The sequence below is a fragment of the Balaenoptera borealis genome, assembly GCF_965194805.1.
Source record: "Balaenoptera borealis genome assembly, chromosome: 17".
Taxonomy (NCBI): domain Eukaryota; kingdom Metazoa; phylum Chordata; class Mammalia; order Artiodactyla; family Balaenopteridae; genus Balaenoptera; species Balaenoptera borealis.
The window spans coordinates 33,674,130-33,775,457 of record NC_138876.1 but is presented as its reverse complement, the minus strand read 5'-3'; the positions used below and the strand labels follow the sequence as shown (position 1 = coordinate 33,775,457).

Here is a 101,328-nt window from a genome sequence, read left to right as displayed (position 1 = left end):
CTTTGCCTCTAGCTGAATTCCTTCTGCGATGAGACACAAAGAACCTGAGCTTCATTAAGTCCTGAGACCATGTGTGTGATTTCAATTAAAAGACAGTGGGGGCTTCCCTGGTGGCGCAGTGGTTGAGAATCCGCCTGCCAATGCAGGGGACACGGGCTCGAGCCCTGGTCTGGGAAGATCCCACATGCCGCGGAGCAACTGGGCCCGTGAGCCACAACTACTGAGCCTGCGCGTCTGGAGCCAGTGCTCCGCAACAAGAGAGGCCGCGATAGTGAGAGGCCCGCGCACCGCGATGAAGAGTGGCCCCCACTCACCGCAACTAGAGAAAGCCCTCACACAGAAACGAAGACCCAACACAGCCAAAAATAAATAAAATAAATAAATTTATAAAAATAAATAAATAAATAGATTTTCTAATTTAAAAAAAAAAAAAAAAAAGACAGTGGGTTCCAGTCCCAGCCCATGAGGTTCAGGTCCCAATCAGAATTTTGGCTGGGTTCAAGTCCCATCTGAGTTGTGCGGTTTCATCCCATCTGAGACCAGTTGTGCGGTTTCACCTCCATCTGGACATGTTCAGCACTCCTCTGACTGACGAGTTTTCCCGTGAACTAAACTGTTTGGACCCAAAGCCGAAGCTACGTCACCACCAGGAGATACGCCCCCTGCTGCAAGCGGGTCCCCCTTCGTTCAGTACAGTGGAGGGCAACTTGCTCCTTCCCACCTCAGAACCATCTGTAGGGGTCCCTACACCTTCTCAGACATCAGGCACAGGTTCATCTCCATGTGAGAGTCTGCAGCCTTCCATGTCCTCTCACACCACCCTATAAGGACGGCTCTGTTCAGCCACCGAGGCTTCAGGAGGACAGTGCATTGATAAAAGATGGGACTGGAGATGTTGAAGGAAAGGGAAGAGATGAGAGAATCATCATAATAGTAAACATAATGATGGCTGCTAACACATATAGTACTTACCATGTACCAGCTACGATTTTAAGTCCTTTATGGCTGTTGACATTGTAATCCCAACAACTCTAGGCTGTAGATGCTCTAATCCCCACATCAGAGGTGAGGGATCTGAGGCAGAGAGAGATTAAGGAATGCACCCAAGTATGAGACGGTTCAGAGCCAGGACGTGAACCCAGGCAGTCGGGCTCCAAGAGCCACACTCCAACAAGAGAAGACATTGCGTAGGCTGGACGTTTCTGGAGGCTTAGAGGAGCTGCAAGATGTGACAGAAGAAAGGTGCTTCTGAAAAATGCTACTGAGTCAATCCTCAGCAGAGGAGGTGCAAGTAGAGCTTTGAAGTCCTTTTTAACGTCGTTTGGTTAACAAATGTCTGGGAACAGGCTTTGAGCCAAGAGCCCGGGCCCTGTGGGGACCTAGCTGGTGCTACCACGTCCAGCCTCCATCTCCTCCTGTGTTTCCGCATCCAGCCAATATACATGCATGAGTCAGTATAGAAGTTCGGGACTTCCCTGGTGGGGCAGTGGTCAAGAATCCGCCTGCCAATGCAGGGGACACGGGTTCCAGCCCTGGTCCGGGAAGATCCCACGTACCGCGGAACAACTAAGCCCGTGCGCCACAGCTACTGAGCCTGCGCTCTGGATCCCGCGAGCCACAACTACTGACGCCTGCGCTCTGGAGCCCGCGAGCCACGACGCCTGCGCTCTGGAGCCCGCGAGCCCAACTATTGACGCCTGCGCACCTAGAGCCCGTGCTCCGCAACAAGAGAAGCCGCCGCAATGAGAAGCCGGCGCACCGCAACGAAGAGTAGCCCCCGCTCGCCCCAACTGGAGAAAGCCCGTGCACAGCAATGAAGACCCAACGCAGCCAAAAATAAATAAATAAAATAAATAAATTTATCAAAAAATAAAATAAAAAAAGGAAGTTCATGATCAGAAGAAACAGAGCTCTCTCTCTTCCCTCCCAGCCCCCGCTCTCTCCCTACCACACGCAGACGTTTCTTGTCATCCTACTTCTGTGAGGTGTTGAGGGGGAGGAATAGTGACCCAAGGTGGCGGGAGTACCAGAGACATGAGAAATGCCCAAGATAAGGAAGGCTTGAGCCCTCTGTGGGAGACATCTGAGGAGGGCTAAGGGGGCAGGGACAACTCGGTGTTCCCTGGGGATGAGGGTGGGAGCATCCTGGGGGCCTATATGTTCCAGTTTCACCAGACTCAACCAAGCACACAGGCTGGGTTTAAGAGGCTGGTTTTCAGCCTGTCAGGAATTACCAAATGAGCCCCACGAGAGTGGGGACTGGGGGCAATTCCCAACGTGCTGCCGAGACCACCACGGCCTCGCCCAGCGCGTTCACTCAGCTCTGTGACAGGAGGGTTAAGAGCCCAGGAGATGGGGGTCCTGGCGTGGACCCAGAGAAGTACAGCTGTTTCCTTTCAGCATTGTTTTCTAGTGGAAATTTCACAGTCATGAGCCAAGCTTGGGGGTAGTGGAGGAGGCTGGAACCTGACATAGTAGAATAACAGAGTTGACAGTAGCTATTTCCTCCTGAGCTAGATCGGTTCTCTCCTGGGTAGCAAAGAGCAATAGAATGGGCCCAGGTTTAAGAATCAGAGTGGTCTGGGGACTTCGCTGGCGATCCAATGGTTAAGAATCCGCCTTCCAATGCAGGGAACGCAGGTTCAATCCCCGGTCAGGGGACTAAGATCCCACATGCCGCGGGGCAACTAAGCCCGCGCTCCAGATCCCACACACCACAAGTAGAGAGAAGCCGCACTGCTTAACAAAAGATCCTGCATGCCGCAACTGAGACCCGATACAGCCAAATAAATAAATACATAAATATTAAAAAAAAAAAAAAAGAATCAGAGTGGTCTGGCTGTGAGTTCTGACTCTAGCATTTTCTGTGTGACCTGAGGAAAGTTCCACAAACTCCCTGGGCCTCAGTTTCATCTTCTGTGAAAATGGGACTAAAAGCACCTCACAAGAGATGCTTATCAAAGCTATGCTCTGCTCACAGGCTGTCCTTCCTTCCTTCCTTTCTCAGCACTCCAGTGAGTGCTCTGGTCCAACATTCAAGCTGAAACTTCCCAGGGCAGGCCTGCCCCTTTTTCTCCTTCCCTTTTCCCTCCCTGTTCTCTGGGAAAGGACACGAGAACAGCTGCCACACAGCCCTGGGAGGAAAGCCACGAGGAGACCTGCCCCTCAGCAGAGCTAGCACAGCAGGGGGCCTGCGAGGCTGGAGGGTCTGCAGCTCGCCCAGAGCCCTCAGGCAGGCAGGCTCCACTCACCTTCTGGGGAGAGACTGCTGGCCTCTCTCACCCAGTGATTTCCCAGGGCTCCTGGGGAGCAGGTGCCCACACTTCCCCCACCTAGGTTACCTGTGGGCAGCACACAAATAACTAGCCACCCAGCTAATGCCCAGGGTTTGGCACTTCAGCCTTGCAGGAAAGGCCCGTGGGTATTCGATGACCTCAACCCCAGATAATGTGGGGAAATTCAGCCAGCGTGAGCAGGGATGACACAGGCAGACCTGAAGGAGAGGTCAGTGCAGGCTGGGGCATTTACAGGGTCAGCTCAGGTGTGGCTCAGTGTTACTATACCCCAGGGGGGTCAGGGTGACCTCTCAAGACTGCGGGAGGTGGCCCGGCGTGTGGTCTGGGAGCCCTGGTGCACTTGTAGATGTGTTGGCAGCTGCCAGGAGAAGGCTGAATTGTTTCCAGGTTGTTTTCAAGGCTTCCTTCTGCAGCTGTTGGGCCCCGCCTGTTCCCTCCAGGGAGATCTCCGAGAAGAGGCTCAGGGCCTTTTTCCCAGGGCCCTACACGGCAGCCCTGGAGCTGTAGGCCTGGTCCCCCTGGAGTCCCCGATACGAGGCGTATGCCTGCCAAACTCTTTTCCAGAAGTCACTTCTCTGCCTTCCCCTACTGGGGTGGATGGAGGCCCACACAAGTTTGCCAGATTGAGCAAATGAAAATACATGGTGGCCAGTTCAATTTGAATCTCAGATAAATGACAAATAAATTTTTTAGTAGAGGCATGTCCCATGCAATATTCAAAACATGCTTTTATACTAACAAAATATTCGTTTTTTTATCTGGAATTCAAATGTAACAGGCCATCTTGTATTTTATCTGGCAACCCTGGCCTCACCTCATTCTTTAAATTCTAAGAATGTCCCTCTTCTCTGCTTCTTATCTATGGGAAGGTAACTGAACATCAGGGCACATGCAAGGCATTGGTATTTTTCATGTTATTGTAGATATTAACCTGGTTTTAAAACTCTGGAACACTACTGATGTTTGCATACATTTCTGAAGCTGATCTATCTTATTAACTCTGTATTTCACAGTGACCTACTGTAATGAAAACCTCCAAAAAAATTTAAAAATAAAATAAAAACCTCTTGCGGAAAATTTCTTTTCCTTCACGTTTCTTTCTTATTTTTGTTACCCTTGTATGTTTTGGAAATGTCCTGCCAGTATATAGGAAACCACCCTATCCTTACCTTATTATCAAAGCTGTTGAGGAAAATACTCTACCTTTGTCTTCTGTTCCTTCTAAGAAAAGCCCAGCTACCACCTTGACCCCTATTTCCCTTTGGAAAGGGAAGCTGCCAGGCTGGTCCCAGCTTTCTCAAGAGGAGGGCTGACTGGTGAATGACAGACACCCCTGGTGTATGGACACTCTTGAAATTATACTCTGGATTGAAGTGTATGAGGTTCAAGGCCCAATCCTAAGGGCCAGGGCCTCAGAAGATCTCCAGCTGAACATGCTTGGGCCTGCGGAAATATGTCCCGTTCTCTTTTGTCTCCTTCTGCCCCCTCTCCCACATTTTCCCCCCTAAGTATTAGAAACAGCAATGTTCCAACATCCAGAGTCGCAGGAGTAGGGTGTGGCCAAGGCTTCCCCCAGGGCAGGCACAGAGGTCCCAGGTCTCTGCCTCTGGGCATGTGTCAGGGACCTGAACCACTTTCCAAATGCACCTCAACACGGAGGGTCTGCCCTGGCAGCCACCCGGCCCCTCCAAGGCCCAGCTGTTCCTCCAGGTCACTGGGGAAGAACCTTTGGGAACATCTGGCCCTCTCCAGGCAGCATCTTGGCAAGGGCCCAGTTTGGGCTCTCCCTGCCTCTCAGGAGAGCCAGCCCCTGCCCAGCCCCCGGCATCCTGGACGTAGGCCATCCTCAGCCACGCCAGGCAGGGCCTCCTGGGCCGGTCCTGCAGCACCCCAGCTGCAGGCTCCCCCCTCCCCCTCCCTCCTGCCTCTCCCCACCCCTCTCTCCCAGGATTCCCGAGGACTTTGTCAGGGTGCCTCAGGCCAACATCACACCCACCTCGGCTCAGAGAGTGTGAGACAATGTATATGCCATCCAGGGGTGGCTCTGGTGAGCTCCCAGGTTGACATCTGGGCAATGGCTTAATAGCACTCACCCACCTGCCCTAAAGCCTGGCTTCCATCTCTCATCATCTTCTTCCATCACTGTGCTCTTAGGGAGCACGGTGGCTAAGCTCTCAGTCTCAGATTGAAATGGCTGGGTTCTAATACTGGCCCTCTCACCTAGTAGGCTAAGTTACTTAACTTCTCTGTACCTCAGTTCTTTCATCTGTGAAAGGGGCTAATCATCATCACTATTTCATAAGGCTGTTGTGAGGATTAAATGAGGCAATGCATGTAAGGAGCTTAGAAAATTCCTGGCACACAGTAAATGCTTACTAAATGTTAGTTGTTCGCTATTATGTAGACTGGCCAGATGTCGTCTGTGGTCACCCACATTTGGTCTCTGCAGTGGGCAGCACACAATACCAGGCATTAAAGGGTAGACGAGACATTGATGCTGTTGTTCTCATTCTCTGCTTTTGGGTCCCCTTGGAGAAAATCTGAAGGCACCTGCATAGCAGATTTCTCTTGTGCTTTGTGGCCACCTTTGCATGAATCCTTTGAATGTGCTTCCTGTGTTTGGGTAAGATCCCACATTAGATGTCCATCCTCCCCGAGGTAAGAAGCCAGAAACTCGATTTCCCAGCCTACCTTGCAGTGGGGCACAGATTCATGACCCAGGTTCCACCAATCAGATGTATTCACGAGAGACCTTGAGGAAGCAGGAGCCTGCAGGCACCGCAAAGGCAAATGACTCTCCTCCATACTTTCCTACACTTCTCCATAGAGGCTGTTATGGCTTGAATTATGTCCACCCTCAAAAAAAGAAGACATGTCGGAGTCCTAACCCTTAGTAGCTCAGAATGTGACCTTTGTTGAAGATAAAGTCTTTCCAGAGATGATCAAGTTAATGAGGCCATTAGGGTGGGCTCTAATTTAACACCACTGGTGTCTTTATAAAAAGGAGAAATTTGGATAAACAGACACACAGGGAGAACACCATGCGAAGATGCAGGCAGAAGTTGGCGTGCTGCAGCTGTACACCAAGGAACACCAAAGATTGCCAGCACCTACCAGAAGTGAGGGAAAGGCCTGGAACAGACTTGCCCTTACAGGCCTCAAAGCCTCTCAGAGGGAACCAACCCTGCCCAGACCTCGGTCCTGGATTTCTAGAACTGTGAGAAAATACATTTCTGTTGCTTAAGCCACCCAATCTGTGGTACTTTGTTACAGCAGCCCTAGGAAACGAATGCGGAGGAGAAGCGCCTATGCTTCTGTGTCAAACGTAAGCTCTTAAGAGCAGGAAATTTTGTCTGTTTTATTTTCTGGCACCTAGATGGTGCCCAAGAAATTATGTTCAATAAATTAATGTCCTCTTCATAGTTCACAGCCCAGGACGCACAGGACAGAGAAAAGTCCCACATTCAAAGACTGCCCACTTCTCATCCATTACCATCGGCCTCAGCTGTGATCAGAGGACCGTGCCTGCCCCACCTCCCTACAGAGGCCCCAGAGCCCACCCGACGCAGCAGGGCCTCAGGAGCTGTGTGGACGGCCACGTGGCCCTGTGGCTCTCAGGCCCGAGTGACTGCTGAAGAGACCGTAGAAATCCTACTCCAACTCTTTCATTTTATTTTTTAATTTTTCTTTCATTTTATTTTGAAATTTTTATTGGAGTATAGTTGATTTACCAACTCTTTCATTTTAAAGCGCAAAGCCCGCAAGGCCCAGTGAAGGTTTAAGTAACTCCCTGACCCATCCCTTTCCATGGCACAGCACAGCCACCCCAGGTGACCCTCGAGCTCAGCTGAAAGATACATCAGCACAGACCCTTTCGATATGCCTTCCATGCCATCTTGCCTACCCAAAGGTTTCTTTCTTTCTTTTTTTTTCTTTCATGCATAGCAGGGTCACACCAAGGGGGCACTTAGTGGCAGGGAGAGCCTCTGAGTTCTGAAGAGAAGTGATATTATGCCTGGGGTCAGTACAGGGGTTCTTGTTACATACTGCCTGGCCTGATTTCTTTGGGGCCTAGTCTAATTTCTGTGTGGCAATGGCCTGGCGGAACGGGGAAGGGTCTGCACAATCGAGTTGACTAGTCTAAGTATGGTTAGGTGGAACCTTCTCTCATTTGGACTCTGAGCGTGTGAATGTGTGTGTGAGTGTATACGTGTGCACATGTGTGTGTGTGTGTGTGTGTGTGTGTGTGTGTGTGGTAGACCTAGGAAGCCTCTTTCCCAGAGGAAGAAAACGCAGTTGCCCATGTCCTGTGGAGTTAAGCGGCCTCTCTCCATCCTCATGTGCAGACCAGAGCATAATGAGGACTGAAGTCACCCATCCAGATGGGTCACGGGGCTCTGCCCAGCAGGGTTCAGCCTACAGGCCACACCCAGGACTGTCTGGGAATGGGCCTCCTTTGTGTTAGGAAACGTGAGCCTCCCAGATTGCACACGGGGCTGGGTGTGTCCCGCACAGAGAGCCCTTTGTGCCTGGGAGAACGTTGGCCCCGTTTGTTCTGGCAGACGTCCAGGCACTGCCCACCTGCAGCCATCCCACCCCGGGGCTCCCTGCCTTTCCTCTCCAGCTGCACTTCCCTTCCTCATGGGGTGCGGCCACCCTACTGAGGGCAGGGCACTAGGGAGGAGGCCTGGGCTTTGCCAGAAGGGTGACCCTGGGAGCCCCTGGCTGGAGACCAGGGTGACTCCAAGGACAGCTGTCACGGAGAAGAGAGGGCTCTGGGGCGGACTCACGCGGGCAGGCTGACAGAGCAAGGGCTGCTGACAGACCCACCCTGGGGCACCAGGAGCCGGGAGAGAGCTCGGAGGCAGAAAAGCCCTTCCTGCTCATCCTGCCTGGGTAGGGTGGGAGACAGCATGAGCTGGCTTGCTGCTGGGGAGACACTATCACTGAAGGTCCACGATTATAATTGCAACTGTTCGTGTTCCTTTAAAAACTAAATTAAAAAAAAAACAAACCCCAAGAAATCTCATGCTTGTCAGAGCCTTCCTCCCCCGCTGTCGGCTCCCATTTATGAATCCGTGGCATCTTCTGCTGAGAGTTAATTACATGTTGTATGAAAGTTACAGGGCTTCCTTTTACATTTTTTCCTCCTTGATGGGTCCTAACCCTTTTGGCTGCCTTCCTCTGCTCCCTCCCCATGCCGCAGGGAAAAAGGCACAACTGGCCTGACCTCCTGCCCTGTGCTCCCCAGAGCCGGGCTCTCAGCCCCACCGCTCCGGGCCTCCCTGAGTTGGCGAGCTGACGACAGCCCTGCCCATCCAGGTCTCATTTCCCACCGTGGAGCGATCCAGTCCTGCCAGAGTGCTAGGGATTATGACACAGCACAAATGGAAGGTGTTATTAAAAGGGGCCACGCACTTCACCCACCTCCTGTGGCCCTCTTCCCGCCCAAACAGCGCGGATCAGGTGCGGGGTCCTGCAGCCTGAAGCCATCTATTCTACGAGAGGGTGAGAGGGCGCAGAGGGGGGGGTACGGTCCCTGCCAGGAGGCTAGATGCCCTTTTTTCTTACAGCTCCCACCTGGAGCACTGTCTTCATTCTCAGGATGGCTCATCTTTTCTCTTAGGAGGCTGTGACCAACTCCGGAAGCAACAAGTGTGGACTAATACCCTGAATTATTGCCTCTTTGCGGTGTTGAGTTTCACCTACTGATGAGATGGCTGAAATTGCACAGCTGCTGCCCTCCCCCAACCCAGCAGTTACAGCTTCCCCGGGTCTGGACAAGTCACAGCCCCAGAGGGCTGGGAGGGCTTTCTCAGCCAGCGCCTGCCCTGAGCCAGCACACACCTCAAAGTGGAGAACTTTCTACTGTCCTCTGATAGCGCTCCCCTAAACCAGTTAATAAAGGACACCTCAGGTTGTGAGTTAAAAGTATCATGTCTATAATTACTATTCTCAACTAACGGCACGTGGAATACTCACTTGTTAATACAGCAAAACTTTCCCTGTGGGCTGATGTCCTCCTGCAACTGCTTAATTCCAACCTAGGGTAGAGTCTGGGGATGTTAACTCGTTTTAATTATTAGCCTAATGTAAATTAGGAAACACAACCTGCTGTTACTGAATTCCAAAATATAATACAATTATGAATTTTCTATTCTTTTGAATATGTTTTGCAGCTTCCCGTCTTAGGCACAACCAAGAATTAACTTTATAAAAACGAATAATTTCTCTTCAAAACAAAAGTGACTGATGTGAGAAACCATGCTGGATTACTGATGAGCAGGTTGTCCACAGCCTCTAAGGCAAGGGGAATTCAAACTCAAGTGTGCAGAGCCTGTAAGAATGCAAATTCCTGGGCCTTGTGCCCAGAGATCCTGATTTAGTAGGCCTAGGGTTGGGCCTAGAATTCTGCATTTTTAAATAAGCATCATGGGTAATTCTGAGGCAAGGAGCCATCCAACTACATGTTGAGAAACTCTAGAGGGTTACGGCTATGGCTTATAAACACAGAAATCAGCTGGACACCCAGCAGCTGCTACTCTCCTCCCAGCCAGAACTTCCCTGGAATGTATATTCCAGGAAACTATTTATATATCTATTTTAAAAATAACATTAGGGTTTTTTTCTCCTTGGTTATAAAGCTAATGCAGAGAATATATATAATGCCATAATAATAATTTTTAAAACTCACTCATAATCTCTCCACAAGAAGGGGGGAGACTTTTAACATTATGTTGATGTTTTTCTTCCTTGTATATTTTTTATAAAGTTGACAACATATAGAATATGTCATTTTATTTCATTTTTTCCCATGTTACAAATTTTTTTCTGGAAATATCATTTCTAAAGGCTATATAACACCCCCCTCACGTAGATGTGGCTTATTTTAACAACCATCCCTAACTGCTGGACACTGAAGTTGTTTCTAATAATTATTATAAACAACATTGAGATGAATACCTCTGTGCATAAGGTTTTATCAACATTTTTGCTGACTTCCTACAGCTGGATTCCTAGTTGTGAATCACTGGATTAAAGGATATGAATGCTTCTGAGGCTCCTGATAGATGGCCTGCCAACTTGCTGTCCCGATTTGCCCCCTTGCTGGCACAGGGCAGAATGCCCATGTTGACGACCTTCTCAGCCTGTGCGGCAGCCTGTTTATCAAAGGTATCACTCTTACCATATGTTATGGGTTGAATTGTTTTCCCTAAAAAAGATATTGTAAAATCCTAATCCCCCAGTACCTGTGGATGTGACCTTATTTGGAAACAGGGTCTTTGCAGGTGTAACAAAGTTAAGAAGAGGCTATTAGGGTGGGCCCTTATCCAGTATGACTGGGGTTCTAATAAAGAGGAGATTGCCATATGAAGACGCACACAGAACATCACGTGCTAACAGAGGCAGAGATTGGAGTGATGTAGCTGCAGGCCAAGGAATGCCAAGGATTGCCAGCTATCTGAAGCTAGGAAGCTAGGAAGAGCCAAGGAAGGAGTCCACCCAGAGTCTCAGAGGGAGCAGGGCCCTGCTGATACCTTGATTTCAAACCTCCAGCCTCCAGGACTCTAAGCAAATACGTTTCTGTTGTTTCGAGATACCCAGTTTGTGGTGCTTGGTTACGCAGTCCTAGGAGACTAATATACCATATGTTCCCTGGATTGGTGTCAGATGGGCCAGAAAGAGCTGAGGTGAGGTGCAAAGGACAGTTCTTACTCCCTCTCCAAAGGATGTCCAATGCAGCCCATTAATCTGTCCTTCCTGGGAACATTACCTGCTCCCATTCACGGGAGCAAGAATCCAGGGCCCGGCATGTGGCTCTGGGACCCATCACACACTAGAGCAGGGTCTGATTTAGTGTTTTCCCTCAGGGTAACATCTCACACGGTCAAGGGGCACACAAAATATAAACTTTGCATTTGTCTTCAAACTCTTGGATTTGACTTAATGAATAAGTATTTATTAGGCTCTTTCAACACCTCCTGCACTAAAGGCTCATTCAGCGGCTCAAACATGCCAGTGTCTGGGCAAAGGTCATCTTTGTCACTGATTAGGCCTCAGAATGATTCATTCTCAGGTTTCTCTCAGGCCTGAAACCCACGATTGGTTAGCAGATTGCGCTGCTCTTAAATTCCTTACCTCTCCTAGAGATGTTGGTCTTTGCTCCAGTGGCTTCTGAAAAAAGACCTCAACGCTCTCTCAGTTTGACCTTCTTGACCCTGGACGGAACCTAAACCTAAAGAATCCCAATGGAGAAGATTATACACTTAAGGAAGTTGTTATCCCAACAGTTAGAAAGTCTAAAACATTTTAAGCTACCCTTTACTGAGCACCCACCAAGTGTCAATTACCTCCTCTGGTCCTCACAAGAGCCCTAAGAGGTAGGTATAAGGATCTCTATTTTACAGGAGAAGAAACCAAGGCACAGACAGATCAGCAGGTGGCCCAAGGTGGCAGAGCTCAGACATGGCAGAGCCAGAGACGGAACCAGATTTTCTGACAGAGTCCCCCGCTCTCTGCTCCATTACGTGGTCAAGGACGGCTGGAGAAGGTTAGCTTTCCAGTGGAGTGATAAACGCTACCAAGGGATGCCAGATGTTTTGAGGAGTTACGCCAGATCTTTTGAGGCAGATATTCCTAGTTCGGCTCAGTTTCGTCTCCAACTTTTCTGGCATCTGCAGTAATACAGAACTTTGTTACACGACCCCTGAAAATAGTCTAATCTCTGCTAATTCATCTCCTAATTTTGTATCTCACTTTCAATGTATCTATTCCTCAAAAGTTGCAAGGAAAATGAGCCCTCTAAATACATACCAGGAATCTCATATTTAATGGTATGCTTTGAAAAAAGTTTTGTGAAGGGTTGCAGCCCTTATTTTTTGTATGACTGTGGATTTACACGTGACATGTTAGCTTCAGTTAGGTCCACCTGCATTCCTGGATGTGCAGGTACACGCAACGGGCTGGCTGGCTTTAGTGAAGTACACTTAGGCTCCATCGACCCTTTGCTCTAGTTCCAACTGCTAAGGGAAGGTGCATAAGCTCTCCCTGCTGAACAGCTGCCAGGTGTCTATCAGGATAACAAGCCAGGGTCCCAAAGGCTGGGCTGAACTGTCAGGCAAAGAGCAGGTTGGGTCAAAACCCAGGATGAAGCTCTCGTGGAAGCAGCAGACACAGCAGACAGGAAGTGCCCTCAGACACAAAGGAGGCTATCAGGCCAAGCGTGGGGCAGAGGAGGGCAGAGTTGACAGCTAATTCACTTCCCCATGAGTTCCACCGAGAGGGAGTTGCAAAGATGAAACTCTGGGCCTCCCAGTAGGCCTCTGGGTAGAGAGGGAAGTTGAAGACAGCAAAACCTCTCAGGCCAAGCAAAGCATGGTAAGGGTTACGGTGCAGGTGCAGAGGGCTACAAGCCCACAGATTGTGGAATGGGAGAAAAGAGCTTCACCCAGATCGTGATAACTGTCTCTCTGACAGATACATGAGAAATCAGAATTTGAAACAGTGGAGGAAGCAGCCTCTACCAAGAGAGTTCTCAGCATGAAAAAAAAAGTGGAAGTTGGGGGTTGCAGTGTTTGTGGCTTAAGTATCCGGCCACAGCCCCCGTTCTGCACCTGGCCTTAGCCTCCTAGGATAACCCCCACTGGTCCAGCCCACCAACTTCCCCGAAGGGCAACCACACAGGGCCCAGGACCTCCTGCTACTAACACTTTCCATACCGATCCCCAGCCAGTATTTCTGCCCTTTGATGTCACAGGGCTCTGCATCTTGCCCCACCTCAGCAAATTAGACCCCCTGGCTTCCCAAGAGCTGTTATTTTTAACTCTTCTACAGAGGCCTGGAATACAGAGCTTCCCAGAACTCTGGCTCAGTGCTATTTTGACCTGGCAGGAATGAGCCACCCATACACACACTTGGGAGAAGGCTTCCCAAGGAGAAGGGGGCCGGGAGCTCTTGCTCTGCCTGAGTTTGAATGGGGGTCACATGGGGCAAGAGGCAGCTCACGTGGTCCTGTGAGGCCATACTGACAAACAGCTCTGGACAGATCCGGATGGGTTTGGTTCACCCAGCTGTTGTGCTACTTCTGCCTGCAAGATGAGACACAACACTCCCTCCATGGGCTGGCATCACTTGTTGAGCCGTGGCTTTGGAAAGAACGGCAAGTCAAATCCCGGAAAGAGACTGAGAATGAATTGCAGCTGGAGGCCCACTGACGGGCAGTTGCGTCTTGCTCATCCTGGGGGGTCAAGGGAGGGTGGGGTGAGGTGGGATGGAGTGGGAGAGGAGGAAACCCAGGTGCCTGGGGAGCTTTGCTGCCTTTCTGTCTTCCTGGCTCCTCTCCCTTCTGACAAGGGCAGAGAAAACTGTCAGGGTTAAGGAAGCTTCTAGGTGTCGCTTAGGCCACTGCATGTGGGTGCTTTTTAAAGGGTCTTTTGCCCTTTCTTGAGCATCCTAGAGCCACAGGAGGCAGCCTCTCAAAGTGGGTGCTCAACACGGACAGTGGCAGACCAGAGCACCCAGAGGCTCCAGCCTCTTACTCAGAGGAAGAAGCCCAGACTCCACATTCCTTCCTGCAGCGAATCCATTTTCTTTCCTCTGAGGATTTTGGCCTGATTCCTCAGGTAGTAGGAAACTCACCTTTCCAAGGACTGCAGTTATGTCCTTGGCATGTTCTTAAAATTCTTCTTCCTTCTTTTTACGCCTCCGTCCTTCTTCCTACTACTCCCCCCGCCTTCACTGGGCAGCCACCCACCCTCAACTTACTCAGCCTCTCAAATTCTTTGACCTTTGGACAGACATCCTCTTTGAGGGGTGGGAGGTGGAGGAGCCTCCAGCCCTAACCCCATCCCACCGCGGTCAGCGGAGGCCACTGGGTTAGGCCAGTGCATTTCTTTAGGTCCAACCCTAACCAGGCAGGGCCAGCCCTGCAGGCTTGGCCAGAGCTGCTCCCATCAAAGGGATCTGGGCCGCGTTATCCAGACACGAACGTTCCCTGGTGGCCTGGGGCCGAGCGTGTCCACCCGCGGTTCTTCTCCTCCCCCAGAAACGTGGCCTGGGGCCTTTCCCAGCAAGGGCCTCTCCCTCCCCCACGCCTCCCCAAGCCACCCACCCAGCGCCGGCTCCAGCACGTGGCTCCGGGCGCAGGTTCCCTCCCCGCCCCGGCAGCTCCGCAGGGCGGTTTTCACCCTCTCGGTTCCCCTACCCCCCGTGACTTCTTGTAAAAAGCTCCGCTCGTCCCCACCCACCTCCGCCCTCCCGCGGCTGCCAGACCCGGCCAGCCCCGCACCGCCTCCCCCGGAGGCAGCGCTCTCTCCCAGCCCCTGGCAGTAGGCTCAGCTTCGGAAACTGTTGACTCAGAGGGTGGCCGGGCGGCCAGCGTCTGATGTCAGCTTGGATTGGGGCCAGGGGAGCCGAGGGGCCGGGGGAGGAGGGTGCCGGAGGCGGGCGGGAGCGGGAGGCGCGGGAGGCGGGAAGCGCCGGGCGCGCGGGAGGAGCCAGACGCCGGGCGCGGGGCGCGGAGCCGGGCCCTACCGGGGGTCGCTCGGCCGCGGCGGGGGCCTGCGCTCGGCGTCCCGGCTCCGCGCTGCGCGCTCGGCGGCTGCGGCTGCCCAGGCGCCCGTGAGTCACGGTGCGTCACCGGAGCAGATGCCCGGGGAGGCTGGAGGCTCCCCGGCTCCCGCTGACTCATCAGAAAGCCCTGCCCCGCGGCCAGGGAGGCGGGAGGCGGGGGGCGGGGCGGGGGAGCGGCTCGGGCCGGCGGCTGCCGAGGTCGTTTGAGGCGCTCCGAGCCGGAAAACCCCAAGAAGGCGGCTGCGGCGGGGCCGCTGGGGGTGCTCGGTGGGGAGCGGGGACGACTGGCAGCAACCGGGGTCACCTGCGGCGCGGGCCGGCAGACGCCCCGCTGTCGGGAGGAGGCGGTTCCGTGGCACCAGCACTGGCCTCGGCGGCGCCCGAGGTCGCGGGGGTCCTACCCCTCCCTTTAAGACTTTGGGTCTGTCTGTGGGAAGAGACTGCGCCAGCATCCAGGGCTTCGACGCTCTCATCCCCCGCCTCCGTCTTTCTACCCGTCCCTCCCCAGGGGAAGCTACTCTGGTGCTGCGGACACCACGTGCTGGGTCAAGGCCTGGCCTCAGCTCTTTCCTGTCGCTGCCGGCTAACCACAAGGCCCCCTGACACTCCGGAAATGGAGCGGACGGGCCAGAGAACTATCAGGAAGGGGCACGAGCAGAGAGGATTTATCTTTGCGGCTGTCCACCCTGTCCTGGAACAGGGACAAATTCTGTAGCATTCAGGAAAAGCGTGGTGCTCCTCCACGCAAGGCGCCTCCACCCCACCCCCAGAGACAGGCCGGGGAGGAAGAGGCACAGAGGGGTGTGATCGCCCCCGCCCTTCCTGCATCTACAGCCTGGCCAGGGAGACAACCCTGCGCACACCCGGGCAGTGACAGTCTGGGAAGGGGGGGTACAGGCGCTTACAGAAGGTGGAGGCTTCCTGGTGGAGCTGGCATTAGGGCAGGGACCTTGAAGAGGAAAGATTTGAACAGATGGGGAAAGGACATTCCACATGGAATCAAATGTCGGGAACCAAAACCTAGAAGCGGAAAGATCAGGGGGAGTTCTGGGAACGGCAAGCAATGCAGTTGAACTGGAAGAACTGAGGCGCACAGGAGCATCAGGGGCCTCTCCTGGCAGCACGAACGTGTGTCTCAGAAGCAGGGACAGTGGCCCAGAGGGACCTGGAGTCACGCTGGGCTCCTCCCTCTGTCCCTGGGCACCGAGTCATGCCAGTTCCCAGACGGGTGGACTCTTTCCAAGTATTCCACAGTCCTGCTCAGCCACAGCTGCAGGAGCCTTCCTGCCTCGGACAGCTTTTATTAGCTGGTCTCTAACGCAGACCTCCTTTGTTCAGATACCAAATGCTTTCCCGTTCTGTCCTTTGACCACTGTCTGTTTGTATTGATCTCCCTCAGTGTTTCTCAACCGCGACAGCACACTGGAATTACCTGGGGGTGCTTTAGAAATCACAAATGTTGACACATGGGCCCCCTCCCAGAAAGGTGATTTCACTGGTCTGGGGTGGAGCCCAGGCATCAGCATTCTTTCACTGGGCAGCCAGGGATGAGAACCACTGATGCAGATGGTCACCGTCAAGAGTGTCCAGATGAGGCCCACACTCCCAGAGCAGGGGCCCCCTGGCCTTCAGACTTCCCAACTCCAACAACCCCCCAACCTCCCCCGAGAATGGCCTTGGCAGATCTCCAGGAGCAGTTGGGCTCCCCAAGGCTGGAGTTGAAATGTGTTTCCCAGGCATCCACTCTGCAGCTGAGGCCAAAGTTTCCAACAGGAAGGGAGGGTGAGGCTTCTGTTTGTTTCCCAAGAGCCAACTGGCCTTTCAAGCCAGTGATAACGACCGTGAACCTCACTGGCAGGAGAACCAGGCATCAGTAGGAACTGCAGCCATTTCCTGTCGACAAGGCATACCTGGAAGGGGCCCTAGGGTGGAGGTGGCACCACCTGTAACACTCTGTCCTCAGAGGTGGAGGAGGACCCAGCTAAGGACAGATTGGGGACCTGGGCAACAGGTCCTCTGCTTTCTTACGGGCAAAAAGGAGGTGATGCCTCCTGCCTCAAAGGTTCTTGTGAGGACCCTGAGATAAATCACCCCAGTGTGGAGGTAATTTTCAGTAAGCATTCTTTTCTTCCTGTTTTGCTAGTAACTCACAAATTTAGGGAAAATGTCCATGTCTGGGCTTCTCAGCTCTCTCAGCATTTGTCCACCCGCACCTCCCCAATCTACAGGATTTGGGGAGGACCCTGAAACCATATCTGAAGCCAGGGGTAAAGGAAGGTCAGGCTGAGGAGCTTGGCAGTGGCCTGTCTGCTGTAAGGGAAATGACATTGATTAACAAGGGGGGGACCAACGGTCCTCTCCCAGGACCGAGCAGCAGAAATATGGCCTTGAGCCTGGGGAGGATCTACAACTAGGAAGAATTTCCTGACAAATGGCAATGCTGCCTAAAGGACTCATGAGAGTTTGTGAAAGTCAGAGATTCATCCTGGATACCTGACCCTGTCGCCACCAAGCAGTGTTGTGTTCCCATTTGACAGCTGAGAAAACAGACTGAGCGACATTCAGTACCTTGGTGAAGCAGCCACAGCCAGCAAGTGGCAGAGTAGTGACTGAAATCTGAAAGACCAGCAGTTAAGCATAGTGGGCCAAGACCTCCCCCCGACCCCGCCTTTTGACTCTAAGATCTTGGGAATTTAAGTTTTTCATCTCAAGCCTTGTTTGCAATCAGAGCCCTAGAAAAGCCAAACTTAATCCTAGGGCTGACGCATTTAACCCAAAGAGAAAGTGTGTCATTGAAATGCTTCTGCACTCCTCTCCCTTTGAATCCCCATCACGGAGGAGGAAACTCTATGAAGGGTAACTAGTGTTTATTGGAAGGTCTTTCCTGGCCAAAATGAGGGCGAACGAGATTGTCGAAGGCCTTGGTAAATGCAGTAGAGACGCCACGAGATGGCCCTTTCTTGGATTTAGGAATGGATAATTCTTCCCTCCCTTAGAATTCTCCCCGGCACATCTCCTTGTGGCGTCACGGGGTTCCTGGTGTGAAGACCTGCGGGCCTACTGGGAGGTTAGGTATTCCTTTTCCCATTTCACAGATTAGGAAACTAAGCTGGACCGAGGCTGGGATTCAGTGTTGGTTGGATCTGACTGCATAAATTCCTTCCCTCGTTCCTGAGGAAGAACTGACCACCTACGGCGGACACGACTGGTAACCTGGCCGCCCTCCCAGGCCAGACTCCCCGCTGCAGGGCGGCCCGGGGCGCGGCGGAGCAGAGGAGCAGAAGGAACGGAACCGGCGCGACGCGCACACGCCGAGGCCCAGGGCGGGGGCCCCGAGCGCCGGGGAGGAGCGCATTTCCCTTCCCGCTCCCCTGGGAACCCGGAGTGGGGGGAGGGGGCAGCCTCTGCCCTCCCCATCCGCCCCAGCCGCCAGGTGCCCAGAAACTCGGCCTCCCCCCCTCCCCCCGCGCCTGTTCCCGGCGCAGCCCGTATCTCGGCGGTCACGTCTCCCCATCCGGCTCCAAAGTACGAGTCAGCCGCGGCCCGGCCAACCCCGCGGAAGGGCGGAGGCAGGGAGGGGGAGGGCGGCGCCGGGGGCGTAGTGGGGGCAGACGGCCCGGGCGGGCGGGGCCGCGCGCTGCACCCCTCCTCCCTCCCGCGCGGCGCGGGCGGGTCTGCGAGGAGCCGGGTCCCGCCTGCCGCGCCAGGGTCGGCCCAGACCTAGGGGCGAGGCACTGGCTAGGTCGCAGCAGCGCGGCCGCCGCCCCGGCTGCGTGCTCTGCGGGCGGGGGGCGGGGCGGGTGGGGAGGCCCGGCGGGGAAAGCCGGGAGGCCGCGCCTCCGGAGCGGCGCGCGGGCGGGTGTTGCTGGGGAGAAAAGCGCGGCCGCGGCCCCGCCCCGAGCCCCTTGGGCGCAGCGCCCTCTGCTGGTGCGGCCTCAGAACTGCACGGGGACTCCCCCCGCATCTACAGCGACTACCCGACTGCGGAGGCGGAGGAGGGCTCCGGTCCTGCTGTAGGTTCGTAGAAATTCCTGGTTAATTAAAGATCTCCATTCTCTTTAAAAAAAAAAAATTAATAATAATAATAATTCAAAAACGAGTGCAGAGCATTGGAGGAAAATTTGGAAATGTGGAGAAGAAAAAAAGAAAACAAATTACTCATAATGCCTGTTTTAGAATTTTACTATCTGCCCTTCAGTGCTTCATATCTGCAAATCTTTGTGTGCATCTTTTATAGAATTTTAAAAGTACAATTTTGTCAGCTTTGTGAACGCATAGGCCTTGTTTTGTTCACTGCACCATCCTCAGTGTCTAGAACACTGTTTAGCAGTGTTCTGGGTGCTCAAAAACCAATTGTTGTTTCTACCAACATGGGATCATGCTTTTCACACTTTCAAGATCATCATTTTTAGCATGCTTAAATTTTCTTGTATGCTCCCCTGAGTAGTAAAAGATTGATGATAAAATGGTCCACTAGCTCCCTTCTAGAATTTGAAGGAATGTGTTTGGAATTTAGAATTATTCACAGTATATGTATAAGGTGACCACCCCCCCACACACACCACCACCACCAGCTGCGGGCTCTGGAACAGCACAACACCCTGTAATCAAACATACCACATTCCTGCAGCAAAATGTGTGACTATTCGCACCAACTAGGATAAATAAACACTATAAACAGCTTCATGTCCCTTCAGTCAGGTTTTGAGGCCAAATGAGTTTTCACCGAACTAAACCAAAAACTTTTGAGTTTCCAGAACATTTTGAATTTGAAGAGACTGCACTAACCTCAGGCACAAGGGTCTGAAGACGTGAGTGAGTCTCTGCTGTGTGCGCTTGTTTTCCCATTTGCCTCAGTCTGTGCTCGGTAATCACAGGTAATTGAGGTGCCAGCTGATGAGAATTGAGTGAATGTGGGGTGCCATGTGAAAGGCTAGGATATGGTTGGGTTAGACTTTTGGATGTGGTCACACCTCCTTCTCTACTCCAGGCTGCCACCTTCAAACCAATGGACGTCACCACTTGTGTGGTTGCCTTTGTTTCTTCCTGGATTCACTTCTAGGGCTATGCTTGTCCCAGTGGACCTCACCTGGGGATTTTGGAAGAGAGCCAAAGTCCCCCCAGAACACCCGCACCCACCTATGACCAAAGGGGCATGACAGTAATTTCTCCAAAAGGGCATGTCATTCAGCTGACATTCGTTGGTTGTGCTGTTACCACATGCACAGAACCATACGCAGCCTCTGGGCTGGGCCTCTCTCTGAACTCCAGACTGAGTACCCAGCCTTCCACTGACATCCCCACCCCAAAGTCACCTCAAATGCAACATGTCCAAGACCACACTCACAAGCCTCCCCTCAAAACCTGGTCCTCTTCTCTTGTGACCAACGTGTCAGTGACCGAGCCCATTATCCAGTTACACAAGCTAGAAACTCAGAGGCACCCTCCCCCTCTGTCTCCTCCATCCTTATCCAACTCATCACATCTTGCCCATTTACCTCTGAAACAGCCCTTCACTGCACCACCACCATCTGGTCCCAATGCCAGAGCCTAACCAAGCCTCCACTCCCAATTCTTGCCCTCCTCAGGCCCTTTCTCCACAATGAAGCCAGACGAATCCCTTCGAACACAAACTCAATTACTTCACATACACTGCAGGACCACCAGGAGCAGCTCCAAGGTTTATGGCTTCACCTAGGATTTCTGCAAAATCGTTTGACAGCTCTGAAACACACCCCACCTCTAGCTATAAAAAGAGTAACGCCACCCCCATCTTTCTTAGGATAAAAATAGAAATCCATAAAAAGGCCTGCAGAGCCCTGCCTGGGCTGGTGCATCCTACAGAATGCTTGTGCTATGAGTCTCTACCCTCCAGGAGCACTGACCTTCTTCCTCAGGGCCTTGAATTTCCATCTCCTGGCCTTTGCACTTGCCGTACTCCTTGCCTGGAACATTCTCCCTCCATCTCTTCACCTACTTAACTCCACTCTTCATTCACATCTCAGTGCAACTATCATTTCACCAGGAAATCTTCCTGACCAAGCCAAGTGCCCCATCATCTGCTCTTTAGCACCAGTGCTGTTCCTTCAAAGCTGAGACTCTATTGTAGTCTTACATGTATTTGTTGATTCCCTCAGGACATGGTCCTGTCTGGTTTGCCCATCACGGTGTTCCCAGCACCTGGCCCAGTGCCTGGCATAAAGCAAGTACTTCTTGAATATGTATTCCATGAATCCGCTACCTTGTCTGCTCACCCATCTTGGGACAACCCCGGAAAGGAGGCGGTGTTGTGAGTTCATTCACCCACCCAACAAAGAGCATCTGTTATGCACCGGGCTTTGGGGATATGAAAAAGATACAGGCATGACCTCAAGAGCTACTGGAAGATGGCAGACTGAGAAACCAGTTGACTGACTGCCTTCAAGATCTTAACTTCTAAATCACAAAAACTGATTCATGGATCTAGCAAAGCCATAGTCACACAGAGAACATTCCCCACAGATAAAAAGATCCCTTCTTTGAACCTGAACCAATCAGCAAAAGTCCCTTTTCTCCCAACCCACCAGCCCTAATCGTTCCCTGCTTTTCAAGCTGGCCTCAACCACTTGATCCTAAGAAAAGCCCAACCTGACCTTCAAAGACTGAGAGGGTCCAAAGGCTTGCCTGGTGTGTGGGTTCCTTGGATGCATCAAGCTATGTAAACTTGGTTTTGTGTGGCCATAGGTATGTCATTGGTGGACCTGACATCCCAACTTGGAGTTCAAAATGCACCTGGAAAAAGCCACAAAGTTTAACCACCACATTCCTTGAGTGTCTGGGTCTTCTAGCCTTTGGTTATATTGTCTCACACCCAAGAACAAGGGTCCCTCTTGGGCTCAGAGTTGTCACGGTAACTTGTCAGTGGGCTCAGCTCCAGCAGTTGTCATGGTCACTGCAAACCTGTACTTTGTTTGGGATTTGCAGTGGCAAAAGCTGTTGCTAATGGGGGTGGGTGAATGGAGGAGGGGAAGGAAGGTGAGGCAGAATCCCCTCTTCCTCCTGGCTCCGCCCCACCTCAAAACCCACTGTAACAGTGGATTAGGACAGAGAGGCGGAGGCTTGTGTGACGTTCAGAAACATGCTAGAACGTAAGAATTTAATACTACGTGAAATCAACTAAGAAAACTGAAAAACAATTGCTTGCTGCAACTTCGAGGCACTATGAGCAAAGATAATCCACGAGCGCCATCTAGTGGGTAGATCAGCCATTGCAGCCCAACCCCTGAGCCCTTCTTGAGTGGCAGCGATGTCTGCTCTGTTTCCACCAACAGAGAAGGTCAGCCATCTGCATCTGGGCCCTTGCTAGAAAGAGCATTTTGAGCTTAATTGCCCCTGGCACTGTGCTCTGCACTGTGGAAAGAAAGCTTCACTCATATCCTATGGATGCTTTGAATTTTGTTAACATTTTTTAAATTTGAATTTAAAGTGCTTCCCTTTTAACTCTGGCTGCTAGGAACCTCAGAGACAAAGCGTGGTCAGACTTTAGCAGCACCTTGTGATGATCACTTTTGGACTAACCTTGACTCAGTTTTATCTAATATTTAAAGTTGTTCTCCACTTTACTGCCATATTCTTATCAAGTTTCTTTTTTTTTTTTTTGGCTGCATTGGATCTTAGTTGCAGCACATGGGATCTTTCCTTGTGGTGCACGGGCTCTAGAACACACAGGCTCAGTAGTTGTGGGCTTAGTTGCTCAGCGGCATGTGGGATCTTCGTTCCCCCACCAGGGATCGAATCTGTGTCCCCTGCATTACAAGGCGGATTCTTAACCACTGGACTACCAGGGAAGTCCCCTCTAGTTTCTATCTTATATGAAGGATATTTCAAAGAATTTTTGGAAGAAGGTGGAGTCACCAGTAATTCCACACAGACTCCATTACCAAAACATCTTATTCAGGAGTCATCAGGAGCAAGAGGGTTCCAAGCCCCAGGGAGATTCAATGAGCAGGAACCCAGGAGATATAATGGCAAACACATACTGAAATTTTACTACATGCTGAGCACTTTTCTAAGCACTTTAAATGTAAAAACTCATTGAATTCTTACAATCCTATTTTTTATAGATGAAGAAGTGAAGCTCAAAGTTTGGGGGCAATTTGTTATACATCAATACATGGAAGAGGTTAACTGAGGATCAGAGAAGTTAAATAACTTGTCCAAGGTCACACAGCTAGTAAGTGGTAGAAATGGAGTTACGATGCCCCAAGTCCACGTTCTTAACCACTAGGCTCTACTGCTGCTTCATGAACTCTGAGTCAGGCAGCAGCTGAGGCCAGAATGGGGAAAAGAGGCTTTGTTTCAGGGTCGCAGACTGAAAGAGGAACTCACAAGCAGAGCTGTGTGGCACAGAACCGCCTGCAGTTGTTGGTGTGTAATTGAGGTTGTGTGGATATTACACAGTTGCTGACTCTTGTCCAGCCCAGCATCCTGGATGAGGGATGCGGGGGACCCTGACGGGTCAGACCACTTACTGTAGCAGGCCTAAAGATAAAGTGGGGGCCGGTCCATCCCTCAGAATCCAGAAGTGAGCTGAAAGCCTCTAGGAGGCCTCCTGAGATGGAAGTGCCACGTGGGCCGGGATTTAGGGTTATTTTGTTTACTGCTGTCCCAGTGCTAGAATAGTCCCTGGCCTGGAAATATCAAAAGATATTTGTTGGAGAATAAATGAACAACCAAAGGAATGAATGAATGAATGATAAGGTTGAACTCACCCTCGGGCATTGCTGTGAAGGAGCTACGCTGTCTGAGAGGTGCTGCGGGATCTCACAGGATGAGTAGCAAGATGGCACCTTTGGGGTTTTTTAAAAATATATTTATTTATTATTTATTTTGGTTGCGCTAGGTCTTAGTTGCAGCATGTGGGCTCCTTAATTGTGGTATGCGGGCTCTTAATTGCAGCATGCATGCGGGATCTAGTTCCCTGACCAGGGATCGAACCCCAGCCCCCTGCACTGGGAGCACGGAGTCTTAACCACTGTGCCACCAAGGAAGTCCCTGCACCTTCAGTTTGAAGGCTGACCAGGGCCTAGAAAGCACAGATCCCAGACGGGACTGCAGAGGGAGACTTTAAAGCAGATTAGTGATTTCATCAGACCCGTTTCAGAAGCTCACTCTGCAGCCATAAGGATGGTGGCTCGAGGGGAGACCCTAGTAGCAGAGAGACTAGTTAGAAACCATTGAAATAGTCCAGGTCAGAGAGAGGAGGCAAGGCTCTAGAACCAGGTCTCTAGCCTGACTCTGGCCCCGCCGTGGCGTTGGGGTAGTTTGGGGCTGCAGATCTTCGGGGTCACGTGGTGTGGGTGGTCTGTCAGCAGGCGGAAGCCGGCAGAGGTAAGGGAGCTACAGCAAAGTGGGTGATGGCCTTCTGAGCCGCTGGTCTGGGGGCTGAGTTGTGGAAAGAGAGAGGTTAAAGTGTTGAAAATAAAAAGGGGCCACTAAGGTTGAGGAAATTAGTTCTTGGACATGCTCTCACACCTCCAGCTGCCCTCTGAGCCGGGCTGAGGCCTGAACTCAGGCTCACCTTCCCCTAGAGAACCATCTGGAGGGTGGCAGAGTCGCCACATCCCTTTGAACTTACCCTTCCCAGGCATTGCAGGCGTACCCGAGGGCTCGCCTGAGGGGTGAACCGACTTCAGATGGTCTCCCCAGACGTTCCTCTCCTGCAGGTTCCTGCACTGTTCAAGATAAAAGGTTTGAAATGATTGGAAGTGGCAGAAGTAAAATGCTGGGTAGTGTCCATTATGGTCAGACTTTTTCCCGAAGGAGAAAGAGGGTTGGAATGTTGGAATAAAAACAGGTATCTAGAAGGTAGTGCCACAAAATATTAAAAGCAGTTGTCTCTGTTGCAGTTTCAGATGATTTTTTTCGTCAAGAGTTTTTCTAATTTATAAGAATTTTATAATAATAGGAAAAAACAAAGATCCTTTAACCTTGTAGGAAAAAGGGAAGATAAAGAAAAGTTAAAAAGCAGGAAGCCTGAAAATGTGCTGAGGAAAGGAAGGCAGCAGAAGGAGCAGCTACTGTCAGGGAAGGGAGTGGGCAGGCAGGGGCCACCAGGGCAGCTACAAACATATCTGTGTTTATAGGTTGTGTCCCCCTAAATTCACATGTTGAAATCCTAACCCCCCAGTACCAAGGAATGTGAACTTATTTGGAAATAGGGTCATTGCAGACATGATTAAAGTTAATATGAAGTCATTAGGGAGTGACCTAATCCAGTATGACTGGTGTCCCTGTAAAAAGGGGAAGTTTGGAGACAGACTCATGTACAGGGAGAATGACATGTCAACATGAAGACAGCTGTCTACATGCCAAGGAGAGAGCTTAGAAGAGATCTTTTCCTCACAGTCGTCTTAGTTAACCCTTAACCACACCTTGATCTGGGACTTCTGGCCTCCAGAACTATGAGACAATAAATTTCCGTCGTTTAAGCCCCCCAGTTTGTGGTACTTTATTACAGCAGCCGTAGCAAACTGACACACATCCTAGCAGAAATTGCAGTTCTGACCTTCTTAAATAGAAATTGAACATGATATAGTCTTTTTCTTTTAATGACTGAGTACAGAGCACTCTGTCAAGCTGCTCTGCAGGGCTGATGGACGCATCCCCCAGATACTAGCCAGCAGCCGCTGAACGCTCACAGCTGCATTCTTCACTGGGAATTGGCTCACAACTTTGTTCATCTCTGAGAATTGCCCTCTGCCACAGGGAACTGCTTGCCCAAGGTTATGTCTCTTCACAAGGTGCAGCTTGTAGCCAACGGCTGGCTAGTACTGTGATACAAAGTCCCAGCCCCGCCTTCTCAATTTGGTCCAACTCTGAAGGGCCAGCCCAGCTCCAGAACCCCCCCACTGGCTCAGCTAAGGACTCGGCTGGAAATACATCATGGATCAGCTTCTCCCTCTGCCCACTCCTGCCTCCCAGCTCCTACGAGCACTTCCAATCAACCTTCTGCGTGCAGCTGTCTTCACCTGTGTTCAGGAAACCCAGTCTAAAATAATGACACAGGTTTATCAAGCCTTAGGTTCAAATCCCTGCTCTGATACATCTTAGCTGTAAAATTTGGGGGCAAATTCCTTTACCTATCTGAGTCTCCATTTCTTCAAATGTAAAACAAAGAAATTAGATAAGAATATCCCTAGGATACTTTGAGCTCCATATTTGTGTGTCACACAGAGGTATCATGAGGCTGTGGAGATGCTTGTCCTTGACGAAATAGCTTAGGCTAGGCTTTTAGTTCCACCGTGTCCTATGTTTTTGCTCTTCTTTTCTCAATTGCCGTCAAACTGCTGTAGTAAAGACTTGAGTGTAATCCTTTATTATTGATACACTCTTCAAACCTACTCCCAAGAGGGTGAAGAGTAAGTCAGTTTTGAAACCGTTTGTTCCAGGGTGATTGGTTCATTAGGGGTCAACGTTAAGATAACTTGAACTTCGTGGTTCTTAACATACGAATATGCAAAATACACACTCCTCAAATATCTACCAGCTACCTCAGTTCACCAAGTGTAACAAGCCACACCCACCCGTAAACTGATGTTACCACTTTCAGATAACCCCCTTCCACCACTTCACAACTCACAAGCTGCAACACTTCCACAAACTGTGGGTCTTTTTCAAGGTGACGTGCTGCAGTGGCTGTAGTATCTATGTATTTGTTTAACATGTGTACAACTGTACAGCCATTTTAAATTGGTTACCATCAATATTGTAATGTCGCACTGACAGCATGAGTGCTCCCAACCTCATATTCCCCATCAGCCCATGGTGCGGTTTCACATAGTGTAAGGATTTTTAGGAAAGCATATGCCAAGTTCTAGCAAAACTGACTGTACATAAAAGGGAGGGGGCAGTAGCATTGTGCCACTTGGGTAGTTACTTTCCTCCTCAACGTGAACTTCTTGTATGTCCGCATAGGTCCTCATATGAAGCTTTACATGCCCTCCCCGACATCAATCTAAAATACTCTAAACCCAGTTCCTATTGGGGCAACATGAAGGTAACACTAACTAAACCCATTTTTAAAAAAATTTATTTTTGGCTGCGTTGGGTCTTCGTTGCTGCGCATGGGCTTTACCTAGTTGTGGTGAGCGGGGGCTACTCTTCGTTGCAGTGCACGTGCTTCTCATTGCGGTGGCTTCTCTTGTTGCAGAGCATGGGCTCTAGGCGCGTGGGCTTCAGCAGTTGTAGCATGCGGGCTCAGCAGTCGTGGCTCAGGAGGTCTAGAGCGCAGGCTCAGTAGCTGTGGCGCACGGGCTTAGCTGCTCTGTGGCATGTGGGATCTTCCCGGACCAGGGATCGAACCTGTGTCCCCTGCATTGGCAGGCGGATTCTTAACCACTGCGCCACCGGGGACGTCCCTAAACCCATTTTTAAAACACATTTTAAAATGATGCCTCTCGGGGCTTCCCTGGTGGTGCAGTGGTTGAGAGTCTGCCTGCCAGTGCAGGGGACACGGGTTCGAGCCCTGGTCTGGGAGGATCCCACATGCCGTGGAGCGGCTGGGCCTGTGAGCCACAATTACTGAGTCTGCGCGTCTGGAGCCTGTGCTCCACAACGGAAGGGGCCGTGATAGTGAGAGGCCCGCGCACCGCGATGAGGGGTGGCCCCCACTTGCCACAGCTAGAGAGAGCCCTCACACAGAAACGAAGACCCAACACAGCCAAAAATAAATAAATAAATAAATAAAATGATGCCTCTCTTTTGGGAAACACTAAAGTTCTCCTCCCTCTCCCAGCAAGCTCTTTACGTGTGTTCTCTCGTAGAATCAGAAGAGGAGGAAACCAAACTTCAAAAATGCCCTCGCTTCCTTTATTTCTGTTGAGAATTTAACAGTAAGAGAGACTATTAAGAGGGTAGGTTTAAGTCACAGAAGTAACTAAAGCTGAGGGGCATTACTGAGCAGTAAAACAAAGAAATTGCCTAAGTGCATTGACTGGTTTGAAGCAACAAAAACTGAGTATGTGACTGTGTTGCATAAACTACAACTTAAGAGCATCCCACTAAAATTAAAAAAGAACAGTTCTAGATAAATGCAAATTAAAATTCTATTCCCATATATCCCTTATGGTAAAGGGATTGTTGGTATACCCGTAAAATTATGAAACTTTAAAATCCCCCCAAATTAAGCTCAGTGAGCAGATGGAAATAGTCTGAGTGGTCTCCCCAAATTTAAAAGTTCTCCTAATTTGACTGCTCATGCACGTAGTATATATTGAGAGGCACGTTTACAATGGTGGACTGGAAACACATCTGTTTCTTCCTGAACTAAGGCGAAAACTCACAAGGATGGAGACATCAGATGAAAAAATGAAGCTGGAAAGTGCACAGACTAGTAAATTATTTAGAAACGGCAGGAAACAGAATCCCAAGTTGCCAGGGGGTACCAAAAAACCCTCAAATTCTAAAACGTTGCAGAGAAATTGGCAGCAGTCCCATCTGGAGGTGGGGCAAAATAAGGATTGTCTGGAAGTCTAAGCATTCAATTCCTAAATCCTTTCTCCTACGCTGCACAGCTGGGCAAGAGCCCACTCTCATTCGTCATGACTGGAGATTCCTTCTCTCAAGTGGGTAAAGGGGCCTCTGGAATAATGGACATGGAGCACTGCTGAGGGCAGGGGTACCCTACTGCACACTGAATACAGAAGCCCAACCCCTCTGACTCCACTTGTCTTCTAGAATGCTAGCAGATGGCCCATTACCCTTCAGGAAGGAGACATGAAAAGTGTTCACTGAGAATGAGCAAAGACTTCAAAATTATGACATGAGGTTCCCCAACTGATCCACTAGGACAGAGCACATTCAGTTGACAAACTGCACTCACAGCTTCCTCTATTCGCTCTTTAGCCCCCCACTCAGATAGAAGGGTTACCACACATCCGAAGAATGCCTCTAATAAAGATACAGACCAATCCAAAAACATATAGAGAAAAAAAAAAAAAGACTTCCAAAAACAGAGAAAAAAAAAAAAAAGACTATCTACGTCTGGGGTGGGGGTGAGGGATGCGGGGGAGAAGGGCTGGCTGGGGGGAACTTCCAAAAAGCTTTCTTGGGAGATCATTAGCTTGTAAAAATTGCAGAGATTAAAAAAAAAAAGACTTGGGGGACTTCTTCGCGGTCCAGTGAGTAAGACTCCGTGCTCCCAATGCAGCGGGCCTGGGTTCCATCCCTGGTCAGGGAACTAGATCCCACATGCATGCTGCAACTAAGAGCCCACATGCAGCAACTAAGACCCAATGCAGCCTAAATAACTAACTCCGCGCTTTCACTGCAGGGGGCGCAGGTTCCAACCCTGGTCAGTGAACTAAGATCCCGCATACCGTGCAGTGAGGCCAAAAATTTTAAAAAAACAGATGGGAGGAAATCAATGAGATCCAGAGAATTAAAAATTTCTGAATTTTAACCGTGTCCCCCTTGCTCTGTACACCATTGCTAAAAATTGAGTGGTGACAGAACTGTAAGCACAGGCGGACAGGATGAAGTCTGGCACCGTCATTTAGGAAAAACTCTAACTGGAATCTGAGACTGAATCTAATCAGAATAAGATCCTGCTGGTTTACCAAAGGATCTTTCTTCTCTTGCACTCTCACGCAACCCCTTTTTTCTATTGCCAATACATGATCACTTCACCTGTTAGCCAGCTGTGGATTAACTTTCCAATTTCCCATAATTGACCCAGTGCTAAATTTCTTCCTAAGCCATCAACTACAAAGGGTTTTGACAGGCGTAAGAGGTATTATGGTAGAATCAGGATTTCAAAGATTAAAATGGAACTGCTTTTGAAACTGAAGCCAATATAGGTCATGGAATTCAGGAGTAAGAAAGATGGTGCTTACCTGCTCCAAGACAACACACAAAAGCTGAAATCTTTGGGCTCACATATATATTGGACTTTATCGAAGCCTTCAGTATTCCGTATGTAATATCCAGAATCATTTTACCAGATTCAATTTGTTACTAAGTGATAAAGCAAGTTAAGATTCTTAAAGAATGCTTACAAGTTAACACACAAAGCTGTTATGTAAAATTACAAGTCTTTCACGACAGAAGCCAAAGCAAAGCAAAACTAAAATGTAAGGAGGAATAAAAACATTTTATCTGTGTATTCAGAATCACACACAAGTTACCTTTACAGTTCAATTTACTATATAGAAATCATTTGGGTTTTATAGTTTCAGTTAAATTCTGAACTGAGATTACAATATTGTTTTAAAAAAAATGGTTACATTAATTCATTATTTTAAGCAAACCAAATTGAAATACATAAGTTCAAACTTCAGATTTATGGCAAACAGTCTTCAAATACAACACAGATATTTCTTAAAGTTACCGTATCATTCACGTCTTACTTGCAACTCTGAGCTGTTATACACAGAATAGCTCTCCTATAAATATGGCAAAATCGACACGCCATGAAGCTCAAAGTTGTATAGTCAGGCCAATGAGTCAAAGTTGTACCATCTCTTAAAAGATTTGGCATTTCTGGACCAAAAAGCACAACAAGTAAAGAAGGTTAGGAACAATTCCTCCTCCTTATTACAGTTAAAAAAAGTTGCATGGTAGCTTGGAATTCTGCATAAAACCCCACATTACATCTTGGAAAAGCCCAAGGGTAATTAGATGACAACAGATTGGAGTCTTTTTTTTTTAAATTAAGAGAACCCACATAATTCAAATGGGAATTAATCAAATCAAAAATATTAAGCACCTACTGGTTTAAGAGATTGAAATTTATTAGAGATTCATGATCAATTTCCTTCCACCTTGAAATCAAGGTGTAAAAACCAGCTATTAAGTGCATTCCAAACTTCTCCTATGTAGCACAGGTAGAATTTTCTGTCCATTGGCACCAAAGTGAAGTCACATTTCCTCTTGGTAGACAGAAATTCCACATCTGAACATAGAGTAAGTTAGGAAAAAATGACCCCTGTTGTTTATTACTATTGTGATTCTGAGATCTAGGATTACTAATATACTAGCAGTGAACAACGCAAATTCCTGGCAACAACTGTCATGTTAGTGACTCTAACTCACTTCCCCCAATCACCATAAAATTTTAGTATGAAAAGAATTAAAACTACACTAAGCTGAACAAATGGGAAATAACAAGAAGCTAAGTGAACAGCTAAAACAAAACAAACCCTAAGTCTGAAATCACTGCAATTGAGAAACTGAAAATAGGTGTGCTTCTCCCCACCCCACCTCACAATTTTCAATTTAAATAATATTCCGTGCAAAGGAGCATCAGGTTTCTGGATATAGATGTAGCCCTTCTTTAAGATTTAGTGCGCAGCAGAGTTTTCTGCAATTTTATTTCCCTCCCCCAAAGTTTTTTCAAGGTACTTAAGAGAATCTTCCATTTCAGCCAAAAGATTTGTGATTCAAAGATTTACTAAGGTACTCTATGCATTCTATCTGTACAGAAACACCTATTAATTATTACAATTGGTTTATGCAGGATTAACATTTTTGGTGTTAAAATTGTTAAACATCATGCTTACTGCACATCAACTCTCCATAATGAATCTCAACTTCACAATGATTTACCAAACATTTTACTTAAATTACTAATTAAATAAATGAAAAATGTACTGAGCCAAACTAAACTTAAATGGGCTATAAAGGAAAATAACCTTCTAAACAGTCCATATACACATCTATTTCGAAACTACCTTTGCTAGCTAGCCCCTTTCCCAAAGTTTTAGCCTGAAAAAACAGTAAAATCTACACAAAATTTTATTGCAATCATACAAGGGTTACATTAGGTCAAATACAACAAATACTATGATGCAATTTTACATTTATTAAACTACAGTTCAAAGCACAAATTTACACATTCTAAATACACTAAACGTATCTAATGAAATCACACTGGTCTTCCACTGACATTTGATATATCTGGGTGAAAGACATTAACTTTACAAGACTTTTTAAACACGAATCCTTAGTATAAAAACTGTGTACTTGTATGTAAACGGTTTAATGGGGAACCCAATTAATGGGCTTCCATCTCCACTAAGTCATCCATTTTGTTGCATATTTTATTTTAAACGCTTAAGGGGTAGGGTAGGGCAAACTGGTAAATTTAAATGTGGATACATTATCTTAATCTCCCAATTACCCCCAGTGAATTATAGATGAGAGCTAATTTTGTCTGGTCCCAAATAGCTATTACTAGTAGTTTTTGTCTCCAAGAGAATTAACAGAATAAGATTGTTCAAATTTTTTCCACACTGGAATGTAGACCAGACAAGCTTAACCTGCAACTTCAGATCTAAAAAAGCGTTAATGCCTGCTTAAGCTTCAGTGGAAAAGTTGTCTTCTTGGCTCAACTGAATGCAAGAAGGCACAAAGAAGAAGTTCTTCATCATTGTGTCTGAAGTAATTCCAGCATCTTGCATCTCATACCTACATAAGAAAAAAGTAGAAAATTTGAATTTAAGGATAAAGACCACACAACCACATAACAAATGGACAATGAAATAGGACTGTAAAATAGGTGGTCTTCCAATTACTCTTTTTTTTTTTTTAATTTTCATTTATTTATTTGGTTGTGTTGGGTCTTCATTGCTGCACGCGGGCTTTCTCTAATTACATCGAGCAGGGGCTACTCTTCGTTGTGGTGCGCGGGCTTCTCATTGCAGTGGTTTCTCTTGTTGCGGAGCTCAGGCTTTAGGCGCGCGGGCTTCAGTAGTTGTGGCACATGGGCTTCAGTAGTTGTGGCTCACGGGCTCAGTAGTCATGGCTCGTGGGTGCTAGAGCACAGGCTCAGTAGTTGTGATGCACATGCAACTCCGCGGCATGTGGGATCTTCCTGGACCAGGGCTCGAACCCGTGTCCCCTGCATTGGCAGGCGGATTCTTAACCACTGTGTCACCAGGCAAGTCCCCCAGTTACTCTTAAAAGATCATTTTGCTATTACTTTTAAGTTGTGCGTTCATTACAGTTCTGTCACCTCAAATACCCAATCTGCTTTAAAACAAAAACACCATCTTACCAATCACTGTATGACATCATATAATAAATAGCTGGCCTCTGAAAATCATTAAAAGCAGATGGTTCATGGAAAGAATCTGCTCCCATGTTATCAAAGATAAGCCAATCTCCCACATTCAGCTCAGGAAGAAGACAGTTTTCCACAATTTGATCAAGCTCATCACAGGATGGACCCCAAAGGCTGCTTGTAAACAGAGGCTCATCTTCCTTGTATTTCTGTAGGAAAAAAAAGGTTGTTGTTTTGTTAGGTTTTTACTCAGGCAGGCACTGAATTTGAAGGTGGATAAGAGCATTTTTTCACTATCTCAGATCAAATGTGTCCCTGGAAGAAAGGCCTAGAACCAGCAGCAGTGATGTTCCTTAACTCCATCTAAGGAAGCAACTAAAGGAACTCAGCCAGAGATATGCAAGTCCTCAAAAAAGGGGCAACCTTCCCCCATCCTAAAATATTTCTCCAAAAATTGGGATGTATCTTAAAAATAACAGCTTGTTCATAAACTGCCATATAAGCAGTTTTTATATCATTTGTAATAAAACTTGCCTTGTGAACCTCTGGAATGGTATTTAAGTCCTCAGACAGTTTACTTGCAAAAGAACCATAAACACCATCGTTCATATAATACATAAAGGTTGGTTCATCACTTCCGGTTTTTCCTACTGAAATGAAACAGGAAAAGTAAAGACGAGTTTATAGTAAAACATCTGTATCAAAGTCTGAATTAGTATTTACAGAACTGACTCGTAGGTTTCACATTCCTCAAAACATAAACACCGATATATATATACTGACATACCTTAAAACTGTTAGCCTAAAATACTGAACACACTTCACAAAGGACGATAACCAATGAAGACATGAAAAAAGTGCTCTACATCATTTGTCACCAGGTAAATGCAAATTAAAACTACAGTGAGATACCACCACCACACGCCTACTGAACGGATAAAATTTAAAACACTGACACCCCCCCCAAAAAGTCAGTAGAGGTGGGGAGCAACCAGAACTTGCATATATACATTGTCATTGGAGGGGCAAAATAGTAACACCATTCTGAAATCTTTGCAGACACCTACTCTGTGACCCAGCAATTCTATTCTTAATCATTTACCTAAGAGAAATGAAAAATGTCCACAATACCAGTAGTACAAGAATGTAGTAATAATTTTATTCTTAATAGCCAAAAACTGGGAACAATCAAATAATCATCAGCAAGAGAATGGATACAATGAATATACAATGTATATTCATTCAGAAAATGGAATATTAATTGGCAATAAATGTAAAACAAAATGGTTCAGACATTATACCGAGCTGTCTTAAACAGAAGAATATATGTTATATGACCTCATTTATATGAAGTTCAAGAGCAGCCCAAACTAATCTATGGTGGAAAAATAATCAGAGTGATTATCTGGCAAAGGAACAAAACTGAGAAAAAACTTTAAGATACGAAAATTATTTGTAGCTTGATAGGGATGACAGTGTAAGCCTTCATTAACTTGTCAAATCATACATTTAAGACTGTACTGGTTCTTAAGGGGAATCAATCACCTGGGTAAGTTTATCTAAAATAAGCCTATCTCAACATCAGTATCAAGAAGAGCTGGATTCAGAAAGTCTTATTATGGAATGGGACCTTGGCTAGGGCATTTTGAAAAGCTCCCTAGCTGCTGCCTACTGATGGATGAAGACCACCCACAACTTTATAATCCATGAAATGTCCTACAGTAAATTTATACCTGAGTAGTATCTGATAAACCCATCTTCGAACTAATTGGAATTACCTACTAACAGAAACAAAACTATAAACTTTGTAACTTACCTCCAGAGGAAAACTTATTTTCGACAACTTTCTTTGCAATGATATTAACTGCAAGTGTAAATGCAGAAGACACATAGTAGCTTCCGGGTTCAGAAATTATCTTAATGCCGGATCCTTCAGGAAAGTAGACATCCAACAAAGGGCTGATAACATGATTAACCTATGGATTTAAAACCCCACATTATGGTTTTAATACTGGATTAGATAATTCACAATAAGAGACTAATAGCTATTAAATTTTCTAGGAAAATTAAGTAGTTGAATTATAGACCATGAAGCTTTGCAATAAAGCAGGCTTTCAAGTCATCAAAGTTTATTTTCTAACTATCAGAATGGCATAAAAAAAAAAATATCGTAACTCCAATGGCAAATGGCTACTGGTGATTGTTTAAAGTCATGTCTCTATATTCAATCACTATCAATGAAGGAGCAAAATTTCAAATCAGTTTCTATATATTAGGAAGGTGAGGAGTGGTGTGTATCTGGATAAAATAGCTCAAGCTCTCCAAGTTATGAATTCATCTGTGCCATCAAGTACTGAAAATAGAAACTGTGATAAAATTATGCTATAGAGTTTTAACTTTTCAAAGTTAAGCTATGTTCTCATTGCCTATTCATTTTCTTAGAATAAAATTTTAAACAATGTTACACCTTTAGTTGCTGCTGTAAAAACTCTAGTCTACAAATCTACCAGGTAAGTAGTAAAGAATGAGAGATTATTCCAGTTATGTCCACCCACTGAACAAGGTTTACCTCTTCCAATTGAAATTCGGTTCCTGTGAAGCCTCCACCAATGTCTAACATGTTCATTGTGAAGCCAAATTCTCCCTAGAGATGTGGAGGGGGGAAAATCTTTAAATGCTTTTCCAAATTGTAATGCATATAGGGACATTTCAAAAAAAAAAAGGAGGTAAATAATCTCTGTTCTGATCTTTAGTACAGTAAATTTCTTGCTTTCTACTAACAGAAGCAGATTCATTCAATGTTATATGTATTGTCTTCCTGATGTTTCCGTATTATCTTTAGACATATGCAAGTAAATTACTATTTCATCCCTTCACACCCATTTTTAAAAATGTGCATGTCATAAAAATGAATGAATGAAGAGTACTTCAGAGGTAGAAAACCACTGAATCTTAGATAACATCCTGGCTTAATTAAAATATCGAAATAATTTAAGGGAAAAACTTACAGCCATGTCAAATACACATCGAGCATCAGATAAAGCATGTACATATACTTGAGATTCTTTGCAAGCACTTGAAACATGAAATCTGAAAGAAATAAGAGTAATAAATTTGAAGCTGCTGCAAGTTTTAGAGGCCTTTCCTATAAGTCCTTTCTCATTCACCATACTGACACAAAAAATATTCACATTAACCTTACCAAATATTTAAAGCATTAGAAGCACGAGCCTCTAATCATCCAAGTTACTTACAATACCAGCCTTTTAGAAAAGTATTATCCAATACTAGAATACTGTAATATTATAAACAATTTTTTATAAGTTATCAGTTATGCTTCATGACTATCAGATAGGGACATGCTTTTTACGCAGATATGGTAAAGTAACAAGCATCACCCTACAAAACCTTTAATTTGAACGCACAATTTTATCTAAAAATATAAAAATGTTATCTATTGTGAAATAAATACAAGTGAACATTAATTCAGCTGAGTAGTACTGATACTTGTTAGTATTCATTAACAGTGATACTTATCAATGATTCAGACTATTTAAATTTAAATAGGGAATTCCCTAGCGGTCCAGTGGTTAGGACTCCATGCTTCCACTGCAGGCGGCCCGGGTTCAATCCCTGGTTGAGGAACTAAGATCCCACAAACTGCGTGGTGCAGCCAAAAAATAAAATAAAATAAATTGAATTGAAATATGGTTCTTTCTGTACCCTGACTGTGGCAGTGGTTACAAAAATATGTTAAAATTCATAGAAGAATATACCCCAAATCAATTTACCTGTGTGTTAACAATAAAATTTAGCTGAACTATGAAAACTCTCCAATACTGTTAATATTATCAAGTAAGGTAGATTTAAGCTTAACAGTGGTGATTCTTTATCCGTCTTAATGAGCAGTTTTAAAATTTGGAGCATTAAGCTGCTCCAAATTTGACTGAGATCATGGTTCTGAAACTATGATCAAAATCATTAACTCTCTGGGTCTTAGTTTTCCTCACACATAAAATTGAGAGGGTAAAATAAAGTCTACTGATTTTTTGAAGTGCTCTTGAGGGATTAAAAAGGAGAAGAGAAAAAGTCTTAGGATAGGAAAAAGAAAAAAAAATGACATCTCCAACAACTTAGAAGCTGAATGCCATTTTGGTATTCATTAGAGTTCTAGTAAATCCCTCCATTCAATTTAAAAAGAGGTGATTTACATTACTAACTGAATTGTTACTTACTATTTTCTCTCTTTACTGGGTGAGGGGAAGGTACAGGTACAAAATAGTATGAAGGATAAGCATATTTAGTTGCTTTCCTGAACTAAGGGAAATGTGTATATTAAACCCAAAGTTGAATCTATTAGAGTTCATGCAAATGAAATTCTAAATCAGTAAACAGAAAGACAAAGATTATCACCCACAAAATGAAGTTTAAAACAAATACTCACTTAACCCCAATAATTTGGACATCAAGTTCCTTAGCACATTCCAAAAGATGCCTACAGTTCTTCAGGGTAGTGCCAAACTTCATGTTACCCTCTTCACCTCCAATATTATCTTCTGTTGCAATATGTAGTAAGACCCTAAGAGAAGGGGAAGATGATTGGGGCAGAGTTGGTTTACATCATCATCAGCACATGTGAAGCCTGAAGATTGTAGGAAGTGTGTTGATTATGTTGTCAGCGCTCCAAAATCCAGCGTCGGATGAATCAAGTGAACCTAATGAAAAACAATCCTGTATAGAGAAAAAACTAGCAATTAGGGCCTAAAGCATGAAGCTTACAAGGATGGGAATTTGGAAAATGCAGGAAGTTAAGACTCTGTTGTAGCATCAAGAGTCGGTTGGGCTCTGTAATGAAAGACATTACTTTCAAATCAAGTCCATCAGTCCATAAATCCACCTAGAAAGACTAAATTGAATAGCAATGCCATCATTGTCTTTCAGTAAAAATGATCAGGGCTTTAAATGTTCCAAATTTCCTAAATTGTTCTAGTTAGCTAACCTTCTACCACTTATTCTGAACATTCCTCCCATTAATTTTGTACATCTAACAAAAAAATTAGGAAGTCCTACGTTATTTTACGTATCTCAACAGCAGCCTTTTAGACTGCTGATTCAAATCTATTTGGTATTTCCTTCCAAACCACGACAACCAAGACAAAAATGATCAAGACTGTCAGGCAATCTCCAAGTAATTACTAACCACTAAAAAATCCAATTATACAAAAATGCTGTTTGTAAACGCAAAATTATTCTACCTACAAGTAGAACCAGCTCTATCAAGAATATACCATTCCATTTATAATCTAATACAGTAAACACCCCAAATCAGGTCACAGAAAAGTAAGACTCCCCCCCCCACCGCCCCCAGAAGACTTTTAAGAGAGACAAGCGGTTCCCTAGAACCACTTTATCAAAAAACTGGCCTTTATCAAAACAAAGGTTTTCAGAGTAATAAATCCTGTCACGATACCTTTCTAAGAATACCATTAAAGTCAATAAGAAAATTATGAATACAAGGAAAATATGGATATGATACACATTTTCGGCAACATATAACATACACAATAACTTACTAAAAAGGAAACAATTTTGTACTAATATACTTTCAGTATATTGTAAAATCCTCTTGATATACCAATTCATGGCAATATTAATTTTGCCTTAAATTCTTTTGCTTTTAAAAAGTGAAGTGTTTAGTTAAAAAAATAACTCTTGGGATGCATGTAGGTACAAGTAAAAACATTAAACTTCCTGTTTGAGGAGAAGGGCCTTAAAGAAATCCCAGGAATCTATGGACTAGGTTCCTAAGACACTGACACAAAGGACAACCATTCAAGAAACCACATCGAAGGGCAGATTAAACCCTCAGCTAACCAGGAAAAAAAGCTGACCAAAACACATCCTGTTCCCAATATGACAAATAACTAGCAAGGTTAATGTAATTGTGAAAATATAGCTGTGGCTCTAATTTGATTATCCTACCAACCAGATTCTCTTCCTTGAATTAAAGATTATAAATTCATATCCCAAAATGCCCTTATCTCATCCCAGCTCCACAGGAAGGATCAGAAGTAGCCAATAAAATGCTAGTAGCATTTTCCATAAAGGAACTTGAAATAGTCACAGTAATCACAACATACACCACTGCTCTACATAAATGCCCCCTTTTCCCAGGCTAAAGACAACCCCAAACCCTAGGTAATAATATTCCCATGTACCTAGTTTTACACTTACTTGGCATTTGGGTGATTACGTGCAATTTTCTTCAATTCGACTTCATTGTCACATGTCATGATATTCACTCCAACTTTTGCTGCATACTTTATCTGAGACACTTGCTTGCAAGGACTTATGTAAATGATGTTTTCTGGAGATACACCCAATTCTTGCACTAAAGCCATTTCAGTCTAAAAACAGATTTTAAACAGTGTCATCTAAAAGGCATGCTTTCTATTACTTTTCAATCACTACCACATACCTTTATTTTTTGGTTAAATTCAAATTATATAAGGTTAAATTAGGATTATGTATGTCATAGTTCAGATTCCGGTAATGCTTACTATACTGTACTCTGTTAAAAACCTTTTAAAAAGGTATACAGGGGGGCTTCCCTGGTGGTGCAGTGGTTGAGAATCTGCCTGCTAATGCAGGGGACACGGGTTCGAGCCCTGGTCTGGGAAGATCCCACATGTCGCGGAGCAGCTAGGCCCGTGAGCCACAACTACTGAGCCTGCGCGTCTGGAGCCTGTGCTCCGCAACAAGAGAGGCCACGATAGTGAGAGGCCCGCGCACTGCAATGAAGAGTGGCCCCCGCTTGCCACAACTAGAGGAAGCCCTCGCACAGAAATGAAGACCCACCGCAGCCAAAATAAAATAAAATAAAAAATAATTAAAGGTGCTAATAATTTTTAAAAAAACCTTTAAAAAAAAAAAAAAAAAAAGGTATACAGGGACTTCCCTGGTGGCGCAGTGGTTAAGAATCCACCTGCCAATGCAGGGGACACAGGTTCGAGCCCTGGTCCGGGAAGATCCCACAAGCTGCGGAGCAACTAAGCCTGTGCGCCACAACTACTGAGCCTGCGCTCTAGAGCCCGCGAGCCACAACTACAACTACTGAAGCCCGTGCGCCTAGGCCCATGCTCCGCAAAGAAGAGAAGCCACCGCAATGAGAAGCCTGCACAGCACAACAAAGAGCAGCCCCTGCTCGCACTAGAGAAAGCCCACACGCAGCAACAAAGACCCAAAGCAGCCAAAAAATAAAATTAAAATTAAAAATAAATACTGACCCTACTTTTTAAAAAAAAGGTATACAGGCATATCTCATTTTATTGCACTTTGCAGATACTGCATTTTTACAATTGAAGATTTGTGGCAACCTTGTGTTGAGCAAGTCTACTGGAACCATTTTTTCAACAGCATTATTTTTTTATTTGATGTATGTACATTATATTTTAGACATAACGCTATATTGCACACTTAATAGACCACAATATAGTATAAACATAACTTTTATATGGACTGAGAAACCAAAAAATTCATGTGACTTGCTTTATTGCAGTGGTCTAGAACCCAATCTGCAGTACCTCTGAGGTATGCCTGTAATTACCATCAGAGAAATCTCATAGTTTAGGATATTATCTTGCTGTCATAAGAAGTAATTTGGTCAAGCTAGCTCTAGGCTAAAAATGAGGAAGAATTTTGATTAAAGAAAAATAAAGCTTATAAAATCTCATCTCACTGAAACATTCCTTGAAAGGTACACTTGAAAGTTTGTAAATTTCCAATAGTACACTGCAAATTTAAACAAGAGTTAGGAAACACATTCAAAAGTCAAAACTTCCTTGCAAGTGTTCTCCTACTGCTGTGGGTCACCAAAAATTAGTCAATTTTAAAATGCTGCAGTTTAGTAATAAAGTAATGAAAATGACTTACTTTACTGGAACAAGCAAATCCAGTTCCAAGAGCTGCCAAGATCTCAAGTACAGCTGGAGTGGAGTTGCACTTTACCGTGTAGAATGGCTTTATCTGAGCCACTATGTTCTGCCACTGACTGTGTTTCTTCACAATCTTTCCAAGATCTCCCACAAAAAATGCATTTTTCCCTGTCTATTATGGTTATGAAAAAGAGAAACATAAAAAACTATTGAAAACAGATTATCAAAAGTAGGAAAGAACTCCCTTTTCCTCCACAAATGAGCCAGGATAAACATTTACATACTACCACACTTAAGGCTTGTTTCTTTTTAAATTTGACTCTGTGCTGTGCTATGCTATGCTGGTATAGAAAATATTCTCTTCGATTAAAAAAAATGTATCAATTATAGCGACTTTCTACTTCAGAAATGCCTCAATTTTACTTTTGGGGAGAGGAGGGGAAGGAGACTACTTATTTCCTTCCATGCTTTCCTTAACTGTTTAAAATAAACCTACTTTAGCAGTATAGGATCTAATTTCCTAATACGGTGAGTAGAATGAGGAATCCTAAACAAAAAGCTGTATCTCCATTATGAATTTCACTTAAAGACAGTAAAACAAGGAAACAAAAGAAACCCATTTTTAAGGAGATAAAGTTGGTAGTTTGTGTGCATATAGGTGGCCAACTTGAATTTAAAAATACAGAAGTACACTAAATGTCAGATAAATCTGAGTAAGGATATTCTTCCCTCAAAAGAAAGAAAACTGGGGGACTTCCCTGGAGGTCCAGTGGTTAGGACTTGCGCTTTCACTGCTGTGGCCTGGGTTCAATCCCAAATAAACAGATTTTAATTAGGGACTGGGAGAGACCTGTAATGATTTCGAAGTTGGGGCTACTCTAGGGGTAGAGAGATGACTATGCATGTCATCCAGAGCATGAATTGCCCCATGTTAGACGGCAGACAAAATAATCGTATTAAAAACATACAACGTGCAAGTATTGTTTGAAAAGCCATGAAGATATTACTGTTTTCTATAATCCACATTATTTGAAGATATACATTACTGGAACATACTGACCAAGAAACAGACACGACTAGAAATTATGGGTTACGGGTGGCAGATATAGGACAGTTGTACTGAAGTTACCCCATCCTTAAAAAACATGCTGCCATCCCCAGGAAGTGTGTTGTAAAAGTGACTAAGACTAGTGACATCAGAGAATTAACCGTAGAATGACTTAGCTATAGAACAGACTGAACGGTAAGACAAGTGTCACTCTTCCTCACCCCCCAAAAAGAATTCTGATGGCAGAAGAGAGAAATAACAAGATTTTGCTGGTGTGTGAGAAGACTTAAGCACATCTGTAAAGGTCAAGAGAAGAAGAAAGTTTTTTGGATATCCTATTACTGAACACCAGTAACACGAAAACAATTGTTCGAATTTGGGGAATATGGGAAATTAGCTTCAACAAAAATTCTATCAGTAAGGCAATAAACAAAATTTTTCTATCAGTAAGTATGAAACAAAAATGATCTTAAGTAGCAATAAATATGATTCTATAGAAACTGACACTTGGGCAGTGGAGAGTAAGCATTCAGTATAAATTCTCATTCAACATACATAACCAAGATTATCTGAAATATAAATTAAAATCTAATTATAATTTATAACTGTGTACTGAAGTACACAGTTGAGAAAAATGGGTAAGAAGCCACGTACTGATTAAGTGGATAGCTGGCAACATATCAAGAAAATAAAAGAACATACAAAACCAGGTGCTATAAAGCACAGAAGAGAAAGGGCTGTCAGGAAGCATTTTTTTTTTTAATGTGAGCTAGAAAGAAAATCTCATCACTTCTCAAGGGGAACTGGGGTTGTCAAGTCAAGACAACCTGGAACAAAGTTCTTTTATCAGATTAAGACCTTGGAAACAAAGCATTGACGCTTCAGATTTCAGAAATTCATAACACTGTTTTCAGAAATGTGAGATGGCACACTTACCAGGGTATGTTCATAAACATAGTTATCAATAACATTTCCAAGGTTTGTTCCTTCATCCAACAGGCCAACGGAGTAGTTTGCATCGTCAATAAATCCTTTCATCTCAGCCGTATTCCACAAAGCCGAAAGTCATAAACCAGGAAAAACAAGAGACGGGCCACCAAGCCTTACGTCTGGGTCCTTAGAATATGCAACAAACTGTCAAAATAGAAGTTATTTCCAAGTCTGTATTATTTCATTAGTCAAACTTAATGTATGAGTTGTCAATGAGAGTGTGTTAATAATAAGTACCCAATTTAGTGAAGAATCTGTGATCACTTAACACTTTCAGAAACACTAGATCACTAATATCCTTTCCTTTAGTGCCCATTTTAAAGCAAATAAATGTGAATTTATACATTAAAAAAATAAGCTTAATATGACAATTTCTTGAGAAGGTAATTGACACATATGCACAAAATATTACAAGTAGACATGGTCACCTTACATACAGAGTTGCAGAGCCAGTCTGTTTTATTCATCTTGTTTCGTGATTCCTCCATCACACACACAATTTTACTCATTTTAAGTAAAGAAAGCTAGCGGAATAAATGTCTGCAGCTAAGAAATCAAAATAGTCTGAACTTCAGTACACTGCCAGCCACATAACAGTGTGCTACCAGGTAACTGCAGATAAACGTCTTCTAAGTAAAATTCTAGAGTAGGTGATGTGTAAATATCAATAATAGGAATGAGTGAAAGTGGAGGCCAACTTTAGGGGACAATCTGTAGCTTTGATACACACTATCTAGATCCCACCACAAGCTAAAATGGACTAGTTAAATCAAGTTAACAGTGTTAAGTCTCTTATGAGGTCAGATGATTGGTGAAAATGTTACTGGACTAGAAGTCAGAAGACCTAGTCCTGGCTGTGTCATTTAATAGCTGCGCAATCTGAGGTCAACTTCAGTTAACTACCTTAACTACTTCCTCAAAAGATTGTTGTAAAAAACAAAATTAAAATCACTTGTTTAAGTGTTGACTCGGAAGGGCTAAAATTAAGTCGCCAACTGCCAGAAATACAAAAATGCCATCATAATTTGAAACTAGGCATAAGCTAGGGACCTATACATCCTAAACCATTTATTTACTAAGAACTCTGATTTTTAAAAGGGCATCAGACTAAATCCAACCCCCCCCCCCCCCCATCAAATAAAGTTTTCCCTCTTTCTCCAAATCACCCACTGTCCTCTGGAGCGGCACACACAATAAGTTTATGTTCTTTGCTGAATTCACTGGTCCTTACATTACTTTAGGCAAAGATTTATTTTAATATAAAGTCCATAAACAAAACAAGTCCTCTAGACAGGATGCTACTCATTGCCTGGGACTGATTTCTGGTTGCCACATTAATTATAACGGACATAGACCAGCTCTTGGCAACCTATTTTAAAACCTGCACAGCTTTGCCTACATCCTTGATTGCCCCCTTTCCTTTCCCCTCTCCCTGCTCTATGCAAGAGTTCACCATGGGTGACGGCCCCTGTCCTAAAAATATACTCCATTTCAATGGTTCTCAAAAGTGTCAGCTTTCACGGAGCAACTAAGCCCGTGCGCCACAACTACTGAGCCTGCGCTCTAGAGCCCGCGAACTACAACTACTGAAGCCCATGCGCCTAGAGCCCGTGCTCCACAAGAGAAGCCACCGCAATGAGAAGCCCACGCACCACAACAGAGTAGCTCCCGCTCGCCGCAACGAGAGAAAAGCCCACGTGCAGCAACAAAGACCCAATGCAGCCAAAAATAATTAAATTAAATAAATAAATTAAAAAAAAAAAAGTGTCGGCTTTTTGGTTGTACCAAAACAAACTCATCAATAAGCCAGAGCATTAGTCAAATTTCATAAAATACAAGCAGTATTTTAAAAATGACAATTTTATTTCCAAGAACTCAACTACATTCAGTTTAGCTGAGCAAATCTCTTAGATTATGATACCAGAAATGATTTAAATCTGTGCCCAGAAAGTACACATTTTAGGCTTGAGGATACATGTTTATTTTAAGCAATGTAAGACCAGCTGGAACATCAATTTTAGAGGGATATTGAACTATGCACTAAAGGAACAGAACAGATAAAACCTACTCATTCAAAAAGATCAATAATTCTATTAATGATGAAAAATACTTAATCAAGATCTTTAGCCTAGTATTTCCGCTCATGAGACTCCTAAGGAGACTCTACTCTCTATGCAGTATTTACCTGGGAACCTTGAGTTATCAATTACTGACCAGCACAGGCAACTGCTACCAAATGTAAAGTCTAGCTTTTAAAGCCAGGACAAGATGAACCTCAATTTCCTACAGCTAGTGTTTACAAGAAGGCTAATTTTCCTCTAACATCAGGATCCTAAACAGCTGCAAAAACATCAGGCCCATTCAATCCAGTCTTACCTGCTGAATGCCCACATCCTTCAGAAATTTTTCTAGATTAAGTAAGGTTATAGTCATAGGGATAGGATATTTTCTCCAACTATTTTCAAACTATATAATCTACAGGTTCAACTCTCACTGCCTGCTAAACTAGCTTAAATCTAAAAGCAAACATTTTTTATAGCAGTGTGCCAAGTACTTTATACAATATTCTCTTAACCTTTAAAACCACTATGACAGGGACTTCCCTGGTGGCGCAGTGGTTAAGAACCCGCCTGCCCATGCAGGGGACACGGGTTCGATGTCTGGTCCGGGAAGATCCCACATGCCGCGGAGCAACTAAGCCCGCGTACCTAGAGCCCCTGCCCCTACAGCCCCTGCCCCGCAGGGAGAGAAGCCACCCCCACTGACAAGCCCGCGCACCACAATGAAGAGCAGCCCCCGCTCGCGACAACTCGCAACTCGAGAAAGCCCGCGCGCAGCAATGAAGACCCAATGCAGCCAAAAATAAATAAATGAATAAATAAATATTAAAAGAAAACCCCACTATGACAGTATTATTCTGTTTTACAGATGAAGACACTGAGGCACAGAACAACTAATTAGGCTAGCTCTAGAGATGCTGATGATCAAATTAACAGGCATACCTTGGAGGTTCAGTTCCAAACCACTGTAATAAAGTGAGTATTGCATTAAAGCCAGTCACACAAACTTTTTAGTTTCCCAGTTCCTATAAAAGTTATGCTTACACTATCCTCTAGTCTATTAAGTGTGAAAAGAACCCAAAAAAAACCCACACACACCCAAAAAACACAAACAATGTATATACCTTAACTAAAAAATAATGCTGTTGGAAAATGGCAGCAATAGACTTGCTCAAAGCAAGGTCACCACAAACCTTTAGTCTGTAAAAAATGCAGTATTTGCCAAGCGCAATAAAACGAGGTATGCCTGTCTGTTAAAAGGAAAACTCTGTCTCCCCTGCAGTCCCGTTCCTAGAAAACACAGGATTCCTGTTTTGGAAATCAAACACAACTCTCAGTCTCTTTGATAGACTAAATGACACCCCCATAATCAATTAACCATTTCTCAGACATATAAATTCCCATAGTTCTTAAACCTCTGTATAATAAAGTTTATTCACATGTGGTACCAAAACATCCTATCATGCTTTCTCATAGCCTTTCAAACCTTTCTTTATGACTAGTTTCCACATTTCAACCTTGCTCCTTCTATATCTTTTGTCTAAAACTCTCAGGTAAACTCTAAATTTGAATTAGTTTACATGCAATAACGTACACCCACGCTTTGACTAATGTATACACCACTGTAACCAGCACTACCATAAAGAGAAATTTCTTCATGTCCCTTTTGTCCACCTCAGGCAACCATTTATCTGCTTTCTGTCACTACAGACTTTTGTGAAGTGGAATAATTTTTTTTTTTTTTTTTAGAGCTCTTAACTAACTTTATTATGGTAGTCATTTTGCAACATACACTCCTAGCAAATCATTGGGTTGTAAGCCTTAAACATATACAATGTTATATGTCAAGTATACCTCAGTAAAGCTGGGGGGAAAAGAACACAACGTGAGATCTACCCTCTTAACAAATTTTGAGGTGCACAATACTGTATTGCGAACTACAGGCCCTGTGTTGTAGAGCAGATCTCTAGAACTTATTTGCCTGGCATAACTGAAACTTTACATCCACTGAGGAACAACTCCCCATCTCCCCTTCCCTCAGCCCCTGGCAACCACACTGTATTCTCTGTGAAGTGGAATAATTTTAAACAGTAAAGGACAAACTAAAACAGCTGACAAATAAATGTACTACCAACAGGAATAAAGATATGTTAAAGCATGCCCTGCTCTAAAGGAAAGAGTGAGAGTACATTAGAGTGGCTATATTACCATCACTGAAATGGAACTCTGACTTCTGAAGTAACCGTAGGGTTAGTTTACCAATCCTTAGCTTACTCACAAAAGGACTGTGACAGAAAAATAAAATAAAATGTGCTATATTGGCAGGACCTGACAAAAAGGATTTTGGGACCAACACACCTGCAACAACTGAGACAGATGTAAACGTAGTATTTTTTACTTCTGTAATTATACCAAGCACTGCAATAACAGTTGATTAAAACCAATACTAATAACGTCTATGCATAAAAGATGGTAAATGTTGAGATAAGTGAGCTCTATCTCGGTTTATCTTCTCAGATGCTCCCTAGGAAGGTCTTGAGATTCCCGTAATTTCCTAGCCCAGAGTAGGTGCTGAGAAACAGATGGACAAAGGATGATTCTAAGAATGGGAAGTTCTGAAACTTAAGGGTTGTGGTGATGACAGGAAAGAACTCCCTCAAGTGTGTTGAAAAAGAGGTCCATCTTTCACATCCTTAAAAGGAGCCCAAAACCTTGATATACAAGTGACCCACATGTAAATGCAAAGCTCAACTGTCAGTTAAAAACTAAAAGCTATGCCCAGGAAAAACTAATTCCTCAAAAGAATCCACAAAACACAAAGACCTTCAGGAAAGAGGGTTTCTAACACATTTTGAGCCAACAAACCCTGTGCTCAAATGAAATGTTCACTTGGAAGCCCAGTATTTCCAACAATTGAAAAGGCTTAAGTTGGTGGCTAAGCATAGACTGTTCTTGAGTCTTTCCTACGCCCGATCTCACTGAAAGAGTCCTAAAAGCAGTTCATAACCATACCCTCAGAATCCTATGCTTGCAATTTTCTTAACACGTGAGCAAAAATACTTTAAAGTTTCACTGTTGCAAAAAGGTTCATGTTCTACATTTCTGCTTTACTAGGCACTAAAGTAAAGAAATATTTGAGTAAAATGTTTTCAAGAGGCATTTAAAGTTACTTGGTGGTAATATTAAACCAAAAATCTGACACACAGCATGTCCTAGGGAGTCAGAATGAAAATAAGTGTGCATGTGTTGGCGGTGAGCAGAGTTTATACTGTATGCCAGATCCACCAAGTTAATCCACACCACAGGGAATTTCCAGGAATCTCTCCATTAAGAACGCAGACGCAGGGAATTCCCCTGGTGGTCCAGTGGTTAGGACTCTGCACTTCCACTGTAGGGGGCCCAGGTTCAATCCCTGGTTGGGGAACTAAGATCCTGCAAAGTGCTCCGGCCAAAAAAAAGAATGCAGCAGACTCAAACCCAGATGATGCCAAACTTCCCCCATGTTCCAATCTAATCCTGGTTATTAATTCCCAACAGACACTGCACCATTTTTTTAAATGGTGTATAAATCAGAAACAGTACTGATTTATTGGTTCCGACATGTTATAGACCACTACATACTATAGTCTAGTGTTGCTGGACGTTGACTTATTTAAACTTAAAAGAGCAAATCCATTTTTAATAAAAGCTCCCAAGTTTATTTTTATCAATAGACACTAGAATGTACTCTCTATTCACAAGAGCCTTTGAGCTATTTTCACAACCAAACACCTTAATATATGGTGAAAGAAAGCTCAGCTTATTTTACACTAATACAACTGCTGCAATCACAATACTATGTTTATAAACGAAATAATTTCCTCTTGGACATCATAGCTGGGAAGAAAAGAACATGTTTAACATTCCTTATTTACACCTGCATATTGGTGTTTTTTGATAATACATTTTTCAGGAAGAGCTGCCAAGGAAAGAAAAGGCTCCCAAGAACCACACACTGCTCCCTGGAGTCTTTCATGAGGTCGTGAGTCCTCATGTCATCGAGAGGGTAGCTCCAAGAGGAGTGGTTGCAGCAGCTGGGCACTTGCCTTGTTACACACCTGCTACAAAGGCTTCTACAGTTGATTGTACTTCAGAAGAAACTGATACATCTCTCAAATAATCACAAGATAATTCTGGCAGCAACAGCCCACTTGACACCAAGCTGGATGAATATGAGTCTTGGATTTCTGAAGTGAAGACCTCCCTGGAAGTAGAACAGGGAGAGCTGAAAGTTTGAGAGTACTGTTTCAGAGACATCTAAGCAGGAAACCCAACCTTAACACATGACCAGTTTTCTAAAAGGACTTTTACTCATTAAAAATGAGAACTTAAGATATTTTGAAATTTACACTACTATTATTATTCTGAAGAAGCCTAAGGGTATTTCTACCTTTATTATTACTTTTACATAGGCATTTGATGACTTAGCACTCAGCTCACAGGTTTAAAAATAGACACAATGGGGAAAAAAAAAAAAAGACAGACACAATGCTGTCAAAGTCACCTCTGCATTCTACATCCCACAGAAAAATGTTACTTACCACAGAGAATACCTTTAGAAATAATCGGCCAGAAGGATGACACTGGTACTACAAACATGAGGTCTGGAGCAGGCCTCCAGGAAGGTAGTTCCAGGAAGCTACATATCAGAACTGGTAAGTAGAAGTTCCAATAAATTGTGTGATCATAAGACCGTATGAACTTTTGCCATGTTGGACCAAAAGTGATGGATAATAACAATAGCCTACACTGAGTACTTAGGATCATCAGGACAGGGGCTGCTTTAATTGACAGCAAGAGGAAAGCCAATAATGGCAATAAACATCCTTAAGTTTATTTTTCAGCTGATAAGGTTGAAAAAAACTAACTCTAGAGGAAGAACACTAAAGGTGACTGCTGAAGAATTATTTTTAAAAAAACAGACAAGAACAAGAATGAATAGGAAATACATAAAGGTGGGGGGAATCCTAAAGGAAATGAGCCCAACAGGCTAAGTTTGAAATGCTTGGGTAAAGGCTGCCCAATGAAATGCCTCACATTAAACTCTAAAATACATCTAAATGAGAAAACGGAAATACAGGATTTTCATAGTAATATACTTTTGCAAGTGAAATTGACAAGATTAGGCTCTCTTAAAAAATGTGTCTTGACTATCTGATGTGAAGACTAAATTTCTTCTGCAACAAGTATGTACCTGTACAGAAGTGAAATATGTAAATCCCTATGGTAATTAAAATGTAGTAACATTACAGATAACTATTATAATGCAACATAAACAGCAGCAAATACATAACCATATTATTTCAAGCTTTCTAGTTTTCCTGGTGCAGCACAGGAAATAACCTTTTAAACAAATGCACTTAACTACTATTTTGATTACCCTAGGGCAGATCTCACTGCCACTTCACCAAGAGGAAAATTTACTTTTATTATATAAAGCATGTGTCCATTACAATGACTGCAGTAAACACCAGGTTAAGGAAGACTGAATACCTCAGAAGCCCCTAAACATCTTTACCAGGTAGCAGTGGTTGCATCTCCTCTAGAATAAGCATGTTCAGACTTTTCCAATCATCATTCCCTTGTTATTTAATCTTTTTATTCCTCTATCTGCCCCCTAAAACATCGGCTTTACTGGTTTTGAACCATGAATGGAGTCACTGTTGTTTTCCTACTATGACGTCTTTTGCTCAACTTTATAATTTCAATTCCTTCACACAGATAGATGGGACTGGAGTCCATTAATTTTCATTGCTGTGTACTATTCTTTGTAGATGTACAACATTTATTTATCCAAAGAGGACCTATAGGTTGTTCCATTTTTTTGCTATATTGTTTATAAACACCATAATATAATTTCTTGCTGTTATTTATGTACCCAAGGGGAACACTGCTCAAGTTGTGGTCTGCAAACTAGCTGATCCACAAATGAAGAACCAAGCAGTGTGCTACTTCACCTGGGAGTGAAACTGCTATGTTGCTAGTGAAAAATTGTTTTTAAGCCTTTTGCTCATTTTCCTACATGTTTTTTGCTTTTTCTTATTGACCTATAAGAGCTCTTCGTGAATTCAGGATAGCAAATCTCTCTTATTTTGAGTTTTATTTATTTTGCTACAGTATCCATGTTGAACATACTAGAATCTCCCATCCTACTCTTGGTCATGCCAAACATAACATGCAAACCATGCTGAACCTAGATGATGAACTAAGGAGAGACTATACTTATTTAGGAGCTCTTTATATACTGGGCACCACAGTATCTTTGCAGTAAAAAACAACAAATAGGGAATTCCCTGGCGGTCCAGTGGTTAGGACTCCACGCCTCCACTGCAGTGGGTCAGGGTTCGATTCCTGGTTGGGGAACAAAGATCCCACAAGCCAGCCCCCACCAAAAGAAAGAAACAGATCAAAAATAATCTGAAGTCATATATTCAACGTAAACCTAATATTAAGTTCAGTCTGTATGAGCACACGAAGTATAGCAGGGAGCTGGATCTTAAGAACATGCTGGGCAACTAAAGAATTCAACTAGAATATAAAACTGAAAAGCCCCTACAGTCAAGAACAGTTTATTAGACAAACCTAAGGAGAAAGAAGAGAATGTGTAATTCTTATGATTCTTATTAACAGATATTTTAAGATTAATATGGCTAATACCACTCACATTCACAGTAACAATTATCCTAGAGTGATGCTGTCCAACAGAACTTTCTATGATGATTGAAACGTTCTTTGTCACTGTCCAAAACAATAGCCATTAGCCACATATAATTCCCAAGCACTCAAAATGTGCCCAAGCAACTGAACAGCTGAATTTTTAATTTTATTTGATTGGAATTCTTTAAATTTATATAGCTACCTGGCTAGTGGCTACTGTACTGAACAGAGCAGTTCTAAAGAATGCTGTTTTCATAAAAAAATTTTAAACTTCTAAGGATCAAGTCCACACACATCACAGATAAAAAAACAAGAACAAAAACCATGGTACCCCCAAATAATTTTGCTCAAGGTAACAAAGATCAATTCACAAGTTTACAAAACTAAACAGTAAAGGAAAGAAAGGTCAAAACTCCACACCAAGTAAATCCTAGAGAAATGAAATGTGTGCTTACATAAGATAATGAAGAAAGGTGGAAAAGTTTAGAGCAGAGCATTCCAAAAGGGTTTTATCATCTTGGCTCCTGTTGCAACTCACTCAGTTACAGGCATTTAAGACCTCATGGTGGCTGGGTATGGTTTGGGCAGGCTGAACTTCATCAGCCTAATCCTTGCAACTCAGTACGCTGCACAAATATTTTCTACTTATGCCATAATGTTCTTCACATTATTCCCTGGATTAGAAAAAAGGATGGCCAAATCTTTGTTTCGGTTAGGTTGTGACAAACTGCTTCAGTGTGCATGGATGGCCCTGGAATGGAGGTGAAGGACAAAAGCATCTGTGTCTTCTACGCCTTACCAGCACGACAGCATTGCACTTGCAACGGCCTCCTTAGGCCGGTCTGAACAATGGCCAGCCTAAAACTGCAGCCTACCATTTACCTAGATTTTATAGCTTAGGACGTACAGTTTACACAATATCTTATTTACTCCTAATCAGAAGAAATAAGTGTCTCTAAATGCTTTTTTGAGGGCAGAGGAGAAAAACCCCAAACTCAAAAACTCTGAAATTAAGACCAAAGGGAGTGTAATGGAATACACAGATTGGTAGTGACTATTAACTTTCTCAGCTCACTATCTTCTGTAATAAATGCAAGAACAATTTTACTCCCTTTAAAAGTGGTCTACACTGCATTCTAATCTATTTGCCCCCCCCCCAGAAAAGTTTAAATTCGCCTGAAGAAAGAATACCATGTCCCCCAAACCGTTTTATCCATTAACATCCTATTATTCCCATTGGGCTTACAGAGAATGCTTTTTTGTTACTTTACACAAGCAATGAGGCACCATTGAATACTACTTTTTGCATGCCAAGGGGATACACATACTTTAAAAACTGGTCCCTAAATCTGTGTGTTTTCAATGATAGTTTTATTCGTCTTCGCGGTCAAAGAGCACCAACAACCATTAATAAAAGTTCTGTGAATTTGCTTACATCACAGAATCTTTAAATTACCAAATATTGGTAATTTAAATTGAATATTTAAAATTTTAGACAAAATTTGTCCGTTTAGACAAATCAATTAATTGAATCCCTTTTCTATTCTTAGAAACAAAACATTAAAAGGTATATGTTAATAATTAATTCAATCTGACTTCATCACTAGATCTGCTAATAAAAGAAGCTGGTTAGAAGAGAATTTAGTTTTCTGAAACAGACTTTAAAATTTTTCCATTAGGCTGATCCAGTAATTATAATCGGAGCTCTAGCTAAAATACCTTGAAAATATAGCCCACTGAAAAAACTACTGCAGCGTAGAGTCTAAGAAATTTAAAACGTACACAAAAACTCTTCCACAACTAGAGCCCTTCAGTAATCTGAGATATTATTAAGCTTAAGCATTTGTTATATCTTTACAGTGCTCACACATTACACCACACACACATCCAAAAGAAGAAATTTTACTATGCAAGCAGCTTATAAAGTTTCCATATACTTAATGAAATGAACTATCTAAAAATTCAGATGGTTACCTGATTTGAAAACCTAAATCTGAAGCCAAATCCTAGAACTTAGACCACCTGCACAGAAATCCTACTGGAGTACTAGACGTATAACATGCTTCATGTAATTATATATTTTGCAATGCTATGTGCTAAGTGTTTTCCATGAAGGCCAGTGTGTTAAATCCTTTGACTTCTAATTTTCCAAACAGTATTGTCGCTCCACAGGAAATATCAGGATTTCAATGTCTAGTACTGCAAACAGCTATTAATATCTAAGGACATTTCTGGAATGTAGAATTTCTCTTGCCACCTTTACTAATTCTAGTCAAGAAACCTTTGGGGCAAGATATCTTTCTGGATTCAAAATTTCTGATTTTAGAATGGCAATGTAGTACATATACGTTTAATATATTATTTAACGCTCTCCAGGAGGCAGCAGAATTAGGAATATTAGCACTAAATGGGATAAGTCAAAATAAAAATAGCCTCAAATTAGCTCAGATTCAGGTCAACTTTTTGTTCCCCAATCAGGTTAAGTCACATCAAGGAAGTTATACATTTTTTTTTAACTTTTCAATTTTGGAATTACATGAATAAGGGATTGTGGCTGTAGCTTTATAGCAAAGCACCAAGAACTAAAGTTTCACTTAACATAATATACACTGTACCTGGGCATAATAAATCAGTCAGTCACTTTGGCTGCCGGAACCTTCAGAATGAAGTGTTAGCATTTTCTATCTGTGCCTATATACACTACACCTCCACAAACAAAAAAAGAGGGGGAAATTATAGACTTTCTGAGTTCTACAATATTAATTATCTTAAAGACTTTTCCCTGAGTTGGCAGAATCATTTATAAATGTATGAGCTCACTAATATGTTTCTCAAGTCTAAGAGGAAACACCAGTAGAAATATAAAATATAATGCTAAGTTAGGTTTCCATTAAAGAGACCTGAAATAAAAATCTTATCCTTTAATATGGTCTTCCTTAAAACATGAAGCTTGTTATGAAATTTCCATCTTAGAATCTATTCCCCTCTCAACTATGGAGTCAACTACACCCCACCCAGAAAAGTTTTATATCTCTACGACAACTTGGGAGAAAACATCAGATATGCTGGAAGGAGAATAGATGACTAACAAAAATTAAAGAGATAACTGGCTTGGCACTGAACTGGTGGCAACTGTACTTCTCTTTAATATGCATACAAGCCACTTGGTTAAAATGCAGATTTCTGATTCAGGTTTGGGTGGAGCTGAGAGTCTGCAGTTCTATTCTAGGTTATGCTAATGCTACTGTTCCAAAGACCACACACACTGCATTAACAAAGGGCGATTAAAACCCTCAAAAAAAGAGAAATCATTGTATCAATTTACAGTTAAAGGAACTGTTCCAGTTCAACTTTATTTTACAGCTGTGATTAAAAAAATAAGCAATTCGCTCAAATTCACACAGCTAGGAGAAAGCCAGTACGGGAAACCCTCCAGTCTGTGTTCCAAGTCAGTAGAACTTTCAAGAATTCGTATTATATAAACTGTTTCCCCCCTTTCTCTTTAGACTTAAAAAAAGAAGTCTAAAATTGTAATTTGAGGTTAACAGTAAATGTGTTGAAAAGGTCTGCTTTAACATAACGCTATCCAATTAGATCTCTTTCCTGAAATTTTCTAATGTTACTCCCTCCAAGTCTCTAGCCCACTTAAAGACATCCAAACCTCAACACCAAAACCCAACTTTCAATTGCAAGAAATCTACAAATAATAAAAAATTTTAAATGAACCACACAAATCTAGCAGCACAAGTTCGAACAACAGTTTACTGTGGAACTGCATTTTGCACAGAGGTTTAAATTCAAAGTTAAATCCATACACAGAAAATCAAGTATAGTCAAAAACTATCCCTGAAAATCTCTTGGGAAGGTAGCCGGTTGAGAGATAAGCATGTATCATCTCTCAGTAATACCTCTAAAGACAACCAGTTTTTCTACCAGGTGAGTATTATACAAAGTCTTTTTGTGAAAAAGAACATAAACTCTTAGAAATTACATTGTATTTGGCAAGATGCTCATAACTAGAAAAACAAGAACTAAGATTCACCTCTTATTATCCCATGCTCTGTGGAAGAGGTTTGAGTGGAATGGAGAGCAGAATTTTTTACTTGAATACTTGAATACTCCAAATACTTGAATCTAACAAGTTAAATGGTTGAATGGCATGATAAACTACTACCCACACCTCATTAAAACACAAACCAAAAACCATCTCTCCAACTTATATTAAAATCTGGAATAGTAAGATTTCCTAAAACTTACCCTGCAGTATGTACTTAGATATAGTAACAAATAAGGATCCAGCCACTAGTAAACAATGCATACAACTGAATCAACTTTAAGGGTAAGTGGGGGAGTTCCCTGGTGGCCTAGTGGTTATGATTTCGGGCTCTCTCACTGCCATGGCCTGGGTTCAAGCCCTGGTGGGGGAGCTGAGATCCCTCAAGCCACCCAGTTCGGCCAAAAAAAAAAGGTGGGGGGCGGGGTGGGGCATAAGTGGTAAATACAATTTCAAGTTTTGAAAAAAACTGAGCAACAAGAACTCTCCTTTACTTCTATTTTACAAGACCGTCCCTCACCCTCTGCAGATGTGAAAATACTTACATGGACAAGTTAGGAGATGGAACCCCCCTATCATCAGCTAGGTTCCCAAGGTGGCTCAGCGTTGAAGTCGAACTGCTCTCTATACAGCACTTCTCCTAGGCCCTCTGGGTAGTTGTATACTTGGTCAGAAAGTTCGCCCTAAAGAGGAAAATAAAAGTATATAAGTCCAGTGGTAAAAAATGTTAGGTGGCGCTTCAAGAAGGTTAAATTGATGTAAAGATTAAGTGCGGGAAGAAGTTTTAGTTTGAAGTATTTCATTAAAGCACATTACACAAAATGATGTTTTCAAAGGGTTTATCACAGTACGAAGTACTTTTTTATGTAATAAGCATTTCCAAGCTGCTAGAGTACAGAACTGACAGAATTTGAGGTCATGGTCATCTTACCAAGTTACTCTATCTACCTACTCAGTTTCCAGTCTTCACCGAATTTCATTTTTGCTTTTATTTGTCCTCCAAAACCCAAACTTCTAAGTGGCCTAAAATTTTAAGATCTCCAAGTGCCCTCACTAACCTGGTGTGTGTGCAAGATTTTATATGTATATCTAATAGTCTGAAACTACCCACAAGCCTTCTTCTACTCTCCAAATTCTAAGTTCTTCTTTGCTTAAGTGTAAAATCCTACTACATATCAAAAAGAAAAACATTTTGTGACTTAGCTAATACACTAAGTACACATGTGAAATAACTTCTGAGACCTGCCTTACATATCCGACAAGTAACCTCTTAAGGTTTACCTCCTCCTCATTCCTAATCTAAGTCACTCTACTATCACTAGGAACAACATATGAATGTGAACGTGCTTGGCACACTACAAAATGCTAAATAAGTTTTAGAAGTGGTTTTTACCTATTATGATTTGACAGGATAGACTTATCACCTCTAACCTAAACAGCTACATCTATACTTCTATTTGTAATTCAGTGATTGCTACCTTAAAGTAATACAACCTGACAGTATCTGCTAGAAGATGGGTGGTAAGAAGGGAACCAGAAAAATAATGAAATTTAGGAATTAGAAGAATCTGAGATTTCAGAAGCACTCTAGACACATCTTAAGCATATCTCATCTCAACCAGGATAGAGGCACCCTTAGGGGAGGTAAAATGTTCTTTCAATCTACTAGGGGTATCCTGCTCACATGCTCAATGACACTTATGGACAATGAGGCAAAAATCCATACTAGTATGCAACAGTGACTATATCATCACGTTAGATTCCAACTAAGTACTCCAAAACAAAGGTTCCAATTCTTCCCAAACCAAGGTAATTTTAAAAGTAAATTAAAAGCCGACTCACGCTAGCGACAGAGACAGAGTTTATCCTTAACTGTTCTAAGGAATAGGATAATTATCCTGGCTGAGACATTTTTCATCCACACCCCCACCCCACCCCGACCCACTATAGATCAATAGCTATTTTGGTGCTTAATGCAACCCAGGAGCAGTACTGTGAAATGTTGAGAACATTACACTTCAGACATTCAAGAATGTTCTTCAGCAGGATCTCTAAAATATTTCCACCTAACGAAAAAGATACTAGTAGGAAATGAAGGCTCTAAACTTTGAAAGGCACCCTTTAATATAAATAAAAGGGGTACAGGGCCATTTACATACAGGATGAACTGAATGTTCACCTATACAGTCACGATAAACCATAAGAGAAGTTTAAATAAAAATATGAAGGGTTTCCCTGGTGGCTCAGTGGTTGGGAGTCCGCCTGCCAGTGCAGGGGACGTGAGTTCGAGCACCAGTCCGGGAAGATCCCACATGCCACAGAGCAACTAGGCCCGTGCGCCACAACTACTGAGCCTGCGCGCCTAGAGCCTGTGCTCCACAAGAAGAGAAGCCTCCGCAATGAGAAGCCCACGCACAGTGATGAAGACCCAATGCAGCCAAAAATAAATAAATAAATAAATATATTAAAAAATAAAAATATGGAAAAATAGAAGGTAAAGGGAAAGATAAATTTTTCTCATTTAGAATGTTTCAATCAGTTGGATCATGTACAACACTGCAATCAAATTCAATTGTTTGAAGAGAATGACCCTTGCTACACTATCTTGGCAGACAGCACAGGGAGAACTAGAGTTAACCGCGTCAGCAGCTGGCCAATAAATCACCAAAAACCTCCCATCACTTTTGACAATAACTACCCAGAAACTTAGTATCCCCCAAATTATCAGTATTTCTCTGAACAACTTACATTGCCTTTACCAATGACTTTTCAAGTTGTTCTGGGTATTCTTTCCAAAAACCCCAAACCCTAGTCCAATCATGAGAAAAATATCAAACCCAAATTGGGGATATTTTACTGGATATCTGGCCAGTACTTCTCTAGACTGTCAAAGACATGAGAAACTGTCACAAATCAGAGATGACTGGGGAAGACATGACAACTAAATGTAGTGTGGTATCTTGGATTGGCCCCTGGACAGAAAGCACATTAAAAACTGGTGAAATCTAAAGAAAGTCTGGAGTTTAGGTGGGAGTAATGTATCAAAGTCAGTTTCTTAATTTTGACAAATGTACTATCAATACCTCTTATAATAAGGTAAACGAGGTGAGAAGTACAAAGTAACTTCATGTTATCTTTGTAAGTTTTCCATAAATCTAAAATTATTCCAAAATAAAGTTGTTTAAAAAAAAATCAGGCAACATATGCATATAATGGACTACTACTTGGCAGTTAAAAGTAACAATTTACTGATGAATGGATGAATATCAAAAACATTCTGAGTTAAAGAAGCCTTTTACAAAATACAATGCATACAGTATATGCCTATGGAAGTTGTAGAATAGACTTCCATAATAACTAAGCTATATGGTTAGTAAAAAGTCAGAACAGTGGTTGCCTCTGTGGGTTGTGAGGGATGGAGTTTGAAGGGGCAAAAGAGAATTTTCTGGGTTTGATGGCAATGTTCTCATCTTTTGTTAAAGGTCTGGATTACTTTTTTCTGTCAAACTCGTCAAATGGTAAACTTAAGATTTGTACATTTTGCTGTTATGTGAATTTTACCCTATTAAACTCTATTTAATGATATGTGCATACTGAAGTTGGAGGGGTGAAGTGTTCTGGTGTCTCCAACTTTTTTTTTTTAATTATTATTATTTTTAAATTTTATTTATTTATTTATTTATTTATGGCTGTGTTGGGTCTTCGTTTCTGTGCGAGGGCTCTCTCTAGTTGCGGCAAGTGGGGGCCACTCTTCATCGCAGTGCGCGGGCCTCTCACTATCGCGGCCTCTCTTGTTGAGGAGCACAGGCTCCAGACGCGCAGGCTCAGTAGTTGTGGCTCACGGGCCTAGTTGCTCCGCGGCATGTGGGATCTTCCCAGACCAGGGCTCAAACCCGTGTCCCCTGCATTGGCAGGCAGATTCTCAACCACTGCGCCACCAAGGAAGCCCTCCAACTTATTTTAAAATACATAGAAACATAAGATTGATGAGCGCACAGTGGAATGGCAAATAAAGGAAAATGTTAAGTGTTTACTGAACGTAGGTGAGGGTACAATTCTTTCACTCCCTCTGTTATGTTTGAAAATTTATAAGTTAAACCTGGGTGGCAAGAGGGACGGCACTGATTATTACTTGATTCCGGCGCCTACCATATCACCTATAATCATCAGGAGCCTATCTTTCCTTCTAACTCTTCTGGGCTTATTTGCCTTCATAACCAGCATCTGTACTCTCCTACAGTTGCAAAAGAAATCAAAGGAGTGTTAGAGCCTTGCCCTATAATCATTAGCTGTATTTCTGCCAGGCTCGTCCACATCAACCTTTCCTTGATCACACATCAATTATCTCCCTTAAGTGTCCTCCGGTTCCCATCCAAGCAGGGGGTTCAACGGTGGAAACCCGACGGGACACAAAACATCTTCATGTATCCACGAGGCAACCACAAAAGCCAGTTAAATCTGCTGAAACATGGGGCCGTAAACTGTGTTCCCGACCGTTTCAGGTCGCCGAACCAGCAGCTTAGCCTAAGAAACACACGTTCAGGATATACATTGGGGAAGGGTTAAAACAGCACCATTAACTGCCAAAACACTGCTTGATAAGCCACCCAAGCCTACCGCTCTCCCTCTCTCTGCCCTGGAATCGTGGCGTGGCCGGGAAAACGAAGCCATGGTGACTAATTCTCGGGCTCCAGGAGGTGGCTGGGGTGAGTGAAGGCGACTCGGCCCAATCAGGAGCGCCGCAGGGGGCGGAGCAGCAGCCCCGAGGCTTCCAGAAGGGGCCAAAGGCCTCTCGCTCGCTACCTGACACCGGGGCTTCCCCGCCGCCTGGCCCCTTGCGGCGTCAACTTTCCTCCAGCAGAGGGGGGCCGCACTCCCCGCACCCTCGAGCACCCGTCCTCCTCCGGCAGCTGTCACAGGAGGCCCGCGCCGGGCCCGCCCCGCTCCATTCATAACCTAAGGCCGCGGCGGTTGCAACCGGTCGCGCTCCCGCCAGGCTCCCGGAGGCGAAGGCGCGGCGCCGCTCAGGGTCGGGCGGCGGGACCAAGGCCCCTCAGGGCTGCAGCCCGTCCCCCTCCCCGGAAACAGCAATGCACCACGGGAGCGGGGTGGGGGCCGCACGCCGCCCGGAGGCGCCGCCGACCCCCGGCGGCGAGACCCCGGCGCGCGCCCCCCACACACACGCCCCCTCGCCCCAACAGCAGCTGGTCGGGCTCGGCCCGGCGGCCAGCGGCCGCCCGCCGCCCCGGCCCGCCGCGCCGCCGCCACCGCGGAAGCACCGGCAGCCGCCACACACGCCGCCATCCGCCATGTTCGAGGCGGCCGGCCGCGGGGCGCTGCGGGGACGCCGACCGGGCGGCGGGGCCCAGCCGGAGGCACCCGGCAGCACCCCGAGGCCGGCCCCGCGCCCCGGCCCCGGCCGCGCCCCTCGGGTCGGTACTCACGTGAGATAACGGCCCAAAGAGTCGGGTAAAGCGTCTTCTCTTTTTAGGCGGAATTTTTAAAGAGGGATGTGGTTACCTTGAGCAGAAATACCCAAGGCGGCCTGGGCCATAGGCTGCGGGGACGACGTGGGGGGAAAAGCGCGGCACCGACACCAGCTGTGCAGCAGTGGCGGCGGCGGCCGAAGGAGAGAAATAGAACAGCGCGGGCAGAAGAAGAAAGGCGAGGGCTGGGTGCGGAGAGGATTCAGCCTCGTCACACCGCAGAGCAGAGAGCGAGAAAGGATGAGAAGAGGCAGAGAAGGCGAAGGAACGAAACACTGCAACCGAGCGAAGAGCCAGAGAGTGTGAGAAGGCGGCGCCAGAGACGCCATTATTTATATCAAGGGGGCGGGGCATAGTGACGTCACAGCGGCCGGGTCGCCGCGGGAGCCGGGCGGAGCGGGGCTGCTGCTCGGAGAGAAGGGAGGGGGCGGAAGAGAAAGGGGTACGGCGAGGAGGGAGAGAAAGGGTCTGGGGCCGGGCGACCCTGCGATGCAGGTGCCGGTCGTCCGGTAGCTTCCCACCCTCGGCAGCTTCCCCGCCCGAGGAAGACCGCCGCGCGGACGTGGGCGGGCTGGGGATAAGGGAGGTGGCTCCGGCAGAACGCTGCATCGCCCGCGCCCCCGCCGCCTGGGCGCCTGCGCTCACTCCCGAGGCGGGCCCGGGCGGTTTAGGAACTGGGCCCGGCGGCCGCGGCGCCGAGCGCAGTCCGGGGCCATAGGCTGCGCGACGCGTGCACTGCCTGGAGAGGGTGAAAGGGAGGTACGTGCCAGCCACCCCCGGAGACTCCCTCCCTCGAGAGCCTCCGCTTTGGAGGGCTCTGTAGGCTGCGCCTGGGGACTGCCCTCCCAGGGTGAAGCTCCAGTCCCCGCGGGATGCAGCACTGCTTTTTGGAAGCGAGTTCCTAATGGCCAGGACGGCTCGGCCCAGTGTTCGGGTGGTTGCAGAGGCTCGTGACCGCGTGGAAATGTCCCCGTGCTCGCACGTTGCAGTGTGGTGCAGTAGGATTTTTTTTTCTAAAGGAGTGACATTTGTGTCTTCCTTTTTAAAAGAGTTGGTGCAGTCAGACCCAGTCCTTATTAATGAAGGACCAGTGTCGTAGAGGGCATTACCGACGTTACAAGGGCACATTACTTTAACCCCCTACGTCTCGTTGCGCGGTCATTGAATTTTACTACTCCGTAACAAACTTATTTTTACTGGCGAACCTAGGACGACCTGCATGGCTTTTAGTTTATTCTCATCTTTTTAAAATGTCTTCGCTCTACTCATCAGAAACCCTGAGTCCTCCCGTGCTAATGCCTTGCAACTCAGACTCAATGAAATATGTACTGACACACCCCTCCAAAATCTTTGAGATAAAGACCCAGACTTTTTTCCTCTGGTACTTGCCTGTTTACTTTGTGAGCTGCACTGTGGTTGATTACTAAATCATGAGATAAGAAAGTAAGAGAGAGAACATTCCTGAGTAAAACGGTAGCAACGCTGAAATGTACGCTCTGGGATGAAAGTATTAGGTAGAAGTCAGGAGCTGTGGACTTTTCCTGATTTCATATCTCCATATTTTACTCTGCTGTCTCTTGATTTTCTCTTTCACTCTATAAAAATTATTTTCGCTTCAGAACATTTATAAGCACAGCACTTTACTAGACCCCGTCCCTGGTGGAGGGAGGAGGGCTAGAAATGAATACCCCACTTGAAATCTTGCTTACAATCTAGCAGGGGAAATAAAACAACTACGCAAAATAACTAAATTGTTGACAGATAAATAAAATGTTGCACGGAACCTAGTGGAAGTGGGAAATGATTGCACCTAAGTGAGAGAAAGGCTGGTGGGGAAAGGTAGAGATAGATTTTGAGAGCAGACATTCCAGACATGGGAAATAAGTGATTTTGAGAGCAGATATTCCAGGCAAGGGAACTATGTGAGAGAAGGCACAGAAATGGGCCAGTTCAGAGAACCGAGTGACCTTTGTGACTCCAGCTTAGGGCCTCGTGTTGCAAATGAGATGGAAAAGGTGGGTTAGGGTGAGATCAAGAAGTGATCAGAGCTTGGACTTTATTCTGGAACCATTTAATCAGGAACATGATATACTCAAAGATATTTTTAAAAGATTACTCCGGCATCAGTGGAATTGAAAACAGAAAATGTGGAAGAGGGAGACAGTGAAGGATACTCTTATAGCAGTTAAGAAGAGTACCAGGAGTTTCAGAATAGATGGGAGGGAAAAGTCAAAGAAAGAGTAGAGGTAATCTTGAATGTCAAGGGAAAGGAGAACTTGTCAAATGATTTGGAGATATGAAACTAATCAACAGGGAGAATTCTGTAATCATGAACAGAGATAGAAATAGAATGACCTAGTTCAGAGGGAAGACTATGAGCCTTCCTTGAGCATAGTTTGAGCTGTTGATGAGATATCCATGTAAAAATGGTCCAAAAGCCCCTGGAAACAGGGAGATCTGGAACCCTTTTGGCTGTGAATTTGGGAGCCTCTCCTACAGACATGATAATTAAGGAAATGTTAAGGTCTACAGGAAAAGGGATATAAGCACAGGACTTAGAGAAATGCCAGAGAGAAGATAGGCCAGTAAAGAGGACCAGCCAGAGGAGTAGGAGGAGAATCACAGTAGTACCATGTCAAGCCATTCAAGGAAGGTGTTTCAAGATGGAATGAATGATCAGCATGTCATATCCCTGAAATGGCTGAAAGGGGGTTCTGATTTAGGAAAATGGGAAGTCATCGGTAAACTCCAAACTCAGGTTAAGAAGTCTGGATTTTTAACACAAAAACGTTTCAATCATGGGAGTGATTTGAATTTTAGAAAAGGGGAGAGTGTAGGGGTGGGAAGAAAAAGGACTATACATGTGTGGCAGGGAGAACACTTGGAAAGCTATTATAAGGATCCAGTAAGGAGAATGATAAGGGCCTGAAAACAAGTTATGTGTGACCTTTAACTGAATTTCAGTGGAGTGGGAGGCACAGACATGTGGCAGAGGTTCCAGTGGGGAGCAGCTGAAGTGAAGTCAGTGAATGTCCACTCTTTCAACTGGATTAGACCCTAATCCAACATCATTTATACAATGAAGCAACCCAACAATTTATCATTCAAACTATGTGCTCTCACAATTAGTATTTGTGTATTCAAATCTAAATAATGCTAGCTTTTAATGAATACAATAGAGCCTTAAAAACTGTATTTCAATGAACTAGACAACATAGTCTGTAACTTTAACAGAATGAGAGCTGCCTAATGAGAACAGCATATTTAATTGCGTTTCGGGTTCGAGGTTTGGGTTTTTTTTGCCAAGTCAGGTTACACATACACAAAAACACAGGTTGTGCCAGAGAAAGTATTATCATTAAATAGAGAGCCTTAAGATAAAATGATATAATACCATTCACACTTAGATCATACTGGTCTGTTGATTCAAAGTTGTTTGCCTTTGTGCCAGTAGATATAAAAGACTGAATGAATTAGATTGTTGATAAAGACAAGTCACTCAAAAAACAATGGGTAAACCTAAAATTACTAGCCTGTAATAGAAATATCTTGTAGTCACATATATAAATGTGACAAAATAAAGAGCCCAGTGGTAACTGAGAGTGAAAATCCTAATTTAATGGGAATGTTTAAAGAGAGCTTAATAAGAATTTCTATTGCTAAGGTACATTCTTAGAGTACGCCTTATTATGTAGAAAAGCAAAATATATAGATTTCAAATAGTTAAAACATTCACACTTTAATATGTTATGATATTTCAGTTGTCCACCACATCTTTTTGTGCACTGATAATATTCGAAAAAGCTAACTTGCTTATCAAGAATCTGGTGCTATGTCTTTTACGGACAGGTAAAAATGAGTAATTACTCACTTGCTCTGTAAATTACTTTGCTGAGCACAGAGTTCAGATTATACACCATTCTCTCTTTGAACAGAATGGATATAAGGTGCTATCCTTTATTTGCTAAGAATTTGTTGTTATAATCTTTTAGAGTCGTAATTCCTTTACCTAGGTTGATTTTCACCTCAGATGAGGAATCACTTAATTTGGAAGGAGACTTTTTATTGTCATATTTAATTTTTTTTTCTCACAAAATGTAGGGATCAGGTCAGCAGGGGTTATGTGGCATTCCAGTCCAGGTACCCTGCATCCCAGCACTGATTTGAAATCGCTCATGTCCATCACCCATATCTTTGTCCACAGGACAATTTGAACTATAGAATGGTATGCCTGGCAAGCAAAGGGTGAGAGAGCCCAGATACAAACCCAGTTTGAGGGAAAAGAATTTTTTTCTATTTTCATTGCAGTGGTTGTGTATGTCATTAGATATGGGTCAGCCTATCTCCCAAGTGATTTGGATGGTTTCTAAGATAAGCACATCATAAGCAATACACTGACGTCTTTTATTACTTCAAGAAATAACAAATTACTCACTGTTAATTTAAGAGGACTGTTTTGGAAACCTGTGTAAAAGGGCAAAGCAATAATCCAGCTTTACAAATTAAATGTAACATACAAGTATTCCCTCGTGCTCCAGTGGTTAGGACTCCAAGCTTCCACTGCAGGGGGCACGGGTTCGATCCCTGGTCAGGGAACTAAGATCCCACATGCCACACAGCTTGGCCAATAAATAAATAAATAAATAAATAAATAATTTGAAAATAAATGTAACATACATGACTAGAATAATCAATGGACGTGACCCATGAGTTTACTCCCTCATATCTTTCTCTAATCCTTGGAAGTTAGGAAATCCTTGGAAAATTAATCTCATTTTCACTTTGCTGTCAGGCATTATCTGATAAGTGTTTTGTTTGTTGGGTAATACATAGCAAGATAAGCTTGTATCTCTCTGTCTCAAAACAACTTCCTGGCAAACATCCTAAACTTTTTGGTTCAGGGCATATAGAAGATAGGAGCTCTGAAATCTATTCTTGTCCAGTTTGAATTATGGTTTACTCTATTTTTTAAAATAAATAACCTAGCCTAGGTGCTGTCACCTGAGCACCTAAATGATTATTAATAAGTAACTGCGGGCTACATTTTATTTAATGAGAATTTTTGTTACTTTGTCATTTAACTTGAAGTTTTGCAAGTTCTCAGATAAACATTTATATCAATCTAAATTTGCTTTACCTAATACTAACTAAAAGGAGAAAAGGCCATGCAGTAAAGACAATAAAAGATTAGTTCCTTCTTTACTTAAATAGGGAGAAGAAACGTAAATGACTTGATTTCACAAAAATAATATTTTTGCGTCATTCAACCATCTGTAACAACAGTAGTTTGAGAATCTTCATTTCATCTAGGTCCTACTTGTCTAAATCACTTAATTCTAAGCCACCTCCATTGCTTTTATTTATTTATTTATTTATTTATTTATTTATTTATTTAATTTTTTTGGCCGCACAGCATGCAGGATACTAGTTCCCTGACCAGGGATCGAACCCATGACCCCTGCAGTGGAAGCTCAGAGTCCTAACCAGTAGACGGCCAGGGAATTCCCCTCCATTGCTTTTAGAAAATGTATTCCTCATTCCTTTGGGAGAACATCTCCCCTGCCATACCCTGAGTTCTGCTGGGAACTGCTACCTTCTCAACCTTCTGCCTTGCTGGGACAAAGTAACCAGTTTACGGGTTGACAACTTCTCACCCTCTCTTGGGGGCAGAGGCAGCTCAATAACGATTGGCACATTTTTGATTCAGACCTTGGTTGGAGGGAGGAGGAATGGACGAGGGAATCATTTTTTCTATGGCTCAAGTCATGACAGTATGAGCCAGGAGCTGCTGCCATAAGGGTCCCAGTAGAAAGCTATGTGAGAAAATGAAGCCACTGCTCATCATGAAGAAGGGATAGTCAGCATTCTAGTTGTCCCATTTTTCTTGCTCTTCAGTTATGCCAACAGAAAAATTCGTCTTTCTTACTTAAGTTTTTAGTTCCAACTAGCTTTCTGTTACTTGCTACTAAGAATCAAGGCCTACACAGGAGAGTGAAAGGAAAAGACCTTCATTTAGGTTAAAAAAATCAATTGCATGGGAATTCCCGGGCGGTCTAGCGGTTTAGTGCTTTCACTGCTGTGGCCCTGGTTCAATCCCTGGTTGGCGAACTAAGATCCCACAAACCGTCTGACCAGCCAAAAAAAAAAAAAAAAAAATCAATAGCACAAGTACAAGACAGGAGAGATCTATTGTTCATTAATTATCTAAATAGTGCCTAGAGAAGGTAGTTGGCCACAAGCTTGCCATGAACTGATAAGGCATGTGTGGAATTGCTAAAAAACAAAAGCAAAACAAAAAAAAACTTGAATGCAATAATTTTGAACATTCAATAAATTAATGCATTAACAGAAGTACAGGTTAGAAGGGAAGTAGTGGTTTGGTTTACTGTTTTGGTCAGAAACCAACGAACAGAAAAAGTAACATTTTGGGGGGAAATTTTTATTGTTGTAAAGTTCAAGGTAGCACATTGTACAGGAGAATGAAAACGAGATAGTTTGGAGGAGGATAGCCATAAAGGTGAGGAGGTCTAGAAACAACATATTATTAGGAGTGATAAAAATATTAGAGATAAATTGGGGAGAAAAAAACACAGGGAAAATGAAAAAAAAGTAAAAGCAAAAGCTACAATTTTTTATACACCAAGTGCCAGTCACTAATGCTAAAGCCTCTTATATTATTATTTAATTGTTCAGTAAGCTTGTCAGGTAGGTCTTACTATGCCCATTTTACAAATGAAAACACAGAAGTACAGTGAGGTTATGTAACTTGCTCAAGGTCACCCAGCTAAAAAAGAAAAGGTCCAGATTCATGTCCAAAGATGTCTAATGCCCAAGACCCAGCTTCAAGCCCCTCAACTATATTGCCTCTTTGGACTCATCTATAGACTATGTCAAGCTCTACAAGTGGACAAGAGAAACTACAGTGTCAGTCCAGACAGCGGAGCTAGGACCAATGGGTTTCCTTGGCTAGATGTGCTATCTCATTCCTCCCCTTGAGTTTCCACAAGGTTTGGTTTGTGCCTTTCTATAGCCCCTTTAATTTCTTGTCTTATGTTATTGTAATTATTGTCTGAACTTTGTGAAAAGTTCACAAAGCTTCTTTATGGCAAGGATTTTATTCTTATTTTTTTAATCTGATGGAACACTCAGCACAGTGCCTTGCACATAGACCTCTGATTACTTCCTAACAGCGTAGTAACTGGCAGTGCCCTAGGATGTCTTGTGGAGCAGAAAGCTATCAATATCTTGTCACTGGACTCACTCAGAGATACAGAGGGGATTTCTGCCCTGGGAGGATGTTGGAGAAGAGGGACCTCTTAGACACTTTCCTTACTTAATCACAAAGTAAAGGTGAAACATATTCATTACTACTCATTAAATATTATTTTTTAAAAACCAGCAAAATTTAGCATTATTTTAACTTTAAATGTGATGATTGCATATTAACATATGAAGTTCTATTTCTTTATAATGCATTATTTACTCATACTAAAATTAGGATGCATTTTATCTGTGATTAGCCATTATTGATTCCTCCTCCTCCCCAAGGAAATCAATAGCCTACAGTAGGGAAAAAAAAAAAAAGAAAAAGAAAAAGAAAGAAAAGAAAATGCCTCTAATTTGAGAGAACTGAATAGTGCTTGTTTGTTTGTTTTAATTTTAAATGGTAGTCATAAAAATGGAGATAAACTATCCAAGAAAAACTGGGGTGTTTTATGTTTACTTGTGTGCCTAATTACCAAGAAAAGAGTGTTTGCTTTTCAAAGAAAGTGAAGAAATAGAAAATGAGGGACACTATAATAGTATAACATTAAGAATGCTTTAAAAGAAAAAAGTCTCAGTCATTGTTCTTTGTACACAAAAACAATGGTGCTTAACAACATATTTGATTCCTAAGTCAAATTTCCAGCTGCCAGCAGCAGCCCTTGAGTGGGAGATGATTTAACACAGAGGGTCTGTGTTGTGGCATGCCTCTTACTTCCCAGGCACCGTACCCACTGGCAGCAGAGTTACATGACTATCAAGCACTGGGATCCAACATTTGGTTGCTAATACCACAGTAAAATGATGAACCAAACCTTTTAGTTGTTAGAGAACAATGGTCAGAAAATCAAAATCAATATTCTTCCAAATATGATGAGCTGGCATTACTCAGGGCCTCCCGTCACTTCTTGTTCTGCCTTCTGGTTGCTTAGATCTGGGAGAATTAGATTAGACTGGGCCAAAGCCTGAGTGATCAGACAGCCCCAAAGAGTAATTCAGACTTACAGGAAAGAAATGGGACTACCCATTCTACAGTGATAGCCCTAGTCATGAGGAGAGAAGCCCTTAGAGAAGCTCCATAATGTTCTGTCATTTTTGACACTTTGGGAAACTGCCAAACCAGCTTACTTGAAGTTCAGCCATACTCATAATCCTACGCATCCAGAATACTGAATGTATGGGTGAGGAAAGCAAGAAGGTACTAGAATGTGTGTCAACTATGGGGGCCTACAAAGCTCACAGAATTAGTAAAATCAACAATGAAAAATAAAACTAGAATTTCAGCTTTATCGTACTAGAGTAATAGCACTGAAAATGGGAGAATAGCCTTTGTGTTTTTCCTAAGTACATTCTAAATTGTAATCTTAAATTTCTGAATTATTTCATGCAAGTTTTTAGTTGATCAGTGTGCTCATAAAATATTTTTAGAAAACAGATGAAACTTAGGAGTGCTAATTTAGTAAAATGGGTATCAAGATCTTGTAGACTGTGTTAAACTATTAGGATTTCTAAAGATATATTTGAAATCAAATGATAAAATCCTGTGAATCGCTCAATGTTTCACATTTTGATAAGATTGGAGACTTTTCAAATTAGGAAATATTTTCTTCACGCCTGCCATATTTACACTCAACTTTAAAATCAGTACCTAAGAACGCCACAGTCCAAATTATAATCGTTGGATAAACTTTTTTTTTTTTTTAAATAAATAGGTATTTTTTATAGTGGGTAATGTGAAGACTTCAGATGAAATAGACTGAGAAACTGATTGGAAATTGAATGCAAACTAAGACCACTTGACTGTTACTGAAATGAATAGCCCAGTTTGCTTTTTTTTTTTTTTTTAAAGAAATTCACGTTCTTTTATTTATTTATTTATTTATTTATTTATTTATGACTGTGTTGAGTCTTCGTTTCTGTGCGAGGGCTTTCTCTAGTTGCGGCAAGTGGGGACCACTGTTCATTGCGGTGCGCGGGCCTCTCACCATCGCGGCCTCTCTTGTTGCGGAGCACAGGCTCCAGACGCGCAGGCTCAGTAATTGTGGCTCACGGGCCCAGTTGCTCCGTGGCATGTGGGATCTTCCCAGACCAGGGCTCGAACCCGTGTCCCCTGCATTGGCAGGCAGATTCTCAACCACTGCGCCACCAGGGAAGCCCTGGATAAACTTTTAACTTGGCCATCTCGTCTCCTGATAAACTCCTGTTTATCCTTTAAGAATCAGTGCAAGCGGGACTTCCCTGCTGGTCCAGTGGTTAAGAATCTGACTTCCAATGCAGGGGACTCGGGTTCCATCCCTGGTCAGGGAACTAAGATCCCACGTGCCACAGGGCTACTGAGCCCACGCGCCACAACTACAGAGCCCACCCGCTCTGGAGCCCACGCACCAAAAGGAAAGATCCCACGTGCGGCAACTAAGACTGACACAGCCAAAAAAAAAAAAAAGAATCAGTGCAAGCATAATTTCCTCTCTTGAAATTTCTATGACTTTTCCCTCTAGGTAAAATTGCCTTCTTTGTGCCCCACCTGTGCCTGTGCCCACCTCAGTGGATTCAATATTTATTAAATTGCCAGTTTAAGTGAACTAGCTACAAAAGTAATGAGTATGAGTGTCTAAGAATATAACTGTTAGATATTATGGCAGGCAGTCGCTAAAATGGCCTCCAATAATCCTGCCCCCTAGTAGTCACACCCTTATGTAACCCTTTCCCCTTGACCCTTGACTTGTTTCTAATGAATAGAATTTGGCAAAAATGATGAGACGTTACCTCTGAGATTCGGTTGTATGAGACCGGGGCCCTCTCTCATTCACTCACTTTCAGAGAGAAGACAGCTGCCATGTTCTAAGTGCCCGTATGGAGAAGCTTACGTGGTAAGATACCAATGTCTCCAGCCAACAGCCAGGGACCGGAGGCTGCTTCCAAGCTCACTCAAAGCTTGGAAGCAGATCCCCCAACCACACCCGACCCCGACCCTGGCAAGCCTTGATATGACTGCCGTCTGAGACCCAGAGAAGGTCAATAAATTGTCAAGTTCCTATAGCTAACAAATAGCAAAGCCAAAATTCCTGTCTCTTTTCTGCCTCTTGATTCAATTCTCTGCTGTCTCCTCCTATGGCTTTTCTCCTCTTCTCACTGTTTCCTCTCCCTTGGATAATTCATCCATTCCTACAGTTATTTGACAAGACGATGCCTATGACTCCAAAACGGATATCACTAGTTTTGATCTGTCGTTGAAGTACAGCTCCGAATGGCCAACTGCCTCTAGGACATCTCTTCTAGGATGTCCTGTGTTATCTCAAATTCAAGATTTCTTTATCTATATAACATGATCCTTAGTTGTTCCACATGGTTAGATGCAAAGTCTCACTTAGCTGTAAGACTCAAATGAATCTCGGTCCCAAACTAAATTCATCACTGTCCACTCCTTCCCCCTAAACTGATCCTCCTCTTTCAGGGCTCCCCTGCCCATGCTTGATATAACTCTCAGCCAGGTTCAAATTTTTGAAAAATTTTAATCCCTTCTTTTCTTTATCTCTCCCACATAAAAACCAAGTTCCGTTTGTTTTTATTTTGAAATTATCATTTTTTCCCCTCCCTAGTCCAATCCTATACCACATCATGTTTGGATAGTTGCAAAATCTGTGGCAAGCCCAATTTTTCCTGCCCCAATCCACTTAGCATGGATATTTCTCATACTAATCTTCCTGAAATGCTGTTTTCATGTCCTTCCACTGGTAAAAACCCATAATGAAGCTTTGCTTCTTACAAATCATATCTTTTTTTTTTTTTAACATCTGTATTGGAGTATAATTGCTTTACAATGGTGTGTTAGTTTCTGCTTTATAACAAAGTGAATCAGCTATATATATACATATATCCCCATATCTCCTCCCTCTTGTGTCTCCCTCCCACCCTCCCTACCCCACCCCTCTAGGTGGTCAAAAGTAGACTGCCTATTTTCTCTTCATTTTTTTGGTCTGGTGGGTTTTTACCTTCCTCCTTCATCTGCTGTGTGTTTCTCTGTCTTCTCATTTTCCTTAACTTACTGTGTTTGGGGTCTCCTTTTCGCAGGCTGCAGGTTCGTAGCTCCCATTGTTTTTGGTGTCTGCCCCCAGTGGGTAAGGTTGGTTCAGTGGGTTGTGTAGGCTTCCCGGTGGAGGGGACCGGTGCCTGTGTTCTGGTGGTTGAGACTGGATCTTGTCTTTCTGGTGTGCAGGACTGCGTCCAGTGGTGTGTTTTGGGTTGTCTGTGACCTTATTATGATTTTAGGCAGCCTCTCTGCTAATGCGTGGGGTTGTGTTCCTGTCTTGCTAGTTGTTTGGCATAGGGTCTCCAGCACTGTAGCTTGCTGGTCGTTGAGTGGAGCTGGGTCTTAGCGCTGAGATGGAGATCTCTGGGAGAGCTTTCGCCATTTGATATTACGTGGAGCCGGGAGGTCTCTGGTGGACCAATGTGCTGAACTCGGCTCTCCCACCTCAGAGACACAGGCCTGACACCCGGCCGGAACACTAAGACCCTGTCAGCCACACGGCTGCTAGTGTTGGAGGGTCTCCTGCAGAGGCGGGGGGTGGCTGTGGCTCACCGTGGGGACAAGGACACTGGCAGCAGAAGTTCTGGGAAGTACTCCTTGGCGTGAAGCCTCCCAGAGTCCACCCACAAGTCATGTCTTGACTCCTCTGCTGGCTTATAAGGCTCTTCAGACCCCAGCCCCACCCTTGGGAGCCAGCCTTCTAAACCCCCATACAAACCTTCAGCTTCGGTTTGTCTGGTTTGCTCGTGGGCCCTCGAGTTATCCATGATCGAGTTATCCATGATCGTGTCTGCCTCAGGGACTTTGTACTGCTGTTTTATTGTCTACCCAGATTCTACTGTCCAAAGTCCCAGCTGAAGTCCAATATCCTGTTTGGATCCCAGGAGGCCTGTCCCACTGTTACTAAACTTGACATCACAGGTCTTTCTGGGCCTTTAAGGCCACTATGACTCACTGAACTACCCTATTCCCATCCCATATAAGTGCCAAAATGTGAATGCCTCTGGTCATCCATCTTATCCTGCACACTGGTCCCCAAACTGCCCTGTGCCTTCCCACACGCATTCCCCAGCTGCTCCTTTCCTTCTCACACTTTTCTGTTTTCTCTGGAACCCCCATTTCATGGTGAACAAATCCTTCCACATCCCCAGTCTGTCTCCTATTCCTTGCCTTAACTGAAACCTGGCTATCGTCTTGAATTGAGGGGTGTTTACTCTAACAAGCCTCACATACTTCAGGGTTGGAAGGCAGGATTGGCCATTTCCCAGCCCCACAATATTACTGCCAGACCATTACTCTGAAAATAAATAGGAGATTAAGTCAGCTGGCCTGCCCACGCCCTATCCATGCCTGTATCATCTGACACCTTGCTGCCACTCCCACGACAATTAAAAAAAAAGGCACTTAGGTCATTGTCCTCCTTTCCTAAATTAAAGTTCCTGTATTATAGCTTTAAAACAACTTTCATTATTCTTTCTCCTTAAAAAGATACTATAGTAATAAAATTCCCCTATAATCTCAGCTATCCCCACCCCACTCCAGTGATGGCCATCATCCCTAACTGGACATGTATCCTTCTGAAGTTGCAGTCTTGAATCTCCTTGTGAAGTCAGTGTTTTTGGAGATAAGGTTTGGGTCACCTTAGCTGTTTTTACTGCTCAAATCCAGGGGCCCTCACCTGCCCTAAACTATTCAGTATTGGAGTCTTCAATCCCAATATTCCTCCCTCTGATCGCAACCTCCTTTACCTTCCAGCAGCCTCATGCCATCCCCATACCTGCTCTTCAGGTATAATTGCCCAATTTTTTTTTTTTAAATCAAGCTGAAATTCACAAAATGTATAATTAACCATTTTAAAGTATAAATTCTGTGACATTTAGTGCATTCAAAATGCTGTGTAAATACCACCCAATCTGCAGATTCAAACGTGATTGCTATCAAAATCTCAATGGCTTTTTTTGCAGAAATAGAAAAACCCATCCTAAAATTCAAATGGAATCTCAAGAGAATAGCCAAAACAACCTTGAAAAAGAACAAAATCGGAAGACTCACACTTCTTAATTTCAAAACTTACTACAAAGGTGTAGTAATCAAAACAATATGGTACTGTCATAGGACAGACGTATAGGCCAATGGAAGCTAATAGAGAGCCCAGAAATAAACCCTGAATATACGGTCAAATGCTTTTTAACAAAGGTGCTAAGACCATTCAATGAGGAAAAGACAGTCTTTTTAACAAACGGTGCTGGGAAAACTGTATATCCACATGCAAAAGAATGAAGTTGGACCTTACTTTACGTCATATACAAAAATCAGCTCAAGCTCTCTCTGCCAGCCGTTCAAGATGCCGAAGGGAAAGAAGGCCCAGGGCAGGAAGGTGGCCCAGGCCCCTGCTGCCGTGAAGAAGCAGGAGGCCAAGAAGGTGATCAATCCCCTGTTTGAAAAAAGGCCCAAGAATTTTGGCATTGGACAGGACATCCAGCCCAAAAGGGACCTCACCCACTTCGTTAAACGGCCCCGCTATAGCCGGCTGCGGTGGCAAATCCTCTATAAGCAGCTGAAAGTGCCTCCTGCGATTAACCAATTCACCCAGGCCTTGGATTGCCAAACAGCTACTCACCCGCTTAAGCTGGCCCAGAAGTACAGACCAGAGATGAAGCAAGAGAAGAAGCAGAGGTTGCTGGCCTGAGCTGAGAAGAAAGCTGAGGGCAAAGGGGATGTCCCCACCAAGAGGCCACCTGTCCTTCAAGCAGGGGTTAATACTGTCCCCACCTTGGTGGAGAACAAGAAGGCTCAGCTGGTGGTGATTGTACATGACATGGATCCCATTGAGCTGGTGGTCTTCCTGCCTGCCCTGTGCTGTAAGATGGGGGATCCCTACTGCATCACCAAGGGGATGGCCAGGCTGGGACATGTGGTCCACAGGAAGACCTGCACCACCATTGCCTTCACACAAGTCAACTCAGAAGACAAAGGGGCTCTGGCTAAGCTAGTGGAAGCCATCAGGACTGATTATGATGATGATATGACAACATCTGCCATCACTGGGGAAGCAACATCCTTGGTCCAAAATCAGGGGCTCGCATTGCCAACCTGGAAAAGGCAAAGGCCAAAGAGCTGCCTACCAAACTGGCCAGCTGAGTGTACACTATTGAGTTTTCTGTACACAAAAGTAATAAAAATTCTTTGGCCAAAAATAAACCCAAACAAACAAAGAAAAATTAGCTCAAATGGGAATTCCCCAGAGGTCCAGTGGTTAGGACTCAGCGCTTTCACTGCGGGGTCCTGGGTTCAATCCCTGGTCAGGGAACTCAGATCCTGCAAGCCACGCGGCGCAGCCAAATAAAACAAAATAAAATAAAATAAAATAGTATATATGAGCTATGTATTATATGCACACACACAGAGACTGTAAACTTCATGAGATTTGGGGCTGTATCTCACCCCAAACATTTTTTCCCACAGGTCTGGTACACCACAGCCTTGTCCCACAGGAAGTTTTCAATATATATTTTTAATTAAATGAATGAAGGAGAGAGAAAGAATACTCTGTTTAATTCTTCCATTATCACCAGCATTATTTTTCTAAAATTCAGAGGCAATCAGGCCATTTTTGGCTCAGAATTCTTGCGTGACTTCCCTCCCAGTGCCTCCGGAGTCGAGTGTGGACTCGTTACCTGGCAGGCAACCTCCTTCCCTCTGCTCTCTGCCATCCTCTCCACCCCATCCTCATCACGGTACAATGGAGGGAATGGCTTTGGCCTTTGTGCACTTGGTAAAATAGGGGCAATCGACACCACCTCAAGGATTGCTGAAACTATTAAATGCGGTGACATCTGAAAATGTCCGGCATATACTTGAGACCAGTCAATTCATGCTGGTTTCTTTTTCTCCCTCCTGCACCCTGCTCTTCAGCCACATTGTAGTTTTTGCTGTCTCAGAGCACACACATAGTTTCATTCCTCCAAGTTTTTGCTTATCCTTTTCCCACTGCTTCACATATGTCCTCCTGGTCACGCTATAAAAATTTCATGAAAACTTCAAGACATATCTCAAAGTGCATTTACTCAGTGAAAGTTTTCTGACTCCCCCAGGAGATTTAAAATTGTCTGGGGGCTTCCCTGGTGGCACAGTGGTTAAGAGTCTGCCTGCCAATGCAGGGGATATCTGTTCGAGCCCTGGTCCGGGAGGATCTCACATGCCGTGGAGCAACTAAGCCTGTGCGCCACAACTACTGAGCCTGTGTGCCACAACTACTGAAGCCCGCGTGCCTAGAGCCCATGCTCTGCAACAAGAGAAGCCACGGCAATGAGAAGCCTGCGCACCTCAATGAAGAGTGGCCCCTGCTCGCCGCAACTAGAGAAAGCCCGCGCACAGCAACGAAGACCCAACGCAGCCAATAAATAAATAAATAAAATAAATTTATGTATTTAAAAAAAAGCTGTCTGGGAGGAAGAAAAGCTTACCTCTACCCTTCTAGGTTCTCTGGCTGGTCTAAGAATGAAATTGATGTAAGACTGATGAACAGGAGAGAATCAAATTTTAATCTGTGCATACGGAAACCCTACATACGTGAGAGGTTCAGAGACAGAAAGATAAAATGAGGCATATATGCCATCCTGAGCTAAGGAATGGGATCGGGGCCTGGAACTTCCCAGGACAGGAAGGCAATTTCAGAATGATAAGAAGAGCAGATGGCTGGGAATTAGATGTTTACTCTGCCATGTAGATGGCGCTGCTTAGATAAAATTTATTTCTGGTAATAACTCTTTTTCTGGGAAAAATCCCCAATTTTAATTCTTCCAGGTAGTTAAGGGAGGGGCAGTAGTTTCTCTTGAGCCTACAGGGTCTCCATTGCCTTTAGCACAAAAGAATCCACATGCCAAATTAGCACACCTTAGGGAGGCCTGTTCTTAACCCTTACAATCCTTTTTAAAGCTTTCATGTAATTTTGTAAGTTTCTTAAAAGTTTTCTTTTTTTAAAATATTTATTCATTTATTTATTTGTTTCTTTATTTTTGGCTGCATTGGGTCTGCATTGCTGAGCGCAGGCTTTCTCTAGTTGCAGCGAGCGGGGGCTACTCTTCGTTGTGGTGCGCAGACTTCTCGTTGCAGTGGCTTCTCTTGTTGCCGAGCACGGGCTCTAGGCACACGGGCTTCAGTAGTTGTGGAGCATGGTCTCAGTAGTTGTGGCTCGTGGGCTCTAGAGCGCAGGCTCAGTAGCTGTGGCGCACGGGCTTAGTTGCTCCAAGGCATGTGGGATCTTCCCGGACCAGGGCTCGAAGCCGTGTCCCCTGCATTGGCAGGCGGATTCTTAACCACTGTGCCACCAGGGAAGCCCCAGTTTCTTAAAAGTTTTCTAAGAAACTTTCATAGAATTGTCTTGTATTATAATTATTTGTGGGCATATCTTATGGGCATATATGTCTTATCTTCAGAGCCCAACACAATATTTATTAAATTGAATTTTTTTTTTTTTTTGGCCATGCTTTAAGGCTTGTGGGATCTTAGTTCCCTGACCAGGGATTGAACCCTGGTCCCTCAGCAGTGAAAGCATGGAGCCCTAACCACTGGACTGCCAGGGAGTTCCATTGAATTGAATTTTTTTGACCAGGAAATTTGGGGCTTAGGTTTCATAAATGAAATACATCATAAAGTCTTTCCAAGTACAGTCTCCCTATAAATACCTTCTCTCTTTATGTGATAACATCCAGCCTGGCAATTTAGCACCCTTGCCACCCACAGCTCTCTGGAAGATATAGCTACACAAGACAGTGTAAGATAATGTGACTTCTAGGGATGGGCGGTGGAGGTGATGGGGGCGGGGAAACGCACAGCTGATTGGACCAGGGGTGAGCACACACCTGACCCAGCAAGAACCAATCATTTGCTCAGAAACGACTTGTGTGGCTCAGGTTTCCTCAGAAGAGCCAGGCTAGGTCCTTCCTCTCTGAAGGACTTCAGTGTTGTCAATTGAGGGTGGGTCCTGGAGCTTACCGGCCATGGTGTAAGTCCAGGAGGACCAGGCAGGCTGTGCCTCTCGCAGGGTGAAGGAGCAGAGAAAGGAAGGCAAAATGGAGGAAAGGCGGAAGCTGGCACAGAAGCAGAGACAGAGAGACACGGGGAAGAGTCACCCTGCTCCTGAGGGCTCCCCAGTTCTCTGGCCAATCTGAATGGAGCCCAGCAACACTTCGTTTTCTGTCCTTGGATCCTGTGAGACCTCTGTATACTCTCAGTAAGTACCCCGTTTTACCTCAGTCGGACTGATGTTTCTTACAGTCACGCACATCCTGGCTACAAAAAGGAAAATGTTTTGCTGAATCAACTCCAGCATGTAATGTGTCCAGTCACCTGAATTTATATCTCATCTTTGTCCCTCCTTTAACTAGCTAATGATGACTTTCGGCAAAATTTTTGCTCGCTCCATGTCTCGTTTCTTTAATAGGTAAAACGCAATAATTTCATATCATGTTTTACCACTTACCAATTACTTTCCATACATTATCTCACATGAATTTTTTTTAAAGTTCTTAGAATACGGCAAAGAATTTTTATTCATATTTTACAGACTTCCCAAGATCTCTATATACTCAGGTCACTGTCAGCCTACCTCAGAGAATATAAATTTTTTTTTTTTTCCAGTTTATCCCTTCATTTTGGAAGGCCTTTTTTTTTTTTTAATTTTTATTTATTTATTTATTTATTTATGGCCGTATTGGGTCTTCGTTTCTGTGCGAGAGCTTTCTCTAGTTGCAGCAAGTGGGGGCCCCTCTTCATCGCGGTGCACGGGCCTCTCACCATCGCGGCCTCTCTTGTTGCGGAGCACGGGCTCCAGACGCGCAGGCTCGGTAATTGTGGCTCACGGGCCTAGTTGCTCCGCGGCATGTGGGATCTTCCCAGACCAGGGCTCGAACCCGTGTGCCCTGCATTAGCAGGCAGATTCTCAACCACTGCGCCACCAGGGAAGTCCAGTATTTTTTAAAAAGGATAATAAATTGTAGCTTGAATGAATGAATGAATGAATACACTCTAAATGAATGAATGAATGAATGAATACACTCCAAGATCTCTTCCATGAGAATTTTTGTTGAAAAACTTTCAAGTCGTTAGAGGTAACAGTGACTTCATATTCTATTTATATAAGTCCTGTTTCAAAATATACTGATACTGAGTTCAATAGTAGGACCACTAGATTGAAGACCTCCGGTTATGATAAAGTGCTATATTTCTAAATATATGCATGATATTCCTGCCTGTGGCATGTGCTTCATGAAGGATTCCAGTTACCATCTGGAAGTTTAACTTCAAGGCTACAGGCTCAAGACCCTACCTAGACCTGTGAGCAATACCTGGTACTTTCCCACTTTAAAAATATGCTATCTTGGGTCACAAAGAACTTTCAGTACTAGCATGATGCCGCACAGTCCTGTTCCCCAGAACCTCCTCATGGTGTCCCCAAGGCCACTGACACAACCTGACCAGGTCCCACCACAGGCAACTTTCTTCCTGTCCTTCCTACCGGCCAGGGCTGCCTGACAGGCTGATTCTGCTCAGAGCTCGCAGCCCACACATGGCTTAGGGGGAGGCTGATCGTGCTGCTCCCCAGAGCTGCCCTGCACTGTTCCACGCAGAGTCCTGCTGAGTCACCACCTTCTCCTCCCAGCTGCCGCCATCAGACCACATGGCTTCTTTCTCATTTCAGCCCGAAAGAGAAGAGCACCTTATGCAAACTAGGCGCGAGCACAAAAACGCAACCCCCTTCCTCCCTCACACCAAAAAGCATGTCCTTATACGACGTAGGGATTAACCAACACAGCGTGTTGTAATTGCACCCACCTGAAAAAGAGACGGAAGGAGAAACCAGGTTTGGCGTTGGTTCACTGCTGAAAGAGCTGACCCTCAGTTGGACCTGTTCAATACCGCTCCAAGAGAAGCACCAAGTGTGTGTGTTGGAAGAGATCATAACTTTCAGCTCTTTTGCTATAATGCTGATAGCTCCCATCATAGTCATATGTAATAATGTTAGTAACATTGACATCATATGCTATGTTAATTCCTTTATGTACATTCTGTACGTAATAGAATGCATGTAAAGCCTTTAACATAGGGCCTGTCACAAATAAGTGTTCAGTGAATGACAGATATAGAAGTAGTGGTAGTATATTATGTTATTATATGCATAATATATTATTATTGCAGTACTAGTAGTAGTATCTTATTTATCCCCCCGCCCCCAAATCTTTGCTGAGCTTTTGCTTATCCATCAGTCATCCCTTCAAGAAACATCTACTCAGCATGTTCTACGTACGTATGGAGCACTGTGTTAGGCCCTGGGGGCACACAGAAGAATAGGTCCGTGCTCTTTCAGGCATCGGTTCCAATCTAGCTTAACCACTATCTTTCTGGGTGGTGTTGGGCATGCTCCTTAAGCTTTCTGAGATTAAATTTATTCAACTGTTAAATGAGTACAATAATTTCTGTGTCATAGGATTCTTGATGGGATTAGAAGCACATGCAAAGGGCTTAGCCCAGCACATTACTCATACAAGGAGAAGCTCTTAATATAATCTTAGCATCATTTAATATGGAATTTTTATACGTCACTCTTAAAAAAGAATCCTGAGATTTCCCTGGTGGTCCAGTGGTTAAGACTCTGTGCTCCCAAGGCAGGGGGCCTGGGTTCAATCCCTGGTCAGGGAACTAGATCCTGCATGCCACAACTAAAAAGATCCTGCACGCCACAACTAAGACCCGGCGCAGCCAAATAAATAAATAAATATATATATAAAAATTTTAAAAAAAGAACCCTAGGAGAGAATTCCTTTTCAAGCTCACGCAGGGATCACTAGTAGAACCTGGGACTCAAACCCTAGTCTACCTGCAGGCCACATAATGAGCCAATGCAATTCTGAGTTTGAAATCAGGATTTTCTCTTAGACACCCTGGTATATCTAGATTCCACATGTCTCCTGGACAGATGAAGCATCGATATACATGGAAAGGAGATTTTTAAAAATAGAGGAATCTAACTCAAGCATAAATTCAAATTTTTTAGAAATCTTCAGACACCTGATATGACATGAAGTTAAATACAACAGCATCCCTGTTCTGTGATTTTTCTGATGAAAAAGGAAGAAATGTGAAGCTGTAGAGCCAAACAAACCTCAGAAACCCTCCGGAAAAGAATTTTTTCTATGTTGATTACCATCCGGACCTAACAGTTTTGGAAACTTTGAACAGAATCAGTTTGCAAGGAGGCAACCCTTGCTCCTACCCCTTCCCCCCACACACTTAACTGTAGCTTATGTTCTGAGAACGTTAAAGTCTTCAAATCTGAATGATTTGCAGTCCCAGTGAAAACTAAAATCAAAACTGATTTGGGGAAAAACAGTAATTTTCTGACCTCTATGTACTCACTCTTCAGAGCATTTTTTATGCTTGTTTATTTTTGTAATGTCTCTTGGTTATGTGTTTTTCTTGCTTCGGTTTCATATAAGAAATGTTCCATCTGTGTATTCATTTTCTGGATTTATTCCCTAGAATTTTAAGTAAAAGATAGCTTAGAGCAGTGTTTCTCAAACTTTTTTTCTCTTCAATCTATAGTAAGAAATATATTTTATATTTTAACCCAAATACACATGTATTTACAAATATCTAAAAGTTTCATGAACTAATATCCATACCATGAGGTATGCACTATGATTTTTTTATTCTATTCTATCTTGTGTATAAAAAATTGAATTACAGGTCCAGGAGGAGTGGGGGAGAGATGAATAGGCAGAGCACAGGACATTTCTAGGGCAGCAAGACTATTCTGTATGATATGGTAATGATGGACACATGACATTATGCATCTGTCAAAACCCATAGAATAACAGGAACAGTGAACCCTAACATAAACAATGGACTTCAGTTAATAATCGTGTATCAATATCAGTTCATCAGTTAAAAATGTCCCTTCTGTGCAATTTTTGTGTTAACCTAAAACTGCTCTAAAAAATGAAATCTATTTAAAAATATCTTAAAAAATAAAAATAAAAGTGGATTGTAATTTATAAAATTAATTTTACTACCTGCTGGTGGCTTCTTCTCCACAATTTAAAAACTTGTGGGCTTCCCTGGTGGCGCAGTGGTTGAGAGTCTGCCTGCCAATGCGGGAGACACGGGTTCGAGCCCTGGTCTGGGAAGATCCCACATGCCACGGACCAACTAGGCCCGTGAGCCACAGCTACTGAGCCTGCGCGTCTGGAGCCTGTGCTCCGCAACAAGAGAGGCCGCGATAGTGAGAGGCCCGCGCACCGCGATGAAGAGTGGCCCCCGCTTGCTGCAGCTAGAGGAAGCCCTCGCACAGAAACGAAGACCCAACACAGCCAAATAAATAAATAAATAATAATTAAAGGTGCTAATAATTTAAAAAAAAAAAAACAAAAAAAACAACTTGTGACCTGTAGGAAGTGCCCTGGCCTTCTAACCAGCTCTGTTGCTCCGTGGAGCCTGGCCTTAGACAAACCGCATGATATTGTGTCAACTTTCCCATCTGAGAAATGGGGTTTTTTGATCAGAAAAATGCCAAGATCCTTTCCAGCCCCCAAATGTAAGTATTAATTCTAATAAGAATCTTAGAATGAAAGAGAAATCATTGTAAATTACATATACATTATTTAGGTCAACGCTATTTTTATAGGCATCTCATGGGCACTGTTATTTTGTCTATTTAAAATAAATAAATAAATGAAAAGTAATGGTTCCCAAACAAACTATACAATTGCATTTTTCTCTGGGTTCCTGATTCAAGATCCTTGTGGGAGAAGCAAATAAAGAGCATTTAGAAAAGATGCAAATGGCACTTCTAGTGTGGGTATTTGTCTGCCCTACTTCCATGGCCTGGCTAGAGTTCACCTGAACTCGGTTCTCATTGTTTGCCCCACTCAGTGTTTGCTGAGAGCCTACCGTAGCCAGGCGCTGTGTTGGGGGTGAGTGCAGTGCTGTCCCACCTCTTGTAGCTTGGGTCAAGAAATGGAAATCAGGCTACCTCACTCCAGATCTTTCTTGCTTTCCCTACCTCAGGACCACTATGGAGAAGACAGCAATCTGGGAAGGATGCACGTAAGCTCTGGCTCAGGCTGACCTGGGGTGAATCTCAGCGCTCAATGCTGCTTCTCAACAGCTGTTGAACCTCAGGTAAGTTATCTGGCCACTCCCCTCAGTGTTCTCAAGTGAAAATGGGGTAATAATATCCCACCTCATAGGACTTTCCGAGGGTGAAAGGGGGAATGGAGCTGTCATCTTGGTCCTACACAGTACTGCAAAGCAGATGAAGGTGCCTTGGAACACCCTTCCCATTTTTCATATCTGCTCTGCCCCCTCTCTACCTCACCCCTACTTTCTGCAACCAACACTGTTATAGACGCTTCCCAAACACGTAGTGCTTCCTCTCACCCATTCAATTTATTTGCCTTATTTTCTAAGAATGGATGACCCTAAGCAAGTTGTGGAACAAATCACCTGTGCGTTTCCCCTCCCATGACAAGAAGTTCCTGTAGGGGAACCCAACTGGCATTGAACTTCAGAGGCAGCCTAGAGAAGGAAAAGTCCATCACAGTAAGAGGGCAACACTCTGGGAGGTGCAGTTGCAGTCTTTCCGCTCTGTTTTAGTGGGACTGCTTTTAGGTTGATTGCACAGCAAATAATAACAATAGCATCTAGGTTATTTAATGAAAGTCTGTAATTTGCTGGGCATGTGCTAACCAGTTTGCATAAATATCTCCAGGCCTCACAACCACCATGAAAGGCTGGGTTTTCCTTGGTGTCCCTTGAGCCTCTCCATGAAGCAGCAACATGAGCTTGAATTCTAGGTCTATTTCCCTGAGATCAGGGAAGCCCAACCTGACAGTGGGGTGTGGGGATGGAGGAGGGGGAGGAGCGGTTGCTTTAATAACAATCACAGAAATCCCTCAAGAATAGTTACCAGGGTGAGGGTACCAGCCAAGGGAACACCCGGGAAAGAGCAGCCCCCAGCAGGGAGGGGGCCACCCCTACTGGTGATTGGAGTCCAGCAATCCCACTGATTGGAGGTGGTGAGCCAAGCCCGTGTCGGGCCTCGCTGACGCATGGCTGGGCTGAAGAAAGAACTCATTGAATTGTTCATGGAAAAGAGTGGTGCCTGAGAGGCCAGAGCTGGAGAATGAGGCCGCCTCAAGCACAGGGCTTGGCAGGACACCAAGGTGAAAGGTACAGTGAAGGCCTCCCAAAATCAGTTCTTGGAGCAGGGTTTTGCGTCACAAGCTGGCCACTGAGGGGAAAGATGGGCACTCGCATGTTTCGCCTGTGTGTTGAGGTTCACTGCTGACATCAGATGTGTCTGAGCTGTGGCTCCGCCTTTGCGTGAAAGGGGAGACCTGGACCTGCCTGAGCAGGAGGCGCCCGAAGCTGGACAAGTCAGGCTATGCCCTGGGGCTTTGTCAGCGGGCCCTGGCTTCTTGCTTCCTAGAATCTACCTGCACAGTCAGGAGCGAGAGGCCTTGGTGGCCAGATAACTTGAGTCTAATTCTGGCCTGCCAGCTGAACGAACAAGGTCACAATGATAAAACATTATTTACTGTGTGCAAACACTGCCCTAAGCACTTTGTGTCTCTTACCTCACTTAGTCTTCTTTTTTTTTTTTTAAATAAAATTTACTTATTTAGTTTTGGCTGCTTTGGTTCTTTGTTGCTGCACGCGGGTTTTCTCTAGTTGCGGTGAGCAGGGGCTACTCTTCGTTGCAGTGTGCGGGCTTCTCATTGCAATGGCTTCTCTTGTTGCGGAGCACGGGCTCTAGGCATGCCGGCTTCAGTAGTTGTGGCTCGCAGGCTCTAAGAGTGCAGGCTCAGTAGTTGTGGCACACGGGCTCAGTAGTTGTGGCGTGCAGGCTCAGTAGTTGTGGTGCACGGGCTTAGTTGCTCCGCAGCATGTGGGAATCTTCCCAGACCAGGGCTTGAACCTGTGTCCCCTGCATTGGCAGGCAGATTCTTAACCACTGTGCCGCCAGGGAAGCCCCCCTCACTTACTCTTCGAAGCAACTCTGGGTACTATTACTATCCCCCTTCTGCAGATGAGGAGACTGAGGCAAGGGATAGTTTGGTAGTTTGCCCAAGGTCACACTGCCAGGTACTGATGGAGTCAGGATTTGAACCTGGCTGTGTGACTCTAGGAACAGAGCGTTGGGCCGCTTTCTTACCCTGCCTCTGATTCTCAAGAATTGTAAAATGGGCTAAACAGAATGCTTCCTTCCTATGTGTGGTGATAGTCAAGTGGGATAACCCGGGTAGCAGCGTGGGCACAGTGGCTGCATGCAAAACAGTGTGAGCTGCTGTTGGTGTGATTCATCATAGCCCTCTGCGGCCTTGCTACTCTTTCTGTTTCTTCTTAATAATTTTTTGATTAAGCTTCATGAGCCTTTCAGCTTCTTGGGTTGGGACACAGTGTCTGTTTGGCGTGCGTGGAGGGGCTGGGCAGCAAAGTTTCAGAACCCTGTGGGGTAAGTGGGGATTCTGTGCTTACCTGAACAGTATTCCAAGAATCCTTCAAGGATGGAAGTTCAAGTTTAGTCCTCTGAGCAAAAAGTTTAGAGACGGTCTTCTCTGCCTTTGTTTAACTGTAAAAAAAAAAAAAAAAATTCTCCATAGTAATAACAACAAACCTCCTGGTTTTGTTTTGTTTTTTGTGGCTCCCAACACTCACAGAAAAAGAAAACAGATAAATTAAAACCACTTATGTCCAAGGTTCCCATAGGTAAGAGAAGAAAAGCTTTCTCCTTCTTGGGTAGGGGCAGATATGTGGAGGCGAGGGAGGGGTTTCACACCATTCTGGTGCCTCCCCTCCAATGCCAAAGCTGAGGCAGAATGAGTGACTCAGGATAAGCCCCAGGGAAATTCTAGGTCTTGCTTCCCTGCATGCCAAGGGGATTCTTGAGTCTCCCCTCAAGGCAGGGAGCCCCTCAGATGCAGCCCAGCCCCTCCATGGGGAGAAGTTTCTACTCACCCACCTCTTAAAGAAGGTACCTGTCGATGACAAATTAATCAGTCGATCTAAGAAAGAAATGGAAAACTTTATTGGAGCCAAATTTGAGGATTACAACGCGGGAAGAGCACATCAGAAAGCTCTGAGAACTGTTCCGCCGGTTAGAAGTCAAGGCACAGTTATATAAGTTTTTTGACACAGAGGGCTGTACATAAATGACGTATTATTGACAGTTTACATAATCCAGATCTAAGCTTCATCATCGTGGTGGGTCATGTGACCCCTTATAAGATCAAGAAAGAATGTTATCTTTTAAGGAGTTGTCTTGTTGTTGCTCTTTATGGCTGAGCAGGTATTGCTGCTCGTGGGGGAGGTCTGGTTGAAGTATAATGCAGATACACAATGCACAGTGAGGGGAGAAGGGAGGCCAAAGGGCAGAGATGAATTTTTTTTTTTTTTTTTTTGCCTCACCGCGTGGCATGCGGGATCGCAGTTCCCCTGCCAGGGATTGAACCGATGGCCCCTGCAGTGGACTCGCAGAGTCCTATCCTCTGGACCGACAGGAAATTCCCCAGAGAAGAATTTTTATGTTTAGATTTTTCTTGTCTTGCCTTAAAATATGAATTTTATGTCACATGCCTAAGGACTTGTGGATGGGGAGATTCTGGATTCCTTTTTTGTTCCTCTTCCAGTTCTCTTGGGCTCAGCTGTGTGTTGCCTGGTCATTAGGGACCTGCCAGCCCAGGGCCCTTGTATACTCATGCTTATCCATAGTGTTGTAACTGCTCCAGCCCTGATGTCAGCACTCTAGGTCACTCCAGGTCCTGCTGGACCACTGTGGGAGGGACAGAGCAGAGAGGCCTGGGTCAAATGGGCTGCTTCTGAGATTGCCCCAAGAGACCTGCAGAGAGCTAGTGGGCTTGAGGATTAAAGACATGAAAAGAGTCATAAGCCAGTGGCTCAGATTTCTCTTGCTGTTCCCATAGAGAGGCATTGGCTGTTAGAAAATACTGTGCGAAATTTGAAGCTGTGGCAATGTTTGTATGTCCAACCGTCTTTACTTCCATATCCGATCTCTGCAATTGCCTGATAGGGCTGATTTGCCAGCCTCCAAAAATGTCTGTGGAGGGGAGCAAAGGCAAAGGCACTAAGGAAAGATGAGGGAAAGGGAAAGAGGGGAAACCAGTATCAAGGACTCTCTTAGGAGATTTTTCAGGGAAGGTTAACTGGAAGCAAAAAAAAAAAAAAAAAAAGTCACAAGTTTTGTTTTTAGAGGATATAATACATCTGTGTATATAATTACAGCCCCACTTAGAAATGCCACAGGGAATTTTCCTTTTCCTCTGCCTCCTCCGATGCAACAGAAAGCTCCAGTTTGGATTTCACACAGGAAGTGTGAGGTAGTACACACGGCCACGTTACACCAACTTTCATGAAGCCAGGAGGCCAGAGCTTGATGCTTCCTGGTGGGAAGGACCTCTGGGGGCTCTTGGGCCCCAAAGGCAGTAGCCCCAGGGGACTCCAGGAAGAATGATCTGGTTCACCTGTAACAAGTGGAGGGTGGCCAGTTCCGAAAGCTTGCTTTCGGCAAAGAAAAGCTGGATTTGGCTGAGCGATAAGCATGGGCACCTTTGACCCTTTTGTGCTAGGCGAAAAGGGAGGAGGTTGACCTCCAAGAGATAGAGACTGTTTTCCTTTGAGCTAGAGGACCCAAGCTCTATTTTGTTTCTGCCTGGAAGACAAGTAGAGCTCATTCCAGTGCTGTCAAAGGTCACCAAATACCAACACCCCTCGTCAGAGTAGCCGTGCTCAGTGTGGGCCAAAGACACCTGGGTTGGTGGTGGTGGATTTTGTTTTGTTTTGCCCTGCAGGAGTGGGTACAACAGTCAGTTAAGGTCTGGTTCCCCTGGTGCCAAAAAACAAATCCTAGTACCTACGGCTTCTGGCTCAGTTGTCCCCAACCCTCGCAAGTAATCCAGCTGCAAGTAATCCAGCTGGAACGTGGAGAACAGAAAGGGACCGGATCCGCCCCTTCCTGTGGGTGGGTTCCTTTAGAGTTCTTGCCCAGGTCAGCGCACTTCCCAGTGCCAAAAACAGAGCCTAGTGTTTGGGGCCCCAACCCAAATTACTTCACAAGACAGCAGCAATTAGTTGCCTGGGGCCAGTGACTCCCCACAATCTGCACTGCTGAAGTAGTCTGTCACAAACTGATTTGTAATTCCAAATGTACCTGTGCCCCACCCAGATGTCAACACGTTAGTAATTACCTTAATCCTAAAACCTGGTGCCTGGCAGAAAGGAAGGAGGAGGGGTTCAAAAGAGCAGCTGCAGGGCCTAGATGTGCCATCCAACGCCTGCTAAGAAGAGCTCGCATTTATCTAGCACTCACTCTGCCAGGTGTGCCCTAAACACTTCTTTATTTCCTGTAATCCTCACCACAGTGCTAGAAGGTGCCGGTGATTCCCATTTTGCTGATGGGGAAACTAAGGCTCTGAGAGATGGAGTCATTTGCCACATGGCCAGTAGGAACTGAAAGCAACTTTGGACTCTCACCTGATTCTCAAGCCCTGAGCTTTGCAGCGTCAGGGTGCACTGCTGCTTCAGGCCGATAGATTTAACAAGGGTGGGTGCCAGGAGATGCCAGTTGAGCCAGGAAGGCAGTCATTGCCAAAGTGTCAAAACCAGAAGGGGTCTGAGACCTGAGAAGTGGCAGTCCAGTAGCTGGAAACCACGGGGCCAAGCGGAGGTGTTCCTGGGACACTAAGTGGAGGCAAGAAGAGCAGACCCCGCATGCCTGTTGAGGAGCATAAAAGGCAGCACCCTTGGCCACTGCCTTATGCTAACCCAGTTTGGAAGTGGCAGAGGTGTGGAGAGCCAGGGAAGGGTTTCTGAATTTGTGTTAATGTCATCTCCCAGCTAAAGGCTGGTGGAAACAATGAAGTTGATGTTGCTTAAGTCATATGCAAATATAAACTGGTCTTCTTCCAAGATGTTTTGAATGGAATGAATGCCCCATCCGGGGTACCTCCCAATACGTAGCCCCTAAAGAGCCCCAGTGAGGCTTCTCTATCCTTCCTAACCTCGGCTTCCTCCCGGTACCCGGCTGTGCAGGTGTCTCCCGGTAATAGTGAGGGCCAACCTCTCCACTGAGTGCCAGCACCAAGGCGTGGCACCACGCTATCTTCTCCCTCACCGCACAGCCAGACATGCTGCTTGCTGGATCTGGGGTCACCCTCTCCATCTGTCTCTCTTTGATAGTTCCATTTTTCTTCCATTACTGTGCGTTTAGCGGTTGATGAATTCAGAGCATCACATACATTTTTAAGAGAGTGCTTACTGTACACCAGACACTGTTCTAAGTCCTGCGCATGTATTGACTCTTTTTATCCTCATAAAAGAGCATGAGGTGGTTAGTACCCTGATCTCCATTTTACGGATAATAACACTTGGGGTCCAGAGAGGTTAAGCTACTTGCCCGCGTTACACAGCTGATGAATAGCAGAGCCCAGGTAAGAATCTAGGCCGCCTGAGCCCAGTACCCACACTCTTAGCTGCTCTGCCATAGTGATCCTGGACTGAGTCAGGGTATCCATTCAGGCCTCTTTTCCCGGGCATGCCAGACCTATCCGTGGCTGGGTTGCTGCTGCCATAACTGGCTCTGGGCTAGAACACTGAAATTATATCAAGTTCCCAGGTGAGGACGATGTTATTGTCGGTGGTCATGGAGAATGTCACAGAGCATTGTGGGTGCTCTGCAGGGGGTGGCGCTGAGTGACTCACCTTCCCTGGGGCACCCTCTTCTCTCGCTTGGTACCTGGGCACTGTGACTCAGTTTGTAATGTCATCGGGGGTGAGTCCCGGACCCCTTTGGCAGCATCATCACCTATTCGTAGAACATGCAGTCAGCCATCCGGGACAGGTGCAGAGCAGAAATTCACAGGAGGAACAGCATTTAGGGTCACTCACAGGAAAGTGCCAATCCCAGAGCTTAAGAGGAACCTTGGAGGGAGTGAAGATAATAATAACTAATGCTTATTAAGCCCTCACAATGTGCCATCCCTGGTCTAAGCACATTCCAGGAACTTTGTCATTTAATCCTCACCTTGGCCCTCTGATGTGGATCCTATTATTATCCCCCTTCGGCAGATGAAAAAAATGAGGCACAGAGATGTGATTTCCCAAGATCACGGGGCTCATAAACAGGGGATCCAGGATTCAAACGCAGCCAGTTTCTTCAAAAACTGAGCTCAAACATGGCGCTACTGGGAATTCCCTGGCAGTTCAGTGGTTACGACTTGGCTCTTTCATTGCCATGGCCTGGGGTTCAATCCCTGGTCGGGGAACTAAGATTCTGCAATCCACACGGTACAGCCAAAAAAAAAAAAAATGGTACTACAACTGACACCTGAGCCCTTGTTCTTAACTGCAGCTCTGTTTGGGGGAGATGGGGACTTTTAGCTGTCTCATTACCAGCTCCATTGTCAGCCTTGGATGAATGAGGCCCCAGAAACAAAGTGAAAAGAAAGCTTGGCCTAAAATAACTGCATGACTCCTGACTGGGGAACAGGGTCGGGAGGTGAGGCAGGGGAGGGGGGTGCCTCCAGGTGGCAAATTCAGTAAGTGATGTTTCTGAGTAGGCTCTAGAAGCAGTCAGAAGAGACTTCCCAGTCAACATCCATGGCAGCAAGGGGCACAGGGAGGGAGAACCCAGGTTGTTCCCTTGACCCTCTGAGTTCCTAAAACAAGACTCCAGCTCTGGTCATCCTTCCCCTCCCACCCTGACCTTGCTGAGCTCTCATTCTTGCCACCTGTTGCTGTTGGTTGCTTGCCCCCATTTCTGAGGTGCTGACAGGAGAGAAATGTATTGCCCGGCTGGTAACAGAGCTTTCATTTTAGCATTGGAAAGCCTGGGCATCACCACTTCGATGGCTACTAAGTGTAACATTACTACTTTCTTTTGGATGAAATCTTAAAATTTTGCAAAGATATTTGCAAATCATATATCTGAAAGGGATTAATATCCAGAATATATAAGGGACTCCTACAACTCAACAAGAAAAAAATAAACACCCGATTAAAAAAATGAGCAAAGGATTTGAATAGATATTTCTTCAAAGAAGATATGCAAGGAGCCAGTGAGCACGTGAAAAGATGCTCAGCATCACTTGTCATTAGGGAAATGCAAATCAAAACTACCAAACCCATTTAGGATGGCTATAACCAAAAAAAAAAAAAAAAAAGGGAAAATAACAAGTGTTGGCAAGGATATAAAGAAAGAACCCTTGTGCATTGTTTGTGGGAATGTAAACTGGTGCAGCTGCTGTGGAAAATAGTTTGGCAGCTCCTCAAAAAGGTAAACATAGAATTACCATATTGTACAGCAATTGCACTTCTAGGTATATACCCCAAAGAATTAACAGCAAGGACTCAAATACTCGTACACCATTTTCATAGCAGCATTATTCACAATAGCTAAAACGTGGAAACCATGTCTATCAATGTATGAATGGATGAACAAATTGTGGTATACCCATATGATGGAATATTATTCAGCCATTAAAAGGAATGAAGTTCTGACACATGCTAAAACATGGATGAACATTCGAAACATTATGCTAAGTGAAATAAGTCAAACACAAAAGGACAAATATTATATGATTCTACCTGTATGAGGTACCTAGCATCGGCCAATTCATAGAGACAGAAAGTAGAATGAAGGTTATCGGGAGCTGGAGGGGGAGATGAATGGAAAGTTCAATGAGGACAGAGTTTCTGTTTGGGGTGATGAACAAGTTCTGGAAATGGATAGTGGTTACACAACATTGCAAATGTACTTAACGCCATTGAACTATACCTTTTAAATGGGTAAAATGATAAATTTTGTTATGTATATTTTAGTACCATTTTTAAAAAATCACCAAAAAAAAGTATATAAAAAGTTCTGTGGGGTTTCATCTCAGCAGTTTATAATTCCATTGATAGTCACCATAACTACCCTACAGAGAGGAGTACCATGTGAAAACCATACTTGGCTCTCCAAGCTGGAACTGAAAACACCACTAGTCTACTCCTTGGAGTTCCCCCAAAGTGAATCTGTCCACACATGGTTGCTATTGGACTCTACCTGTTGCTACAGTATCACTGTGCTGTTACTAAGGAATGGGACATGTCCTGACTTTCAAAGCATTCACACAGTACATAAAACCACTCCGTTCCTTGATATAAGGCCACATCTCCTTCAATACTTAAGCATTAAAAAAAAAAAAAAAGTGAGCTAAGGATTTATTTGGTTAGAGTTTAAACTCCAATCATTGTTTATTCAGGGACAGAGCCAATTGCAGTGTTTAAGCTTCATCATTATTTAGACAGGGACAGAGCCAACTTTACAGAATTCTGGAAGGCAAGCTTATCCTCAGGGTACCTTAACAGTTGTTCTCTGTAGCCAACCCTGAGGATTTAATTCAGAACAAAACTTTCATCCATTTATAACCCCAGTTTCTTCCGTCTACTGGAAATACAAAGAAGAATAAGGCATAACTCCTGCTCTCAGGAGGCTGAGAGTCTGATAAAAATGTAGAAATAATACAAATAGATTAAAGTAAATGTTAATAGTCATGTGTTCAATGTGTTCTGGGGTGACCGGGGTCAGGGTTGGGGGCAAGAAGAGGGGCCATCATGGGTCACAGAGACAAGATGACATTTCAACCAAATCCTGACGGAAGAATGTAGTTTTCCAGAGCGACAAGACACAAAGAGGGACTTCAGGGGGAAGGGACGGCATATGGAAAGCCACAAAGCATGACATGATGGGCCATCCAGAAATCCACAAGCAGCCAGGTGTGGGTAGAGCAGGGTGAGTGGGAGAGTGGCAAGATCCTGCAAGGATATAGAAGGAATTTAGGTGTTATCATGTGCTCCATGGGCAACTGCGGGAGGACGTTAACCACGGAGGGCTCCTGGAGGGGCACAATCAGGTTTTCATTTCTGCAAAAAAAATGTAAAGATTGGTGGATGGATTTGAGGGATTAGAAGCTTGGCACAAGGAAGCCAGCTGGAAGGTTGTCAGAGAAACCAAGGTGAGAGACGAAGAAAGCCCAGACGCAAGGGCCGTTTCAGAGGCAGCAGAGACAAGATAATAATTGTAGCTATTTTACTAGCTCGAGGTCCAAAATGAGGTCACATCTCTTTTCGGCTCTGCAGAGCTGAAAGACAGCCGGTCCTCCCATGCCCCCTTCTTGTGACAAAGCTGTGGGAACCGCAGACTTGCAATGGGAATGGGGTCTGTAGCTGCTTCCCCCCTCCTTTCTCTTCTCTAGGCATCCTTGCTCAGCCTCCCTACATTATCTGAAGACATCGTTTTACTTTACTATTATTTTAATTTATTCTATTTTATTTTTTGACTTCAGTTTCACAGATGCTTCAAAATTCAAGACAGGATAGGAAGACAGTGAAGAGCGTTCCTCTCACTTCTCCCCCATCTGCTCAATTCCCACCCGGACGTGCAAAGGCTAACCACTGTTTCTAGTTTCTTATGTATCCTTCCAGAGATATTTTTAAATGTGCATTCAAGCAAATATGATGATACATTCTTCCCTTCCTCCTTTTATTTCCTTTCCTTTTTGGGGGTCCTTCTTAGAATACATTTACAAAACCCCAGGGGAACTCATTGGGTCTTAAGGAGTCAGTCCTGGTTACCATTATGTCTACTGTTAAGCCCTTCTCCTCTGCAGTGGCTAAAGGTATAAGGGCCCCAAGCAGAAAGTCATCCAGCGGGGAGGCCTCATCTTCTCAGGATGCTCCGTCCATCCCTGGACCTACTGCAGTAACTGAGGCACGAACGCCAGCCAGCCACAGCAGTCTAGGCCAGACCCTGAACACGGTAGAAAGTGAGGCATCGCTGAGGCTCCCAGTCTCAGGCTGAGGAGGGAGATGCCCTGTGTGATGCTTAGATGTGACCACTCCACAGCCAAGAGGACCCACACTCTTAGCCATTTTCCCTGGGCTCACCCATGGGGTCAAGTGGCTGGACCACAGCGCACCAGCTCTGGTACTGCTCCCAGAGTCAGCTCTCCAGAACAGAACCCCACTCTGACCCTGAGCCCCCTCGGGGACACTTCTGTTCTTTCCGGCCAGCCAACCTCAGCCCAAGTCCAGCAGGGATATTATATTAACTTTTATATTATAAAGAGAGGCCCTAGGTCTCACTGTTTCCTTCCAGAAAGTTCTTTGCAGGTTGCAAACATGAGTGCCTTTGGGAGGAGCATTGCGTCACTTCACACACCAGAAGCAGCTCAGCCCCGAGGGCTTGGGGACACATATAGGTTTTTGATTTCAGTGTTTGGGGCTACATATAGGTTTTTGATTTCAGTGCTTGGGGCTGAGTTCTTTTTGGTGGGTAAAGTGGATTGTAATAATAAAGGAGGAGGATTGAGTTTGGGGAGGGCCTGGGAGACGAAATCAGCTCTGAATATATTGAGCTTATCCGTGTGACCTCTCAGCTTCCTATTATAAACATAAATCCTGATTTTAATGGAATCTCAAAGCTGCCTATCACTGAATTCCCGCGAGTCTATACATACCACCCTTCATAATTAACTTTAAGCTTCTTCTGGATCTTAACTAATGAAAGTCATACTCTGAAATCTACACAGGATAGCTGTTTAAAAAAATACACCATGCGATACTCAGGGGATACAACTGATACACACCAAATATAATTATAATAGTGTTTAGTAGTTGAACAAAGATATTCATATACCAATGAGAAGAGGAAGGCTGTATAGAGGATGAACTTACAACTACCAGAGGCTACGATCACGCCAGGCATATAATCGGCATTCGATAATTTTACTTTAGTAATAATAGCTAACACTTATGAGTACTCACCATGAGACAGAAACTCATCTAATCAATTGACATGCCCTATCCCTATGAGGAAGGTATTTTTATTATTGTTGTTGTTATTGTCATTGTATTTTCCATATATTACAGATGAGAAAACTGAAGCCCATAGAGGTTAAGTAACTTGCTTTTTAATCACAGTTACTCTAGTAGGATATCAATTTTGCTACTAACAAGGCCCAAAGTAACAATGGCTTAGACAAGAGAGACGTTTAATTCTCTCTCATGTCAGTCTCATCCTGAGCTGGCTAGGGCTGATAAGGTAGCTCAACCTTGTTGGGGCCCAGGCCTCTTTCATGTTGCTCTGCCTTATCAGAGAGGGTACCCTATTCCTCCATGTCAAAGATGGATCAAGGAGCAATGTTACTTCTGTATTTCAACAGAGGAAGAAAGAAAATGGAGGGGAAACCTGCCCCTTTTAAGGGGATGACCTGGAAGTTATGTTCACATTCCATTGGCCAGAATGTGGTCACATGGCTATACCTTATTGCAAAGGACGCTAGGAAATGTAGTCTTCACCTTGGCCACATGTCCATTAAAAATTCAGGGAAGAAAGGGAGAATAGATACTACAGGACAAACAGAGATCTCTACTGCCATCAGAAGTAGAAGTGGAGGGCTTCCCTGGTGGTGCACTGATTAAGAATCCGCCTGCCAATGCAGGGGACACGGGTTCAAGCTCTGGTCTGGGAAGATTCCCACATGCCGCGGAGCAACTAAGCCCGTGCGCCACAACTACTGAGCCTGTGCTCTAGAGCCCGCAAGCCACAACTACTGAGCCCACATGCCACAACTACTGAAGCTCGCATACCTAGAGCCCGTGCTCCGCAACAAGAGAAGCCCCCGCTCGCCACAACTAGAGAAAGCCCGTGCGTAGCAATGAAGACCCAACACAGCCAAAGATAAATAAATAAAATAAATAAATTTATTAAAAAAAAAAAAAAAAAGAAGTGGGACTCAAACCCAACAGTTTGACTTCCAAGCCAGAACTCTTTTTTTTTTCCAGTAATAATGATCTTTTTTATTTTATTTTTTTGAATTTTTGAACTTTATTTAATTTATTTTTTTTATACAGCAGGTCCTTATTAGTCATCAATTTTATACACATCAGTGTATACATGTCAATCCCAATCTCCCAATTCATCACACCACCACCCCCACCCCCCGACTTCCCCCTTTGGTGTCCATACGTTTGTCCTCTACATCTGTGTCTCTGTTTCTGCCCTGCAAACCAGTTCATCCAAGCCAGAACTCTTAACTATTACATTCATCATACTCTTGTCTAAGAAGAATTAGATGAGGTCAGGAGTTGGTAGGGTCTTTCTGATCCTTCCCTACAATTTGAGAGTTTCTTTTAATATTCTGCTTTGAGTACATGCATGTGAGCACAGACTTATAGACACAATATAAAGTTTTTAGATATAGTTGTCCATTGATGGGGACACAGGTAAGGTCTCCTTTCATCCTTTCCTTGTAGACTTTAAATTTCTTAATTTTCTTTTTTTTCTGTCTTCTTTCTTTCTTTCTTTTTTTGGTGAGTTGCCAAATGACTCACACTTTATTATGCTTGGTATATTATGCTAGCATCAGTTTAACAATTTTCTCTGCCACCAGCCTGTAGGATTGGGCTTGGAAATCACCCTCCACAAATGAAATATCCTAGTCTTTCATTAGCAAGTGGGGCAAGCTAGGGTAACCTTTAAGAGTGCTTAGAAAGTATGAGAACATTCAAAATTAGGATCAAACCTCATGAATTTGACACAATTTGATAATTTTCATTAAAAGACCAATTTTATCTCATTCATTCCCAAGTGCTCTATTTTAGGGTTCCCTCAGTAGGATACCACCAAAATCAGGAAGCTTCGTAATAGTCCACATATGCAGAACTGCACTTCTGATGCCTTTTTCTCTCACCCCTGTAAAAAGCAATTTTGTTTGAACCTCTCAAGACACTTGAGACATATTTTATAAAACTAATTTATAGTAAGTATTAATTCAATCGGGCATTACTGGTGTGGCTCTTTCAGCTGTGCAGAATGCCACAGCAATGAGGAAATTGTTTTTTTTGGAGCAGGAGATGCCAATGCGATGACAGACATTTTTTTTTAAGGCATATAGCTGGTGGCTGTTAAATCTGTATTTCCTGGCATTCATAATGGTCCGTTAGCCACTGGACGTGAGCAGAGAATTAGTTAATAATCAGGCCTTCTTTTTCATAGTGTGTTTAACAATGCAAAGTGCTTCTAAAGAATTATTTCATCTAATCTTAACAATAACCCGATGAGATCGGTGGGGACATCCTGGCAACATAAGAACCTCCCCAACGTCATTCTCACAAGACAAAGGCCTACTCCCTGTATTTAGAACCTGGGTACTCCCTAGTAAGTAGAAAGGACACTTAAATTGTGTTATTTTTCAACAAATGTTCATTGAGCCCCTCCCGTGGGCCAGGGCACTGCAAGATGTTGGGGAGCTGCAGGTGAACAAGAAGGAGTCCTTTCCCTCAAAGAACTGCCTGGCAGGGGAGAGACGTGAACACCACTATCTATCATCCGATGCTGAAAGCACGATAATCAGTGTCTTCTAGGAAACTGTCAGAGAGGAGAGAGGGTTTCAGAGAATTGCAGGGAACATTTGTGCTGTGCCCTGAAGTGTAACTAGGATTCTACATGGCAGGGAAGTGCAGGGAGGACATTCCAGGGAGTGGTTACAGCCTGAAGGGGGACAGAGGCATGGGCGAGAGAGTGGAGAGGAGTGGGCGGCTGGAACCTGGTGGGCGATGAGGGGTGCCTCTAATTTGGCAGATAGAGGAGGCCTTGTTTGCTCCACTAAAGGGTGTGGGTTGGTCCTGCAAACCAGGGAGGTGGTAAAGAGTAGCTCTGGTTGCAAGTAAGTCCAGACTCCAAGGGTTTGTTGACTTGGGGACGTTACTTAACCATCATCTGTAAAATGGGGGTAATGCTCATACTGACGGGTTAGTTTTGAATGTTAACGAGCTGGTATATGTAAAGTGCCTAGCACAGTGCCTGGCACACAGTAAGTGTTGAATAACTATTAACTACTACCCAGCTAATAGTCCTTTACCTTTCTTGAATCACACTCCTTTGAGAACGGAGGAGTCTTCTCCATACATTCGAGATTTTGCATATGATTTAATGGGGTTTACAGATCCTTTAAAACTGGATTCCAAGTTAAGAATCCTGCTGTAAGACAGAGGAAGTCATCTGAAGTTTTACAGCAGGAGAATGTTAAAATCAGATTTGATTGGGGGGTGGCGATGGGGAGGGAAATACTGGATACTGGTGAAGGAAACTATCTGTGGTTCTCTTATCTGACTGCATGTTATGATCATCTGTAGAGCTTTTTAGAAATACCAGTGCTCCAGCTTCACTTTCAGACATTCCGATTGAATTAATCTGGGGTGGAGGCTGGGTGTGAGGCTTTTCAAAATCTCCCAGGTGATTCTAATGTGTAGTCAGCTTTGAGAACCACTGAGTTAGGCTACTGTTAGGCAGCTGGGAAGAGGATAGTTGCAACATAGTAGGAACGGAAAGGAGAAAAGAGGAATGATTCCAGAAACATTTTGGAGATAGAATCAACAAGATCATGTGAGCGATTAGATGTATGAGAGAGGAGGGTGTGAGGTGATTCCACTAGTCCAGACAGAAGGGGAAGACGTATCTGTGTTTGGTTTGTTGTTTATTGTTTTCCCTTTAACATGTAGGAGTCAGGAGTGGGCAAGGAGAAAACAGTTCGTTCGGTAAACATGTACTCAATATCCATTTATTAAGTGCAAACTGTGGATCTAGGTTTTGTTTTGGACATCTTTGACATGCCTGAAGAAAATCTCACATGGGCAGCTGGAAATACCAGTGTCAGTTGTCATCAGTCATCAGATCACAGCCAGGCGATCATGGAAGGGTCTGGAGGAGATCATCCGGGAGAGGGCAGAGAAGGAGACGAGACCACCAGTTACAGAACCCAGAGTAGTGGCCCCCCCGAGGCCACATTGAGGGAGGGGAGAGCATTGTGTGGGCTGGTGAGAGGAGGATGCAAGAGTTTCCAGAAGGAGTGTGTGGCCATTGTGTGAATGCAGCAGGGAGATGGCCTGAGGTAAGGACCTGGAGGAGCAGGCCCAAGGTTGGATGACTAGGAGGTGGCCATGGCTTTGGAGACAGTGGCAGGGACCCAAGCCAAATTCCAGTGGGTGCAGACGAGAAAGAAAGTGAGGAAGCATGAGCCTTGGTGTAGGAAGTTTGGGGTAAAAGCAATGAAAGCAGTAGCTGCAGGGGAGGAAGGGTGGAGGAGCAGAGATTTCTTTTAGGTTGGAGTGGCGTTATTGTAGTCTGAGGGGAAGGAGCCAGGCTAGAGGAAGCCATCAAAATACAGACGAGGGAGGAGACAGCCACTGGAGCCAGGGCTCACAAACACTGGCTGAAGAACTGCTCTTGGATGGGAGAAGGGATGCTTGTTTCTTTGAGGTGGAAGTAAAGAAGTTTCCAGAATGGTACAGCCTGTCTGTTTGAGAAGCCATCTATGGTCATATCTGAAACCCAAGACATCTTCCTACCTATATTCTCCTTTCCAGGCCCAGTTCCCGGAACTCAGTCTGTTTCTTTCCCTCCTCAAAGGCACCACCCCTCCAGGACAGGAGGCTGGCTGGAGACTCAGCTGTAATATATCTGACGTTTCTTCACTTCTCTACTTTCCCAAAAAGAAAAGCATGGGGCCTTTTGCTTTGAGTTGATTGTTAATCTCAACTCTCGAAGAATCCATCTGAGGATACAAAGAGCTGCAGATTCTGAAGTTCCTCAGTCACTTTTGCTAGTTCTCCTTTTCTTTGCCCAGAGGGTGCTCTCCTCTGTTCTCTGGATCTCTCATACCACACCTTGCTTCCGTTCCCTGCTCCTTCTCTTCCCCAAGTCCGATCTCTCCCTGCATCACCTCATCCAGTCCCATCACTTTATTTGTTTATTTATTTTTTATAAATTTATTTATTTATTTGTTTATTTTTGGCAGTGTTGGGTCTTCGTCTCTGTGCAAGGGCTTTCTCTAGTTGCGGCGAGTGGGGGCCACTCTTCATCACGGTGCGCAGGCCTCTCACTGTCGCGGCCTCTCTTGTTGTGGAGCACAGGCTCCAGACACGCAGGCTCAGTAGTTGTGGCTCATGGACCTAGTTGCTCCGCGGCATGTGGGATCTTCCCAGATCAGGGCTCGAACCCGTGTTCCCTGCATTGGCAGGCAGATTCTCAACCACTGCGCCACCAGGGAAGCCCCAGCCCCATCACTTTAAATTTCATCTTTATGCTGAGGTCTCCCCAGTCCTGACCTTTCTCTCCAACACCAGAACTCACCACCCGGTGGAAACATTTGGATGCCTCACAGGCCTCTCAAACTTCACATACCGAAAACAGAACTCTTGTTTTTCTCCCCTTCCATCTGCCCCTCCTTCTATTTTCTCCTCTCAGTATATGCCTGTAATTGTTTCCTCTGTTGCTTAACCAAAACCCCAAGTCATCTTGAGTCTTCTCTTTCACTTGTCCCCCAGATGCAATCCATCAGTAAATCCTGTTGACTCTGCTTCCAAAATATATTGAAATCTATCCACTTCTTCCATCTCCAGTCTAGTCCAATGCTACTCAATGTGCCATTGGCAGACCAGCAGCATCAGTGTCACCTGGGAGCTTGTTAGAAATGCAAAAATCTTGGAGCCTTCTCCAGAATCAGAAACTCTGAGGATGGGACCCTGCAGAGAATTCTGATGCCCTCTAAAATTTGAGTGGTACTGGGACTTCCTTGGCAGTCCAGTGGTTAGGGCTCAGTGCTTTCACTGACGTGGCCCCAGGTTCAATCCCTGGTCTGGGAACTAAGATCCCACAAGCTACACGGTGCGCCCCCCAAAATTAATTAAAATAAAATAAATGTACCATCTTAACCATTTTTTAAAAAAAATAAGTTTGAG

At 44.3% G+C, this 101,328-nt stretch overlaps 1 protein-coding gene, 1 long non-coding RNA gene and 1 pseudogene across 7 annotated transcripts; 2 read left to right on the top strand and 1 right to left on the bottom strand.

Moving 5' to 3' along the window:
• Positions 1-29,978: 29,978 nt before the first annotated feature.
• On the bottom strand, positions 29,979-61,483 carry AZIN1 (antizyme inhibitor 1). Of its 5 annotated transcripts, none has more exons than XM_082364381.1 (13): positions 61,134-61,475; positions 56,235-56,372; positions 49,037-49,182; positions 42,826-43,023; positions 40,840-41,013; positions 39,142-39,314; positions 37,352-37,486; positions 35,916-35,997; positions 35,477-35,551; positions 34,724-34,883; positions 33,442-33,557; positions 32,902-33,116; positions 29,979-32,312 (listed from the first exon to the last, which is right to left on the bottom strand). In XM_082364381.1, the coding sequence occupies exons 4-13, from the start codon at positions 42,925-42,927 to the stop codon at positions 32,201-32,203; spliced, it is 1,344 nt and encodes a 447-aa protein (XP_082220507.1). In that variant the 5' UTR covers positions 42,928-43,023; positions 49,037-49,182; positions 56,235-56,372; positions 61,134-61,475; the 3' UTR covers positions 29,979-32,200. The 5 variants fall into 5 exon arrangements, with proteins under 5 accessions (XP_082220507.1, XP_082220508.1, XP_082220506.1 ...); XM_082364382.1 differs by having other exon boundaries at positions 49,025-49,182; positions 61,134-61,468; XM_082364380.1 differs by lacking the exon at positions 49,037-49,182 and having other exon boundaries at positions 61,134-61,483.
• LOC309615208 lies at positions 61,366-94,777 on the top strand. Its single transcript, XR_014236631.1, has 3 exons — positions 61,366-61,477; positions 83,536-83,649; positions 93,873-94,777. It is a non-coding gene; the product is annotated as an uncharacterized lncRNA (long non-coding RNA).
• On the top strand, positions 74,433-77,458 carry LOC309615108 (large ribosomal subunit protein eL8 pseudogene; annotated as a pseudogene). Its single transcript has one exon. The product of its transcript is annotated as a large ribosomal subunit protein eL8 pseudogene (transcript).
• Positions 94,778-101,328: the final 6,551 nt, after the last annotated feature.

Bases quoted from the DNA above. Each gene is read 5' to 3' on its own strand.
- AZIN1 (XM_082364380.1), bottom strand. From the start codon at position 42,927: ATGAAAGGATTTATTGACGATGCAAACTACTCCGTTGGCCTGTTGGAT. The intron at 37,487-39,141 runs GTAAGTGTAAAA...CCCTTCTCTTAG, and splicing joins CGTAATCACCCAAATGCCAA to GGTCTTACTACATATTGCAA. The intron at 33,558-34,723 runs GTAAGTTACAAA...GTTTCATTTCAG, and splicing joins AAATAAGTTTTCCTCTGGAG to TAGGAAAAACCGGAAGTGAT.